We start from the raw sequence: 141,312 nt of genomic DNA, 5'->3' as shown, positions 1-141,312 counted from the left end.
GATGTACCCTTAGTGTCTAGCAGAGTAATGAATTTAAGCTCCCAGGCTTCTCTTTTGAAAGCATTGGGCAGGCTTCGAGATGGATGAGGACTGATAGGTCAGAGATTGCTTTGTGAAAAGAAGTGTTCACCCGTAAGTAAGGTTAGGATTCTGTCATGGCTATTTTTAGTAGAAGTCAGGGACAGGTCCTGGGCCATAAACAAAAATTCATGGAAGCCCATGACCTGTCCCTGACTTTTACTAAAAATACCCAGCAGGAGGATGGACAGAGCACTGCTTGTAGCTACTCAGTCCCCACCACTGCTGCTACACTAACCCCAGCCAATGCTCTGGCAGGCCAGGGACCGCCGCTCCAGTGGTCTCAGGGCTAGCTGCTGGTCAGCTCTTTCGCATCCCCAGATTTGGCCTGTGGCTGACTGCTGATCCAGCCCTGCCCAAACAGATGACCCTGAGGTCCCAAAAAGTCACCAAATCTGTCACTGAATCATATGCTTAACCATAGGTGATAGGGTGTTTTTGTCTTGTTTTCCTAGGGGAGTTCATTCAAGAGCATAGCGATTGTCTGGTTTTGCCCACTTAGTGTTATTGGGGCATTTGGCACACTGAATGAAGTATACCACCTATTGTGATGGGCATGTGTAGGATCCATTGATCTTGAAAGGTTTGTTGATCATTGTAGCGGTGGAGTTGGCTGTAGATTTTGCATCTATACTTCTGGCATGTCCTGGTCAGTGGGGAGTCTGCTGCTGATGAGTTTGAAGAGTGGAGGGAGGGGTGGGGGTATGTCTGAAGACCAGAAGTGGTGGGTCCAGAAAAGATTGTTCAGAATGTTTAAAGGCCACTTCATCTTGAATGGTCCCTTCTGTGTGCTAACTACTTACACTGATCTATCTGTTCCACCTTGCATTTTGCTGCCACAGTGGGAGTATATTTCCCAGAAGAGCTCTGTGTGGCTCATCAGAAGGTGATCCAATAAAAGATATTACCTTATTCACTTTGTCTTTAATATCCTGGGACTGATGTGGCAACTACACCCCATACACAAGACAGACAGTTCTGTGCACTCCTTACATCAGCTTCACAACCCCCCCCCCCCCCCCAAACACACTTAAGGACTTGACTACAAGAAAAGTTGCAGCAGTTTCCATTTTAAACCGGTGCCGCTTTTTGGACAGAAGAGTCCTAAACCCTGTAGGACAGGATTAAATAGTAATCAAGTGCTAGCAAACAGTCCATGACTTGTATATAGCATGAAGGGAATGCACCTCTTGACAACCATGGCAGAAACAAACCGTTCAGGTTGGACCCCACCGTGCTACCTTACTGAATTCCATGCAACCTCTGCCATACAGATTTCCTGCTAACCATGAATCAGTCCTAGCTTTGATTAGCTTCTCCCAGTGAGCCATTGAGCTGTGCTCAGACTTTCCTGACTGGGGAAAGTAGCAGTTAGAACAAGCTGGAGTGACATTCTTGTACTTGAAGTTAAAGATTAACATTTGTTGTAGACGTGGGACTACATATTTGTCTGATCTTCAAGGGCTTTCCTGATGGAGAGGCCTGGTTAGAGCTGAGGCCAGATACAGATAATCCCCACGCAGATGTGTAGTGCAATAAGTTGCAGATTTCTCTACCACCAGTCTTTTTCCACAGCCCATTCTATACAAGCCCCTGGCTGAGCCTGGCAGTTATACCAGAGACATCTCTCCCCGAGGAAGCAGGATGATACGATTTGCTTTAAGACACCCCAGGCCAGGCCAGATTCAGTCCCCCTGCTAGAGCTTGAAGGTTTCCTCTCTGCTGGACTGAAGTAAAACTGAACAAGAATCCAGCTGAATACTCATCACCATATCAAATTTATTATTCCAGTGGCACTAATACATTTGTTGATGTTCATGATGACAATCACACTGCACAAGATCTTCCTGCCTTTGAGTTTCTGCCCAACTAGAAGTCCCCTTACACATCCCCCTCCCCTAAAAAAAAAAAAAAAGCATACTAGAGACCCTTAACTCAAGCAAACCCTCTTACTGCAATGTTTTGCTTGGATTGCAAGCTGTTGGGCATTATGAATTTCCCCCTTTGAAGAGGCAGGCACCCTCTTACCCCACCCCTTTTGCCCAATCCCTGCAGAGAGGAAAACATCTTTCCTGTGTGTCAAATAAATATGGAACTGGGCAACTTGAGTTGCATCAAGTGGAAATGTTTTTAAGTTACAATGGCACCAAGTGGGGCCCCAATGAGTCATGTGCAACACAGAAACCTATAAGGCTGAATATCAATGTGTTTTTCTGAAAGTCTCAAATTGCTATGAAACTGATTAAGTATAATGCAAAGAGATGGTCACTGCAGTCTACAGTTGCCTGCTGCATTTGATGTTATGCTAGTTAGTTTATTCAGAGTCCAACGACAGTGATTTTAAAGTGGTATTGGGGGGTAGTTTTTACAATTTGTCCAGGAAGTTGTCTAGTGCCGGGATGCCTTCCTTCAGCCCTTTGCGTTTGCGGGTCTCAGCCACGACCTGGCAAGGACGGCTAGTGTTGTCAAAAGGGTCCCCAGGCAGGATCTGCCAGTGATCGAATACACACTGGGGAAAGGCCTGGCCACCTGTGTTGGATCTCAAGTCAGCTGTAAAACCTACGGAGGAAAAAAAGGTCCATTGGGATAAGAGCATAGAGAGAAGTGCATGTTTGATTATGAGGTTCTGAGATAGTGACAGAACCAAATAGGAACACAAAGAGCAAACCAAGTATTTTCCAAGATAGATTAGAGTGCATGGTATTTAAGCCCCAAGAAACCACTGTTGTGTTCCAGTCACTTGAGGGTGGAGAGAGAGAGAGAGATAGAGTTAGTTCAGGCTCAAACAAACAAAGAGGAGGTTAAGGGAAGAATGTAACTACTAGGTCTATGCACCATGACCCTGTGAAGGAAGTAGTCACCTGGGAAGACCCATCTCTAACATTCTAGAGGTCAGTACATGCTATGTGGAGCTCTAGCAGAAGTTCCTAGGCTTGTAGAAGGAATCAGATGACCAAGAACAACGTGAAGGTCACTTACCAAAAGATTCGTTGACAGGCAGGTAGGCCTTAACAACGAACATGGGAGTGCCTGCCACCTGGGATTCCTCGAAGACATGGCCACGCTTCCTGTTCAGGACACCATAGATCCCACCAACTACTTGTTCTGGACACTGGTACACAGAAAGTTTGTATTACAGGCATTGCTTTCATCTTAAGCTTAAAGGACTGACATTTTAATTGTAGGTTAGATCTGAAGCTAAGCAAAGTGTAAGTACCTGGATCTCTACAAGGTAGATGGGCTCCATAAGTCTTGGCTGAGCAGTGAGCACACAGGCATACAGGCACCTCCTGGCAGTAGGGATGATCTGCCCACCACCACGGTGAATGGCATCAGCGTGCAGGGTCACGTCGTGCACATCAAAGCGGACTCCACGCATGTTCTCCTCACACAGAGCTCCCTGGAAGAGAGCAAAGCCCAGATATCAGTAGCCAGCTGTGAGATTCTCCAGGCCCCTCACTAGGTACCACTGTCAGTGACAGGTCACAAATGCAGGACAGTGCCAGCCACGTCCTGTAGAGCTTTGCAAACAGTTCTCTAGCAGGGGCATGGTAGGTGACAAATCTATTAACAGCAATGAGCTAGAAACAAATGCCACTCCTGGCTCAGAGTCAGTGTCTCATACGGGCCAAACATTTACCTATGGCACGTTCTATATATCCAGATGCCAAAGCAAGGTACTGCCAAGAGTCACTGTGGGCCTGACCTATCAGAATCTTTGTTAAATGGAGAGTCTCCTCTATTTTATGGGATGAAATTAAAGGCAATTTTAGCAGCTGCATCAAGATATGCCAGGTCAATGTTAGTTGCCCATGGGAGGTCTGCAGTATGTTGCACTGCCATACTAGTGATCCACCTAGGACCTTGGGAGGAGAGGGGAGGGAGGAAGAGGAGAAGAGGCAGGAAGGCAACAAATTCCTGGTTTTGATCAATAGCAGTTTACTGCACCTACCTCCTTAGTAGCCCACTGGAAGCCAGCCACAACACTGTCCTTGATTTCATTCAGGTACTGCACTCCCTTGGTGATGTCAGTCAGGATGTTGGGGCCAGTGCCATCTGGACCAAAGCACCAAATTTTACGGGCTTCAGTAACATCCCACTCGTACTTCTCAGCTAGGTAGCGTGCACGCTGCTTCAGCTCCTGACGGGAAGAGACGTCGCCTTTGTCGATATCCTCAGCCAATCCATCTGGGAAAGGTCGGGCCTTCATGTACAGCCTGTTGTGCTTGTTGGGGGACTTGGAAAGGCACAGCACGTCAGATTCCTCACTGACCGTCTCACGGTAAGACACGACAGGGTCAGATTTCTGCAGACAACCAGTCACCAGTTAGTTCCAGAGGATTTGGAAAGAGTAAAGCAATACAGTCAGTCACTTAACTGAGCTGTGAAGTCTACTCTACACCCACAAGCCATACGAAAGGCCTCCGAAGTGCAAGATTGTATCCAGCACAGAAAGTTTAGCAGGACATCCAATCAGCATTATTAATATGCCAGAAACACAAGACAACTGTTACTACTCCGAAGTGTTCGCTGCACTAGACATCAGCTACCCTTTTGTAGCAGACTCACTCATTTTAGGCATCTGTCCCCATTTTATAGATTAGTACACACACACCCCTAATGAAAGCAGAATTAGGAGAAGTCAGTGACTCAGCTGGGTTAGAAACACCTGACTCAGCCCTATGGTCAGTCCACTAGCCACAGCGCTTCTGTAGTGGAGACAGTGTATGCCACACCCTGCTGCGGGCTCATGGATTTGCTACCTACACAGCTACTGTGCTTCCCATCATGAAGACAACAACTTCAGCAGTTGTATTTGTTCCCAGTAATCCAGGAGTTCAGACTGACTAGATCTGCTGCCATTTCAGCCACTCAGCCTTCAGTTGAGTTCTTCTGGGCTTAGACCAAGAGGGAAGATGTGGCAGATTTACCTTAATTGGAATGCATGCATGGTCCTCTTCCAGATCCTTCAGGCAGATCTCCAAATGCAGCTCTCCTGCACCAGCAATGATGTGCTCTCCAGACTCTTCAATGATGCACTGAAACAAAGTGACCAGTCATGCAATGGGGTGGGGGAGGAGACTCCTTACTAGGACTCCATTAAAGCACCTGTGTGTACTGGTCTATATTGTTAAGTCACTTCAGATGTTGGATCTTTACACACATCAACTGATTTACAGCTTGCACTGGGGGGCGGGGGAAATTGGTGGTGGCCCAGCAAGGTTGGCGGCAAGTCTTTTCACCGAAGATGATATTTGCCAGGGCAATAGTTTTCTGCCTCTGAACAGGAGAAGCAGAGATGCTGTAGTTTCAAGGGCTTTGAAGTCCCTTCCTCTGACTGGAAGAGGAATTAACCATTGCAATGGATGTCATGGCAAGTTACATGAGACCCTCAAGGTGTTTTCTATGTTCTGTTAAGGACGTAGATGGAAGCTGTATGTAGCATCAGGTGGCTAGAGTTCTGCACACCACATGCTTTGTTCCAGTCTTTCATCAGCCCTTCAATGCACGTCCCCTCAATATCTATACAGTGGATAGTGACCTGTTAACTAAATCATGCTGTTGAGGATCTTGACTTAGCTCCAGAGTAGCAACCACGGCTGAAGATTACCAGTGATCTTGCCAATGGTCCCCATGTGGTGGAGCATTCAGGGAGATAATTTCACTCCAGCCAGAGATCCAGTTGATCCCAACCCAGGGGTAGTCAATAGGCAGACCATGGGCCAAATCCAACTGATGGACACTTTTGAATGTACTGCAAATTTGTTATTTTTGTATTTTCTCTAGAGCAGGGGTGGGCAAACTACAGCCCACAGGCCAGATCCAGCCCTCGAGCTCCCACTGGGGTGGGGGGTCTGGGGCTTTCCCTGCTCTGGCGCTCTGGCCAGAAAGCAGGGTCAGGGGCTGATCCACACGGCTCCCAGAAGCAGCAGCATGACCCCCCTCCAGCTCCTACATATGGGGCAGCCAGGGGGCTCCGCTCTGCATGCTGCCCCTGCAGCTCCCATTGGCTGGGAGCTGCAGGGGCAGTGCCTGTGGACGGGAAGCGTGCAGAGCTGCCTGGCTGTGCAGGAGCCAGAGAAGGGACATACTGATGCTTCTGAGAGCCTCCCCCCCGTGCCCCAATCCCCTGCTGCAGCCCTGATCCCCCTCCCACCCTCTGAACCCCTGGGTCCCAGCCCAGAGCACCCTTCTGCACCCCAAATGCCTCATCCCCAGCCTGCACCCCCAACCAGAGCCCTCACCCCCTCCTGCACTCCAACCCCAGTTTTGTGAGCATTCATGGCCTGCCATATTAATTTCCATTTCCAGATGTGGGCCTCAGGCCAAAGAGTTTGCCCACCCCTGCTCTAGAGTCTGGACTGCGACCAAAATAAATAAATCCATTATCCCTGGCCCACGCTTCCATGGCATGCTACAGGTTTCAGCCAAGTGAAGGCCTTCACGTGGAGGAGTTTTGGAAGCTCTCTGCCAGTATTCCCTCAATCTCTTCTACTCAAATATTGTGGCTTGGGAAGATGAGAAAACATGGTTCCTCTATGGTACTGGGCTGTGTCATTACAGACAATACTCCAACAGATCTCCAAGCAACTGCTATTGAAGAGAGTTTCCTCAGAGGACCCTTACCTGCACCATAGGGTCAGACTTGGCCAAACGCTTCAGTCCTTCTACTAGCTTGGGCAGGTCAGCAGGGTTCTTTGCTTCAACGGCCACACGCACCACCGGGCTGACGCTGAACTTCATCACTCTCATGTTGTGAGCATGCTCAAAGGTGGTGATTGTTCCGGTCTTGACCAGGTACTGGTCAACACCGACCAGCCCAACGATGTTACCACAAGGCACGTCCTCAATGGGTTCAACATAGCGGCCCATCATAAGAATGGTCCTGGGTTAAGAAAAACTTGAGTCAGTCTGGATGGTTCCTTAGAAAGGATCCCAGCCTAGAAGTGACAGGTTTGCATAGGAACACTAGATGCCTTGTCTCTTGATTGACTAGACCAGTGAGGGGCACAAAAAGGTCACTGAAGACACAAAGAAACATCAGGAAGCTACTAAACTGTCACACCAAGTGCTGGGAATGTAGACGTAAATATGGAACCTGCATCAAAGGAAAAAATATAAGGCATTAAATCTAACCTCAACATGGGATCAATCCCTGCCTTTACTGACCTTTGGATTGGTTTCAGGTACAGATCTTCCTTCTTGCCAGGAGTGTAATTTGGTCCCATGATTCTGACTTTCAAGCCAGTAGACACGAGACCAGAGAAGACACGTCCAAAAGCATAGAAACGACCTTTGTCTGAGGTTGGCACCATTTTAGAGATGTACATCATCAGGGGCCCTTTGGGGTCACAGTTCTTAATACCTGGGAAAGAAGAAGCGATCAGTGCTGACCTGTGGTCCTTTCTTCCACTACTAGTGCTCTGCGCTTGGAGCAAGGTAATCACTCAGACGGAATGTAGCAGTTGTGACACTGGCCTGCTGGCTACCAGCCAGGTAGTTGGCTAGCCCAACTGGCAAGGAAAAGCCATATGCCAAGAGATCATTGTAATTAACAGACTGAGCCTTTAGCATACACTCTGGCTACTATCCAGGTACTTGGCTAGCCCAGCTATCCACAGGAAAGCCGCTAATAAGCTGGTCTGATCCACCCTACAAAGGTTGCAGGTGCAGGAATTACAACTTCAGCCCAGCTGTATACTCGTTTGCTTTTCAACAAGCGGCTCTGGGCATTTTAGAGCCTTAATGCAGTTATGCTCCTGCACACTACAACTACAAGTGCTTCATACCCATGGCAGCCTCGTCGTCAGGGGGGCCCTCGTACAGCAGCTCACAGCGGTATTTCTGAGCTGTGACAGGGGAAGGCAGGTGGATGGTGATCATCTGCAGCAGAGCTTCTCCGGCAGGCAGCCAGCGCCTCATCACAGCCTGAAAAAGCAGATTGGAGGCATGAGGCTCAGGCAAACCAGTCTTTGCTCATACTACTGCCAACCTCTCCCCACCCCTTAAATTTCTCATCCAAGTTATGCAGACTTAGGTTATCTACCAACAATGTTGAAAGACTAGCTTAACATCCCACTGCTAGTCTCTTCCCAAGGCAATGTCGGTCAGTTCTTACCTTCAGTAGGGGTTTGCCCTCCTTGTCTTTATCCTCACTGTCAAGTTTGATGTCTAGTTTCTCGATCAGTTTAGCAGTCTCCTCTTTCTTGAAGTTCATGATTGCATCAAAGACCTAGCGCAAGAGTTCCAAGTTAGGGGAGAAAGCATCAAGCAACCCAGTTCACAGAGACAGCAGCTCACGCTCATTCTCCAGGGAGAGCCAGTAAATGACAGTTTAACTGCCTTCACAGCAGCCCTTGTATCAGCCAATTAGTAGGTCAGCTGATCAGACACATGGTTTATAAACAGCTTCTTGTCTAGAGAGCAGTAACTCTCCCAGCCCTTACCGCATGGCTCAGCTGTGTTTGTGTCAGATATTTAAAATTTCTTCAAACAGTCAAGTCAGGTCAAAGTGAAGAAATTTTTCCATCATCATGCACACAAAGGAGGCACAGACCACTGGCAGTTAAGAGGAGACGTAGTCCCATGGTAGTTACCTTGAAGATGGGGTCTAGGATCAGCTGGCAGAAAGTCCTGGGCAGTTTCTTTCCATCAGGGTTGGTAGCAGATTTGCTGAACTTGCCAGAAGCAGGATCAAAATATCTAGGGGGGGGGGGGGGGGGGGGAGAGAGATCAGATCAGAGGGGATTGGTTTTTCCATTTTGCAGAATAAGCAGTGCTCATTCTGCTGGCCTTTCAAGATAGAGGGAAGGGTTATCAAGTCAAAGGATCTGTTTTGAAAGGAGTTCACCTCTACCTTCCTGAAAGTGCATTAGATCTCAGTCACTTGCTTCAAAAGTGAAACAGAGACAGATCTGCCTGTAGAGTGTATTCCTGATCCCATCCCCTAATATTTGTCTGATTGTATCTAGATTGCAAGTTCTTCATGGGAGGGACTTTAAAGCAGTCAGCACAATAAGCCATCCACCCTAATTAGAATTCCTTCCTTTGGGTGCTACCATACTGTTGCTTCCTTACTCCCAGCCCAGGAGAGTTCAAGTATTCCCCCGGTTCTGGAGATCTACACAGCTGTGTTATACAGGTATTCCCCACCACTGCCTGGTCTGAGTTTACAGGCCACCTCTGTGCTCTGCCATCTCTAGTTATGGGATCACTGCTCCAGCTAGCTGTTTCAAGGTGTAGCTCAGGTAATCCTAGATAGGGCAAGCCCAAGCTCAGAAATCAGCAGCACTAGTAGAACCATGAGCGCAGATCACTTACCTGTCCCCCCACAGCTTCTTCATCATGTCCTCTACCTTCTTGGCACGCTCAGCAGCGCTCAGTTGCCCATCACCCTTTGCAGCAAACTTCGCAACATACATTTCGGCAAACTGTTTCAGGGTGAAAGCCCAGCCGTGCAGGCCAGAACCAAAGCCAACTGTACCTAGCACAGGGTCAATCTGAAAGAGGTCAGAAGAGTAGTGTTGAGGTGAAATTTGTATTGACACCCCCTCCACCCCCCAAAACTGTGGCAGCTCCACTGATAAGCAAACCCTGCCTTCCATAGAGCTGTGAGCTAATCACCTCCTCTGAAGGGTTAGTTTAGCTGCACATAGGACAGATTATTCAGCAGGGGAGGTTGCTATTGACTAGGAGACATTTGAGGTCCTACAGCTCTGCCTCAAAAAAAACAAACAAAAACACACAACACCCTAAAACACAAGATCTAGGAGCCCAACTTAGTTCATGCCTCAGTTTCAGCTTTAGTAGTGAGAATCGGATAGCAAAACACACAGGTGGTTAACGGAATGTCTTCAGGCCTTCACCAGCTACCTGCATGGATTAGTGATCCGGAGATGTTGTCTGACTACGCTGAGTGATGTGATTAGGGTACCCTTCCCAGTGGATGAACAGCAGGCATCCTAGCTCCGCTACACACTTCCAAGTGTGGTTTCATTAAACATAAGGAAGGGTAAGTGCTTTGGGTGCAAGAGCGAGACTTGGCCAAACAAAAGCTACTGGCTATTAACTGGTTGAAATGCCTCATGACTGGCTGCTGAGTAGAATACTAGAGACCCAGATCGGAAAGAGATCTTGCCAAATTGATGGAAATTTTGATACGACTGCGTGCTAGTCCATTCAAAGGCGATGCAATTCCTATAATTGTCTATGAATCCATGGTATCACCCTCCAAGGCACAGTTGAGGAGCCTGAGTGCCTAGAAGAATGTTCTACTTGAAAGCGGAGTCCGCCTATACCAGCATAAGGAGAAGCGTGAGATACAAGACCTGATCAAGTGGAAGAGGGTAGCTGATGAGGGTCTCAGTTTGACCAGGAATTTGAGGGATGGTTTGACACTAAGTAGGTCAGATAGCAGTAGGATTAAACCTGTAATTCAGTGCATCCAAACTGAAGCATGACTAAGTCAATTGTATTTCAAGCCAACTACCCATACTGTGTTATAGTAAACATTCTTCTGGGTCAACAATGTAACCTCCAGAGGAATACAAGAAACTGCTCCTTGCTTCAAAGAGGAAGGATGTCTTTCAAAACACCTGAGGGCAAGCTCTGGACAGTTGTTCACTTGGAATACAGCCCCTTGATTCCTCTCCTTACCATGATGTTTCCCATGGGGCCACCCTCTCCTTCCCCATAGGTAGAAATGATGACGTTGACATTCTCCACAATACGCTGGAAGGTCTGGTACAGCTCTTCTGGCTCCAACTGCAGCTCCAGTAGTGCTCTGTCCATCTTGTTCATCATCAGGACAGGCTTGATCCTCTCAGCAATGGCCTGTCGCAGCACAGTTTCTGTCTGCACACACACACCTGGAAGAGGCAGAAGCTTGGTGATTATGGCTGCAGGACTAGCATGCTATTTCTATAGCACATGCATTTAAATGTGCTACCAGTTCTCACCAGAGACACAGTCTACGACGACCAGGGCACCATCAGTGACACGGAGAGCAGCTGTGACTTCAGAAGAGAAGTCTACGTGTCCAGGAGAGTCAATCAAATTGATCAGGAAACCAGAACCATCCTTGCTCTGCTTGATGAAGGCCAAGTCATTTTCAGACAGCTCGTAGAAGAGAGAGATAGCTCTGAAAAATAAAGATACATAAAAGAAGTGCTACATGATAATACTCCTCTTTAATGCATTCTATTTTTGGCAATGCATTTATAGCACATTTAGCTCAGGTAGCTCTTAGGCACACTCCTGATAAAAGTTGTTGTTAGAGACCATTAAGTTGCCGACTAAAGAAATGCATTAAACAAGCCAGCTCCAGGGATACCAGTTAACGTAAGTAGATACTAACAGGGAACATTTTAACTTATGATTGCATGAAAGTTTTCATTTACTGTTTTGACTACCAAGATAGAGTAATTGATGCACCATGTACAAGCCAGTATTTAGTACTCCTACTGCAGTGGGGTTCTCAAACTTTTGTACTGGTGACCCCTTTCACATAGCAAGCCTCTGAGTGTGGCGCCCCCCCTTATAAATTAGGAACACTTTTTTTTAATAGATTTATTTAACACTATTATAAATGCTGCAGGCAAAGCGGGGCTTGGGGTAGAGGCTGACAGCTAGCGTCCCCCTCATGTAATACCTCATGACCCCGAGGGGTCCCGACCCCCAGTTTGAGAACCCCTGTCCTACTACATTTAGACAACACTGACAATGCCCTAGGTTGCAGGGAAGTAAGCCGCTGGTGGCAACCAAAGCACTTTATTAAGTAGCTTCTTCTTCCCCCAGCTTAGGATCAGAAACAGAACTAGAGCCCAGGAGTTCCTGGGTCCCAGCCTTGTGATCAGACCATGACTCAAGGAAGAGAAGCAACTGAACACCAGAATGCTTTAAGGGAAGCAACTTACGTTGACTTGATAGTGATGCACCTTTCCTGCTCATCTTTTCTCGTGTCAGTGAAACGAGTTTCACCAGCACGGGCAGAAGCAATGATACCAGCTTTGCATACCAGGGAGTCAGTCAAGGTGGATTTGCCATGGTCCACATGGGCAATCACAGACATGTTTCGGATATTGGCCTTTTTGTCCATAATGGCCCGAATCTGGTCTACTGTGAAGTTCACCTTGAAGAGAAGGTTATATGATCAGGGGAGAGTTCTTCCAGGAATCCAAACACAGCAGTGCCAAGCTTAGTCACGCTTTAACCGATCGCTCGGCAGACATTACAGGGCAACTCAGAGAAAGCCGAGTTTTCCAGTGCATTCCCATCTAGCTGAATGCCCCAACCCGTGGCTTTTACAATTGCCTTGGGGTGACAATGCCACAGCCTACTAGGCTCTTACAGTCGATAAGTTCCCCTGTAACCCTGTCTTAAGATCACCATCACTCACATTCCACACCTGTACTCCTACCCATACCCCACACAGCTATCCTGATATTTCACAAAATAAGCCCACTCAGAGCATCTTCTGCATCAGCTCACTCTTTCACAACCCGAGCATCCAAGCTAGGCTTTTACTCCAGACTGCAGAGTTACATAAGATCGCTACTACCTCATTGCAGGAAATCTTCCCCCTCCCCCTCGGCCTGCAGTACCTCCCTTTGACCAGAGAGGAGAGCCCAGAAACCTCATCCTGGCACTTGCCTTCCCCCACCCCGCCACATCACTCCCAGCCGCCCCACAGCTTCAGGGCTCCACCAAACAAACCCCTTGACAGGAGAGTGGGGCTTGGGAGCTGGGGAGCCTGCCCACCTCTCTGTCTCTTGGGGGAGGAGGCCGATCAGCATCATGGAGCAACCTGCACAGGCACTGGGCGTACAAGGGCAGGCTCACGCCTACCACCGGCGCTCTGCCGGGTAGAGCCAGCAGGCCCCAGAACCTCCTACCCCCTCCCCAATGGCGCATCCACACCTTGCAGAAGAGGGGGGCGGTCTGTGTCCACTTGGCCAGGGCACAGATCACACCCCCCACACCCCCCACACCCCCAAGGGGGAGGCTAGCAGACCCCGCTGAGCACCCGCCCCACTGCGAGAGGGGCGCACCACTCCCCTGGGGACGGGGAGTCCTTTAACAGGGGCAGCACAGCCCGCTCCAACAGGGGCGGATCTGCCCTAGAGAAGGGGCACCCCAGACACCCCCCCCATTAACCCCCCACTCCCCATTAGGAAGCACTGCCCTGGTTGGCACAAGCCACACCCAGGAAAGGGACGGACACCCTCCTCCCCCTACCCGGCTCCGGGCCCCGCAGTTCCCAGGTATGGGGGGGGGTGGGATTTACGGGTCTAGCGCCCCCCTCCCCCGCACAGGCCGCCGCCTCCCCACCCCCACTTCCCAGGCCGCCGCCGCCGCCCCACCCCCACTTCCCAGGCCGCCCCGTCGCTCGATACCGGCCAGGGGGCGGCCATAACCAGCGGCCCGCCTGGGTCCGGGCCCCCCGCGTCCCCCCAGCCGCCCTCGCGGCGCGGATGGCTCACCATGGTTGCGGATGGCGGCGGATTCTCCGGGAGCGGAGGAAAGGAGGGGACCGGTAATGGCGGCGGCTGCGGCCCTGTCTCGCTGGCGGGGACAGAGCGGGCGGAAGAGAAAGCTGACGTCAACGACCAGCCCTCTTATAGGCCGGAGCCGGCGTAGAGGCGGGGACAGCGGGCTGCTCAAGGCGCATGCGCCAGAGCCTCTCTAGTTCCCCCCTGCCCTTAAGGGATCTCTATGGTCCGAAGGGCCTTTAACTAAGAAGGGACATGCTGCAACCACGTGGCTGTATATAGGCGGAGCCCCAGTCGCCAGTCAATTCAAGTCTCCCACAGGGCAAAGGCCCTGGGGCTGCTATAAACGCTACACAGGCGGAGACTTGGGCTGTTTAATCTTTAACATGTTCTATCATTCCATTTATGATTCAAAGCAATACAACAGGGAATAACCAGCTCTCCACTTTTAAAATTAAAGTAAACGAAGAATAAAACGTGGGTAAGACTTATGAAGGATGGTATTAGATATTGCGGGTTTGATACATATACATAAGTAACGCATTTCATATTTGCAAGCTCTTTGGGGAACTGGGAATCCCTTAATACTTGTCCCTAACGTGCCCTACTCTGTGGGCGAAATCAACTGCATTTTTAGTTCAGGGTGGTATGGGGAGTTCTGATCTGCGTCACACTCACAACCTAAGGCTAAGGTGCCGGACTAGTTATGGGTCACAGATACATGATCCCACAAAGGGCCCTGCCTGGTGTTCTATTGAAATCAGTGGGATTCCAGCAAGGCATGAGGATCTGTCCACGCAAATCCCTTTTCAGGACTGGGGCCACATTTCATAGGATACATGTAAAATATGCTAGTAAAACCACTACATACTGAATGAAAGTGCATTCTGCTTAAAACATTTATCAAGAATACAAGCAAGTCCTGGATGTTGGTTCTGTTTGACACAACGTGATTAAATGGAATTAAGCAAATGAATATAATCCTCTAAGCAAAAAAATTAATTACCGATGATGTTATCGCTATATGACTCACTTCACCATGATGATTAGATAGGACTGTAGTAGTTTGGCTTCTTATACATCAGTTAATTTTTGTTCAGACTCTTGTATAATAAATAACAAACGACCTCTCGTTAAAGTCAATGGGAATTTTGCCATTTACTAAAACTGGAAGGAGAATTGGGTTCTAAGGGAATTCCCAATAAACTTTGGTGAAAACAAGTTATGACTAGGGCTTGTCTACACTGGCAATTAACAGCGCTGCAACTTTCTCGCTCGGGGGTGAAAAAACACCCCCCCTGAGCGCAGCAAGTTGCAGCGCAGTAAAGTGCTAGTGTAAACAGTGCACCGCTGGTAGCTACGCCCCTCGTGGAGCTGGTTTTTTTAGAGCAACCACACAAGGCACGTTAAAGCGTTAAACGTTAACGTTGTAGAGCTGTCAATGTATCTTGATTCCTACAAAGTACATAACTAAAATGTATACGTTAAATAAAATAACATAATAAGGAATAAGCAGATTAAAATATCTGCTTTTGCATTCTTTGGGCAGTTCACTTCCTTTCATTAAAGGTGTAGGTAATAATACCTCCCTTTCCCTAACGGAAACTGAGATTCTCTGCTCAGTTTCATCAATTTTACAGCGGCACCATTGACTTGAGTTACCCCAGCATAAAGCAGATGAGAATCAGGACCTCTGAATTAATTTGCAAATTGAGTGCAGCCTGAGATGATTCATAACAGCTCCAGACTATAGCCTGTATACATTATTTCTTGCTTTGGCCCTGATCCTGCAATGAGCTCTGCATGGGCGGACTCCATGTGGAGCCCTGATTAAGTCACAGGCTTGCATCTGTGCTTTGTTCATTGCAGGCTCTCTAGTCCTGTTCTTAAAAGCAAGATGCAAATAAGGGTGTCTTTTAAAAAGCGCCACCCTTTCTTGAAGCACTAACCTTTAGCTCACTGTGTTAACGTTTGATCAGCTGGAAACCGAGACCTGATATTGCAGTTCCCTAGGCAAGCAAGTAATCCTGCGTGAGCTGTCCCATTGAAGCCTAAGAAACGGCTGCGTGAGTGAAGGTTTTCCGGATTGGGCCCCAGCTTGGTCCATTCCTTCGCTGTAAATCAGAGGAAAAGCCTTTGATTTATCACCCTAAATATACATCTAAAGAGTTCGTGAAAATATAGCACTGCCGATTGCTGGGGGTTGCTTTTAATTTGCAGGCTGAATCTAAGAACCCTTATTCTCCTTGAAACTATTGCCCTCTATAGTGCCGCTGTCAGAGCTTTCAAATGCAGCTCCTGCCAGACGCTTCCAATTCAACAGAAGCTGGAATAATTCAGCACTTTGTGTTCCTTTCTGATATTAACCTCCCCGGATTTTTTTGGCCTCTATATTTTGTTTTTTTGTATGTTTACTGCTGCATTAGCTCCATTATTTCTGTGCTTATAACCAAAATACCAAGGTGGGGGGGGACAGGTAGGGAGGCCTCAGAGGCCTGCATTAAATATTGAAGGAGGGGGCGGGGAAGGGAAATTGAAAACCTCTGCAGGGAGCCTGTGCTGCGCATGTACTGCCCGCAAGAGGAGGGGGCAGCAGCTACACCTACAGGAAGGGAGGTTCTACTGCAAGCCAAGAGCTCCCAGAGGTGTTGCTTTAGCTAGCTCATGTGTTTGCTGGCATGCCAAGAGGGGAGAGCCGGGCTGCTCTGCAGCGCTGTATAAATCATGTGCTAAAGAGAATTATTTTTAGAGCCTCCACTGAAACCTGGCTCTCGGGGGCCTGTGTAAATGGCTCCGTCGTGCGCTTCGATTCTCGCAGGCGTCACCTGTGCGAAGATCTTCGCAGGGGGGAGATTTCGGCCTGCGCCCGGCAGCGCGGGAGGCTTTTAAAATGTCTCCTTGAAACGCACGCTGCAGATCTCCTCCCGCTTTGGCAGAATGGTCAGCTCACTGCAGGTGGAGCAATGGGTGGCCCATATCTGTCTAGTTAGGGGCTGTCAGCGGGCTCATCGCTAGGGTGTCTAAGCACCGATAAAATGAAACATAGCATCTAATGATCTCCGTATCACCATGGTTTTACCCAGCTCCCTTAAGTGATCTGGCTTTTTCTCTAGAAGAGCTAGTGCTGGCCTATCTATTCCTTACTAGCATGGATGAGAGGATTGTGCAAACAAATGCATCTTGCCCTGGGCCCTGAAGGATGCAAACTCATCCTGCTTCATGGCAGGGTGGGGTCCTGGCTCTGTTCCCTTCACAGACCGAGACTAGCTGCAGAAACCTTAAAAAGGCAGGCTCCTCTTAAAGCGCATTCACCGCTGGAAGAGGGACAGGTGGCAGGAGCTGCAGAGGGGAAGGCTCTCACAACAACGGTGAAATGGCATGAAGGCACAGAGAGGAGGTTGTTGCTAGATGAAAGGAGGAGCTGAGAGAGGGGTAGAGCGAGGCCAAACCAGTGAAGTCGGCTGGATCAAATCAGGATCCCAAAGTGCACAGGGGAGTGGAGTGCTTTGAGGGTGGGGCAGTATAGTCTGGCACTGAGCGGGGCCCACCTGCTTGGCTCAGGCTGGATGGTAGTTTTTTTGCAAGCCCAGTTGTATCAGGGGATGGTCTGGGGATTCACACCCTCCAGGTGAGAAATTCACTCCTCATCCAGAACCTTTCAGAAGTTGCACCTTGCTCAGTATTTAACCATTCTGCAATTAGCTTACTCTGGATGGTTTGTTTCCTGTTGAAAATGCATCTAAAAATCCAAGTATGATTCAGAAAATACACCCTTATGACCCCTAAGGCCTGGTCTATACTTAAAAGTTAGGTACTCAGGAATGTGAAAAATTAAAACAACCTAACCCCAAGTGTAGACATGGCTAGGCTGATAGTAGCGTCATCTACACTAGGGCATGTAGACATGACCTAAATATCAGCTATCTACCCTGCTCCACCTCATGCTTTACTCTGCCCCATGAGCCGCTTCCTTCACAGGATCTCAGAGTGCTTCAAACACATCTTCAGACTCTTCTCTCACACGGATATAAGTCAGAAGTAACTTCATTGAAGGCAGCGGAGTTACAGCCGTGTTGACCTGGTGTGAGAGGAAAAACAGTCATTTTGATTGTGCAGTAGGGAAGTCACCTTGTCCCAATTTCATGGATGGGGAAACTGAGGCAGAGAGCAATTAAGTAACTTGCCCAAGGCCACGTGGCGAGTTAGTGGCAGGATAGAATCCAGGAGGCCCGACTCTCGCTTTCTCCTTCTTTAGAGGATAGATATATTCCCTCTCTTTTATTTATTTTCAATCAGGATAAACAGCATTATGGGATGAGAACTGTATTCCTCTTTTTCACAGACTTCAGTAAACTGCCATAATAAAAGTTGGAGCACAACAAAGTCACTTTGTTTCATAACTGCCTTGCCAGTCAGCAGTCTCCTGCTGAATTCCTCACACCTCCTCCGTCAGCTTACTTAAGAACGATCACAGACAGCGGTTGGCAGCGCGTATGGGCGAGAAAGGGCCAAATTCACTCCTAGTGGAACTCCGGTGGCTTCAGTGGCATTATGCCATGGATTGCTTTGCCCCATTGAGTCTGTCTGGGGGTGTGCTTTCTCCCTGTGACATGAGGCGCTATCAGCTGTTGCAGTTGCTACGGTAACTGTTTGCATTTTTAGCACAAACCCTGGATTTTGCCAGAATTTAAGTTGGCCACTATTGGCCTGATTAACACACTGGCCTGTCAGGGAAATTGTCTAATTGTCTTCAGTGAATATTTGTAGCTGTTGTCAATGTGCGAAAATCTCTTGGAAATTTCTTTCTTCCCCAGCAGCACTGATTACATGCACTCCCTTTCCATGTTTGGGTGCTTATTCTCCCGTGTCTACACTGCAGCTGGGAGGTGTAATTCCCAGGTAGATGCAGGCCTGGTCTACGCTAAAAAGTTAGTTTGACCCAGCTACATTGCTCAGAGGCATGAAAAATCGACACCCCTGATTAAGCTGACCTCCCCCGCCCCACGAAGACAGCCCAAGGTCGAGGGAAGAATTCCTATGTTGATGGGAGAGCAGCACTAGCCGTCTGATCCTAGGTGCACACGCAGGCCGCTAGTTTTGAAGTCAATGGCAATTTTGTTTGCATGAGGACTGAAGAATTGGGCTTTTATAGGCAAATCCCGTCGCCGTGGCCCCTCTCCCTGGAAGTGCATTCCCACCATGCATGGAGCCAGGCTGCCTGGAACCTGTACATAAGGTATATAACCCCTGCGTGCCACAGAGCTCAGTTCCACAGGGTCTCCTTGTGCAGCGCTTCTGGGTAGACCTGCCCTGACTCCAGAAGCTATTAGCATTAAATGCAATCTACTAGATTTAGACCCCAAATGTAGAGCTGGAACAAAAGTGGCAGAGCGCAGAAGCCCTAAAGGGAACAGAAATATTTCCAGGGTGTTTGCAAGCCAGACTTTGCAGCCTGATGCTAATGCGTAAGAGGTGGAAAATGAAAAGGATTAGAGAGGAGTATGCACTTATCACTCTGTCATCAGTTTCCCATCCAGGAAAGGCTCTCGGGGGCCAGCTTCTCAAGTACTCAGCAGGACCCAACCTGCGTTTGAAAAATCTGGCCACTTCTTTTGGTGTGTAAGTGGGAGCTGAGCTCCTTTGAAAATCTGTCTGATGTAAACAGGGAAGGTAAATGGTGAAGCATTAATGAGAGGTTTAAAATCCTTTGTGTTTCCATAATATAAGGCAGGGATCGGCAACCTTTCAGAAGTGGTGTACCGAATCTTCATTTATTCACTGTACTTTAAGGTTTCCTGTGCCAGTCATACATTTTAACGTTTTTAGAAGGTCTCTTTCTATAAGTCTATAATATATAACTAAACTATTTTCAGAGTAGCAGCCGTGTTAGTCTGTATCCACAAAAAGAACAGGAGTACTTGTGGCACCTTAGAGACTAACAAATTTATCTCTAAGGTGCACAAGTACTCCTGTTCTTTTAACTAAACTATTGTTATATGTAAAGTAAATAAGGTTTTTAAAATGTTTAAGAAGCTTCATTTAAAATTAAATTAAAATGCAGAGCCCCCTGGACTGGTGGCCAGGACCCGGGCAGTGTGAGTGCCACTGGAAATTAGCTCGCGTGCCGCCTTCGGCACGCGTGCCATAGGTTGCCTACTCCTGATATAAGGCAATAGTTGTCATACTGCTAAACTATAATAGAATACCATTTATTTAAATAGTTTGGGATATTTTCTACATATTCAAATATATTGATTTCAACTACAACACGGAATACAAAGTGTACCGTGCTCACTTTATATTATTATTTTTTATTACAAATATTTGCACTGTAAAAAAAACAAACAGTATTTTTCAATTCATCTAATACAAGTACTGTCTTGCAATCTCTTTATCATGAAAGTTGAAATTACAAATGTAGAATTATGTACAAATAAATAACTGCACCCAAAAATAAAACAATGTAAAACTTTGGAGCCTACAAGTCCACTCAGTCCTACTTCTCGTTCAGCCAATTGCTCAAACAAGTTTGTTTACATTTACACAAGATAATGCTGCCTGCTTCTTGTTTACAATGTTTCCTGAAAGTAAGAACAGGCATTCGCATGGCACTGTTGTAGCAGTCGTCACAAGATATTTATTTTCCAGATGCACTAAAGATTCATATGTCCCTTCATGCTTTAACCACCATTCCAGAAGACATGCGTCCATGCTGATGACGGGTTCTGCTCGATAACGATCCAAAGCAGTGCAGACCGATGCATGTTCATTTTCATTATCTAAGTCAGATGCCACCAGCAGAAGGTTGATTTTCTTTTTTTGTGGTTTAGGTTCTGTAGTTTCCGCATCAGAGTGTTGCTCTTTTAACTCTTCTGAAAGCATGTTCCACACCTCCTCCCTCTCAGATTTTGGAAGGCACTTCAGATTCTTAAACCTTGGGTTGAGTGCTGTAGCTATCTTTAGAAATCTCACATTGGTACCTTCTTTGTGTTTTGTCAGATCTGCAGTGAAAGTGTTCTTAAAATGAACAACGTGTGATGGGTCATCATCCGAGACTGCTATAACATGAAATATATGTCAGAATGTGGGTAAAACAGAGCAGGAGACATGCAATTCTCCACCAAGGAGTTTAGTCACAAATTTAATTAACACTTTTTTTTAAACGAGCATCATCAGCATGGAAGCATGTCATCTGGAATGTTGGCCAAAGCATGAAGGGGTATACGAATGTTTAGCATATCTATCATGTAAATACCTTGCAATGCCGGCTACAAAGTGCCATGCGAATACCTGTTCTCACTTTCAGGTGACATTGTAAATAAGAAGCAGGCAGCATTATGTCCCATAAATGTAAACAAACTTGCTTGTCTGAGCGATTGGCTGAACAAGAAGTAGGACTGAGTGGACTTATAGGCTCTAAAGTTTTACATTATTTTGTTTTGAGTGCAGTTATAAAACAAACAAACAAAATCTACATTTGTAAGTTGCACTTTCACGATAAAGAGATTGCACTTCAGTACATGAATAAGGTGAACTGAAAAATCCTATTTCTTTTGTTTATCATTTTTACAGTGGAAATATTTGAAATCAAAAATAATAATATGAAGTGAGCACTTTAAAATTTGTATTCAGTGTTGTAATTTAAATCAACATATTTGAAAATGTAGGAAAACATCCACAAATATTAAATAAATTTCAATTGGGATTCTATTCTTGTTTAACAATGTGATTAAAAGTGTGATTAATCACGGTTAATTTTTTTGAGTTAATGGCGTGATTTAACTGCGATTAATCAACAGCCCTAATCTATCTATATGTTTTTTGAGCACCCCCTTCACCCTAAATGCCTCAGGCTTTACAGAGCCAGGACCACGCTCACAGACAGCTAAGGGAGTTACCAACACCGAAACGTTTGGAAAGGGGCTTCCTTTTGCCCAGGTCTCTCAACCAAATCAACAAAGGAGTGGCTTTGCACAGCTCACATGCTCAGATAGGTTCATGAAGCAGCCCGACAAAGAACTGACGCCTCAGGGCACGTCTACACTGCAAATTAAGGTGGGATTGCTGCGCAGGGAGGCATACCTACACTAGCTTCAATTCATGTAAAAAGCAACAGAGGGTCCTGTGGCACCTTTAAGACTAACAGAAGTATTGGGAGCATAAGCTTTCGTGGGTAAGAACCTCACTTCTTCAGATGCAAGTCATCGGCTACCCCCTGATAGCTTTAATTCAGCGTATGCAGGTAAGAATAGTAGTGACGACAAGGCAGCGGGGTTCCATATGGGCTCTAGCCACCTCTGTACGGCCCACTGGGGACTCTGGGTATGTACGTGGGTTGTGCTAGCCCGTCCGAGGGTCCATGCCACCACGTCTTTGTCACTAGTGGTAGCTGCGCTGGCTAAATTCAAGCTGGCGCGGGTGTGCCTACCTGCACTACAGTTACACTGGAATTTGTGGTGTAGACGTACCCCTAGTGCAGGCGGAGCCCAGAGTCCTCCAAACACATCTGTCTTGTAGTGTCCAGAAGGATGACCGTTCTCTACAACTGGGGCTAGCCCTGCCCCCCTGGATCTCCAACAATCCCTGAGCGCCAAGGGATTTTCCTGGGGGAGTGGCTCCCTGCAGCTGTGGTCCTTCGGGGAGAAAAAGCGAGTGAGAGTTAACCTCCTTCCTGCTGTTTGCGAAGCAGGGTGTATACACCCCGTCACAGTGCTAGAAAATCCCTTTCCTGGTAACTACAGGCTTCTTCACCCTCTCCACAGAGCAGATCTAATGGTCAAAGTGCTTTCAATGGTGATAGCAGCCAGAGGGCCCCTGTTACGCTGCCACCAATGGAGGTGAGCTGGAGCACAGACATGCTTAAGCTTTTGGTTAACTTTATACACTGTTAGTAAACCCACTGCAGGACTCCTCACATAATGTTAACCATATGCATGAAGACTTTGCGGAATCAGGGCCTATGACTATAATCTGATTTTCAAAAGATTTCAGTGGGAGCTGCTGGGCGCTCGGCACTTTTGAAAACCGGGTCACTTATTGAGGTGTCTAAATATGGACTTAGAAGTCTAACTTTAGGCACCTATTTTTGAAAATCTTGGCCAAGGAGCACTAGCGTCTTTTGTCTAGTTTGCATGGTTGCCAACGCTTGCAACGTTATGACCAGGTCTCATGACATTTGGTGACTTTCTTAAAGCCCCAGCTCCTGGAAGCAAGTGATTCCATGAATATCTCAGGGTATGTCTACACTGGAAACACTACAGCAGCAGAGCTTCCACGCTGCAGCTGTGCTGCAGTGTAGACAGACCCTACAGCTACAGAAGGGGTTCTTCCATTGAGGTAGTGAATCCACCTCTCCAAGAGGTGATAGTTAGGCTGATAGAAGAAATCCTAGCAGTGTCTACACCGGGTCTTAGGTCGGCAGAAGGGAAGGCTGTTTTTTTTTAAAAAACAAAGGCCAGAAAGAACATTTCAGAGGCACTCAAAAGGGATTTCTTAATCTGGCAATATATAATCCAGTTCTGCAGTAAACTTTAGCCTGATCGATACATAAAACGTAGCTAGGCCGACGGAAGAATGGTTCCATCAACCTAGCAACCATTGCTCGAGGAGGTGGATTACCTACCTCGACAGAAAAACACCTTCTGTCACTGCAGTCTGCGTTTACACTACAGGGCTACAGCGGCTATGGCGCCGGTAGCTGTGTCTCTGTAGTGCCTGTAGGTGTAGACATGGCCTTTCTCCAGCCAAACAGGATTAACAAATGTGGGCATCGCCAAGCCCTAGCCTTGTCACAGCAATGAGGTATGGCCTCTGTTCCCCACCACCCCAACCTCCCTAATGAAATAGGAGATTTACTCCCCACTGCCCCATTCCTCAGAACGGCTTGACTCTTCTTCACTGGGGATGAAGTGGGTTCCAGCTCATGGAACGTGCTTGGGGACTCAGGCCTTGGGACCTAAATAGAATTAGCAGTCATGGTTTTTCCAAACCCTGTACTCCCTAAAACCATTTCCTCCCCCGGAGTGACCTTGTCTTTGGTTTCACAGGCATTGTTCCATCCTGTAACAGGGTAGCACTGGCCTGGGGGGGAGGGTCCTTACAAAGTACATTCCATTATAGGCTGTCCCACCTAAAGTGGGTGTATCATTATTGTTATACTATAACATCGCCCCTAACAGTGAGTTGGATCAAACCCCTCTGATCCATGTGCAAAGGAGATGCTCCATGTACAAATATCCTTCTTCCCTATAGGAGACGGGATATCAGATACCTCTGCAGCACTTTCCCTTCCCTCCATCAGACCCTGCGGAACCCACGCCACAAGTCTGGGGTTCAGGCAGTGGTAGGAGCCAGAGGATACTGGCTGGGAAGATGGGTGAAGTGGGTGAGCCTGCCTGGAAGTTCCTCATCTTCCCACCAGCCCCGTTGAGTAAGGCAGCTCCAGGACTGTACTAGTCTAGCCAAGTCCGATTCCACAGGCAGGCTGATTCCTTAGTACAGGGGTTCTCAAACCAGGGCTCGTGAGGTTATTACATGGAGGGTCATGAGCTGTCAGCCTCCACCCCAAACCCCCGCTTTGCCTCCAGCATTTATAATGGTGTTAAATATATAAAAATGTGTTTTTAATTCATAAGGGGGGGGGTTGTCGCATGCAGAGGCTTGCTATGTGAAAGGGGTTACCAGTACAAAAGTTTGAGAACCACTGCCTTATTAGTAGCATGGCTTCCAAGGAGCTACTCTACCGTGGAACTGGCATTGAGAACATGCAAGAGCTCCTTGAGGAGGATTCTGGCCTCCCTAGAAATTTGCCATGTTTGAGGGATTAGCCCCCAGCCTTTTCAATGGGAAGGGGCAAACCCCAACCCCTGATAGGAGCAGGGCTGCCCAGAGGGGGGGCAATTTGCCCCAGGCCCCTCAGGGGCCCCCACGAGACTTTTCAGCGGGACTTCCGTGGCAGGTCCTTCAGTGCCGCCGAACACACCGGGAGCGAAGACCCGGAGCTTCTTCTGCTCCGAGTCTTTGGCGGCAGTTCGGCGGCGGGTCGTTCACTCGCTCCGGGACCCGCCGCTGAAGTGCCCCGAAGACCCGGACTGGAAGGACCCCCACCGCTGAAGACCCCAGGCCCCCTGAATCCTCTGGGCAGTCCTGGATAGGAGCAGGTAAAATCTCCCTGAAGGGAGATCTGGCCCATGGTTCGAAACAATGGGCCTGCTCCTGCATCCATAGGTGCTGGAACTAAGGGTGCTGTGGGGGGGGGGGGGGGGAGCCCCCCCCCGCGTTTGGGGGGCCCAGATGTCCCGATTTTATAGGAACAGTCCTGATTTTGGGGGCTTTTTCTTATATAGGCTCCTATTACCCCCCACCCCCGTCTCAATTTTTCAAATTTGCTATCTGGTCACCCTACCCTGGCTTGAAGTGGTTTCCATCATATGCAGGGTTTGCAGTTTGGTTCAATGTCTCTCACCCCCCCCCCCACTATGCAAATTGTCCCAGCCCCTCCTGCCTACATCCCTTACTCACCGGAGCAGGATTCTCAGTGGAGTCCAAGGGACACCTCGCCTGGGCAACACCTAGATGTGCCCGGGGAGTCCATTGAAACTACACATTGCATTAATGCCATGCCAGCGGCATTCATTAGCACCCATCGCGGGTCTATCCCCCCCCCCCAGCTGCGGTGAGTTGTTTGGCCGTCAATGCACCAGACACCGGTCGCCGCGATTGATGGACGGGCTCGTGCTAATAACGCTGTCGGCATCGCCTGCCAATTAATGGCCATTGTTGCACCGCTGGGTTTGCTTAATGAGTCATTAATTCAACCCCGTTACATTGCACCGCCCCCAGGCCCTGGCTCCACCCGCAGCCGGAGGGGGGCTGGCACGCGGGGGCCCCCCGGGGAGAGCGGGGATTGGCAGCGCCCTGTCCCCTCCCCCCCTCCAGGCCATGCCGGGCTTGGCGTGTCCCGCGGCGCTGTCGCTTTAAGAGCCCAGAGGCGGCTGGAACGGGGTCAGAGGCGGGGCGCGAGCGGCCGGCAGTGCGCTCGCGCCGGCTGGCGGAAGGGGGCGGCGCGCGAGGTGATTGGTTCCCCGCTCCTCCCTCGCGCCGCCCCACCTTGATGGTCACGTGACTCGGCGGCGGCTCCCGGCGCGCCGGTGGACGCTGGAAGCCAAGATGGCGGCGGAGCTGGTGGAGGCGAAAGTGAGTGAGCGGCCTCCCCCCCGGCGGGGGGCGCGAGGGGTGGGGCCGCGGCGGGGGCACGGGGTTGGGGGCGGCGGGGGCACGGCCGGGGGCGGCGCCCCCGTTCCCCCCGGGCCGCGCGGAACCTCCCTGCGGGAGCCGCCCCCGGCTCCTGCCTCCTCCGCCGGCCCCCTGTGGGGACCTGCTCGCCGCTCCCCCGCCGGGGCCCCGACCGGCCCCGCCTCTGCCGGTCTGAGCCCTCCCTCCCCTCCCCTCTCCCGTCCGCCCCGTCCCGTCCCGCCCCGCTCATCTTCCCTCCCCCCGCCGCCCAGATCCCGGAGACACGCCCTCCCCCTCCCCGCATCGCAGTCCCATTCCTGTCCCTGGACGCCCCCCCATCTCCTGGTGACAGTGCCTCCCCCCCTCCCCCAATAACCTTCCCCAGAGCCGTCTCCTTAATCCCCCTCCCTGGCCTCAGTGCCATCCTGCCATTTTATAACTGACCCCGGAGACCCCAGTGTCAGCCCCTTCCCGACCCTGAGACCCTCTCCCACCCCGCCTGTGTCAGCGCTTTCCTGCCCCTCATGGCCCCAGAGAGCCCCCATCCCTCTGGTGTCCCCACCTTCCCTTCCAGGCTGGAGACCTCTTCTCTCTTCCTCCCCCCCATCCCACCAGTATCCGTGCCTTCCTGCCAACTCCAGAGACCACTTCGCTCAGCCCCTTCTCATCCCCATCCTGATTCCTGAGACTCCCTCAGGGCCTTCCGGTCACCCCCATTGACCCCTGAGATTGCCCACCACCCATGCTTCCCCTACTTTCGCTCCTTGCGACTGATGCTTAAGATTCCCCAGCTACTGCGGTCTCAGCCTCTTCTCACCCCAACACTGAACCTGAAGCTCCCCAGCTTACTCCCCCATTTCAGCACATCATCTTTTACAGCTGTCCTGAAAAAATCATTACAACAGGCATGCTGCTCCCCGCACACCTTGGCTTCCCTCCCCACCTGCTGCTTCATCTTCTCTCACTATTGCCTCCCCCATGTAGTTATTGCCTCAGGTCCCTCCTGCAGTTCTCCCATCCTCACTTCTACTCTTCTCATTTTCCCCTTCCTCTGTGACTCCCTCATGCTGCCCCCTTTCCTGTTCCAATCTCAGCTCATTGGGCTTCTGAGTGAAGAGTATGCAAGTGCAGTTGAGGGTGTGAGTGTGAAGTGATGACATGCAGGTTTCCTCCACTGACATTTTAGGAAATAGTTTTGGAGTGAGGGGTGAGTGAACTGTCCAAATGTCGCCTGTGGGTCAGATTGTTTGCAAACTTTACCCCCCCCCCCTCCCATGGAGGCATAAATGTCTTATTTTATGATCTAAATTGAAGGTATGGAGAGGGTTTCAGAGAAGTGAATATGGAGGTGGATAATGAATGGCATCCAATGCTTTAAATGTTCTGGAGAAAATCTTGATGTGTCTATAAATCTGCATAGACTAGAGGATTCTGTGATGTCTGATGTATTTGGAGGTTGTTTAGTGACATGCTGTTTTTTTTTTTTTAAATATGTGAAGTTGTATTATACTCACAAAACATCTTGTGCATAATGAGCCCCTTTGGGGAGGGGAAGACATGCAGCACCAATTCCAAGCCTCTCTTTTTATTGAGTCTAGTTCTGCTATGTGATACTGCTCTCTGCATGAGTGGGACTCTTCAGTTCCTGCCTGGCAATGAGTGGAATCACAGGTGTACTGTCTGTGAAGCAGAACTGTAATCTCTCAGTGCACACAACAGGGCTTTCATGGTAAAGTTCCCATTCTTGCCAGATGCTGAACACCTCTGAGTGACTTCAGTGATGGTTGACGAGGCTCAGCATCTGGCAGGATTAGGCATTAAGTAATGGAATGACTGGGCAGACCCAGTGAATGCTGTGAATCCTAGAACTGGCTGATGTAGGGCAGAAGTAAAATGTAGAGAACCCTGTTTTTTAAATGTAGGCAAAACAATAGCTGACCCCTTCTCCCTGTGTCAGGCCTTCCTCGTTGATTATTGTGGGCAGAAGCCCACCACTCTTCTGAAAGGAAGCATCTTGAAGACTTGCCTGGCTGTAGTGAGAATTCATTATCTTCCATGCTCCTTGAACACACAATTTCCTGTCTTTTGTTGCTGCCCAAAGCCTACACCTATATTCATTTTAAAATGAATAATCTCACTGGCTAATGAGAACTGCATATTCATACCACTCACTCGGAGTTAGAGGCGTGAGGTTCTAGACCTATATTTCTCTGTGCCGAAATAGCCTGTTTTGCTTTTTATTGTTCAAAGCTGATAACCTCTCTAGACCTGAAATCTGGGTAAATGTAAACTGCAAAAAGCAGTTGAGTTAAGCGCTGGTTTATATGCCTAAGACACCAAGAGAACAGGAAATTAGGAACAATGAGTACAGGGATAACTCCCTTGTCTAGGGTGCTTATGCAGCCGGCTTTGCTGTAGTATCTAGGCACCATGTGATCAGTAATGTAATTAGCCTCACAATGCCCCTGTGGGGTATGGACAAGTTCTGTTCCCCCCCATTTTACAAATGGATAAGTGATGCACAGAGACTGAATGACTTGCTCGGGGTCACACCAGGAGCATGTGGTGGAGTAGGGAATTGAATCTGGGACTCCCAAGTCCTAGATTAGTTCCCTGACCACTGAACATTTTTCCTTGGTTTGTCAAAACTCTATTCTCACCTACCCCCACCCCCCTTTCTTCTTTTTCTCACCTACCCCCGCCCCCCTTTCTTCTTTTTCTCACTGAAGAGATTCCAGAACACATCACACTACTAATTTTCCTTGCACCCAGATGCATTTGGGATGCATTCTAGGACAGTTTCAGTGAAATAAGAAGTCCTGTGGGATTTCACAGGAAAGGGGAAGAATAAAATGTAAGAGGTTAATTCTTTCTGTGGCCTGGTCTATACTTAAAATGTAGGTTGACATATCTGTGGCACTCAGGTGAAAAATCAACACCCATGAACGCCATACTTATGCCCACCTAACCTCCAGTGTAGACACAGCTAAGTCAAGGGAAAAATGCTTCCATCAACCTAGCTACCATCGGTTGGGAATGTTGTGTTCCTGCAGTGGCCAAAAAACCCCTTCTGTCGCTGTAGGCTGTGTCTACATTACAGGGTTATGTTGGCAGAGGTAGAGTGCCATAGCTATGCTGCTATAGTCCCCATAGTGTAGACGTGACCTGTGCTTAATTTCACACCCCACAAATACTGTTAATGAAGATGTCTGGATTTAAATCAGTTGCCATTTTCCTTTAAAAGTTGGCTTGTCAATTTTTTTCAATAAACAGCAAGAACATTATTTTCAACCTATTTTGGTAAATTAATCTGATTTCTGTATGTCTTTTCCGTATCATCAGAAAATAAATATGGAAAACACCTAGTGGGTGTCGATTCCATCCCCTGCAGCTGGACATGTAGGAGTGTTTTTCTGGAAAATTTCGCCTGAGTTTTTCACAAACCAGTGAGCAAGCTGCAAGAATAAATGCAAATGTTCAAACGTATTTTCAGGGCTCGAAAAACACTTTCTTCACCCCGGGTGTATGTGAAGCTTTTTTTGGCAATGAGGAAGGGCCTTAACAATCAATCTCTGCAGAATGTGAGCATTAATTTTAATTAATATTTTCTCGCTCTTATCCTTATGAAGACAATCTTCCAAGCATAGATCAATCCTGTGTTGTCTTTGAGTCTACAGACCACTCCAGTTCCTTTTGAGCTTCCCCAGGCAGAAGAGAGTGAAGTTGACAAGACTGGTCAGTTTCAGTGTTGTTCAAAACCTTAGGATCAGCCTTGAAATTGGTAGTTTCATGGTGCTCCCTCTGAGCAGTAACAGAAGCAGGCACTGGTCCTATTCATAGGAGAGCTGATTGAAGGAAGTGAGGTGTGGGCTGAAGTAGTTAATAACCCCGAATACACTTGCTTTTCCAACAACCTGATGCAAGATATTTAGTGTCCTTGTGATTGGCACTGTTTCCAGTTATTACCATGAGATTACTTTGTATTTATCACAGATTTTTTTTTATAGCAATTCAGTAACTAGCTTGTCACTGCTTTCGTATCTGTGTATACTGGATGATGTTCAGTAGGTCTACTATGTATTCCCATTGCACAAACAAGTGTCTAATGCATGGCACATTAATCAGTTGAAAACCAGGTGAGTTAAACAGAAGGCTTGGTGTCACTCTTGCAAGTGAATTTTAATCTTTTGAGTTCCAGGGTACAGGCTTTGGAGAGAATTGTCACTTGATCTATTTATAGCTCCAAGAATCTTTTACTTTAATTTTTTACCTTTATTTCGTAGAACATGGTGATGAGTTTCAGAGTCTCAGATCTTCAGATGTTACTGGGTTTTGTTGGCCGGAGTAAGAGTGGACTTAAACACGAGCTGGTCACTAGAGCGTTGCAGCTGGTCCAGTTTGATTGTAGCCCTGAAGTTTTCAAGAAAATTAAAGAGCTCTATGAGACTCGCTATGCCAAGAAGAGCTCTGAACCGGGGCAGCCACAGCAGCACCGACCTCCAGAGGCACTCTCCATACATTCTTCCTATGACCGTGGGAGCACTGTTGCTAGGACTTCTCTTTCCACGCCTAACATTGACTATCCTGCACTCTATGGGAAATACCTTAACGGACTGGGGAGGTTACCACCCAAAGTTGTAAAGCCTGAAGTTCGGCTGGTGAAACTTCCCTTCTATACCACCTTGGATGAACTGCTGAAGCCAACAGAGCTAGGTGAGTCTCTCTCCTATGCAAATACAATACTAATGCCCAGAACGCCGTCTGGGAAAGGACGGTGAAAAAGCATGCACGTTTTGAAATGATGGCAGCATTTTTGGTGAGCAGTGAGGCCACATGATCAAGAGAGAGAAAACCAATGGGATCTCTCTTAGTTGGTGTCTATTTATTCAGAATATTCCTAGATTAATTTTTGTTGCTTTTTTTTAACCTTTCTTAAAGCAGGAGCTGCAGTCACTTATCAAAGTGACTTGAAAGCCAGTCTTGTTTTGCTGTAGCTTTTGTATCCTTCGCTGAAAGTGCTGCCTTTTTAACATATTGCATCCTTGTGTACTGAATCATAATCTGTTCTTGCTCCAGCTAATGTAGCAGTATATTAGGGGAGCAGCTGTTTTTCTCCGTCATTGTCACAACTGTGCTAAACTGGAACAGTGGCCCTTTCTATGCTGCTACCAGTTAGTTCTATACTTTATCATGGCAGACTTCAAGCTTCCCACAAATAAAGAAAGATGACTTATTGTCACACACACACACTTCTTACTTTTATAAACCTGTCATGCAGTTCTTTATGCACCATACCTTGTGTTTTGAGGAGCAGCTAGAGTAGCTTGGAAGATGAAAGAGGCAGCTCCGTCCACTTTGAAGCCATGATAACCAGAGTCTGGGTTAGCGTTGTTATGGTTCTAGGTAGTGACGAGCATTGCCGTAACTGGCTGTAACGTGTTTTTTGTGTCTGGCGTAGGCAAAATGGGCCTTTTTGCTATGGTGGTGGCTCCCTTTGCTTTGTGACCCATCAAACTACACCCCTCTTCAATGGCCCGTAGAGTAAACATGGTAGCCTCAGGCCTCGTTACGAAATGGACCTTGTTCTGAGCAAAATAAAGACGGAACTTGAGGATCTCCCATTGGTGGAAAGGCTTGGTCCTACTGTGCAGAAATGAAAGCAGTGTTGATAAATGAAAGTAGTGATCTCTTACCAAGATGCAGCTAGATGAACTGCTGCAGTGTCTGCGTGGAGTGGAAAATTGAAGGCATGTGGGAAGCAGCCATTGCTGAATAGCCTCGCTAGGCAGAAGTGTGGATTTGTTTCTCTAATGTGGACATAAAAGGCGCTTTCTTTAACCATGTTACGTGGCTCTGAGAAAGCTGGCAGAACACAAATCAGATAATACTTAAACTGTCCTCTTTAATTCTAGAGAACATAAATTTTTAGGAACAGGAAACAGCCATCTGGCCCTATGTGCCCGCACTTTCATAATTTCTTAATCCCATCTTCCTGCTTTTTTCATCATAACCCTTCACTCCCTTCCGCCTTCACAAACTAGGCTGGGTATCCCTTGAGGTTATTTATATCCTCTGTTTCAGTTGCCTTCCCTGTTAACTTATTCCATATGTTTATTACTCCTTGTGGAGTTTCCCTGTTTACTCTTATTTTCCATATTTCTTAGCTTCTGGACTACTTACCAGTATAAAAAGAAAACTGTATTGACTATATTATACAGGCTTCAGATGTACGTGATTTGTCTGCATAAGAAGGCAGTACAGACGTTAAGGCTATGATGACTTAAACAGAGTTTTAGAAATTGGTTAATCCAGTCTTGAACACTGTGTGCCAGTCCACTGGAAACACAAATGAAATGTAACTTCACGTTTTCTCCCCCTTCAAAATATTATTTTTTTTTCCCCAATACAACCCCATCTCCTATTTATAGCTCCATGAAGGAGGAGTGGAAGCATCTAGAGATGAGGAGAAATATATTTAGCCTGATTACCAGAGGGTATTGAAGTTTAACAATACATAGAAGTTCCATGTCAGACCAGATCTTTGGTTTGGCTAGATTGGCATCCTACTTCTTATGAAAACTACAACCTCCTAGAAGTCTTTGTGTTCCCTGGGCATGTTTGACAAATTTTCTCTTTTGATAGGTGTAATTTGTACTTCATCTATGGGACTTGGTGTAGGGCAGCTAGGTGTGGAACAGATGCTCTTTTTAATCCTGATTTATCCCTCCGAATCCACACTAAAATATAGATTTACATTTCTACTTCATCTTTCCAACTCTGGAGGTCCGGCATTGGTAGTGGTGGGGAGTACAATTGCTGAGCATCATTAATGGGGAGCAAACCCTGTGTATGATCCCTAGCTGCTTCAGCATGGCAGAATGCCTATGATGTACTCCTTTCATTTTGGTAACTGGAAATGAGACTAGTAGGCATCTCTACTGAGATCTGGTTCTGGACTCGTGCTCTCCTAGCATTAACATTAGCAGAGGTGGTGATTAGCTCAGTGGCTAACTTTTGTACTTGGCTCAGTAAGATTCCGGTTATCTTAACCCAAGAAAAATGCTCGTCACTGTGCTAGTGAACTGTACTCACAAATACACGCTAATAGTTTGTGTTTTGGAAACTGACATGTTGACAATTTAATTCCAAGAGTATTAAGTTAAGAATACCAAAGCAAAATTAGATGTCTATGGAGTTCTACTTGATGAGACCGAAAAAAGAATGAAGAAGAATAAAGGCTTATCGGTTGCTTTGGTTTATTATATCATCTTAACTTTTACACCTTTTGTTAAAGCAGTGCAACTTCTGTGTGTAGACTAATCCTGAGAGCTATTCTGTAGAAAATTCAAATGCTACTGGTGGTATGCCATAGAAATATCTGAGACCGATCTGAGATCAAAGACTCATTTCACATGGACATCATAATGAGCCCTGGGTAAATGTCCTGCTACAGAAGACATTTTAAGCATATGTACTGTGATGAGGGAAACCAGGGAATTGTAAATTGTGTATTTCCATGATTTTAAATAGAAGGAGCTTTGTTAATCAGAAGCTATTTATGTGCTGAAAACAAGCCTTGAAATTATCACATTGAGATCAAAAGGTGGGCTATATTTAACTTGATCTCTACCATTGTTTGTATGCAGTGGTGTAGCCGTTTGGGTCCCAGGGTATTAGAGAGACAGGGTGGGTGAGGTAGTATCTTTTAATGGGCCAACTTCTGTTGGTTAGCGAGACAAGCTTTTGAGCTTACACAGAGCTCTTCTGACCTGAAGAGCAGCTCTGGAAAGCTTGTCTCTCACTAACAGAAGTTAAGATATTACATCACCCACCTTGTGTCTCTAGGCAGACATGCTTTTCTCTGCAGGAGAGTGTCAGATTACTACGCTTGCAGACAAAGATACAGCTTCAGGTGTTAGGGCAAGGAGACTTGAAGTGTTTTGTGAACCAGGTAACATTCCATATTTGGTAACTACATAAACATACAAGTTATACCAATTCAGTTTAGTAATGGATTGAATTAAATCCACACAACTTCCTTGTGTGAACACTTCGAAATTGGTTTAAGATTGTCCACGCAAGGCAGTTGTGCTGGTTTAGTTGAATCGGTACAGCTTTTGTGTGTAGACAAGGCCTAAAACTTAGGATGTTTTTGTAGATTTCCCTAGCCATACTGTGGCTTTCAGTAAATGCCTTGGTTTTTTATCAAAGATGAACATGCTTTGGTAATAGTGAAATGTGGTGTGGTAGGGAATTTTGGCTGGTTCTCCCGAGGGGAGAGAAGGTGAGACAGCCAGGGCCGCTGAGAGCAGGTTCGGGCTCCAGTGAAAATTTTTTTTTTCGGGTCCCCCAGCAAGAGCGGACCGGCTAAACAGGGCCGGGGAAGCCAGGCCCGGTAATTTGTACCGGCTTCCCCCCCTTCCCTCCCCTCCCCCCTCGTCGGCCCTGGTGACCGCCTGCATGCTTATTGTGGATGCAGAGTGCTGTGGTCTTTGCTTGGAGGCAGTTCCTGAGGAGGATCTGCTGGTGTCATTGTGGGACCAGAGGGCTATATAATCTGTGTTCCAGCCACTATCAGAGTAAACTGTATCTCAGTTTGCTTGATACCTTCTGATGGTATCTACTTGGCAATTTGTATACTGCTTTTTATCTAGCCGTGAGTAATAAAATTGACAGTATTACTTCCTCCCCTGTTGAGGATCAAGCTCAGTTCCTGTATCTATTCAGTCTGTCTTGGGGTATGTCTACACTGCAACTAAAAACCTGCGGCTCAGGCTGGCGTGGCTCAGTCTAATGGGCTGTTTAATTGCAGTGTAGATGTTCAAGCTCAGGCTGGAGCCTGGGCTCCATCACCCTGAGCTCGGACTCCAGCCTGAGCCTGAAATGTAACAAACCACTTAGCCGGAGCTCTGCGAGCCTGAGTCGCCTGGCACAGGCCCGCCACTGGTGTCTGATTGCAGGTATCTGTGCTGGCTGAGGCAACTGCATTCTCTTGATTGCAAAGCACACATCCCTGAATTGGACATCCTCTGAGAAATCCTCCCAAGAGCATATTTTCGAGCCATTGGTTCAGTTCTCTCTCTGGGCTAGTTCTCCGAGGTGAACAAATCGGAGGATTTATTGATTCACTTGGAGTTAGAATAAAAAGCGCCCATCCATATTCCCTGAGAACCCTGCCAGTTATTTAAAATTATAATTACAAAATGTAATGGGCTCTCACCCAAGTCCCAGTATGAACTGCACCACCATCCCCTTACATTAGTCACTATGTGTTTTCAAAGGTCGGGGAAATGAATGGGCACTGCACCATACTGTGAAAGCCATCAAATCTGGGCTACTTTGGATTGTGGGGTGGAAGGACACTTTGGAGCTCTTACAGAGAATCCCATGCCAACAGCCCCTTCTCTCCTATATCAAGGGGGAGAATCTAGCATTGCCTCCAGTGACCACAACTATGGTAATATATCGCAGAAAGAGAGGTGGTGACTTAGGTGGTAGGCTCCCAGACTACTAAATATGATGCACTGATGCAACATACAGCTTGGTGTAGGGAAACCCTAAAACTAACGATCCTACTGACATTAAAGAGCTTTAAGTGATCATGCTCCGCTATTCTCGGAGTGCTTGTGGGTTGGCTTCTCAGAATAAGAATCCATTATAATTATGTTGGACTAAAATTCTAAAGAGCTATGCCAAGTACTTGTGAGTGTTGGAGGTTGTATGTCTTGTCTTAAAGTCTGAGATTGGCTGATCTCGCTCAAACTTTATAATTAATTGACTTCTTTATATCTTGCTATCCTGGGGTTTTAACAGAAACTCATCCCAGCAAGTCACAAAAGCCGCACAGATCAGAAAAGCTTAACTTAGCTCACTTTCAGAAAAGGCTTTTGATTAGAAGTGCCCAACTCTAAGTATTGAATCGTTGTACATGGTGCCTTTTTTGCTGTTGGCCAAGGATGTATTTGGTTGTGCCTTAGCAAAAAGACTGTGGAATTCATCTAGGAGTTGTTTAATATTTACAGTAAGATTTTGAAAGGGACTACAGTCTCATGCTTCAGGTCATAAACCAACTTCTAGTCAAGATCATGCGCGCGCTCATGCACGCGCACACACACCCTTCCTCTGGTACTCGCCACGCTTGGTGGAATACTGGAGTAGATGGACCACTGGGCTGACCCAGTATGCTTTTTCTTTTTTCCTCCTAGCTTCATTTGAATCAGGAATATCTAAGGCCTAGTCTTCACTTACCGGCTGGTCCGGCGGCACGCCATCGATGTTCTGGGATCGATTTATCGCGTCTGGTTAAGACGCAATAAATCGATCCCGGATCGATCCCGGAAGTGCTCACAGTCGGCGCCGGTACTCCAGCTCGCCGAGAGGAGTACGCGGCATCGACGGGGGGAGACTTCCGGCCGCGTCTGGACCGCGGTAAGTTCGGACTAAGGTACTTCGAATTCAGCTACTTTATTAACGTAGCTGAATTTGCGTACCTTAGTCCGAAGTCCGGACTAAGTGGGGACCAGGCCTAAGAGTTCTTCACTCACATCAGTCCCTAGCAGCCTCCTCTGGTCCACCCAGTAGAGGTATTGACTGGCTACGGATGAGATGAGCCTAACTCTGTCAGGAAAGATGAATTGCCCAGCTCCTTCATGGAGAGGAATAAAGAAAGATCAAAGGGACCCAGGTGGCTCAGTTCTCTTAATTCTGTTTCCTTTCCTCTTTCCTTCTGCCGCTAGTGGGCTATCCTTGAAAAGGAGGGTTTTGCTTTGACTGATATTGCTTTTCGTATGGAGCTGGTTGCACAGTCGTATTGACTAGGGCTGCTGTTGCTTCAGTCTCTGATTTGTGGTCTGAGGAAAGCACTGCTATGTTGCCTAACAGTCATACTCGTTTTCTTCCCCAGCGTCTGGCAGGCCTCGTAGCCCAATTACATTTGAGTGACAAGGGCAAGAGGTAATCTTGGAGTGACACCTCACCCATGGTGCCTGCCAGAAGCCATTTGGCATGTTGTAGAAGTAGGCCTTTTATGTGTTTTTGAGGTAGGTGGTATGCTAGATATCTTGCTGCTGGGAGATACTTTGATGAAGAGAGAGGATTGTAACCTCACATGAAAACCGAATCCTACAGTGATGATGGGATAAGTGGGTGGAGACTGCTTGGGTCATGGCTTTGCTGCTGTTTGTACTCTCAATCAGGGTACAGGCATTGCTTTTGGAAAACGTGGCTGCTTTGGAAAAGAGGGATTCTTGCAGGGTGGATTGATTTATATTTTTAAATAAAAGTAATTTAAATCACCAAGCAGGAAACCTTGATTTGACTCATTGATTTTAATTGTTTTGTATTTGTACTTTTTAGTTAATTTCTGAAGAGGTTAATTCTCAATGTTGTAATTTGGAAACTTTTTGCTAACCAGCAGGATACCCTGTACGCATTTAAGCAATTGTGTGAACTTCATATACATTTATTCAGATTTGTAATTTTGACTTTTTATTACTTTAGAAAATGGTGAATGAAATATTTATTTACTTAGATTAATTTTTACTTGTGGTTTGTGTCGAGCTACATTTGCATGGAAATTGGAATTCAACTAAAAATGCACTAAGGCAGCTTTTAAAAAATTGTTTTGTTTAATTATTTGCATTTAAAACTAATTTATTAAAGGAAGTATTATTTGCAGTTGGTGAGTTGATCTCTGGTCACCATGTCGTTCAAGATTTTAGAACTAGTAGATCTCATCCTCACACCTAGTTTTTATTCATAGATCAAAAAAGGTAAACTAGCTTTCCTGCTTTTTCAACTCCCAATCAGTTTTTCAAATTTGAATGAACTAGTCCAGGGGTAGGCAACCTATGGCACGCATGCCGAAGGTGGGGCACAAGCTGATTTTCAGTGGCACTCTCACTGCCTGGGTCCTGGCCACCTGTCTGGGGGGCTCTGCATTTTAATTTACTTTTAAATGAAGCTTCTTAAACATTTAAAAAACCTTATTTACTTTACATACAGTAGCTTAGTTATATATTATAGACTTATAGAATGAGACCTTCTAAAAACGTTAAAATGTATTACTAGCACACAACCTTAAATTAGAGTGAATAAATGAAGACTCAGCACACCACATCTGAAAAGTTGCTGACCCCTGAACTAGTCTTTGAACTGATCTAGTCTAATAAACTGAAATGAAGAAAATATTCTCTCTCTACCTGCAGAAGAGGCCACTGCTGGTTAACACTTTAGGTAATGAGTGCTTAGCCAGTGAGATTTGCTGCCTCTAAATTGGTCAGCAACTGGGGATAGGAGGAATATCCCCTCCCCCTTCAGGCCCCCCCATGATGTGCATAATATCCAGGAGGTCAGCCTAGATGATCTGGTGGTCCCTTCTGGCCTTAAACTCTGACTTCCACCAGAGCAGTGGTTTGGCTTTCTTTAAAACTTCATCCGCAAACATGTACTGCTTGAATGTTGTTCAGTGTGAGATATTTTAATACCTTAGAGTAAGGTTAGGCCTTAACATAGCTGTCATAATTTCTATTTTAATTAAGCGTGTTTTTAAAAAAAGAAAATGTATTTCATTTGGATTTTTTATTAAAATTAAACTGACTTTTTTTTAATCCAGTTTTTGTCCACTCTGGGTTGTGGCTAACAGTATCTCCTTATCTGTCTACAGATCATTACATTTCATACCTAAAACTGCACCATTAACTTAATGTATTTGACACCTCTTTTCTGTGCCCTTTGGGGCCAGCCTTCTGATGCGATCTTATCACCTGATGCTAGATGGCTTTTTCCTTTTCCACAACCAGTCTAATGGTCCCATCTATAAATACTTTCATGTTATGCATTGACACGTCCTTACATTTCCTCCCCCCCGAGTTATCGTCTTCATGCTGTGATTCCACTCATAATGTGCTCTTATTTTAAAGTATGCACCTGTTGCCTGATTGGGAAGTTGAAGGAACACATTAAAAAATGGGTGGGACAAATTCCACAGCATGTTAGCTGCCCTGGTAACAAAACAGGCAGGCAAGGAGTGAGCAGTGCGTTTTGATCAATGGTGCAAAGACATTTGTCTCACAAATCTCTCCTTTCATTATCCCGCCATGACAAGGTGCCCTTTTTGGACTATTCATGCATCCCTTTGGCTTTATAGGAGCATCCTGTAATCCCAGCAGACGATGACTTTTCTCCAATGCCAATTCAAAGAAACAACTACAGCTCTAAACAAACTGTGGGTGTATTGCTAAACAAAGTGAAATGAGGGATAGAACACTACTTGTTTCAGTAGCACTTGGAGTGTAAAGTCTCCTCTTTTTCTTCTCCTTCTTTTCAGTCCCACAGAATAACGAGAAACTTCAGGAGAGTCCATGCATTTTTGCACTGACGCCAAGACAAGTGGAGCTGATCAGAAATTCCAGGTACTCTGTGCTGTGTATTTTTAAAACGCTGTTAAATGCATAACTTCCCTAACTGCCTTCCCTCCATATTGGGTCTCTGTTCTCTGCCTGGTAACACTGCTCACTTGAGAACACCAGCAGACAGGCTTTTCCCCAACATGAGGCCCATAACCATTTTTGGCACTGTCCAATCTGTCTTGGTCTCTGCAGACTTTCCTTCTGGCTAGTGCGTTAAATCCCGGCTAGAATAGTAAGTTTAGGCAGGGCAAACAGCATGCAATTATTGAGGTCTTGAAACATCTCTTTTGAGCCGACAGCGTGAATTTGTTTGCAGAATCTTTTTTTGAATCACCGGTTAAAAGCTATAGACTTTATGCCATTACACAAGGATTCTTATAATAGCTACCTGAGCAACCATCTTGCACTCTGCCACTAGGACTTCCCATGACAACTGCGTTCCTCTTCGGTGACATAACTTTCAACCCCAGGAGTGAAATACACCAGTGCGGGAGGTAAAACTTACTCTGCAGCTGGCCTGTGACTCTGGAACCTGAAGCCATGAGAGATCAGAATGATGACAAACCTTTTGGGCTTCTGAGTGAAATGTAAAACTCTGACACAACTTTCCCCCAGTAAACAGACGAATAATAATGTCACAAATCGGGGCGAGCTTCCTTCTTGAATATTTATTTTTTAAGTTAAGTGCTCAAATAGTATGGCGATCTACATAAATGAAAGTAGGGCAAGGAAATGTCATTCAAAGACCAGCAGAGACATGGGCAGACCTTCTGGGATGATCTAATAGAAGACTGCTGTGTATCTTGAATGTGGAGAAAGGGAAAGCCAGGAATATTTGGATTTGTGAGGGGATTCTCATCAGCTGTAGTCAGATTAGAACATAGCATGCACTCCCTTTAGGCGTTCTAGTGAGCGCCTGACATCAGATGCAATGCTCCTTCGGGGCAGGTCCTGCCTTCTCTGACATCAGCAAGAAGTATCTAAATATGGTCCCTGCTGATGGACTCTTTCAAGCTGTCAGAGTAACTCCCTTTCCTGTAAGCTACAGGCTGAACTCAACCTCCTGAAAACTTTAAACAATTTAAAAGTAGGATTGGATTGCAAAACACTTTCACTGTCAAATCCAGGCTAAAATTCTGACTTTAATCTGGGCAGAAGTTAGAGTACATCTTGTGCCTGTGTCTAAAACTTTCTATTAAGAACTCCGTATTCCGCTATGCAGCTTTTCAGAAACCAGTTAATATACTGTTTGTTAAAACTAATGGTGTCAACAGGAATATTCTGTTGGTACCATAATGCTCAGATTCCTTGATTTGAAGGAGCAGTTTTAGTTCCCTAATCGAATGAAGAGGGTGTTGTAGGGACATTGTCAGCCTAAGCAGAGGGTGGGGCAGAGGGTGGGAATGTTTTACAGAATCTCATCTGCCTGGAAATGTTTCCACAGTCCCTTCATATTTTGTTGAAGACAGATATTTTTCTTTAAAAATTTCTCTGCAATTTTGGAAACCCAAACACCAAAACCTTGGTCTAGTGCATGAGAGCTGGAAAATGAAACTAACCAGACTGTTCCTATTTTCCAAAGCAAGTGAAATTTTAAAAGTAAACGTCACAAACCCTGACAAGTTTTAAAAAAAAAAAAAATCTAATAGCTTTAGTTTATTTGTTGATTGGATAAAGAAGAAAACTGAGGTTTGGTTAAATGAAAGTCTGTTGTCATTTGTTTTACCAGGGAGTTGCAGGCTGGTGTGAAATCTGTTCAGGTTGTGCTAAGGTAAGTCTGAATACCATGAAATTAATTAAACCCATGAGGCAGCAAACTAGGGGAGGGAGATCACTAGTACAACATGGTAACAGTTTCAATGCTCTGTGTTCAGTAGCTACTAAAATAAGGGCTCACTTTAAGCAAGTCCCTTGTTGACAAGGATAGCACAAGCATCTTACAACAACTTTCTGCTGCTTTGACCCTCTTGGTTCTCTGCAGATGATTTGAGTTATTGCTTTAATAGAAACTGCTGGTTACATATTCTGCTGTGAAGCCGAATTTGAAGTCTATATCATGTCCTCGGTAGAGATTCCTGGGTGTAATGGGTTTGGCTTGACCAGATGACAAGTTTGGGTGGTACTCATAGCTGGCTGCTGTTGAAGTCAATAGTATTTATTAGGATAGAGATCTTTTAAATCGCATATGGGATGTAGACATTTCAAGGTCACCATTTCTTTCCAGAATCTGCTACACGGACACTAGTTCCCCACAGGAGGATCAGTACCCTCCAAACATCGCAGTAAAAGTGAATCATAGTTACTGCTCAGTGCCGGTAAGTCAACCCAGCCACGAAGTGTCACTTTACAGCACAGGAAGAATGTGTGTGATTTTTAAATGGTTCTGTTTTATTCTGGAAATTATCTGGTGAATACAGAAGGGGAGCGGCAGTGCTAAAAGTAGATTGTTTTGACTTTGAAGGTCATTGTGTAATGGATTTGGTTTGTAGAGTTCATTAACAGTATTCTTGCAAAACTGCCATGAAAGTGCAATGTCCACTTCCCTGCTCTTTACTGTGACTTGATCTCATCCAAAAAAGTTACTCTGTGCATGAGTAGAATTTTTCAAGGCTGATGTCCTTGTAGCTGAAAAGGAAAAAATCCACAGCAGTGTTTCTGGTAAAATAAAGAGGAAAAATGTCTGTCTTTGCTATAGGGCTACTATCCATCTAACAAGCCTGGCGTGGAACCTAAAAGGCCCTGTCGTCCCATTAACCTCACGCATCTCATGTACCTGTCTGCAGCGACCAATCGAATCACGGTTACGTGGGGGAATTATGGAAAGGTAAATGAATGCGTGACTTGGGAAATAAACGAGCATGTGTGTGGAGTGTGCCCTTTCTCCTCATCCTGTCCCTTTCCTTTCTCTTTAGAGTTATTCAGTGGGCCTATACTTAGTGCGGCAAATGACCTCAGCAGAATTGCTGCAGAGGTTGAAAACCATTGGAATCAAACATCCAGAGCTCTGCAAGGCACTCGGTAAGTCCATGTCGTTGTTAAAGTTCATGCAGTCTTCATCAGACTGGACAGTCTGAAGTCTGACTACTAGAAATTTGTGCAGAAACAATTGTCATTCTATAGAATCTTTCTCTGCAATTCTATAAAAACATTTGTCCGATTTGAGTGACTTTGGTAAGCTGTGTTTTAGGCACATTATCAAATTGCCGCAGAACTGTGCAGAGATTTTTGCAGCACTTTTCCTTGTGACTGTACAGATGAATTATGATCTCATTTAGTTGGATTTAGAATTCATTCCCAGGTCATATTATGGTGAGTTATGCTGAGGGTCAGTGTCATTCTGATGAGTGGCTTCCTGCCTTCAGCTGAATAATTATGAATGGATGAATGTTGCCAGAGCACTTGCAGGATCTCCAGAGGAAATTTCTGGAGCAAAGAACTCTTGTGTGGAGATGCCCTGCTGCCAATCACCCTGTCTTTTGAGAGCAGGAGTTCACAGCACCTCTTTCAAATGGGATGATCGATCTTTAGAAAAGAGGTGATCCTTGGTCGAACCCATTCAGATAGATCATGGTATTGGGTAAATGCAGAACCTTATTGGAAATCTAGGGAAATTTACCTTTCAAAGGCAAGGCCAGACCGTCAGTTCCTAATAGTCCAAGGAACTTACTTCCAGTCATTCAGTGATTCCAAATTATATTATGACATAATGACCGTAGCACTTAATTCTGTATAAGAGGACAATAAAAAAAAAATCATGCTGTGGTATTCTACACTAATCAGACTGCACTTAGGGGGCACAATTTCAAAAAAGGTCTATTTAATGTATAGGGAAAAACACATGTTCAGATGTATTAGGTCCTTGTAGCCTGATCACTAGCTACAGATGACTGATTATATTGAAGAGAGAGAATTCAGCATTCCTTTAGGAGGTGCAGTGTGGCCTAGTTGATAGAGCACTGGGTTTGGAATCAAGAGGCCTGGGTTCTATCCCCGGTTCTGTCACTGGCCTGCTGGGTGACCTTGGGCATGTCCCTTCCTGCTCTGTGCCTCCATTTCCCCATTGATAAAATGGCGCTAAGGTACTAACTTCCTTTAAGTGTTTTGAGATCGACTGATGAAAGTGCTAGATAAGTAGGGTGACCATATAGCAAGTGAAAAATTGGGGTGGGGGGGTAATAGGGGCCTATATAAGAAAAGGCCCCAAATATCAGGACTGTCTGGTCATCCTATAGAGAAGACTTATTACATTGCAACAGTTCAGCCAAACTCTAACATCCATTTGTACAACTGTCTTTAGGGTTCTCTATGGGTCCAAATATACCTTTTGTATGTTGCCCCTCGCTCCCATCCCTGCCCAGGTGTGGTGCAGAGGGACATGCTGATCTCTTCCAACTCAACATTTTGGCACAATTGTGCCTAAATAACCAACGGTCCCATGTGATTGATGGACATCTGCAGAACCGTTGCATCTTTGCTTATGGCAATCTGAGCATAAGGGGAAGGAAAATGGTAACCAGCGAAGTGTTTGGCAATCATTGGTGGTTGTGAGGTTTATGTATCTAGCATATCTGAAGCAGCGGTTGTGGACTGCACTCCCATTTCCCCTAGCCGTTAGTGCTGTAAATAAAACCAGATCCCATCATTCCTCTTTGAGCCCAGTTTTTGTGAAACAGGACTGTGGGTAATCAGAGTAGAATGACTCTTCCTTTCAAAACTAGTGCTTACAATATATTCCCCTCAAAGTCTGGAAGCATCGTGCAAATATTCTACAAACAGGATTTCCTGCCTTTACTGTTCGCAAGCTTATTTTTGTCAACACCTCTAACTCCAGTGGGATAGTTTAATAAAAACCTTGGCTTCGTTTGGCTGGCAGAGGTGGATTACTTTTGTTAAATTCTTAACCCTGGAGTCCTCTTTCTTTTGTTTAGCTTCCCTGGGCATGTTATGAGCTAATGAAAAACACCATCACTTTGGCTTTATTTTTTTTGTGGGTATCTGAATCTGCCAGATCCAAGTATCTTGTAAACCCTGCTACGATAGCTCACCAGTGCATTCTACAATAGTTTCGGATTCTGGTCACCTCTCTATTTCATTAACCACTAACGCTGCCCTTTAACTCCACTTGCTTACCAGGGCTGACTTATCTTCCTCTGCATATGTTTCTGTTGACCTCTCTAAGAGCACTTTCTGAAATCTGGTGCTTAGATGCCTAACTGTGGAGTTGAAAGCCAAAGTTTTGTCACCCATTTTAAAAACAAACAAATCTTGATGCTAGTTAACAGCTCCTAGGATATAGTTGTTCTCATTTCCCATGATCTCCTGGACTGGATGGAAAATGAATTTAACTGTTTGCAGAATTTAATGCTTGGTTTTCTCATAAAACAATACTATACAACCCCACCAGCTGTTTTAGTTGTAAAGCAACATCTCGGCATAGAGCTGTTTTTTGTTTCAAAATGCATAAAGATTCTGTATCGAGTTGTGTTTTATGATGGTCTGAAACAGCCAAGGTAATGCACCCTTACCCAAAGAGACATGATGATGGAAATGTAATAAACCTCTATGAACAGCAGGGCTAGGGGCAGCTTTTGTAATGTTTATGGAGTGATTTGTTTAGGGACAGTATTCTGTGTTCATTCAGCACCTGTTTAATTAAAAAGAGGTCCCTCCAAAAGATGTAAATGGTTGTCTCCCTGTGGCCCCTGCAGTCACGTCGGCCCCCCACATCTCACCTGCCAGCTAGAGCATCATCCTTGATTCTATCTGCTGTCCCACCAGATTTTTACACGGGTGAGCTTCAGCAGAGACTGAACTCCGTACCACCTGTCCTAATGTGTCGATTCCTTCCAAATATGCCTATTCCCTCCTTGGAAAACGGCATTTTGGCCAGACCTCCTGCTTTGCATACTCTCTGGCTTTGCACGTGTTAATCTCCCAGACGTGACACAGCCTGCTGCAGTGTAGAAACTGGCCAGTATGCCCGCAGCCCAGCTTGTTGGTCAGCTCCACAGTTGCATCCCGTTGGGGTCTGGATAGAGCTAGTCTGTTCAGCTCAGATGAGACTAGGAAGGTCGGTTGGACTAGGAGTCCTGCTGCCTCGCTATCTCTTGGGCTTGCCCCGTTATAGTGGTGTCTGTATTGTACTATGATTTTTTTTAAAAAGTGGGTGTGGCCCTATCTTGAATGCCAGGTACTTGTCCCGTATCTGCCCTGATGGTTGCAGTGACGTGACCCACTACCATCTCCCACCCTGTACTCCATGGTTGATTGAGTCGCTTGCATATTGCGGAGAATTTACCGCATCCTCCCCTGGCATCAGCTTTTTTCCCCCCCCCCCATTTGACAATCGTGAAAGCTTGCCTCTTGTACTACATGTTATTCCCAGGTTTAAAACGGGCTGCTTTAATTTTATCCCCTCTTGTCTTCCTGAATACAGTAAAAGAGAAATTGCGTTTGGATCCAGACAGCGAAATTGCTACTACAGGTGTTCGAGTCTCTCTCATCTGCCCGGTAAGTTGTTGCCCAGCAATCCAGGCTGTTAACATTAGCTCTCCTATTCATCTGTCCAAACCATCTTTACAGGATAATCATCTTTTTCACCAAAAACATCTAGAAGCAGTTTCTTGTGTATTGGCACAAGGCACCAGTATCCAATTTTGGAAGGGGAAGCATCTAGTGATACAATGGTGGGATGGGTCACCGGTCTGTCTGCTCTTGGTCCCGTAGCTGGTGAAGATGCGTCTGTCTGTCCCATGCCGGGCTGAGACCTGTGCCCACCTACAGTGCTTCGATGCAGTCTTCTACCTCCAGATGAATGAGAAGAAGCCCACTTGGATGTGTCCTGTGTGTGACAAACCAGCACCCTATGATCAGCTAATAATTGATGGGTGAGTTCACACACTCCTTCCTCTTCTGCCCCTTTGGTTATTCCTCCCCACCCTCTTCCACATTGGGCTCATGCTCTGGTTTTTAAGGCCTTCTAGCTGATCCACCTCCGTTTCAAAATTGTTTTTAAGTTTAAAATATATAATTGATCCTTGGGCATGTAAGAGACCAAACTCCCCGTTACTGGTGGTAGTGGGTTTGCGTGAGACTCGGTCATTAGTCTTTGCTTCTTGATTCTGTAGTTTCTCATCCGCTCGCTCTGAAACTCATACAACTGTCTTCATTTTTCATCTTGGTGACCGCAAAAGCTAGGCCGCTTTGCTCCTTTTCCATGCAGTGATTGTTGATTGTCATTTACACTCCCTAGAATAAAACTACTTTACACACTCCTGACAAGACAGGCTGCCTTCGGCATGCACTCTTCTCCCACTCCTTCGTTAAGGGCCTGATCCTGCAGTACCTCACAAGCACGTCATAAGTATGTGCCAACCATTAATCCAGGTGTCATTAGATGCAGAGCTAGCACATCTAAGATGGAGGTATGAATGCAGTTATAAACCAGTGCTCTGTGGGTACTTTTTTTATTTTTTTTTGATACTCCACCTGCAAACTGTGCAAATAGTATCTGTAGCGGTAGGCTGCAAACTCCTTAAAGTCCTTAGAAAAAGCTTTGCTGGCAATTTTTATATTATGAGTTCCTATAACAGGAACAAGACATGGGGTTGGAATCTCTCTAGGGGCATATTGAAGGTATTTTGGGCACCTTATTTATGAATACCCACACTTTCAAAGGTTTGGGGTTCTTGTAAGCTTAGCTTTTTAAGCCATTGTTTCTACTAATATGTTCTTGAAATGATTTTATTTTTACTTTTGATTCTTTTGGTCTGGGTTCATCAAAGCAGCTTAGGGTTGTAATCTTGCATCGTTCAGCACCAATCCAGGCTCTTCCCTGCCTATAGATGGAGACAGTACAACAAAGACGCTATTATAATGTTCTTCCATGAATAAAAGGAGCTTGTTGGTTCTGCCTCCAATAACCTTACTTTGGTAGGTTCAAAGAACCTCAAGCTGTTAAGCATTGAATCATCTTTGTTATAATGTCACACTAGTTGTTTGTGCTGCTATCTGAGAGGAGCTTTTTGTGAGTAAGCTTTAGACTTTCAGATGGAAGATCCTGTGTATTGTATCTCTAACAACATTACGTGGTCTGGCAGCACTCCCCAGTACTTACAAACAGCATAGTAAGTGCGCCAGTAGGATTCCAAAAAAGTATCTAAGGTTTGTAGAGGGCCCCGCTGAGCTCTGATCCAGCCAGTCGAGTTTGGGTCACTTTGTTAAAACAGCATATGAAGGAGGCAGACCAGAGAACCAAGTCCAAGAGAGCATTATGGTCCACGTTGGGAGGCAGGAGGCCTGCATTTTGTTTCCCTCAATCTGGGGCAAGAATTTGAAGCCACAAATTTTAGGGAAGGTCCTTAAAGACTGGCCAACCCCAAACCATCATCTTCTTTTATCCCCTTGCGGAGACCGTGTGTTTAATATATCTGGAGGAGAGTTCTTTCATTCTGTCATCTTGTGCTGCCCAGTGTGTTCTTGTGGGTCCCAAACATTAGGGTGGTAACCCTAAAAGCCCATGCCTTCAGATTGTGACCCGTAGGGGGTTTCTATGCCCTTTGAAAAAACTGGATAAGAGAACAACTGGCCTGTGAGGGGGCATGTCCTACAGATGCAATATTCAGTGTTGGGGTCCACATACCAGTACCAATACCTTTGGACTAGCAACAGCACCACAGACATTCTCAAACACGGTGGCCGTTTATACATCAGCCTGGAAGGGAGAAGGCTTCACAGTCTGCCTATACTTGGGCAACTGGCTGAGTCAAAGAGAGTCCTTAACCCTTAGCCTTGAAGATATTTAAGAATGTCAGCAGCTCAAAGATTAATGCTTGATAATAGACCAGCACCTTGGAGGTGATATGCTTCCATTGTGCATCTCAGAACAAGGTTTGATACTGTGATATTGGAAGGTCATATGAAGAAACATGGAGAGATGGAACTGAGTCTTGTCAAGAGGATAGTCCTATCCAAGGAATGTCTGCCTCTTACCGTTGAGGTATGGTCTCCAGATGCGGAACCGGGACAAGAGTCCTCTACAGAACCACTGAACTAGCTAATCCAGCCATAGATGCCACCCTAAACAGGTTACAGACCTGACTAGGATCCCCCAATAGCTCCAGGAACATGGGTTTTAGATGCTGATCACCTTAAAGGAGAGCTCAGTAAACTGCCTGCCTACTCTGCCAAGAGCAAAGGAAGGAACAAAGTGATGAATGCCGTTGTTTCCTATGTGAACAAGGCAGCACAGGAGTCAGGAAATGGCTAGGCAGCCTGACTATTTACTGAGCTTCAGTGTGGAAATTGCTGACAATTGTACAAGTGGCGATGGCAACAAGGTGCAGAGCTCCTGGTTTCTGGGAAACAAACTCACCCCTCAGATATCTCAGACCTCTTAATGGGGATTCTCTCCAATATACTGGTGGACCCAATCACAAGAGCGCAGATGAATTCTACAAAGGGCGGATGAGTGAGTATATGTGAACTTCAACCTCGGTTATATATTCCCATGGATTTAGTCATGCAGACAGTAGTCAGGGCATCAAGAAATTCATAGTTACTGATCTTCTCTGGCTATTGTGACCTCCTCAGTCAGTCTGAAGCAACCTAGGCATAGATTACCTGTTCACTCTGCCCTGTGGCCAATACATAGGCTTGGAAGAATTGAATTTTTAACATTTACCAAGAAAAATCTAAAGTTACTGGTATGCAAAGTAAGAAAAATGATGCTTGAGAACTTGTTACTTTGATTTAAAAATATTTACTTTGTATATTTTGACGTGTTTGTTTTAAATCATAAAGATTTAACTTTTTGAATCTTAATGTCTATCATTAAATAGTTATTTGACCCCACCTAATTTCCTGAAACTGGAAAATTTAAACAGATGAAAACAGAAGAAGGTGCTTAAATAGGCTTTGAGACTATCCATCAAAATTATTAAATAAATTCTGCCAAGCCTACCAATGCATACGCCTGGAGGAATTTTGCATCGCTGTGCATGTGCAGAATTCATAGCTCCTGCAGACTTCTTTGCTTCCCCGTAGAAAAATGACTTCTGATAGGAAAGCTGCAATAGTGGTCATGTGCCCCTTCCTGACAGCACAGGCAGGTTGGCTCAGGTGCCCAGAGCAGCCGGTAGAGGTGTAAATCACCACCGGAAGGGTGGAGCTGGGCAGTCATGCAAGTGAGAGAGACATTCTGTCCCTCTCACTCGCTATTGCAGCAAGCACAGAGTGGAGGAGCAGAGCTTCAGGGTGTTTCTGAGGAGGTAGGAATGGGGCAGGCTCTGTCCCCTCAGGCAGAGCAGAATGTAGCAGCCTACCTGCTTAATGAATTGTTCCCATTGTCTTTTGAATCGCCCCTCCCCCCCAGGTGTATAAAACAGGTGTAAAAGTTTTAAGGCTCCTTCACATTGCCAGAAGGGTATAAAGCAGTGCTTCTCAAAGCCGGTCCGCCGCTTGTTCAGGGAAAGCCCCTGGCAGTCCGGGCCAGTTTGTTTACCTGCCGAGTCTGCAAGTTTGGCCGATTGCGGCTCCCACTGGCCTGGGGAAGCGACACGGGCCGAGGGATGTGCAGGCCGCCCTTCCCGCAGCCCCCATTGGCCTGGAGCGGCGAACCGCGGCCAGTGGGAGCTGCAATCAGCCGAACCTGCAGATGTGGCAGGTAAACAAACCAGCCCGGACCGCCAGGGGCTTTCCCTGAACAAGCAGAAACCCGACTTTGAGAAGCACTCGTGTAAAGGACAGTATGGCCTTAGAAATGCTTATTGTGCTTTCATGATTAGAACTGGTCTACATTTTTGGACTGAAAACCTTTCCTATCAAAATGTGCTCCATGAACTGTTTGGCTACTGACCATCTCCAGAAAGGTCAGTAGCAATGTAAATTGTGAGGTTTGATTTCCCCAGCCCTCAGTTTCCTGTGATGTAACACTGAGCATGTGGCTTCATATATTTGTTGACTAATAACTAGAAATAAAGGGTCAAACTTAGCCACATTACTATTAGGCAAGGGGGTTTGGGGACTTCCTCCAATGCTCCCCATTCCTATGCTCCATCCATTGTATTGTAGTTTAAATAAACTACTGAAATAATTGAAACCAGAGTGATTATATTGCATTATTTTGACAAATGCAGAATTTTAACATTATGTTCAGAATTCCCTCAGGAGTAAATACAACAGGAATATCCATTTCCCTTTCTCATTTATAGCCTGGCTATGGAGGACTAAAGCTTATGGAAGAAAGGGTGTTCTGGTAGTGCTACCTCCACTTGCAAAGCTTCCTTTTCTTTATTTTACAGCAGAAAACAGTGATGTAGAGAAGATGAACTCAATCCAATCCATGCCTTTGTCATTAATCTGGCATTTCTCTAGACAGCCGAACTTTGTACCTGTTCAGTTTTTGTAAAATTGGTAGTAATAGTCAGTCTTCAGGAGTAAACTAGAACGGACCATGTTGGAGTCTGATCTGGATGTTGTCCATTTCAGCAAGCAAAGGAACGCAACCTTTGTGTTGATCCAGTAAAGATCCAAGGAAGCTACTGAAGACCAAGCTAGTTGATGGATCTCATGTAAGCCTCCCTGAACCATTTTACATCCTTAAAGTTCTATTTCTAGTATCCATTTTGCTAGGCTAGGAGACTAGAGCCGTCCAAGTCCTGTCGTGAATCAAATTGCAGATCCTACTCAATCGGGACAAAGCAGTGCTCAGAATATCGCACTTCAAGGAAACTTCAGACTTTTACAAATCAAGTGTTTGGTTCACCCTTGTACTGATAAAGGGAAAAACTCCACCGCCTAGGTGTGAGTGATGCTTTCTACAATCTGAATTCTAGATGGTCTGTTCCAATAACTATTAAACACCCTCATGAGGCCAGTGATGAGAAACACTTCAACAATAGTAAAGCGAATGCCCAACCTCTAAGGCACGATGAACCAGAGTGGTGGTCTCGATCTGGTTAGAAGTCATCTCCTTGTGATTAGAGATGGGTAAGGTGGCCATCTGGATCTATGCCATCACTTTTGTATTCCCAACACCGTGTGGGCTGGGCACAGAAGCGTTTTCTGATGCAGCCTCTAGCGGGAGGACATTGCATGCATTATACTTCCCTGGAGATTTCATCACTAGCTTGGGAAGTCCAGCGTCTGGACTGATAAAGAGTAAGAAAAGAGGAAGGCTACACTTCCTACCTGACTTTCTGAATCTGGTGGATTACTCTGTCCTTTCATAATGTAATAAACTGAATGTGTGTGCAGAAGTCACCCAGTGTACTATAGATGTAGCATCCGAAGAATATTGTCTGGGCGGAAGCACAAGGGACTTGTCTATTGGCCTAACCCCACCCCCACTGCAAGTGTGAAAACGTGTTCTACGGTCATTAAAATTTCAGCCTTTGGGCTCTGATGGGCTACAGGAGGCAGGTCTTTTGCATCGTGTTCAAATGTGGTCTAATAACGGAGTTGCTATCTCGGCCCACTTCCTAGTGGAAAGTCTTCCTCAAAGAACGACCACCTGTCAGTAGTTGTCCTCTCCCACACCAGGGGCAGCATCAGCAGAGACCAAGGACTGAATTGAGCATGGAGGCTGCTCTCTGATTCATGGTTTAAGCCATGTCAGGATGGACTGGGGATGTTGGCACTGCCAGTACCTGGTGTGTGGGGAGGGGCGGGGGCGGAATAGGACTTGGGTGTAGCAGCTTTTCACTACCAAATCCCCTTCAAACATAAATTTTAGGGCCATTTAAGGTGAGGATCCATCTTCGCGTTCTGTCGTCAAAGGTGCTCTGCTGATTGCCTCCAGGCTAATAGATGGCATCTTCTTTCCTCTCCAGGCTGCTATCAAAAATATTGACGGAATGCGAGGATGCAGATGAAATAGAATACCTGGTGGATGGATCCTGGTGTCCAATCAAAGCTGAGAAAGAGAGAAGCTGCAGCCCTCAGTGTCCAATATTGGTACTAGGTGGGTGTGTAGTGAGTGGGGCTAATAATTTTAAATGCCCTGAAAGATGAACTGTAAAGAACATACACAAATCACTTGATACAAAATCGGGAAGCTGGGTCAGTGTTGGAGAGTTGTTGAACACCTTATGACCTCTGCTCAGAAGACCGCTATAAGTCAGCTAATAGGTCCCCCTGTCTTTCTATACAAAAGAGTAAGTAGTATCAGAGATAGTAACTGCACAGCAAGGAGGGGATCATTCTGGTTGGGGTCCTCGAGCCCTTTGAATAGACCCCTAATGGTTTAGTTAGCATTCAAATCAGTTGTTTAGCAAAACTGGGTTATCCCTTCAAAGTGGCATGGAACTAACATCTTTTATATATTCACTTATAGACTAACCCTGAAATGTTCTGCCTCCACTCATGGACCTTTCATTAGTGGTGTTTTTACCAACAAATCGGTCTGCATTGTTCTGTAACATCTCTGACTGAAGCGGTCCCTTATTTTTGTGCAAATATTTCCTGAGCAAACCCTAATTCTTTGAGTGGCTGCAGATGTGTGTTCCATTCATGTGTGCACTTGTCCAAAGCACTGAAGCCAAAGAACTCTGCTTGGCAGTACCTGTTGGGGTGGTACTTGTGCCCGCTGGCTGCCATAGCCCCTACCATGGCTATATAAGGGAGGCAGCGCTCTGATCCCCCTCAGTTCCGTCCCGCCCGCGACTTGAGTTGGCGCGTTCGGTGTGGTGTCTCACCTCATGTTCTCTATCGTAGGGTTTATTGTGGGGGGGAAAAAAAACAAGAAATAGTTAGTTGAGTAGTATCTTAGGGTTTAATGCAGTGTGGTTAGTTTTTAGCCAGGTGTGACACCTTCCCTGAGTTTTAAGCATTGTCCACCATGTGGAGTAGCTATCCCTACCAGTGGACCCCCCCTCCCCCCACACTCCATGTTTGTTGTGCCCTTCCCCAAGGCACATTAAGGAAAGATGCTCCATCTGTAAGTTCAAGAAGAGAATGCAGGTGGTTAGAGCCTTGCACTTAAATTAGCACCTACTAGAGCAGAACATGAGGCCTGCTTCAGCAGAGGGGACTGCCACAGATCATCAGGCCCCTCAGAGAGCACCTGAGCTGGTATGGGCTGCGACTCCACAGTCATACTTGGATTCCTCGCCCAGGAGCAACCGTGATTGTTCTCCTTCCTTTGGTAATCTGAGGAAAAGCTCTCACAAAATGGACTGGAGCCACTCCAGAACTTGGAGAGATTCCTCCTCCCTTTCGAAGAGAAGTGTAGACCAGCACCGTGAGTCTTTCAGTATGTGGGATAGAGGTGGACTGTCAACCCACTCTGCAGTACCAATGTGAAACCAGTTAGAGACTGTACAGTCAACTCTGGTACCGCCTGTGGGGCATCCATTGAGTCCGGTTCCAACAGTGTTGTCGTCATGGATGGTTTCCATGTTGGCAGTGTATTGGGCAGCAGTGGATTTGCTGTGCCTTTCTGTTCCTGACTCACCACTTGTTCAGCCACCATTTTACAGTGGTGGCTTAGTATTCGATGTCCTTGGCATCACTGGGACTGGCTGCAGACTGTTGTTGGCTCTGTCTGCAGCACCTCGTACCCAGGGGGCAGGGTTGCAGTTGGCTTCCTGGTCTGTACCGAGGGGTTTGCCAGTGCAGATGCTATCTTCGGTACCGACAATGCTTGCAGTGCAGTCTAACTCTGGGTCTGGGATCAACTCTGGTTTTGGTACCAATGCCGGCTTCACTACGGAGTGGGTTGCCTTTATCAGGACTGTAAGTGCCATGTCTTGCAGTTGATGCAAGGCCTTTACTGGCTTCATCTGGAGTGGCTACAGCCCAGCAATATCGTCTGCATTGATACTTCCAGCTGTTATCCTACCTTGCTAGGCTGCAAGATTCTTCAGAAAAGGGCATAAATCACAGAGGAGACCTGGTTCTAATTTTAACCAACCAGCCCATCCTCCTCCTCCATCTTTGGACAGGCAGAGTCTTTGACTTGCATATCGAGAGCAGCTTACCAGTTGTGACCGTCTCAACTACATCTCCCTTCGGGGATGGGCTGTCTCACTTCTGCAGTGCATGGGAAGCAATAACTACGGACAGATGGGTCCTAAGAACTGTGGGGTCAGGTTATGCCATCCAACTTCTGTCCATTTTCCCCTTTCCACATCTTTAACCCCATCAGTTTTCAGGGACCCATCTCCTAAGCCGCTGCCGCTGCTTCAGCAGGTCCACACTCAGTGCTCTGGGAGCTGTAGAGAAGGTGGTTCCTTTTAATCAGGAAAAGGGATTCTGCTCCTGGTACTTCCTGATTCCCTATGTCCAAGGGAGGCTTGAGACCTGTCCTCGGTCTCCACGGTCTCACCGATTTACATCAAATGCATAAAAGTCCACATGGTTACCCTGGCTACTATTCTTCTCACTTTGGATCATGCCGTCTGGTTTGCTGCTCTCAATCTTCAGGATGCCTGCTTCCATGGGGTGATTTTTCCCAGACCACAGGAAGTTTCCTAGTCATCAATCAACATTATCAGTACGCTGGTCTCTACATTGGCCTGTCATCAGCCCCATGTGTCTTTAGTGAATGTATGATGATGGTTGTAGTGGCTTATCCCCAATGGAGGGGAATTCATGTCCTCCTGTGCCAAGACAATTGGGTAGTGAGGGGCAGATCCAAAGAATAAGTCCTCAGTCCTCTCCAGTTCACATGGTACCTCTTTGATCAACTGGGGTTGATTTTGAACCCAGCAAAGTAGACATTGATTTTTATGAGGACCTTATTAGACTCTATGTACTTGAGGGCCTTTCTCCCATGTCAGTGATTGCAAACAATATGACACCTTTGTGCCTCTGGGCCTCTAATCTCGGCCTTCGACCATGGTCCACGTATACCTGAAGTTACTAGATCATATGGCCCCGTGCACTTATGTGGTCCAGCATATGAGATTACATCTTAAACCAACTTCAACCATGACTGAAGAGGACAATCACCCGAGTTGCCACCAGAGATACTGGGCTCGCTACAGTGGTGGGCTGAACAGAACAATGCATGTCAGGTTCCCTTTGCCTGTCCTCTACTGACCAGGACTCCAGTCAATGATGCCTCCATAATAGCGCATCTACGGACATTAAAGGTTCGTGATTTGTGGTCAGAGACGGAAGCGTCTTTTCATATCCGTATACTGGAGCTTCAAGCCACTTATGATGATTGATTGTCCTGCCTTTTGGGATCAGATCAGGGGAGCATACCACTGGGAGCATACCACCACAATGGTTCATTTGAACAACCAGAGAGGAGCCCATTCCAACCAGCTTTGCCAGGACCCAATAGCGTTCTGGTACTTTTTGCATCAAAGACATCACGCTTTACAGTCTCATGCTTACCGGCCTCACAAAACCAGTTGGCCAACCATCTCAGCAGGACTTTCTCTGAGAACCACAGGTGGTCTCTGAAAAGCAGCGTGGTGAGGCCCATCCTCAGGGAATGGGGCATCCCTTCAGTAAACCTGTTTGCAACAAAGGACAGTAAAAATGCCGTCAGTTTTTGTTCTTGATCTCAGTCCAGGATCTTTAACCAATGCCTTCCATTTGAATTGGGGATCAGCCCTGATGTACACCTTTCCCCCTATTCCTCTTATCTCTCAGGTTATCCTCTAACTCTGAAGTTGGACCTTGCCAGACTGATACTTATTGTGCCAGCTTGGTCAAGACAAGTTTGAATCTCTAACCTTTTCAATCTCTGTCCAGCCTCCCAGATCTCTTCATCTCTTTCCTGACCTCCTGACTCAGCACCATGGCCAAGTTGCATATCCTACGCTGAGCGATCTATACTTCACAGTATGGATGGTTAGATGAAGAGGAAAGGCAGTATTCAGAAGCAGTTTGGAGGGGCCTACTTAATAGTAGAAAATCATCTACTAGGACCACCAATTTAGCCAAGTAGGTTTTCCCCATTTGGTCAACATCTAGGGGAATTCAGCTGATTTTCGCTCATGCTTAGGATGCTTTGGGATTACTTGTTACATCTGAAGTCTTCCCGTCTGCCTCTTAGCTTGTTGGCAGCAATCTCGGCATTCCATTCTCCAGTCCAGGGGAAGTCAGTTTTCTCAGACTCCATGACCGTGAGATTTCTGAAAGGTATTGTCCGTCTGTTTGCACCTGTGAAGGAAATGGTCCCGTTGTGAGACCTTAATACTGTACAGGCCACCTTCATGTGTCCTCCGTTTGAGCCGCTACCAGCTTGCTCTTGGTCTCTTTTTCTTTCCCAGAACACCGCCTTTCTTATTGCTATAACATCCACAAGAAGAGTCCGCGAACTGCAGGTCCTAATGGCAGGGCTTCCTCCTACACAGTTCTTCAAAGAAAGTGTCCTTCCGGCCACATCTGAAGTTTTTTATCCAAAGTGATTTTCACAGTTTCACCATAAGCAGGTTATTTAGTTACCCTGTATCCTTTACTAAGCCACACTCCGGTGATCCGTGTCTTCATACGTTCAATGGGAGGCGATGCTTTGCATTTTATGTGCAAAGGACTAAACCACTTCAATCATTGCATCGGCTTTTTGTCTTTTATGCGGATCAGATGAAAGGACATCTGGTCTCAACACGCACAATTTCCAGGTGGGAGAACTTCAAGCATGATGACCGCTTATGAAGTAGCCCAAGTGATATCTGTCATTTCTCAACAATGTTTCGATATGGGACACATGCAGGGCTGCTGCATGGTCTTCCATACGTACTTTTACTAAACAGAATGCTGTTGCGGTGGCATCTAGGTCAGGTGCAAACTTAGGGAAGGCATTTCTGTAGTCATTGTATGAGTAGATTCAAGCAGTACCAGTAGGAAGTAGGGCTTGGAGAGTCATCTGAGTGAAATATACATCTGCAGCCACTGAAAGAAAAGATGGTTATTTACCTGGAACTGTTCTTGGAGATGTGGGTGCAGACCTATATTCTGCAACCTGCCCTCTGTCATGTCTGAATCAGAGTCTCCAGTCTTGGATTCTGGTTGCAAAGAACTGAGGGGGGTCAGGGATGAGCGGCCCATATGTAGCTATGGGGAGAGGCTTTGGGGGCCAGAGGGCATGAGTACTGCCCCGATGGGTACTGCTAAGCAAAGTTCTCTGGTTATGTGCACATGTGAGTGGAATATGCGTCTGCACCCACATTTCAAAGAGCAACCGTTACAGTACAGGTAAGTAACCAACTTCCTTCCAGGGTGTATGGGCCTTCCGGGGCATCTCAGGAAGTATTCACTTACCCCACTGGTCTTTTAAGTAGATGGATTTCCATACTCAGCCTCCCTAGAAGGAATGTTTTATCTGCCCCTTCTCAAAATACTGTTCAGATATGCAAGGAGGCTGCATCCTCTGGGATTTGCTGTGATGATGATGGTGAAAGAGCTGTCGGAGTGTTAGTAGGGAAGTTTTGTAGATGTTCTAATGAAGCCTTTCTTCCCAGGTTCTTCCGATGTGAACGGGCTGTTGCCCACTCCCAATGGTAATGGAGAGAACGGCAAGGTCACCGCCGACGTTGTGGATTTAACACTGGACAGTTCATCATCCGAGGAAGAAGAGGAGGAAGACGACGAAGACGACGACGACGACGATGATGGACCCCAACCGAAACGACGCTGCTCTTACGAGAAAGGTTTAGTTTCTGCCTGCTGACTGCGGAAGCAGCCCTGAATCTCAGAATGGACAGACTTGAATACTCTGGTGCTTACTAAACTGGAGAGGAAGGGAATTTCTCCTTCGCCTCACTTCCCTTCCTCCCTGGTCTCCTTTTGACGTTCCTATTCCAAGTTAACCATTAAAACGAAAAATAAAACCCTTGAGCTGCTTCTTGGTTGGAAAACTGCCCCACTAAACAGCCTGACCCGAGCTCTGCCAGCTGAACCTGACCCGGAGTCCGAAGTAAGGAAAGTGTCTTAAGCCAGGCAGCCGGGATCCAGACCTTAACTGACCTCGGGTGCCATTCAGCATTAGTGTGAATCGCTGGAGTTCCCCTGCAAACCTACAGGATGGCTAACTCCAGTGCCTCTCCAAAGCTGTGTGCATTTTTATTGTCTTGTTAAATAACCATTCCTGATTATCTAAAGTTTTGCTGGACATGTGAATGGGTGGGTTAGGGTGGGAAAGAGGGACTTGGGGTGGGGGGAGGAGGTTTATATATCCCAGCGAGGTTAGAGGGTTTTTTAGGGGTGGGGGAAGGAATGAAAGGAGAGACTTAAGATTGGAATCGCACTGTTCTAGTTAGGAGCTCCAGCAGCTCTGCACCTCATGTAAAGAGACACATTTTGAATCCTTTTAATCTAATCTGAAGATAATGTAGAAATTGTGCGTAGTGAATCATTTTTAGTTGAGCAGAAGCCATGGGGAGGGCGGGGAGGGCTTGAACCACAAATCTGTTGTATTTTTGAAGTGCAATAACTTGGTGTTTTTGAAGACGCAAAGGGCTGTGCATTCCCTTTTGTAAAGAAGGCTTTGTCTTGAGAATCGGTGCCAGGGGCCTGCAGGACAGCTGATGCCCATCAACTGGACATGTGGCATTGTGTAGGCGTGAGGTGGGGTGGAGGGGATGTATGGCCTTCAAGAAAATGCCAGGTGGGGAAATCTCAGTTTCTAGTCAACTACCTCGGTAACTCCAATTCAGGTTTATTTCAGTCATGAAACAGTGCAAAGCCCATCACTGGTACTGCTGACCGCATTAACGTCATGGTGTTTGGAGACTTAGCCAAGGGCTAAGTGGAGCACGGCGACCATGTATTAATGGCCTCTGGACTTTTCCACTTCTGTTAAGACTTTGGTCCCAGACCCAAAGCAACTGCTAAGCTCTTAACGGCAAAACGTTGCTTTTGAGTTTCCAAATGGTAACCTTTTTCCTTTGTCTTGTGAAGATTTTTTGGTAACTAAATTGCCTACACAGCTCTGCCTGTTCCTAGTTAAAAGCCTCTGAAGTCTGCATCACTTTGGACCTTGCCGACTTTCTTGTCTGTGGATGAGGATAACCTTTAGAAGGAAGTTGGCATGTTGACTTTGCCCCTTGAGCATATACAAGGGAAGGGTGGAACTCAAAGTAACTGCCCTTAGTAATGCAACGGACCACCCCACCAGCTGAGCAGAGATGCTCCAACCAAGGCCAGGCGTGTAGCTTCCAGTCATGCTGTGTGTAGACTTCCCAGCTACTGGCAAAGGACATTCTCTCATTTCCAGCCCCACCGCCCCGTCTGCTCGCACTGTACTCTCTAACTATCCGTGAAAGTACAGACGCATGGGCAGCATGGACCCTATTTCATCTCCTAGAATTTCCTCTCCCCCTAAAGCTTGGACCTGGAGGAAAGGAGGCAGCTACGTTAAACCACAGAACCAAAGTGATGGTGCTTTCCAAAGCACTTCTGATGCATTTAAGAAAAAGTGATGCATGTAAAATACCCCATCAACTTAAAAGCCATCAAGTTCCACTAGAACTCTTTTTAAATACCCTTTTAAGGACCTACTCTAAGGCCTGTAGGAAGAGAGCAGAATATTCTCCCATAGATGCTATTGAGCAGAAAGCTAGACCCTGGCTTTCGGCGCCTTCCCTCTGCAAACCCTCACTGAGACTCGTAGCCCGATGTACGGATAGAGCTTTCTCCAGCGAGGCATGCTGTCCCTTAGATTAGTCTGCTTCAAGAAATCCCAGGCCCGGCGGTGGTGGGTTATCGTGCTCCGCGTCCTCTGATGAGAGCGAGAGCTGATCCCCTTGGCCCACACGGGCGTGTTTGAAGGGAAAGGCCCTTCCTGCAAATCTGTATTCGGCCCAGCAAACGGAAGTGGAGGCAGGTGGAAAATGTTTCTGCCTTTTCTCCCGTCCCTCCCCCCTAAATGAACATGTGCAAAGCTGACTGTGGCAGGGGCACGTCAGGCTGAGGGGGTGGCGGGGCGATTATCAAGAAGCCGCTCTGGCGTTTCCTCCGCAGCAGCACCAGCCTGTGAAAACAACATGGCGAAGGAATTACCTAGTCCCTCTTCCCCTCCCCCCACCCCACCCCCCAAGAGCAATTGAGGGGATGAGGGACGGGAGGGAAAGAGGCAACCCTGGAATCTCGTTCACTCTTCCGCCATTTTAGTTCCTTTCCCACAGAAAAACCTTTATTTGTATGGAAGACTTTTTTTTTTCTTTTTTCTTTTTGCAAATAAGCAATATGTTTTCAGGTTGAAACCAATAAATAATAAAAAAAAACTTGGTAGAGCTCAAATTGTTTTACTGTATAAAGTTTTGCGGCTTGCATCCCCAGCCGCCCGGTAGTGTTAGAGTCCAGGTTCTTTTTTTTTTTTTGTTAATATTTGTATCCTAATTTAATTGTTTTTAAATTTTCCAGGCCAAGCCACTGTTTGGAGACATCATGCTTCTGTTACTGCTTTCTGTTTGAGTTGGCCAGCTCCTCCTGTACATGGTTTTTTTCCTTATATCCTGTTTTTTTTTTCTTTTTTGTAAAGAAGAGGAAAAGAACAAAACAAAATTATTTTTCTTTCCCTCAGTACACATTCTTCAACGTTCAGAATTCTAGTGTTTTTGTTAAATAAAAAGAGAGGTTTACATTTAATTCCCAGCTTGTCCTTTTCCATTGTGTACTTTGGGGGGTCTCCCTCTTCTGACTGAAGGCAGGTCTACACCACAGCTGTACCATTGGAGTGCCATAATATGGACTCTGCCTATGTTGACGGAAGAGCATTTTCCGTTGATGTTGTTAATCCACCTCTTTGAGAGTGAAAGAATTCTTCTGCTGACCTAACTGCGCCTCCACCCCAGGTGAGGTCGACCTTCTGATGTCGCACCGAGCGAGACGTGTCTCCCAGCACTGAGCAACACAGCTAGGTCGAGCTAATTTTTAAGTGTAGAGCAGGCGGGAGAGATGGTGGATTCTTCATTGTGTGGGGTCAAGATTGGGAGCCCGATGCTTTGTTATCCAGCGTTGTCAATTACACCAGGGGGAAGTGGGCGTGAATGTTACTATGGTGACTTACTAGGACTTTTAAACTCAGTGAGACGTACAGGGCAAGGGAGAATCTGGTGCTCCAGATGTCTAAAGGAGATGGTCTGGCTCCACTGTACGTAGGGCTTCATGCAGGAGTCACGGGATGGGATTCTCTGGCCGGTATCATGTAGGTGGCCAGGCTAGATGATCATAATGGTCATCCTGGCCCTTAATCTGTGACTCTCCAGTGGAAGATGGCAGAGCCAGGCGGGTTGAATGGAGAAGATATAACATTGCAGCTCTTATGCTGTAACTTTGGGTTAGTAACTCGTCAGTGACGTGGCTGACTCCAGATAGGGTTTGTGGTAACACATGGTTAATATTCGTAACCGTAGTAGTTTACCACATGCAGCCTAAGCGGACGCGCGGGTGTCAAATTGGTCACAGCCTCCTTTTTGGCTGCGTGGAGGAGACTCCCTTTAACCAGTTTGCCTGCTTCTCCCTCCTAGTTCTCAGTGTGGCAGGCAGGGTGCCCTAGAATGCGCTGGTGGACTGCCACTCTGTGGGCACGTGTCCCCAGCTACTCTGTTCCCGGCCGAGGCACTGGGCGATAGCTGCCTAGATTTTCCCAGACTGCGTGGAATTAAAAGCTCAGCTGTTCAGAGGCGCTGGGGTGGACGAGCTTAGTGGATGTATGGTTACCATGGAATAAGTTACTGTGTGGACACAATTCCATGCGTGGGCCAGAAGAGCATCACAGACTGGTTACTAAGCCATAGCTGTAATCTCAGTTTACATGGAGTCTTGGTCCGTGGGAGCGTGTGCATCTCCTGCTCATAAATGGGGGGTGTGTACGTCTGTTAAATTACAGCAATGAACCCCCCACATGTGCCCCACCGGAACTCCTGAATTCGTTAGGAATAAAGTGGCTGCTTTGTCCTGCATTTCGCGTTCCTGCTTGTATCATTAACGGGGCTTCTGAGTGGGAAAGGCTGCTCTGAGCTTGTGTGGATCCTTTTACCGTTTCAATCTGGGACCAGCCCTTGTTCCTCTCTCCTATTCAAGGATTATTTTTGTATTGGAGGTCTTCTGATCCATCCGCATTCACACTGAGCTCTGGCTCCATTCCCTGCAGATATGATCAAATCACCACTTAAAATAGGACACCGAACCAAACTAGGATTTCTACATTGACACGTTTATTTAATATCCGCGCCAGAACAGAAGTGGTGTCCTCTTAGCCTGGATAAGAAACAAAATGATAGGCAATCAACAACCGCCTATCCTTGGGCGCAAACAAAAAGCACGTGGCAGCCAAAATTGTGGAAGGAATTACACAGGACCCAGGGAGGTTGGAGGTTTCCAAACCTTAACCAGCATGGTTCACTGAACTGGGACTTAGGAGAGCTGGGTTCTCTTCCTAGCTCTGCCACTGAACTGTTGTGACACCTTGGTCAAGTCACTTCCTTTCTCTGCCTCTTTCCCCTCCCACCCTTCGTCTGACTGGCTCACTTAGATTGTAAGCTCTTCGGAGCAGCATTGTGTAAGTACAAGGCCGAGGGCTTTGGAACCACTAGGCGTTACTGTAATTTAAATAACTCTCTTCTGTCCTGGAAGAGGGTTTTTTTGCTACTTTAATCTTCAAAATGTGACTGAGGATCAGTGAGAGCTGGGCCCATGAGATCCACTAACAGGCAACCCAGCATGAGAACAGCAGCACCGAGGTCTAAAGCAAAATACGCCAAGGACTGGACTTCCTGGAAGATGCGGCAATGCTTAATCCTGCTGCAGGTCTTGAATCCTGGCTTTGAAATGTCGGAGCGCTTCCAACAAACTGATGGGCTGGAAACTGGCAAAGCGCTTGGAACGCTGGCCCATCCACCCGCAGACAGGGAGAGACCGCAGCCTCTGTTGGGCTGTTTCCCTGCAGATAACACAAGCTGTCTGAGCTGCTGCAAAGAAGGGAGCCTTCCCACATAACAGTCAGATCAGATTCTGGTTTCTCCCAGCTTTCCCGGTCGCATTAGAGAGCATTCAGCCTTTCCCTTGGCGAGGAACACGGTTATAGCACCATCAATCATGCCGCTTTAAAAACCTTCCCAAAGCCCTGATGCAAGCTTGAAAGTGCAAGTTAGCACACAGAAACCTGGTAAGTTGCACAGAGGTTTTTAACATTCCTGTGTCGCCATAGGAGCACATGGATGCTGGGTAAGAGTGGCTTATCTGGGGCCTAAGATCATGAGATATGGAGGGATCTTCAAAAGCGCCTCCGTGGCTTACGAGCACACGTCCCACTGGCTTTCGTGTGCTCCTCAGTCGCTACGGGTCTGTCTACACTGCATTTTAAACACGTGCAGCTGGCCCTTGCCAGCTGACGCGCGCTTGGGCTGCAAAACTGTGGTGTAGACATGTGGGCTGGAGGCTGAACTCTGGGCCCCTCCAGCCCGAACGTCTACACTGAAATTGTACAGCCCCGTGAGCCTAAGTCAGCCGACATGGGCCAGTTACAGGCATTCCATTGCAGTGTAGACGCATCCCCAGGCTACATCTGGGCGCTTCCCAGCACGTGCACTAGCTTTGCTCAAGCTACCCAGCTAAAAACAGTAGGGTGGCCGCAGCAGCTTAAGTCACCCATCCAAAATCCTAGGAACATGCTGGGGGGGGAGGGCACTAGCCCCCACCGCCATGGCCACCCCGCTATTTCAGCACACTGGCTTGAGGAGCGCTGGCACGTGTCCGTCTGCCTGAGCTGGGAATTACACCTCCCATCTATAGATGTACTCTTAGGGACTTCTGCAAATCCCTCTAACTGGAAAGGCCCGCTTCTCACTTACACTGATATTGTTCTGGTGGTGCAAAGGGGTCTCCCTTTGGGCGTAAACGGCTTCGAGTTTGTCTGGCAGAACCTTGCATCTAAATGTGAATCAGGCCCTAAGTTCTGAGTTGGTTCATACAGTGGAGGAAGGTGAGTTAATGTCTCATGCCCAAGGCTGACTAGACAGGCCAAGTGGGAACCTTGCCAGCTGGTTTCTTTTAACCTGTATATTAAAATACCTTGGGATTTTAAATTGGTTTTATTTTATGGGCACTTTAAAAAATTGGGTAAAATGCCCTGCTTCTATCAGACAAAGGCCTGTTCTCTATTCTGAAGGGAACGTGTCTTTTTTTTCTTTTTATCATGGCCAGGGTGGAGCGAGGTGATCTTTCAGTTCTATTCTTAAGCAGGTGGGCCACTCACTCCAACGGGAAAGCGAGGAGGGGGGTAAGGGGTAGAAATTGTTCTTTTGCAAGACTGGCCTAGAAGAACATGAGAACACAGGAAGTGAGAGGCTGGCTGAGATGAGAGCTCTACTCATCATTCAATTGTATAAGAGGCACAAGCCATCTTAGATGCACAAATACACACATTGGAGTGGACGGACCTTCTAACGGTTTCGTATTGGTGTTCTTGTGGCCACAGGAAGGTTTTAAGAATTGGTAGCTGCTATAACCTCAGTGGCTTAGAGCAATTTTTGCTTTTAATTATTGAGCATCTCAACCATCTTCCTGTCCTCAGGGTCAAAGATTCACTTTGGTCAAAGATTGACGCTGCAAGGGCAGTGAAGTGCCCAATTTCCATTGATTTGCCAGGCCAGTTGGGCACGGAACTCCCATTTGCACCTCTGAAAATCTGGCCCTAACAGCGGCTAGTGCTTGATGATGCAACACGAGCGGGTTGTTGCTTGAATACGTCGTGTTGGTTTGCCCGGCTAGCGCCTCATTCTTAAGTTGCTGGCTGAGGATGTGAACGCTTCTTCCCTTCAAAAGCTTTCCATCCATCCTCTGATTCTTTGTGATCAATTATCCTGTGACCAGTATGAGAGACGTAATTCAGAGAGAGCCTCACCGTGGAATTCCCAGTCTTGTGCTCCTCATTCACAGCTGAAAAACACCCATTGCTCTCTGAGTCTTTGACTTCAGAAGTAGCAGCCTGTAGCACAAGACCCCGTTGTGCACACTCAAGCCACGCCGGTACCTTGGCTTTTTATCAACTTCCCTAGTCCACTTTCTTCTGACCCTGCTCAGCAGTGGAGCTCCACAACTGGTCCTCCACCCGCAACTCAACTCTCCTTTGACACCTTTCCATCCAAGGGAGAATGCTGATCTTACGGATCTGCAGCCCGTCTACGGTAACAGAGCCAGCGAATAAGCGTGCCGGTGGCTTTCAGGTTTTGTTTTTCAGGAAGGTCTCTCAGAAGATCCACCCTCCTTAAATATCTCCTAGCCCTCTTCTGTGTCCGCCCTTGCGTCGCTCTAGCAGCTCTCTTCTCTTTGTGAACCCTGGCCTGGCTGGAGAGCTTGGCTCAGAATTCCTCCACCTCGAGCGGATTAATCATTTTATTTATTAGGCTTACGGGCCAAATCCTGCTAAACCCGGGGCTTTGCCAGATAAACAGGCTGCTTTGCAAAGGCAGCTCGTTTGTGAAAACACAATTAGCAAACCCTGTAATCTGCACTAATTATCAGGCAGCACTCAGGAGGTTCATTCCCCTCGGTTCCTGCAGGGTTTCCCTGGCCCCACTGGAAGCTGCTCCTCGTGCTGGAGGAGGAGAGGGGGATGAGCTCGGGTGAACCCCCCAGAATTGCCCAGACCATGGAGGAGGCAGGAGCTGGGAGCAGACGCCAACCTGGAGCCTCCTTCACAATTGATTATCTGCTCTTCGCTAAGGGGAAGCCAGCCAGCAGGGAGCGGGAGTCCAGGAGCTGCCGGCCACAGGACACCCCTGGCTCATCCGAAAAGAAATCGGTGGAGGAGGTGGTTCGGGGAAACCTGCCGGTCCCTGAGTCTCTGGATCCGCTGGACAAACCCAACCAGTCTTACATCGCCCTCATCTCCACAGCCATTCTCTCCTCCCCAGAAAAGAAGCTGCTGCTCTCGGATATTTACCAGTGGATCATGGATAACTACCCTTACTTCAAAAACAAGGTGAGTTTTCCCCCTCTCTTGGGGTGGTAGGCTTGCTGGGCTGGTGTGAGGGCTGGAGCGGGTCCAGCAGTCCCCAGTTCATTCGCACCCTGGGCTTCAGGCTCTCCAAACCCCTCTAGGTCCAGAGTCACTCCTTTGGGGGCTGTATTTTGGCTCTTGGCACGTTCCCAAGGGGAACAGAGCGATTCTATAGAACTCAGTTACACTTTTGTAAAAACCCACCGGCCCCGTCGGAGTCGCTCGGCGTGGGGGTTTGCACAGCTGCGGCTGAATCGCAAACCATTGCGTGTCTGATTTTTTTTCACTGGGATTTTGGGAGTCCACGTGGGGGTGGATTTAATTGTCCGATACAAACGTGCCCCTCTCTGGGGAGGAATAGACACTAGATCGCCTGGCCTCTGAAATTAGACCAGCAGAGCTGAAGGGAGGTGGGACAGAACTAGGGAAAACCTCCTCTTTGAGGGAGAGTGGAAAGTTCTCAGCTGTTCACCCCTTCGCGCCCTGAACTCGCTGGGTCCCCAAGGATGCTGTATCCTGTTCGTCGCTGTTGTGCCGCCTCTGCTTGATTTTCAAACTTGCTCTTTGTGATCTGCCGCCCGCGAGAGAGGGCAGGGGAAGGTAACGCTGCCCCTCTTGCCTTCCAGCCGCTGTAGGTACAATGGATGGAAAAGGTCAGGAAACGTTCAAATGGAACGTCTGCTCTAAAGCTCCATTGCTTGGGCCACTGGGCAGGCAAGGTGGACTGTAAAGGCCCTTTTTGGTCTGGCAGGAGAGGGCAGCGGTTAGAGGTGCAGGAGCAGGAAAGTCCGTAGCTTTCAGACCTGGAGTGGGGTTGGGTTGGGGTTGTTTTGTTGTTGTTTTCCAGGTCAGACTTATCTTTTGAAAACAATCTGACCGTGACTGTACTAGGAAAACGTCCCCGTCCCTGGGTCGTCCGAGCGATTGAGCAAACACAATGAGAACTGTGATGCTACTGTCTGGAGTACACGGGGATGCTCCCGTGTAGGGGAGAGGGGTCATAGGTTCCTGAGCTGGTATTGTTTAAGGCTTAGAATAGGGTGCGGAGAACCTACTTGAGTTGGCCCCACATGTTGAGTGACCGGATGTCCTGATTTTATAGGCACAGTCCCAATATTTGGAGCTTTGTCTTGTATAGGTGCCCCGTCCCGATTTTTCACAGTTGCTGTCTGGTCACCCTAAAATCAAGTGGCCCGCAAAGGAGGCAGAAAAATATGGTGCATCTGCTTTTTTTTTTTTTTTCTTCCCATAAGTTACAACGAAAATCTGCTTGCTCACATTGCAAAGTGAGGGCTGGTCGTCCCTGGAAGAATCTCTGCTGGCAGGGGGGGAGAGGGGATTTAGCAAAAGCAACGTATGAGCTGAGAGGGAAGCGGTTTGTTCCGACCGGGTCCTTCGACACTTTTTTTTTTTTCCATTCCAATGTTGAATGCACCATTTGGAGCTGAGAAGTCTCTGTTAAAGAGTCACCCAGCAATCGCAGGCACCTCCACAACCTTGTTCCAGCAAAACTGGAGAAGAGCAGACTGGATATTTCTGTAGTGCGGGGGGAAAAACACCAAGGGAGGGAAAAACTTCCTTTATCCATCAGAAAGATGCCAGACGTGTGTAAGGTTCAAGTCCAGGGATGGGGGGCTTTCTTTCTTTTTTTTTAAGTCCTTGGCAGGGCCCCCTCTAACTTGGTTTATCCATCTATAGAGCTCGGGGACATGATGGGACGGTTGAGGGATCCACCGATGATCTGAGATCCTAGCATGAAAACAGGTCTGGGATCTGGAGGATTTGCTGCTCATGTAGCCGCCGGTTTTATTGCCTGCATTTCTCCTCCGCTTGCCTTATCTCCATCCACGCCTCCCCCCTCCCTGACTTCGCAGGAGAAGAGCTGGCGCAACAGTGTCAGGCATAACTTGTCCCTGAACGAATGTTTCATCAAGGCCGGGCGAAGCGACAACGGCAAAGGGCACTTCTGGGCCATCCACCCGGCCAACCTGGAGGACTTCTCCAAAGGCGACTACCACCGGCGCCGAGCCCGGAGGCGCATCCGCAGGTGAGAGGTGGCTCTGGGTCGGGGAATCGGGGCTAGCGGCACCAGGCACTCAAATCCTCCGCTTATCCCTGAGCCAGCTGCATGGTAACCCCCTCTCTAATGGACTCTTAACCTCTAGCCTGATGACCAGCAGGCACTACTCCCCCTTCGGGGCTAAGACCATTATTCCTTCATGCTGACCTGAATCTGACCTTGCCAGACCCAAAATGTTACCCGCCTTGTCCTTTCACTGGAGCCTGGTCCTGCAGGTGACCTCATCTCCACCCTTGCTCTATAATCACTCTTCTACTCTTGGAAGGAGAAAAGAAACTATCACGTCTCCTTTCAGCCAGCCAGGGAGACTCGGCCTGGTGGTGGTTTGCGGTGAGGCGGGAAGAGGTCTCAGGGGAAGGCACTGGGGCTCCAGGCTTCCCGTGTTTACCAACTGTTCTTAGGTGCATGAGACCAAGGACCCCTGCAGGTCTCAGCGATTTAATGAAATGCAGCCTCATTCATTTCTGGCTTCTGGGGCTCCAGCTCTTCCGTGGGCAGGGGACCGGCACTGGGGTGCTAGGACTCCTGGGTTCAACTGTGCAGCTTCTAGACAAGTCAGCGTGTGGGGCGCAGTTTCATCTGTACAATGGGCATAACATCCACCTCCCTCCCCGGCTGCTGAGAGAGGGCGGATGTTGGGTAAGAGCGTACGGAGAAGCGCTCAGGTGAAAGATACTAGGGTAGGAAGAATAAGGGTCTCATGGGAAGAGATGGGGACTATGGCAAATCAGGGCATGTCAGAGAGAGACCCACTTACAGTCAACCTGTGGAACTCCTTGCCAGAGGATGTTGTGAAGGCCAAGACTATAACTGGGTTCAAAAAAGAATAGATAAGTTCACGGAGGACAGGTCCATCAATGGCGGTGAGCCAGGCTGGGCAGGGATGGTGTCCCTAGCCTCTGTTTGCCAGAAGCTGGGAATGGGCGACGGGATGGATCACTCGATGATTCCCTGTTCTGTTCATTCCCTCTGGGGCACCAGACGTTGGCCACTGTCATAAGACAGGATACTGGGCTAGATGGACCTTTGGTCTGACCCAGTCTGGCCACTCTTATGTTCCCTCCTGGGGGCCAATATGAATTCTTGTGCCCTTGGGGTGGAAGCTGCAGTAGGGGACGTAGCTGAGACAGCTGAACCTCCCAGGGGGCTGCCGGCCCCAAACCCAACCGGCCCTGCCTTGGCAAGGGGTGGGAGTTGGGGGAGGGGGTGATTTTTACCTTCCCTCCATCAGGGCCAACCCCCCTGGTGTGCTGGCAAGCAGGCTGCCGGGGGAGGCGCCATCTTCCCCTTCCGGAGCCAGCTCGCGTAATCTGCCCCAGGCTCAGAGCAGGGGCTTTGTTTGACTGTCCTCTCCTTGCCCCATGCAGGATGGCGGTGAACCTGAGCTATTACCACCCGTACGCCTTCTACGGATTGAGCTGCTGTCCAGGACGTCACTGCCTCTGCTGCCCTCCTTACGCGCACCCTGCTGGCCCCGGCCCTTCTGCGCCTTGCCAGCCTGGATTCCCCCTTTTCCCCCTCTACCCGCCCGCCTCCCAGCGCCACCCCTACCTTCCCGCCGGCGCCCACAAGGGCCTGCAGGAGAAGCAGTTCAGCTGGCCTTGGCACAGACCCCACTTCCATCACCCCCTGCAGGTTCCTTCGCACCTGTAACCTGCACTTCTCCAGCCTCCAGGGAGCCTTGTGCCACCAGGGATCGTCCCAGCAAGAAGATCTCTGGATGCTTTTCCTCCTCTGCTTTGGAGCAGGCCCTGAACAGCTCAGCGGGGTCTGCCTTTGGGTCCCTGGGGCCTGGCCCTCCTCCCCCTTTGAAGAGGGTGGAGGTAGGGTAGTGATCTGGGACTCTCTTACAACTCCACCCCCGAGTAGCCCCGCTCCATCTGACTCCCTACAGCCAGGCATGGGGGAGCTGCAGTAGCAATCCGTGTTCCTGGCCCTACCTGCCCAGTGTCTTTAGCGGTTGAATGCTGACGGGCTGCCCTTCCTCACGGGCTGGAGCGTTTCCTCGAGGCTGCTCCTTTCTGTGTCCCTCCGTGGTTTTGATTTCAAAAGACAAGAGGCCTCCACAAGACTGAAAGGGCCCTACAGCTCCATAGCACCCCACTGCTGTTAAACCAGCCACTCGGATAGGAACTCAGCCTGCTAGCCACCTCTAGGACATCTGTCCACCTCTGTATTGCTCCCTGCAATCCTCTCCCACCCTCCCGTCCGCTAGGTCTTCTGCAACATGCTCAGAAGCTTGGCCAATTCTGGTCGAGGAGCACCTCCGCGTTGGCCACTCCTGCTGTGGGGGCCCAGGCCAGCGGTAAAGGGAAGCACAGAGCCTTTCCCATTTAGCTCCCCGGCTCAAGCGTGACTCGGCTCAGTGGCTGACGCTGCGGGGGTGACTGTAACGTGCTGTGCTGGTAGGAGGAGACTGGCTCCGGCTCCTCGCTGGGCTGGGCATTAGTATGATAAGCAGTTGTCTGCATCACGCACCACTCTTGTGGGCAGCCGCTGGAGACAGGCCAAGGACTGAATTGTCTCCATTCTCCTGCAGGCCTGGGGCCAGATGCAGGGCAGTTATGTACCAGGGATTAGCACCATCATGTAACCTGCATCCATTGAGGGCAATGCTCTGTCCCCCCCCCCCCCTCCCCCCCCCCCGGACGTCTGGGTCACGGATAGGTGTTGGTGACCCATCTGCAGCCGGGGCAAGCAGACATGGGTGTGTCAGCTCAGTCAGCAGAGGGGCCTCTGTGTAGAGCCGGAGGTTCCACGTTCAAGCCGTGTTGCTAATGACCGTTCCTGGGCCGCGCCCTCATGTTCACAAGCAAAACCATTTTCCAGTTGGGCAACTGATCTGCTCAATGTCTCCTTGTAGACTAAGCTCCTGAGAGCCAGGGTTAGCCTGGCCCACACTCCCCTATTTAGGACCAGGAAGTTGGGGCAGAATTTGCACCCTGGCCGCTGAAAACCCACTGTGGAGGTGGAGCCAAAAGGTGTTTAGACCCCTGCCTCCTTCTCTCTATAAGCTACAGAAGTGTATTTGTTCGACTAAGGGACCATGGGATGGAAATACAGCTACCCTTGATGTGCAAAGAACTTCACCTAGGAAGGAAAAATCCAGACTGGGGCACAACGGGCTAGGTGGCCGTGCTGCTGAAAAGGTTCCAGCAGATCACGAATTGAATGTGAGTCACCAATGTGTGAACAGCTGCGAAAAAGGCCACTGTCCTCCTGGAATGGATTAACGGGAGTGGCGTAGTGACATGGGAGGTAATTGTCCTGCTCTCCTCGGCATGGGTTCTGGGCACCACCCTGTAATAAAGATGTGAACAAAGTAGAGAGAAGCTGGAGGAGAGCAAGAGAAGGTTTAGAGAACTTGATGAGGAGAGGAAAGGATAAAAAAAATGGGGCACGTTTAGTCTTGAGAAAAGAGGATGGGGGCTGGGCAAGGGCCTAATAAGTCTTCAAATCGGTTAAAGGCTGCTCTAAAGAGGACAGTGGTCAATTGTTCTCCATGACCCGTGAAGGCAGGACAAGAAGCAATGGGCTTAATCTGCAGCCAGGGAGAGTTAGGTTAGAAATTAGGGAAAACTTTCTAACTCTAGGGGAGTGAAGCTCTGGATCAGGCTCCCAAGGGAGGTGGTGGAAGCCCCGTCACTGGAGGTGTTTAAGAGCAGGTTGGACAAACCCCTGTCAGGGCTGGTCGAGGTTAACTTGGTCCTGCCTTAGTGTAGGGGGCTGGAGTTGTTGACCTCTCGTGATCCCGTCCGCCCCTACATTTCTACAACTTTTCCCGTGCCGTATACAACCAGGCTGGGCCCAGCACTCATTAACGTGCTGCAGAGAACAATCACCAGTAGACTAGCAGGTTCTTAATTCCCATCAGCCTTTGTGGCATTTTGGTTTGAACTAGGTAGTAACGTTCTACTTCTGCCTTGCCTTGTTGGGTTTAGGTGGCCCCTTCCCTGCGGACGCCCAGCCAGCCACCCCCCCACACCTTGTGTTAACGCGGCTGACCCCGGCTGGCTTGTAAAGTCGTTCGGGCGGGTTTCTTTGAGGGGGAAGGTCTCGTGCAGCACAAACATTGTGCAGACGTAGCCCCACGTGACGTTGGAGTGAAATCGAGCGCCACCCCCTCCCCCCCCAGTGCGTGGCACTACACTGCCACACTGCCTTGTATTAAAGCGCTGTCCAAGCAGCAACGCGTCAGTGTGAAAGTCTGTTCTTGGGACTGTGCAATGACTCCTCTGGGAACGGCCGCTTCATTTTCTCTCCTGACTTCTAGGAGTGTGCACACGTACGTTCCTCCTTCCTGTCCCCCCTCCCCCCACGAAGCTGCTTACACATATGGGGCTTCAAATCTCCTTCGTGCACAGGGGGGCCGGGGCTGGTGCGAAGCTTTGATTGGAAATTCATTTGACTGATTGGATAAGCCTCCATTTTTATTTAAGAAAGACCCTGCCCTAATTTCCCCCTGCTAATTGTTCCTGACGCCCTTAATGAAAATCGCAGATCCCAGCCCCTAAGTGGCATTAGCAGCCTTGCTAAGAAAGACGACTTTGCTGTTTTAATCCCCCCGGCTAAGCCCCCAAAATCTTATAGCGGCCTCGAAAAATAGGAAGCTTATGACACAAACTAATCTTTTAACATGGTCCGTGCCCTTTGAATTGAGGCTGCTGGGGAAATGCGTTTCAGCCCCTGGGTCAAATGTACGTGGGGCGGGTACCGGGCTGAGGGCTGCAGGGGGGCTGATGAGTTGAAATTCTCTTTCAAAATGTCACTAAGGCTTTCGGCTGCTAGTTACCTGCCCCTTTGCTGAGCAGAGTTTTCATTTTCCTCCCGCAAGACCTCCTCTTCTTTTTCCCAGAGGGGTAACCACTGTCTTGCTCCTCTCCAGCCATCCTGTACCCTGCTTGTGACCAAAGAAGGGCCGGTTCCTAGCTCCCATCCCTCCCCTCCTGCCTCGAGGGGTCCTGGCTTGAATGTTGAATCTCTAGCAGAGTAAATGTGGCCCTTGGCAAGATGAGTGGGAGTAGGGCCGTAACGCGTGGGCGAACCTGGCTCCTGGCTGTGCTACGCTAAAGTAGCTATGCGATGGGTTTTTATGTAACTAGCGGCTAATGCCTGGATCCCACCCGCTGATAGTCCCGATGCCGAGCTCTGCAGCGAGTGGCCAGATGTCCTGATAATATTGGGCTCATCCCAATAGTGGAGGCTTTGTCTTATACATGCAACTACGCCTGCTCCTCTTCCCTGGGAAAGTTTCCCGCTTTCTCAGCCGGGTCCCCCTCGCTCTGCAGGTTTGGGGCTAGTTTTGTTCTCTAAGGCGTCCTTGCACACAGTGGTCACCCTGCCCTTCCCAGCCGGCTCCATGGAAGGAGGGTCCTGGTTTCACGACATGGGGGGGCGGTCAGGGCAGAGGCTGAGAATTGCCGCTTTTACCTCAAGTAGCAGGGGGTAGGCGTGTTAGTCTGTAAACACAAAAACAACGAGGAGGCCGGTGCCACCTTAAATACTAACAGGTTTATTTGGGCATAAGCTTTCGTGGGTAAAACCCCACTTCTTCGGATGCATGGCGTGAAGATTACAGCTGCAGGCATTATATAATGACCGTGAAGAGAAGGGAGTTGCCTCATAAGTGGAGAACCAGTGTTGACTGGGCTTTTACCTCATTACGGGGGTGGGCCTTTGGGAGATGAGTTTGGGTCTCAAACCAGCCCTCTCCCCCCCCCATCGCTGCTTTGTGCACCAGCCTTTGCCATGGGGTATTTGGAATTGCCCCTGGAGAGGGTCCCTGGTCTTTGGTGGAGCTGTCCCTGCTTCCCCCAAGGGTGAAATCTGTAACCAAAGCTCCACCCCCTGCTACCACAATCGCCCTGGTTAACCCTGATGGCCAGCTCTGATTGTAACCACGTTTCCACCGGGCAAGCTCCTGAAGGAAGGAACAGCACCGCAGGCCTGGGATCCAGTCAGAACAAGGCTATAAACACTTCCCGTCCAAAACCCCAAACCTCCCTGCTCAGTAGCATTGTCCCAGGGTACTGGTGGGGAAACTGAGGCAGCGAGCAGGGCAGTGACTTGTCTAAGGTCAGGGGCAGAGCCCAGGCAGTGCAGGTGGAGCAGATCTGCGGCGATTCCCCTGGGGAGCCGTTTCTCTAGGTAAAGAGCCACCTCGTGACTCCCCTAACCTAGCCCTGTCGTTGCATGGCCTTCATCGTCTGACCAGCTGAGCCCCACGAGAGGGAGGCCACCTGACCTGGGCATAGGACCATCCGCTGGCCGCAGGAGAGCTGAGTTCTAATCCCAGTGCTGGATCCTTGAGCAATTTCCTCCCCCTCCCGCCCCCTTTAGGCTGAATCCCTCGGGCAGGGCCTGTCTTGTTCGGGGTCCGTGCAGCGCCCTGCTCTCGGCTGAGGCCTACTGTCCCGCCAGCAGCCCTGTAGTCCTAGAGACTCTCCTCTCCATGTGAGCGAGGCTGACGAGGCAGCACTCCGGGCCATGTGAGACAGAGGCTCCCTGGTGCTGGGGCGTCTCCCCCTGCTGTGCCTGCTAATCTGTAATGCCGCTCTCCTCCCCTGGCCCCAGTAGTGTGGGCAGAGCTGTAGTCCCCATGGGACAGGACTGAAGCAGAGAGCCTATGACTTGGCTCCTCCAGTGTATTAAGGCACCCAACTCTCAGTGGGTCCAATGGGAGTTAGGTGCCTACATCCCTCTGAGGACGTGGGTCTAGGCGACCTGCCCAGGGTCACTCAGTAAAGAGACCGAAACCCAGAGTTCCCAGGGCCTGGGCTGGCACCAGACCATCCGACTGTCGTTCCTCTCCCGTCTCGCCCATTTGCACCCTGCCGCGCGTTGTCGGAGTCGCCGTTGCTGAGTCTTGCCTCTGTCGTGTCTACCCCAGGATTCAGTAACCCAGAGCTTAATTTGTAATGAAAGCGGGGCCGGGACTTAAGCAACTGTTTACATTAATAACTGATCCAGCAGGCCCAGAGGTGCCGGGGCTCGGAACGGCCAGGCCCACAGGTGCCGGGGCTCGGAACTGCCAGGCCCGGAGGCGCCGGGGCTCGGAACTGCCAGGCCCACAGGTGCCGGGGCTCGGAACTGCCAGGCCCAGAGGCGTCGGGGCTCGGAACGGCCAAGCCAAGAAGTGCCAGGACTTAAGCATTGCCTATGCGAGGCCAGGCTAGCGAACGAGGGGCTGGCTGGGCTCTATGGCTTTTCACCAGCATCCGCATTGGCTGCCCCGTGGGAGGGGGGCCAGACATGCTGGTCAAAGGCCAAGGGGATTGGCATGCAGGAAGTGTTACCCAATCCCATGCGTGTGACGGGGCCTTCGTTCCTGCTTACATGCGTCTACAGTTATGTAAGCATGACACGGCTGTGTCCTGTTCCACCCCCTGCCCCAGGCACTGGCATGGTCTGTCCCATGGCAAACTCCCACCCGCCCAGTTTTTCCTGTTCTCAGCCAGGCCTCACCTTTGGGCCGGGGGTGAGAACAAGTGGCCGGAGCACTGCACACGCGGCCAGCAAAATGCAACCAAGTCTGGGGAGGGGTGTGGCTGCAGACCTCAGCCGCGCTGGCAAACCTGCTTGGACAGGAACGTGCTTGGGGGGCCTTCACGCCTGCGAAGGTGCTTTAGTTTTCGGGGGCCTCATCCCAACCCCCCACACTGCAGGCAGCCCCGTTGATCTAGCGGAGGCCAGGCTGAGCTGCGCCTGCAGGCCTGGCCCCTCTGGGTGCAGGGCTTGGCCCAGTCCCCTTCCCCGCCTGCTGCTCTGAACTAGCCTGGGGAGGGGGCGGGGGGAGCTGTGCCAGGCGCGAATGCTCCCAGCAGCAGCAGGGAGAATGGCACAAGCGGGTGCAGGGGAGCTGGGGCCAGGGCTGTGTCCCCGGAGGGAGGGCAGCATGGGCCAGCGGAAATGGGGACTGGGGGCCCTTGGCGGCGTCGATGGCGCGAGCGTGATGATCAATTGTCATCGTTTAATGCCCCCCCCCCCGGCCACGCCCTCCCTGAAGTTGCAGGTTTTCAATGCGTGGGGCACTCAGCCAGCCAGGGCCGGGCAGACCCCCAGCATCCCCACACACACACACTCCCCGGTGCTACGCCCGCCGCCCGCTGCCACACTGGGGCTGGCGTGGCTGCGCTCCGGGGGAGTCTGAACGCAAGACCTCAGCAGCGGCCAGGCGCAGCCCACAACTGAGGGGGCCTTGGTGGGGGTGGAGTGGAGCCCTCAGGCTGAACGTCAGGGCCAAGCCATCCGTGGGGTAACGTGAGCTGGGCCGAGCGCCGAGGCAGGGAGCGGCCTGGCGCTGCTGAGAAACCGACGCTTGCGTTGGCCGACATATAGCGGGCGGGGGGATGGGCGGCAGAGCTCCTGGGTTCTGCCCCAGGCTGAGGGGGCGGCGGCAAGGGGGGGGGCAGTGGAATGAAAGTCAGGCCTCAGTTTCCTTTTTGCTCATAGACATGTCACTTTCCCCATCCTGTGCCTCAGGACAAGGCTTCCCCGGCCTGTTGCGACGTTACGGCCCGTGGGCCCTATCAGAGCCACGCCTGGCTGCACTGGGCCTCGGTGCGCCGGCCAGCCCTGCTGCCTTCATGCACAGCCCCCTCTTGTGAAGGGGCTGCTGACGCCTGGCCCGCAGCTGAGCCCCCGGGGGCTCGTTAAGCCGGTGCCATATGCCGCCGCGTTCCCGCTGGGTGACAGGTTGGCCCGTGCTAAGCAGCGGGTCCGTCCCAGCGCCTTAACATGCTGCGTGGGGGAGCATTAGCAGCAGTAATCTGAGCCAAAGGAGGATTACAATCATTGCTTTGTGTTTCGAGCCCGGCATCAGCAGCATCACCTCGCACTTCTGGCCAGCGCCGGCAAGCGGCTTAGAGCGCTGAGAGCCGGGAAAGCTCCTTTAAGACGCTAAGCAAAGATGGGCCACAGTGTGTCACCCAAGAAATAAGCAAGAGGCCGGGGTGAGGAGGAAACCCCCACCCCATGGGCCATCCAGCAGGGTCCATCAGGTGACTACTGCCAGGTACCGGCTGCTAGCTGGGTTTATTCCATCTCCCACCACAAGGAGGCACTGCAGAGCGGGGGGGGGGCAACGGCTCAGCCACAGACCAGCCGGCATCTCCCAGAAGTACTTATATTGCCCCGTTCCACCTTCTCCTGCAGCACAGCCCCCCTCTGAGACAGGGCCCCAGGGCCCAATGGGGAACCAGGGCCTACGTTACTTGTCCCAGGTCACCACACAGACTGGCTGTGGCAGCCCTGGCCTGGAACGGAGACCCCCTGAGCCCCCGGCTCGCACCCTGATCACTGCACCATCCAGCGTGGTGCGTCCCCTCCCCGCGCGGGCTGCTGGGGGCGGCAGGGGGGGGGCGGCGTGAGCCCCTGCCCCAGCTGTTTTGGTGGACGGTGAGTGGTAGCGGTGCTCCAGCCTTGCTCCTTCAGGGGCGGGCGGCGGGGGGGAGATGGAAGCTGTTATACTGGTGGAACTGGGCGGGCGAGCCATGTGGGTCTATGGCATTTGATTTCCCCCGCCCATTACAGGGCCGACGCTCTCAGGAGTGGGGTTCTAGGGGAGATGTGGAAGGAGAGGCGGGAGTTCAGAGCGTCTCCGGAATAGTCTCCCCCAGCAGATGCTGGGGTGGGAGCAACGTCTGTGAAGAAGCGTCCAGCAGGAGGCGCTGCGGGGCCAGTTCCCAGCAGGAGGCGCTAGGAAAGCTCTGGTTATACAGGGAGCTCTCAGGGTCCCTAGCGCTCCCATAGGGACTGCAGCAGGAATGCTGGATGCAGGAGCCGGCCGCAAGGGCGTGAGCCACGACTCCCCGTGCAGGCGGAGCCACGTGCGAGTAGTGAACACCAATGGTCACGAGGAAGCGGCCACGGGAATGAGAGTCGGACACAAGTAAACGGAGCAGATGCCGGAAGTCAGAGAGAAAACAATCTATTAGTGCAAAAAATGACCATTTCTCTATTACAGTACAATAGATGGAAAGGAACGTACAATTGAGTTCATTTTAGTCAGCAACCAATCCTGAACAAGAGTAGAAAAGAATCAAATGCAGCGTTTCAACTGGCGTCTCCTTACAGACAGAAAAGCCAGGGGACGGGCACGCGGCCTGCGCAGACTTGACATTAGTGGTGGCTGCCCCAGCCTGGACATCGATTAATAATAATAAAAAAATAATAATTAATAATACCCAGGTCTCCCAGCAAACCAGCCAGGCCTTCGCCGGCCCGCTTCCCTTCGGGCGTGAGCAGCCGCCCTGACCATCTGTCACTACTGGAATCATAAAGGAGACACAACGCCTACAGAGCGAGGTGGGGGAGCCCGCGGTGACACCAGAATTGGCCTGAGCCCCCATTTCAGGGCAGCCCATTTACAGGCGGGAGCTACTGTGGGGGGGCGGGGGAGAGTCACTGCTTCAGCATCCCTGGGGTCACTGTCGGTTTCAGCAGGAGATGGGCAGGGCGAGGACGTTAAAATGACTTGACTTGACTTTAAAATGGTTGTTTGCAGCGCTGTCAGGCCCCGGCTATTCGGGCCACAAGGAGGGCGAGGTCGCATCGTCTCTTGGCTTGGCGGCTGGTGGGGAGCGAGCCAAGCGTTCGAGCCACACAGCTGTGTGGTGAGCCCAACAGCTGGCCATTTTCCCGCCATCGGAACTGGGGCCCAGACAAGATACGACCTCGCTCGCCTCGTCGCTTGGGTTTTAAAAGGGGGGTTGCTAGGAAGATGCTACATCCTGGGCAAAATTAGTTGGGTTCTTTGATTAGTCTGGGGCTGGGGTAGAGTCATTGGTTGGTTTCTTTCTTCTAGGACGGGTGTGGGGGGGAATTCAGGGCTGCTTCCCAACTGAGCCAGTTTAAAACAAGTGGATCCACCCCAGGAAGATGACTGAAAACGCTCCCTTCCTCAGCAGCCCATCCAGGATAATACTGCTCACGAGGGGGGAAAAACCCAACTGAAGTGAGTGGTGAGGCAAGTCCATTCTGGCCTTTAGCCAGGAAGTCAAATGCCTGATTTCCAACCTAAGTGTCACCCCCGCCCCCTTCCCACGCTCGCTGCCTCTGGCCTCTTCTACCCTCCAGGCCTCACTTCCATGTAAGTTTTTCCTGCCAAAGGACTTTGGGGTTCATCTTGGGGCCCGGGATAGAAACAAACTGGCAGGGATCCTTAGGGATCCGTCGTTTCGAATTGCAGGCAGGTTAGTCGGTCCCAAGCCCAACTGGCACAATTAACTCAACCCCAGGCGGTTAGCTCCTGGGGCGGTAGCTCGCACCTGGCAGACGTGGCTTGCATAATCCCAAACTTCTGCAAATCTGCTGACTCAGTCGGGGCCCTGAGCTCACTAAGGCCTTGTCTATGCTGGCGAAAGCCAGTCCAGAAGCCAGGCCTGGCACACGCTGCTTGCATTAGAACCCAGCAGAACCTCAGACGGGACCTAATATTTCAGGCAAAGTGCTCGGAGTTATTTTGTCGCTAGCCCCGGGTAGCTTGGGAGAAACGTGCCTCTCTCCAATACCAGGACTACCAAAGGGCCAGATTCTGATTCTACTCCAGCACCCAGCCCGGTCAGTCGGGAGGACAGCCACTGACCTGGTACCCCTGGGTAGAGTTTGGCCCCCAAAACTTTAGCAGCCCCTCCTGTCCTCCCTCCAGCTGGGGTTGGGAATGGGCCAGGACTGAGATCAACACCCCCTGTTGCAGAGGTGGCTTAGACACCTCGCTGTGCCCTCTGCTCCAACGGGAACCAGCCAGGACAGATCCCCACTGGTCCAGGGGAGAACGCTGACAGGAACGCAGTGTTGGGGAAAAGCCACAACCGGCCACCCGCTTTCCAACCCAGGTCGTTTTCACAGTGTAGACCCAGGGCTGGATCCTCAGCTGGCATAAACCAACATCACCCCACTGGCTTCCACTGAGCGATGCAGATTGACATCAGCTGAGGATTGTGCCCCACAGTCTTGGGGACTAAAAAGCAGATCTGCCCCCCCATCACCCCCACCACCTACGCGTGGCTTCCTCAGCACGGGGATCTGACTTGCCAGACCCACGTCCGGGGCGAATGGGATCAGCTCCCTCGTATAAATGGCGCCGGACAGAAGGGCGAGTCCGACGTGGCTGGTCGCTGTGAAACAAAGTCACGAGTCCAGGTGCCAGGCGCCCAGCAAACAAGTGAGCCCGGCAGCTTTCAAAAAAAGCCAGTACCCAAAGCCCAGTGAGGAGGAGGAGCGGGATGCAGGCAAATGACTGAGCATTGGCCCCATCCAAAGACGCCCCTGCCCTCCTTCAGCAAACGTAAAGCCAAGAGCACGGCTCTAAAACCCCAATCGCCATCGTCCTCCCTACAGCGTTCCCCGCTCAGTGCTGGGGGGCGGGGAAGGAGGAGAAAAAAAATCCAAAAGCAGCAACCTAGTTAACAAAGCTCCAAACCGCCTGCCGGGCCGGAGCCTGCCCAGCCCAAATCCAAAGAAAAGCGAAATCAACCCAAAGGGAAATCAGCTTCAATGCAAACACCCGTCCGAACAATTTCCCCTGACCGGCTGCAGGCCAGCTAAACCGGCTTCGCTCCGTTCAGTCCAGAGAGCCACGGGTGCTTTACGCCAGCTGACGACCAGGATGGGGGGGGGCTGAGGTTTGTACACCGGGAAGGCATAAGAGGGTTGTCCTCCCCCTCTGATCCACTATCTCGTGGCAGCGACTAGCACCAAGTTCCCTGCGGATCCGCTAGGCCTGTGCACCCACTCAGCTCAATGCCCCAGCCCGGGGCCATTAGCCTCTATGCTCTGGGGTGAACATCAACTGCAATGGGGCCTAAACTCTCACCCCTGAGGAAAGCAGGGGAAAATACTGGAATCGCCATGCATTTGGTGACATGCCAGGAGTACGCGTGTTAGCCGCTGCCTCTCGTCCCGCCAGGATCCTAGCTTGCCTCACGCTTTAGCCCACAGATATATTTTTCCTTGTCTTCTCTTCTGATTTTAAACAAGTTTTAAAAAACCCAAAGCTCCCCCCCAAGTACGTAACGGGCAGATTGTTACTTTCCTGTTGGTTGGGTTTTAGTGGTTCTTATATACAAGAAGAAAAAACTGTTGCATTTTTATATTTTTAATATATATCTTTTATTTTTTTTAACGCCCCCAAAAAGTGCATTTTTTTTTATTATTTTTTTTTCTCGTCTCCCACACTTTATAAAGAACTACCAAAGTTACAATCTATGGAATGTCTTTTCTGTGCTTTTCTGTGCCTCGCTCATTACCCAGATACCACACAAAGTAGTTTACACATAAAACTGATGAAACTTGCGAGTGCTTTATATATAGAATTCTTTTTTGTTTGTTTGTTTGTTTATATATAAAGACACAGGAAATGGGGCCCTATCCTTAATATTCTCTTTCTTCCTCCTGGTATCAAATCAGTTGATTTCAGGGGAGGTGATGGGAGAGTTTAAAATCTACCCACCTCAGATTAAAGATTAATCTCTGTGTGTGTGTATACATATATATATATATATTTTTTTTTAGAAAACATAACTTCAATACAGCATCTCGTCACTTGTCCCAGGCAGTACAAACGCTACCCACACAGGTTCCCAACTAGGAAGCTAAATCCGCTACCTGCTCTTTAAAAAGTGTTCCTCTTTATTTAAATAAAACTTTCATAATAAATCAAAAATATAAATATAGATAGATTTTTTTTTAAATAGTCGAATCAGGCCTCCTGAACGCTCCTCACACCGGCATTTTGAGAATACAGGCAGAGCTTTTGGTTTGCTAACTTGACGGATGGGCTCAAGACGGGGTTATTTCAAGCATCCCAAATGTTGTGGGGTGATCTAGGGACTTACATCGGTTTGTCGATTTCAAGGGACTGTTATGGTTGCCTACGCTGACCGCTCCTGCTTCCAGCCGGCACCTTGTGGCTGCAGAAGGGTGGAATCTTACTGGAAACAGACAGCCAAGCTCAATTTAAAGAGACCACGTGATGGAGAATCCACCCATCCCTTGAGAAGCTGTCTCAATGGCTTAATACCTGCACTGTTCAGAAACCTCCATGTGCCCCCACCGCACTCCACAGCTGAACTCTCCCTCCGGGTTTTCAACCTATCCCCCTCTTCCTTGGAGCTGGGCTCTCCGGGCTCAGAGTAGCTGTGGCTGGTGAGAGCTTTGGAGGGGAGGGGGTAGACGGGGGAAAATTCCCTTGCAGCATTAACCAGCGGATGCTAAAGGAAAAGGAGCCCTTTGCGTGCAGAGATCCGCCCTCCAGAAACGAGGGAAATCGCCAGGAACGCCCGCTCCCCAGTCCCCGACAGCCTGGGCTCACCACAGCCTCACTCACTCACGGCCACTAGCTTAGCTCCCACGTGCAACAGAACAACTTCCCACTGAGTCTAATGGGTCCCGTTAGTACAAAGAACCCGCCAAGATGCTGCCTCCCTCTTTCCGGTTTAAGGCGTGGGAGAAAGGAGAGCCTGGGCCCCTTACTCTGGTGCATGAGGCGACTCGAGGGCTGGGTTGGAGGAGCGGGCAGCGGCCTTGGCTGCAACCACACTAGGGCAGAGGGGACGTGTGATGCTCCCCCATGACAGCGATGGGGCTGCCCCCACCGCATGGGTTAGCTTCCTCTCCCCGCCCGCCCCCCTGCAAAAATTCAGAACTGGGGCCTGCCCCCGCCCAGCCAAAGCTCTACCTGGGCTGACACGTGGGTCCAATGGAGACTGGGGGAGGGTTTAAGCAAGAAGATGCGGCATCTTTAAAAGGAGCTCGGGGGGGGGGCACAAAAAGGAAACTGACACATGCAGCATGACAAACGGAGAGGAAAATACACCCCACGCTCACGTCAGACGGCTACCGCAACACTAGGAGCTCGGCTGGTTCATCACCCCCAGGAAGTTCCCCAGGCGGGCTGGGCCAGTGGCCAATCGAGGTCTGATGGGAAGGGATCAAAGGGGTCCCATCAGAAATCCCCCTCCCGCCCCCCAGAGCGCTCTGCAGTGAGGGTGGAGTATACTTTGGTATTGACGGAAGAAGTCGCTGGAACTCACGGTTCTGATCTTGCCACCGTTTGGCCCGGCCGCAAACAGGATCTTTTACAACAGCTGGGCAGCTCTGCCCGCACCTCTCCCCGCCTTCCTTAACACTTCGCCAGGGTCATGGTTTTACATTCACTGGTTTCATATGGGGGGGAGCAGGAGGGGGAGGAGGAGGAGAAGGGAAAGGAGGGGAGGAGATAACTTAAAACAATGACAATAGCATTCCCTCCGTGAGCCTGATAGCCCAAATCCATGGTTTCCTAGAGCACAGGTGGCTTCTCTGTATCCCACCATGGCTGGGAGACACAGGACAGCATGCACGTCTCTGCAGGTTTCCTTCTAGACTGGGGGAGGCGGGTCAGATGCATTGGACAATCTGTGCTTTCCTCCCACAACACTAGAGGGTGATGGGACCACACAGATGTTTGTCTTTAGTGTCAAAACCTCCAAGCCTGTTTTGGAGCCCATGTACACGGCTGACGCGGAAGGGCGATCTTCCTGCTTGGAGCCCAGTCCAACCCACGTCTGTGCAATTAGGATCTTCAACTAGCCCCAAAAGCAGGAGGGCTCTCAAAGGGCCCCCGTGAAACCCCCACTCCTGATCAGCAGGAGGATAACGCCCCAACGAGGGTGGCTGGACAACCCAGGAGCCCCCTCAGTCTAGGGGAAACCACAGTCTGAGACACGCATACCCACACACACAGTTATACCACTACTGAAATTACATGGTTTGTTTTGTACCAAGAAACGAAGAGAGGCAGTACTAAAAAGTCCGCTGTGTTGTCTGTTTCGTAGGAGTTATGGGTTGTTGTTTTTTTTTCCTGAAACATCATAATTCAGCAGTATCTTTGGCAACACTTTATCACAACCTGAATTTCAAAAGAAGAAGAATAATCTTAACAACAATAAGAATCAATGCTTTATATACAGTATATGATTGGGGAGGTTTTGCATGCACTAGTCTGTCCATCGTCGGTTGGTACATAGAGTAAGACAGGTCAGAACGTTAAGGCAGAATGTACTTGGAGGCCACGCCTCCCTACACGGAGAAGGGAGAAGATCGGTTGGTTGGTTTTTAGTGCAAACTTATCAAGGCTTGTGGTAAAGTGTTGCCGGCACTCACGTATCAATCAAAGCTCACGCGGCAGCTCCCCGGATCTCGAATAAAGGTAAAAGCATCTCATATCACAAATAAGGTGCGGTATCTCTGTTCAGACGCCATCGCGGACCTGCCTCCAAACCCACCTCTGCCAAGGGGCCCCAAGGGGACAGAGAGAGGTGGTTCGCTCTGGAGAGAGGACACCGGCAGGGCGTGGGTCGGGGGGGCGTGGAGGGCAGCTGTAGTGCCATCCTACATCGTGTGGAAAATGCCCTCTGTTCCTCCGGGTGTGGAAGGATACCCCCGTCTTGTAGCAGAGATGGCTCCCAACCCAAACCACAGACCAGAACGCCAGATCCCCACAGTTAACCGGCTGACCAGGGAGTTTTCTGCTCCAGCTCCCCAGGGGATCTTTCCCAAAGTGTGGGATTGTTCTGGTTTGGGTGGGGGCCCTGGGATTGGAACCCAGATCTCGGCGTTTAATTCAGGCCCCAGCACAGAGGAGGGGACAGGACTTGCCCTTAAGAACAGCCCCGTCCCTGTTTGCTCATTCTCAGAGGCAGGGAGCACCTCCAAAGTGGCTCACCCTGGGATCTCCAAGATGGGGGGTGGGGGGCAGGCAGGCTGGGATTGTCAAGTCCCCAGGGCTGCTCTCATTTCTTCCAAGGAATCTAGGTGTCTGACTCACTCTCTCCAACAAGAATCCTGAGACTTTTTTTTTTTTTTTTTTGCGCTGTCCATTTTGGAAGGGGGTGGAGGTGGGATTTCCCCCCCACCCCTGAAATGGCAGAAGGAGGTTTGGAGAGAAACACAAGCTTTAAAAGGTGGTGGGGGCAGAGAAGGGGTAACACAAACGAGAAAAGAGATACCACAACTTTTGATTACAATAAAGAATCTCAAGTAACTGTCTATTTACAAGTCCACACTAGTTTTTGCATATGCAATAGGTAGCCAGTGCTAAGCAGAGGTCCATCCCTGGAAGAGGTGGCTTGCCACATCCAGCTAGTGCCCGGGTCATGGGACACTCCACTCTGCTCTCTTTGGGATGGGAAGGCGGGGGCCAGGATTAAGGTGTTTTACAGCACGGAGGAAGGACCCAGCATCTGCGCTGTCGCCAACACTACGGAGAAACTGGGATTGGCTTTTGGGCAGCAAGATATTTTCAGACTCACCCTTAGTTGGCTGCTGCGTGAGGACTGATATGGTCCCTTGTTCCTCCAACCCCTGCAGTTTAATAGACCTGCTTCCAGCACTAAATGCAACTGACTACTGTATCTCAACTGTCCCGGGATCAGAGGAGTCAAAGGTGAAGAGACCTCCTAGGTCGTCAATTCCATCCCCTTGGGGGCAGGGCACATTCCCCCCACACTTTATCTCCTCGGCACTGATCTTACAGTTCATCCGAGCCCAGCCTCGTGCTCTGCAAATGGGAACTACAACCTGAAAGCAAAAGCACCAGCAGTTTTCCCTGTGTCTCCTGGAGCGAGACCGCGTTCAGACAGTAAGGCTGGGCCTATGGCCTGGGGGAAACGCTGATTCAGGAGTGCTGGGTTTTGTCCCCTTTTTATTCTTTCGGGCGGGTGGGGGGAATTTCTCGCTGTGAAATTTTTTTTGGTTTTTACATTACGCCAGAAGGAGGGCGCTCCTGTGGGGCAAAGATCTGGCCACCAGCCGAGCGGTTGGCGAAGAAAAGCAATGGGGGATATGATTTTTGATACTTTATTTTCTCTATATTTAATTTGTAAGGTGGGTTCCCCCCCGGCTCCACTCTGAGCATCTGATTCTGGAATAGTCACTGGGCTCACGGCAAGGGGGGAGAAGGGTTTGTTTTGTACCAAGGGTTTAGGTGCATCATCAAGCCACAAAAGTCTCTATCCGGAATTAGACATCAACAAATTGACTTCAAACCTGAATCCCTGCTTCAGGCTACTGCTGTCCAAACAGCGGGGTGGCAGAGCTGGGAAACGCTAGGTTAACTTCAAAGATGGAGTATGCTTTTGGCTTGGAGCGCTCTACCCAGGAGACGTATCTCATCCTCTACCCAAGCCTGGCTGAGTGACCCTGGGAGAAGAAATGAAACAAGGAAGAACGCAGGGGCTGCCCCTGTCCCATGGTCCTTTCCCCCCCGATCAACTACATCACCAGCAGTGTCTTTCCTCCTTGCTACACAAGCTAAGATGCTCCTGGGGGCGGGAGGGGCATGGGGGAAGGCGGGAGAGACATCTGGGCTAGCACTGGCTATAAGACATTTAAGAAACAAACAGACAAATAAAAAAAAAAAAAAAAGGAAAATAGAAGGAAAAAAAATACAAAAACAAAAACACCCATGATTCCTGCCTAATATTCAAGCTTCCGTTTTGTGAAGTGCAATCACTTCTGAGGGGTTTGTTTTCAGGTCATGTCACAGAACCTAATTAGCATCCTTCCTCTCATTGGATATCTTTTTGTTTGATTATTCCATGAAATAGACGTTGGATTCTGCCTAGGTTGGGGTTTGTTTTGTTTTTTAATATATATATACACTTTTTTTTTCTTACAAAAATAAATTTAGGAATTTTTTTTTTTAATAATAATTTTTTCCCATAGAAGTTGGTTTCAACTTGTAAACATGTTTCGCTTTTGCTTTTTAAATTAAGATAAAGTGATTTCGAAGTACCCGTTCCATCGCAAAGTGCTAAGACTTCTTGGTTGTTTTTTTTTTAAGTTTTTTTTTTAATAATGGTTTTTTTAAATTTTTATTGCTTTTTCTGCATTAAATAAACATCCATCTTTCTCTCCCCGACACCCTCCCACCCTCCCCTCCCCAGTTCACACACTCCCCTCTCACTCCCTCTCCAGTTTACATTCGGCCAAACCTGCTCTCACTTTAAAATTAAAATAAAATCTAAAAAGTGCTTTCAAAATAAAAGGACTAGAATCTCTTTTCATTTTGAACTGTGCATTTAAAAAACAGGAGAATGGCTGAAAGGTGCCCTTTCTAGACTCTGCTAAGCTGAGGAGCTGGGTAATACACACCAATATTTACTTTATATCTGTATTCTTGACTCTCTATATAGCTGGGGAATAGGGATTGATTGAGACTGACCCATGTCAGATGTTTCAGATCACAGGGCTGGGACTGGCTAGCAACCACCAACAACCCTCAGTGTCCACATGAGGGCACTGGACCCCTTTACCAGTCCCGGAAGAGATAAAGGGGTACAAACCCTCTCATGTGAATGCAGTTTACTGGTAGAAAGAGGCTTATACCAGTGTTGCTTATTTCCCTTCTCATATCTTTATACTGGTATCATTGTATCCACAGTAGGCATTGTACTGGTATAACTACTTCAGTCAAAAGTCACACCCCTACCTGAAACAGTTATACTGGTACAAAACCCTGTGTGTGGACCAGACCGAAGACCCCATTACAGTGGGAGTAACTTACAAGCCACTTTCAAGGTCTTTTTGTGCGATTGTAAAGGCCTTGGTGTAACCAAGCATTAGGCCCTGAACCCCTTCATGTCAAGGAGTCAGTGGCCTGCGATTCTGATCATCTCACACACAGGTCACGCCCGCATCTTTTTGGGACTGAAACCGGGCGCTGGGTGAAGCTTCGGGCGCTCTCCTAGTAACCGCCGCAAGGGAAGGACAACGGGGCTTGAGGTGCGGTCAGCCCCGGTGCCCGTCTCCTCCACCCCACCACGTTAGCTCTGTGCACATCCCCCGGGCCAGTCTTTCAGTGCCCGCTATTCAAATAAATACATTCCTCTTTGCCTCTGCAGGACAGTAAATACATTGGTGTCCGTCTGATGGAGAACTACCCCTCCCAGAAGCCTGTGCATTTAATGACCCAGCCTGAGGACCCCAGAGGAGATAAATTCCAAACCCCAACACCAAAACCTTTGAAGTGCTTTTATTTCTATCCCAACAGCTTCCATCTCCAGAAAGACTGCCCGCACCTTTCAGGGAGACCTTAAATAACCCTTTAAAAAAAAAAATCCCCCCAAAACTCAAGTTTTAACTGCTTTTAGGGTGCTCTCATTTGATTCCTAAAATCTTGGGGGTTACCCTGCTCTGAGAGATTCTTTTACTTAATAGAACCATCTAATGAAGTGCTTTGAGATCTTGGGGTGAAAGCTGCTGTAACAAGGGCTAAGAGCTTGGTCACATGGCCGCTGTCCATTCCATGTCAGGGTGGCAAAAGACTGAACGCCCCATCTTGTCAGTTGCTGATCATTAACTCCCAGCAGGCCCAAAGATAAAGAAGAATCCTGCCATATCTCAGAGGGGGCTCCAGCTTCAGCTCTGGGGAAGGGGAGTATCAGAGTCTGACTCAACAGGGAGGATTGAATAATTGCTGCGTCTTGAAAGGCAAGGTTCGGATTCAGGAGGCAACAATCCGATCTAGCAAAAACCTACCTTCCGCTCCTCTCCTATTGGGGCACAATTTGCCAAGCACGGGACCAGGCAGTAAGTCATCAAAGTACAGAACTAGCCCATTCCATCTGAGGTTGCCTGGAATTTGACTCGACTGCTCAGGTTCCGGCCTGATGCAGGGTTTGCAGTGTGCTGGGGAGAGAGAAGTTTGGTAGCCACAAGGCTATCTTACTAAAACAGGGCCTTTAATGCTACAACACATTACAAACTATATACATGCCGCACTCATGGAAATGCAGCCACCTCTGGGGTGGAGGACAAGAGTGAGGCATAAACATGTGCTGCCCAATGGGTGGGTGAGGGGGAACGTTGGCCAAGGGCTCTGCAAACATCCTCAGGCAAAGGGCCCCAAAGATCTTTGCACAGAGCAGAGAGGGCTGCTGTTTTTGTCCAAGAGACCCTCATGTAGTAACCCCTAACCGGCCAGTTCATCTGCCGAGAAGGAGTTCGCACCTTTATCGCAACGTGCACGCCCTAGATCTCAAAGCACTTCCCAAACCTCACACAAAACAGCATTTGCCTCATTTTCCAGCTGAGGGAGCTGCGCCCCGGAGAGGGAAAACGACTTGGCCCAAAGTCACCCAGCAATTCTGTGGCAGAGCCGGGATTAAACTGCCTCCCAGTCGGGGATGAAGCGCCAATCTAAACCTCCTGGGGAGAGTCGCAGTTTCACCTGGCATCTAGGCAGCTCGGAGCAGCCTTGCAAAATTCTGTTCGCCCACCTACGTGGCGGGAGCAATCATTCTTAAAAAATGAATATGTAAAATATCATCAGTTTCCCCCCCCCCCCCAATTATCATTATAAAAATTGTGCACCAGGTGAGTTCAGCCAGCTTTGCTCAGCATCAGGCCAGAAAGGATCTGAACTCCCTACGGCAAAATCAAATCCCCGATCACCAAAAGACCGTCTCAGGCCTCAGGAGCTCTCACTTTCCAATGGAGAGAAAGCTGCACTCAATTCTTTCCCATCCAGTCAGACGGAGGCACGGAATGTAGTGACTGTCCAGGAAGAACCTATTCACCTCTTGGAATTGTTCTGTTTTTTTTTTTAAATAGATGCATCTCTGCCGTTTTTTAAAGTGTGTCTGGACACAAAATAAAGCTTTGGATTTGCATGGACGCTTCTTTCCATGTTCTAGACCAACCTTTCAACCCTCCCGATCTCACACTTCCTAAGCATCGGCCTTCCAACGAAAGGTCCTTAGCTATTCGAGGTGTCCCCATGGGACTGGTTATGGTGGGAAGATTGGAAACATATATATATATATATATATCTTTTAAAAAGGGAGAGAAATATTTTAAAGAGAAATCGGAGGAAAGTACTAACTAGATTTTGTGACACTTTTTTTTTTTTTTTTTTTTTTTTTGGTTTAGGAGAGTCCTTGTGTTTTACCCTCTGACGACCCCTCCGCTACATTCAATCTTCCTGGTGCTTCATTGTTAGAACTATCTTCAAAGTGCTGCTCCTGGCCGTTTTTCTGCTCGGTGTCCTCCTGTGATTCTTGTCTCTCGCCACCAGCTTCGAAGCTTCCGTCTTCGGGGTTCCCTGCGGGGGCGGGCAGGCCGCTCACATCTCTGACCCGGGGCTTGCGCCCCCTTCTGGATGGGATGCCGTTGCACCCATCTTTTTTAAGGTGCCTGTGCAAGTGGTCGGATCGGACGAAAGTCTTGAAACAGCTGTCGCACTGGTAAGGCCGCAAGCCAGTGTGCACACGCATGTGGTTCTTCAAGTCGTAGTTGTGAGCAAAAGCAGCCCCGCATTGCTGGCACAGGTACGGCTTTTCACCTGTGTGCTTCCTCATGTGAACTTTCAGCTTGTCCTGCCTGCACGGGAGAGAGAGACGGAGTCAGGGAGGGGGCGGGGATTCTGCGCCTGAACGCGGTGGGTGGAGCCTTCAATCCCACCACACAGCAACCCTCCCACCCCCAGACACATGGTGACTCAGGGAGCCCTGTACCATGATCCCTCGGGGCTGGTTGTGCTAAGGGCTGGGAGATTTCCCACAGGGAGCGAGCTGACTCAGCCCTGCGAGAACGGGCTATGGAACCTTCCCCTAGCAGAGGGGGCCACCGCCTGGTGTGAGCTGGTGGCCGAGCGTCCACGTCCCCAAACTTCCCACTAGAGTTAGCCGCACGTGAACCATGTGCTGACAGTTCCTGCAGCAAGGCCGTGGAGACGGCCCTGCGACTGGGGCAGAGCGTGGGTCCATCCGGCCCAACAGCCTGTCACCTACTGCGGTCGACATCAGCCGCTTTCGAGAATGGTTCCACAACTCCCCTTCCCCCCCTCGACAGCTACGGGATACGCTGTCCCTCGGGAAATTTTCTCCCAACCCCATTAGTTAGAGTCTGGCTCCGGCTCTGACAGAATTTAGATCCCTTCGAAAATGTTTCGTAGGTCCTTATAACGCCGCCTATCCCCGTTCCCCTGGTAAGCGTGAGCGTGTCTGGCAGTGACAGACGCCTCCGCTCATCAGCGCTAATCTTCACAAACAAACCACACACACAACTTCCTGGAGCTTCCTGCTTATCCTGGTGGGGCTTCGGGGCACGGTTTGTGCGGTGTCGGACAGCAATCTAGCACAACGGGGCCCTATCCCATGCCGATGATAAATGAGGGGAATATACACGGGTGAAAATTCTGCTGCGGCGTAGAACGAGCCAACGCAACCGCGGAGCTTTGCCGAACATTTTTCGGGAGAACTGAGGGGCTCGGGAGGAGTCAACAGCTGGTCTTTGAACAGGCCCCAGAAGGGGAAGAAATCGGCAGAGGTTTCGAAAAGGCCACCCTGTAGGTTCGCAATGGGTTAAGCGGTTATTGCCTTAACTCCAGTTAAAGGAAGATGGTTTAAGCCCAAAATGGAATCATCACTTGAAAAATAAAAGGGTTTCTTAAAAACCAAGTAGTAAAAGAATTTTTTTAATGATTTTATGATTCTCCCCCCCCAACATTCCTCACTGGGCTAGTGCAGGAAACCCAGAAAATGAAATTGACTAGAAACTAACGTCAGATTGACTAGCCCTGTGCAATTCTCCAAGCTGAGAGAAAGGGAAACAAACAGCATAAATGGTGATGAGCAAACTAGATTATTTCCAAGTGCCCGTTTTATTAATCTAGGGGGTTCTCAGAGACGCAGTCGGTAGGGCACGGCGCTGGCATTCAGGGGATTAGGGTTGTATCCACAGTTCTGCTGCTGACCCCCCGTTCTGTCCGCCTGGCCTGTTTAAACTGTGAGCTCTTTAAGGGCTGTCTCTCACCCTGTGTCTATAGCGGGCCCTGCATAACCGGATCCCTGATCTGTTAGCCGCTGTCATAGTACGGACAATTTGTTATTATTAATTATTACTGTTAGCACAGATAAGGACCTTTCTTTTTAACAGATGAGCTTTAACCTGCCCCGTCTCTTTAACAAAGGGAGTGGCGGAGCGCAGGGGAAGCTGCAGGAGGCATGCACAGGAAAGCACATGGTGACTCAGCACCCATAGGGGTTCATGGGAAATCCAGGCTGCAGCCCTGAAGGTGGCATCACTCAGGAGGTCAAAGGGAAGGCAGCAGAACTCAGCTGCTCTCCCCACCTTCATTTGAAAGGAAGAACCACAATAAAAAACAAGAGACACAAATGTTCCTGGGCTGGCTGGACCAACTCCCAGCCTTCGGGACCCCACGCTAAGCAATGAAACGTCTGGCAAAGACCGACAGGCACAAGTCAGACGAGCAGAGCAGGAGGGGAGCGCCGACACGTCAGGATTTCTTAGCATTTCTGAGGTCAACAAACTGCAGTCGTAAACAGAGGGTGGAACAGCAGGTCTTCCTGGGACAGCTGTGACATTGGGTCTGCAATTAAAGGGCATCTTTGCTACCGGGAGACAGCCCAGGCTATAGAAACTTGGCCTAGCGCATTATAGGGAGAGAGAGAGAGAGAGAGACAGGCGTGCGGCAGGACGGAGAGATCAAAAAGCAATGGGGCTGCACTGCCCTGTATCAAATCTTTCTCCAAACTGGCCCCAGCAACGCAGGCACTGCGTTCCCACCAATCTCAACCCCCCCACACACACTCTGTAGCTAGCAGGCAGGCAGGATCTAGTAACAAGACAGTGGCCGTCTGCATTTCAACCTGTCAGGAGACAGATGCATCCTCCGGCTTCTCAACAGCACCTCTGAGAAGGAGGTGGGTTGGCTCACGGGTGAGTGAGCGCACACTCGCGTGTACACGTACTGCATGCACACACGCCCCCATGCATACCACAGACGCGTTGCTTTCGATGACTGCTGGCAGATCCGCTGGCAGGGGCAGGAGGCGTCTCTTGCCCGCCGGTCAGGGCCAATGCCTGGCCCGCTCCAGGCCTAGAGCTGGCGCAGCGGGTTACAGCAGTGGTGCAGCTGGTCCCCTAGCCCAGCAAGTCACTGCATTATCAGCATGCCACAGCTAACAAGCGCGGGGCCCTCTCCCTGCTGCATGGCCGGGCAGGTCGCCGCGCCACATCTGCTCCCGCTCCAGCAGGTGCAGCTCCCTTCGCTTTCAGTGGGACTCAGGCCCGATCCTGCCAGGGGCTCAGCACCTCCTCCTCCCGCTCCCGCTCAATGGAAATCCAGGAGAGCTGGGTGTGATGCGTCCTCTCCCCTCGCCCGCTTACCACTCTCACCCATGCTGCTGCTCCGCCTTACCCAGGCACTTCTGATTTACACCAGCAGGGGGCAGATCAGAATCAGGCCCATGAGCTCAGCGTTTTCTTGGCTCGATCCTCCCCCCCAAGGCTCCACACGGGACTCGAACCCCGTTGGTGCTCCCGAGTCCGGGGCGATTTGCGTAAGCAGAAAGCAGGCTGGGCGGGCGAGGCTGTTTGGCTTCTTTGTCAGCCAGCCCACACAAGCGCTTGGCAGAGTGCGGAGAGATCTGGGCGGAACCCCCCGGCCTCACGCCGCAATCAGACGTGAAGACTGAAAAGAGGAGGCTCCTTGGAGCACATGGACTAAAGTGAACCAGAGGGACTCGAACAATATCCCCTTTCTTCGGCACACCCGTGGCAGAGGGAAGCGCAGGCAGACCCGGATTAGGAATGGGACTGAAACAACCCATGCCTCTAGGGGGCAACAAAAAGTTGATTTTTTTTTAATGGGGGGAGGGAAGGAGGGAGAGAGAGACAGTCCCGATCCCTTCCTCGGATCCAGCACCACCAGGCAGGTGCAGCAGCAGCTCTCCTCAGGGCCGTTTGCAGAGGACAGGCCGAACTCTGCCTCCAGTTACCAGGCTCTGGATGTCTCAGTCTTTAGATGGGGACATTTCTCAAGGGTTAGTTACATTAAACAGCTGGCTACAGAAGCCTACTTCCCCAAGGATGGAAATGACATGGGGTGGGAAGCTCCCCCAGATGCCCACCCCCCATTGGCCCCCTTTGCAAATCCCAGGCGTGGCCAAGATTTATCAGCGACTATAGAGATTCGGGGCACCTGACACCGTGGAAGGGCCCCCCAATTTCCAGAAGGCTGGCTAACTCAGCACTTTCTAAGTCAGGGTTTCTCAAACCGGGCACCCAAAAAAAAATCACTCATCACTTGCCCATCAAAAAGGAAATGATTCACTGCAGGCGGGGGGTGGGAGGGGATTGTGCAAGGCTGATCCGTCCCACGCCCACCCATGCCCGTAAGCTGCGAGCCGGCTTGGGCAATACCCCTCCGCCGCCCTTGCTGCCCCTCACCTGGTGAATCGGACTTTGCAGATGTTGCACTCGTAGGGTTTCTCGCCCGTGTGGGTGCGGATGTGGCGGGGCAACTTGCCAGCCCCCTGGATCACCTTGTCACAGATGGGGCACTTCTGGAATGCTTTCGCCCTGATCTTCTTCTCCGCCTTCTGGGACCAGGACGGATACACGTCGCTCTCGTGAGAGCTGCTGAAGTATTTCAAGTAATAATCCATCACCCCGTCGTCGTCCTTCTGGTCGTCCTCACCCAGCTGCTGCCGTCCCACGGAACTGATCATCTGCTGCAGCAGGGCACTGGCGGCCAGACCGTCCACCTCTCGAGCCTCAGCCTCCTCCGCCTCCGCTCCCCCAGGAACGAAGCTGGGAGAGTTGCTGGCTTCCTGCTGGTCCAGAGCTGCCTCCTCTTCTCCTTGTGCCGTCAGGCCGTGTCCACTGTAATGTCCATTCTGGGAAGGTGGGAATAAGGCTCCCGGGGCCTCCTCTTCCTCTCTTTTCAGCCACATGGCATGGTTGCTGTCAGGGTCACCGTCGTTCACCTTTGGTCTTTCGTTTGGGGGGGCTTGTGAGTAGAAGTCCATGCCGTTGCAATCCGGCTCCTCCTCGTCCTCTTGCCCTTGGAAGTTCAGTCTCTGAAGGTCTCTCAAGTCTTCGTTGGTCCATGGAAAGTTGCCTTGGTGGCCGTTGATGGGGTTGCTCTGGAAGAACTCCAGGTACTCTTTTGCTCTGAGATGGTTCCTTTGATCAATTTGATCTACTAAATCCATCTGGTCATTTTTGGCCAGAATCTTCCTGTCGAGGAGATCCGTGCAAACCTCCGTTACCGCCTGGATCTCCAGCAGTTTGGCGGCGTTGAGGATCTCGTTGACGTTCGAAGTGCTGACGGTCAGGGTCGCGGTGTAAGCGAAATCGAGCAGGGCCGACAGGGCGTCCACGCTCACAAAGTCTATCTCGTATACGTTTTGCTGGTCCACCACTAACCCTGAGGTGAAGAGCTTCTTGAAGTATTGGCTGCAGGCCGCCAGGACTGAGCGGTGGGTGGGGAACTCCTGACCGTCCACCAAGATGACCACGTCACACAGCAGCCCGTTGTTCCTCTGTTCGTTCAGGCTACTCAGGATGTCGCTGCTGTGATCGGGGAACGGGATCCCGATGGGGCCGTCCACGCCACCAGCCATTTTCAACACCAAGGGCTGGGAAGAGACGAGAAAAAAAAAAAAAAAAAGCAGGATCAGTTCTAGAGCCTCTCATTGCTAACAGGCGTTTGGACTGTCGAAAGCATCTCCCACCACGGGTCCTATTTATTGTCTGTTGGCCTTTACATGGGGCAATCTATGTGCCAGACATGAATGCAGCCTTCAGACTAGAGACCCAATGCACCCACCCGGCCCCCAGGTCCTCTTTGCACTGAACATTTCTACGGTCACAGACTTGGTTGGTCTCCTGCTCTTCCCACCCTGCCGTCTCCTTCGGAGAGATCCCCTGCTACGTCGCTCTAGGTCTGGGAAGCGATTGGAAAAAGAGAGAGAAACTCATGGAACAATTCACAAAGGACTTGCTGGGGAAGGAGCGAGACGGCTTGAGCAAGCCTCGGGCACACGCACCAACACGTCCCACCCCGTGGGAAGGGCACAGGCAGCCGCGGCACTGGCCTGTAGGGACGGGGAAATAACAAAACCTTCCCAACCTGCTGCCAAAGCTCCCACTGCAGGATGACGAGCCCAGGTCAGAGACCTGAGCACAGTGGGGATTTAAATTCTTGTGGAATTAGGAGGGTTCCCTGGGGGAGACGAGAGACAGGACTCGATGGATATGAAGGGGATTCATTATTGGGGGTTGGACTAGATGACCTCCTGAGGTTCCTTCCAACCCTGATATTCTATGATCGAGGCTGCTGGACACAGACAGACCCCGTTGTTCTCTGGGCCTCCCCGGCTCCCCACCCTGTGCCGCCGGCCATCACCACACGGCATCCCCCAGGAGCTGTGGAAGCAGCTGAAGTTTATGCAGCAGAACCAAGGGCACCGGCCCTCTGTAACCCGGCTGAAATGAGTGCGGTGACCTTGCCCAGCTCCTGTAGTAGCCACAAGAGCAGCTGGCAAGGTGAGCAGAGAGGCCACGGACCCAATGGGTCGGGGAAGTTGAATCCCTCTTGCCCCTATGAATCGTCCCTCGCATGGAGTCTCTCTCTCTGCTCCAGCTGGGGACTCATGCGAGCACCATGATGGCTGGATTTACCCTGCCCCACTCTGGGAGGCAGGCATCAGCCTGGCTGACGGGTGGGGGTGTGAGGCACAGCATGGATTAACGGACTTGCCCGAGGTCACGCAGGAAGCCTGTGGCAGAACCAGGAAATGAACCCAAGCCTGGCACGTCCCCAGCCCGGTGCGCGACCCACGGGGCCACCCGTCCTATCCCAGGGGGCCACCGTGCAGCTAAGCAGCGACCCCCATTCCTTTAGCTGCGCTGCCAAGGGAGTGCCACTTGTAGTGCCCGTGGGCCCCGCCTCTCTGTTCCTTCTCTGCCCACATGCACTGAACAGAAGCAGGGTGCCTCAGTGGAGCACTTTCCATTCTCCCCCCCCCAACCCCTCCAACACACACACACACACACGCTCCTGACATGCCAGCTGGACACCCCAGCAGCCTTTCCACCGGCTTGGCAGCCTGAGTGGAGGGGCTGGGAGCGGGCTGGGATCCCCACCCATCTTAGCTCACACCGGACCCTTTAAAGCCTCAGGCTGTACCTGTGCCACCCCATCCCCTTTCCCCGAGCCCCGCTCTGCCAGTTCACCAGCTGCACGCCCAGGAAGCGCCAGCAGCATGCTCGGCTCTATAAAAGGCCTGATCCGCCTGCCTCTCACACGTTATTCTCCAAGCGAAATGCCTCTTTCTAGCATTATTAGAGGCTAGTTAGACAAAGCTATTCAAACCCTTTCTACTTCTCAAGTGATCTGCCAGCCAGAAGTCCGGCAGCATTTTGGTCTTGCGGTTAAGGCACTAGGCTGGGAATCAGGAGATCCACATTCGATTCCAACCTCCACCACAGAGTCCCTGGGCAACCTGGAGCAAGTCACTTCATCTCCCTGGGCCTCAGTTTGCCAGCTGTAAAACAGGGACAGGAATAATTCCTCTCCCCCGCCCTTTGTCTGTCTTGCCTGTTAAGACTGAAAGCTCTTTGAGGCAGGCGTCGGCTCTCGCTAAGCACGTACAGCGCCTGCTACAATAGCGCTCCTACCTCAGTTGGGGTCTCTAGGTGCTATAATAACACAAACAATCATAATTAAGGCTAAGATTTAGTCACGGGTCTATTTGGTAAAAGTCATGAACAGGGCATGGGCAATAAATGAAAATTCACCGGTCCATGACTTTTACAAAAGATACCCCTGACTAAATCTCTACTTCTGGGGCCCTGCTGTTCCAGGGTGGGGTGACCAGATGTCCTGATTTTATAGGGACAGTCACGATTTTGGGGTCTTTTTCTTATATAGGCTCCTATTACCCCCCACCCGTCCCGATTTTTCACACTTGCTGTCTGGTCACTCTACTCCGGGGGGTCCTGCTCCAATCCTGGGGTTGACTGCCCTCCTGCGGCTGCTCCCAGAGACCGCTCTCGGGATGGCCTCCAGGCACCCCGGGGCCACTGCTCCAGCCATCCTGGGACTGCTGCTGCTCGGGCGATCCCCAGGGCACCCCTAAGACTGCTGGTCAGGTGGCTCGCCGGAAGCAGCCACACCGGCTGCTGCTTGGGCAGTCCCCAGAGCCAGTTGCCCCAGGGACTGCCAGAGCCGCTGGCCCCAGATTGTTCCAGCAGCAGCCGACGCGGCCGGCCGTGGGGCACCCAAGCAGGGGGAACTAAGGCACAGAGAAGGGATGTGACCTATGCAACATGAAATAATGAATCAGTGGCAGAGTCCGGCACAGAACTAACTACACAGGGAAGCAATTGATAGCGCTATGTTATAGTGGTGGTAGGCAGCAACCTGGGCACAATACGTAAGGTTTCAAAACAGTCTTCATGACAGACATGCACACGCCTACTTTTCATAACTTCCCCAGCAGCGCTTTCAAGCTGAAACTTTCCATGAGTGATCTCAGCCCAAGAGGAGGGGATTTTGCTACACTTTCCCCGTTTAAAAAAAATCCTGCTACCTTTTTTCTCACTCCAATAGCTCAAAGAACAGCTCAAACCTCGCCCTAAGGTCCTGAGTTACACCCACATGGGTCAGTGGGGGACAAAATAAAATTGGTCCTGGATGGAAGTTTTTGGCGCTTGAGAGCGCTCGCCGCGGACGACGTTCACTAAGGGCTCAATCCTAACGAAACGTATCGATTTGAACAGCAGCAAGGCAGGAACCGGCTTTAAAATCCCAGAGTTGCGTGGTGCAAGTGCACCCGTCCAAGGAAGTAATTGGGAGTCCCTCCATTCACTCTGATGGGAGCTACTGGAGCAGGCCCTTAATCACATCCATTAGAAGGTAGCCACTAACACGGATCAGCTGGGCTGTGGTGTCTCACGGCATGTAAAACGCAGACGCTTTACAGGGTTTGAAATATTCCTGGCCTGGAAGGAACCGACACCAGCTGCAAGGGATGAAATATGGTTGCAGGGGTTAAAACGAAGCACAAAATTTGACCTAGATTCTGGGCTCATGGGTTTTTGAGACGAAGTGCAGTGATAAGGGAGGAGGAAAGATGGTTTTGTGGTTAAAGCCCTGGTCGGGGACACAGGAGATGTAGGTTCAATTCCTGGCTCTGCCACAGACTCCCTGGGTGACCTTGGGCAAATCACTTCATTGCTCTGTGCCTCATATTCCCCCCACATCTGTAAAACGGGGGTAAATAATTCCTTCCCTTCCTCTCAGGCTGCTGTGCAAGGATATGTTTGTTAGCAATGGTAAGGTGTTCAAATGCTACAGAGTACCTAAATACATGGAATTGGCCTCATTTACAATCATGCAACCCCGCTGACTGACGGGGGCCCACAAGTGGGTGACTACGGGCAAAATTCTGTGTTTGAAAAGAGGAAGTGCCAAACGTGCCAGACAGACTGCTATCCCGCTGAGCGAGTGTGTTTTGGCCTGGTCCTAAAAATGAAATTTAGAGATTTCCCCAGATTAGATGCTGGAGGGAGATCCTGTCCCCCTTCCCTTTTAGAGAGAATTTGAGCTGGGTACAGCATTTAGAAGCTTTGGGCGATAATCTTTTGGCCAGCCAGCCTGCAGCACCCACACAGCTGGGGTTTGTCATGCCCAGCCATAGCTGGGGCACGAGGCAACCGTCCAAGCAAGGGTTAATCCCACACAACTTGGGAGCCGGGACAATCGGCAGCATAGTGCGGGAATGGTGGCTGGGTCATGAGACTTCCCAGCCTTGGCATGGAAAGTGATACACTTCACAACTTATTCGAGTTGGACAAAATGCCTTTTGTGTTGAGCTGTGGTTCAAATTTGCAGCCGCTGAGAACGTGAAGGAGTTTAAAAAACATATACATTTCCTAGCACATCTCCCCCACCCGGCCAGCGAGCATCCTCCGTTATCCTTGAGCGAACAGCTTCTCTCTCACAGCAGCATTGGTTATAAAACTTCGGTCAACAGCACAAAGGCTTTTTACCTTGCATACCGCTTGCTACGTTCTTCTGAACAGCTGGCAGAAATCACGTACGCGGTTCCCTTACTCAGGGACTCTGAATGGCAAGGTTATTAAAGCATGCAGAGGATTAGTAATGGGGTAGGGAGACTTGCACCTTTACAGGTTGCAAAGCATCCCAGGTCAGTAGCCACTGTAAGGCATCATGGAGCAATGGGGTTTTCAGTGACTCGTATTAAATGAGTTGATGGGTCTCAGTGCGGTGGACTGGACAGGTGGGCTGAGGGCTTTCCAGCTAGGCACAACTGCCACGTTAAGGACTGAATGAGCCACAGGGCAGCAACTGACCTCCATCTCCCATGCAGTTTTTTCTCCCATTGAATACAACATTCTACGCTCACTGTCCCAGATTGCATTGCTATGTGCTGTTATAAAGACGCTACATTTCACCCCAGAGGTGGCTGCATTTCAGAAGTTCCAAAATTATATCCAGGAGCATAATTTGTAGCACCTGTATCGAGGTACAGCGTCAACTTCAAATATAGTCAATTGGAAAAAGTGTCACGCAGTACCCCTTCCCTCAAAAGAGCCATACAAGGGAAACTAACTGAAGCCTGGTCGACACTAAAAATTTTTACTGACATAGCAGTTGGGGGGGTGGTTTGGTTGTTTTTTTTTTTTTTAACTCAATATAGCTATGCTGGTAAAAGCCTTAATGTAGACACAGTTATATTGTATCCCTGCGTTTAGGTCAGTACAGTTTATGCTGTTGAACCCAAACCAGCATTAGCTATACTGGTATAAACATTTTTATACCAACCTGCGTCCACACGAAAGGTTTTTGCCAGGAAAGCCGTACCAGCCGAACTGTTCTTAATGTAGACAGGCCGGGCTGCTCCTAGGGAACCAGGGAAAGTGACAATACACAAAGTGATATGGAATGTACAAAGTGGAAGAGAAATACCTCTCTTCCCAGCTCAGAAATCTGAGCCGTTACTTGTGACCGCAGGGAAGTTATTGTCACACAGAAAGGCGATTTTAACTTCTTTCAGGGCTTGCAGACAAATGACTCTTTAAAAAAAGCAGAAACATGACTTGACGACTCACAAATTTTAATTGGTTTATTTAAGACAGATTCCAAAATGGTTGCCATTGGAGGCAGCAGTTTATGGGAAGTCTGTGAATTCAAGTGACATGCCCATGTCATGCCAGGGTCCAAGTTAAACCTGTTGACATCGTTCTGTTTAATGACCAGGTTTGCCTGGGAAAAGAGTTTAATTTTCTCTCTTATTGCCCTGCACTTACAGTTTAGCTGGATGAAAGGAGGAATCTAATCGGCTAACGAGGGCTCAGAACCATATGGTTTAGGCAGATAAGTCACAGGTGGTTGGTTAGCCAGTAAAAGTACTGCATGCTTGCAAAGCATCCTTCATCCGGAAGATCCCAAAGCACTTTATAAATCAAGTACAGAGGTCCTTCCCCACTGCCAAAATGCGACCAGCTCTGCCACCAACACATCCGCTGTTTAATAACAACGTTACACAACAGTTTAGGGCTAAATCATCTCGCTCATTGATGAGAGGGACGGACGGCTTCAGGGCACCATTGTCACTTGGTTTTAAGGAGCAAGGCTTCATGGGAATAACCACCTGGGAGAGCTGAAGGTGCTTGCCGGTTGCCCCCAGATGTCACAACGTGCTCAAGGCGGCACACAAGGCCACCACTTATGTCCTATTGCTCAAGGTCCAGCCATGCTATCAGCACCAGGTGTGCGGCCGAGGATTATTAAAATGACATTGCTATTACAAATAAAATTCAGCCGTTTGCTGCCCAAAGCCCAAACATTAGTGCCTCCATCCCTCACCACCAGCTGGAGAACTGGGCACGTCCCCCACTACGAAGAGCTCACCCAACGCAAGTCCATGTCTGTTCCATTTATATTAAGGGAACAGTCGTCCTAGTTCCCCCTTCCCACTCAATGTCTGCAGCCCTCGATCTCTTGAGAGGAACGCAGCTCTTAGGCCATTCGGAGCATGAGCCATCTCTGCTGACACCAATTTCTGCAGCATTACAGGGCAAGCCTGAGCAGGTCTCTTTCTGCCTCGGATCCTCCCTAAACTCTACAGAGGCCTCGAGAAGCGCAGCCCAGAGCCAACAGTGGGAAGATGGCAGTCAGGAGGAAATGAAGCTTTCCTAAAGTAGGGTGTTTGCCTACTTAGTAGCAGCCCGTTTCACCTCTGCCATGTCGCTATTAAAATTCAACCGCTTCCCAAAAGGAATGTGCTGTTGGCAATGTAGTGCCATCAAAGCATCTGAATTATGTGGACCTGCAAAACAAAAGCATGCTCTTGAGAGGAAGATCCTGGATGTCAATAGAAACCAGTGACATGGTTTCGAATATTAAAAGGCAATTCAGAGCTGGTGAAAAGCACTGGATTGACAGTGTAGGAGGATGAAACGCGCTCTGTTTAACAGATAAATGGTACCTCCTTAGCAAAGAGAGAACTTTTCCATCCATGGATCTCAATGGGGGGGTATGCCTCAGTTTGGTTTCACAGCTGGAGTAACAGACACAGAGAGAGGGTAAGTGACTTGGCCAAGGTCAGTGAGCCAGGAACAGAATCCATGTTTCTTGACTCTTCATGCCACAGTCACCTGATTACATTACCCCCCCTTTTTATCGTGGGTACCCCAGAATGCCCCCCGTTCTGGAGGAACCAGCCCTAGGAAAGCTGGGCTTTGGCACTCTGCTGAGGCCATTAGTAGGGGGCAATTAGTACCTAGGGTGGTGGTGGCTTTTGTGATGTGAACGGTTCCCTACTAGGGATCCAAACTCACCCCCATGTCATCTGAACAGATGTCAGACGAGAATGACTTTCAGCCACCCCCCGGAGACCGACTTGCGAATCTAAAGGCAAAATGCCACATGGGCTATTACTGAACCCAAAAGGTGCATTTTGTGGTTTCTTCTCCTTACAAACCCCGGCCATGTTTGGATCCATGGGACTACGGCTCTAGAGCCACAAACCCCAGATTTGTTAACTATGGACTAAGGCTGAAATGGACGAGATGCTGGAGAAGGCACCAGCGTATCTAGATTATGGCAAAACACAGCCCAATTGCAATCAAATCATTAGGTGACCTGAACTTCTCCTAGGGTCCATCACGTCACCTGCTCCCATTCACCTGCCAGACCCAGGTCGGACCTGCCAGAGATCTGCTTCTTACTGCTGCGCAGAAAAGCACGTCAGGGTAGAAGCAACAGCAAGGCGTATAGGAATGCCAGATCCCCATTTTATGACACTGCTTTTTATACCAGGTACCCGCCCAAGGGTAAAAATAAAAAAAAACATTTTGGATTTTTCTACCACCAATTCTCCAGCCTGTAACTACAAAGAGTTTTGCTTGCTCCCCATTTGTATTTATAGGTCACTTCTTACCCCAAAGTACTTTACAAGCCATATACTCCGCATGCAGGAACTATACCCACCACTGAAATGCAGCCACCTCTGGGGTGGAACGTACACAGCACACAATAGTTTACAAAATGAAAAGACGACTCTCACATCCCATTAAATTCCCCTGGTGGTGTTAGACAGGAAGATTATATAGTAATTACTCAATCTGAAGTTTGGACAGAAGTTGAATTAATGCCCACTGCTTTTCCAACAAGTGTCGTGGGACGCTTGACCGCAAGTGATAAAGAACCTTGGTTTTACTTCCTATGAAAAAAAAAAAAAAATACACCACCTCCAACAGCGCAGTACTGTGCAGAAGTTCCAGTGATGCCAAGTGAAATGGTAGGTTTTCCTTGGAGCTCTCCTCTCCGAGCATTGACCAAAAAAGGGGCAGATCTACAGAGCCAATGCAACAAGGAAAAACCTCCTTAAATCGTCAACCATTTCCTAGATCAGAAACGGCTGCATCCTGTGTGTGCCTTCAGAGAAGCCAGTCTAGGGCTGATATATTTGGCAGAGCATCTGAATTGGTCAGGGACATTTGCATCTAAAATCGGCACACACAAAAAACTCCAGTCTCTTGTTCTGGCATCTGAATTCTTTCGATTTAGAACTTCAACTCAGGAGGCAGACAGCTCTCGGCCAATTCCCAGCACTAGGTAAAAACCATCATCAAAAGCACCTCTAGCATTAGGCAAATACCGAGCATCACCCAGTTTCTTGGAGCTCCTGGAAACACATGGCATTAGGAGGTAATTCGGCAATGCCTCATCAGCCGGGTAAGTTCCGGAGAGCTGAGAGAAGGCATCCCCAGACACTGATTTGAATTTTACAAGCCAGCCTGTTTACAAGTTTAGCATTCACATTTTTCCCCCCTTTTATTGTTGTGTCAAAGATGAAAACAGCTGAAGGATGACTTAGCAAAGTTCCAGGTAAACGGATATCATTTACCGCCCTACTCTGGGACATGCTGACCAGCCGTTTGTGCTGGAGAGGCAGTGCTACTGAGTGGTTAAAGCAGAGAATTGGGAATCAGGGCCTCCTACGCCCAGCTCCGTCACGGAGGGTGTCTCTAACACTGGCCCACGCCAGCTCGCAGGGCTGTAAAATTGTGGTGTAAACGTTTGGGCTCAGGGGTCCCAGAGCTTGGGCTCCCGTCCAAGCCCAAATATCTCCACCACTTTTACACCCCCCCGCAGCGCAAGCCCAAGTCAGCTGACAGAGGCCAGCCGCAGGGGTTGAATGGCAGTGTAGACATACCCTAAGTCACTTCTTCCCTCTGTACCTCATCTATCAGACAGGCACCCCACCACTCAGCTACCTCTGACACACAATTGCGTGCAAAATTCTTTGAGATACTCACGTCAAAAGCTCTATTAAGATTAGGGCCAACCCTCCTCCAGCCACACTCTCCCCCAAATCACTGAGACTTCCCCAAGAAAGAATGTCTATCTTCCTCTCCCTGACTAAACGGCGACCCGGATCCGTACCTCCCCCTGCATAGAGCCGGGATGAAACAGGGAGATAATTGCTACCCAAATTGAACTGACTCCCTGGTATCAATGGTTCTGTTTGAACGTAATAAGAGGTTATAGGGCTCGGATTCCTCATTGTAAGCGAGGAGATTATTAGGGACACTGCAGCCCACCAGCAAAGAGATTCATTACTCGTCCTTCAGTTTTTGGCACCGGGAAAATGTAAATACACATCACATGACAACTCAACAGAGAAAGCCTCTATAAAAGGGGATAATTCCTTCAGTCATATGTAGGGCCCTACCAAATTCACGGCCATGAAAAACACATCACAGACAAGGAAATCTGGTCTTTTGTGCACTTTTACCTTATACTATACAGATTTCACAGGGGAGACCAGCGCTTCTCAGATGGGGGGGTCCCGAACCAAAAGAGGGTCATGGGGGGGGGGAGGTCTGCAAGGTTATTGTATTTGGGGCACAGTATTGCCACCCTTACTTTTGTGCTGCCTTCAGAGCTGAGGCCAGAGAGCGGCAGCTGCTGGTCAGGCACCCAGCTCCGAACGCAGCACCCGGCCAGCAGCAGCGCAGAAGTAAAGGTGGCAATACCATCCCAGGCCACCTTTACTTCTGCGCTGCTGCCTTCGGAGTTGGGTCCGGACCCCTACAGTTACAACACCGTGAAATTTCAGATTTAAATCGCTGAAATCATGAAATTTACTATTTTGAAAATCCCATGACTGTGAAATTGACCAAAATGGACTGTAGGGCCCTAGTCATATGGATGTAGAAGATGAGCGAGATAGTCAGAGACTTCAAGGCCAGAAGAGATCATTGTGATCATTCAGTCTGACCTCCTCAATAAAACAGGCCAGGGAACTCCTCCAAAATAATGCCTAGAGCACACTTTTAAAAAGGCATCCAATCTTGACTGAAAAATTGTCAGTGATGGAGAATTCACCATGATCCTTGGTAAATTGTTCCAATGGTTAATTACTCTCACCATTAAATATGTCCGCCTTATTTCTAGTCTGAATTTGTCTAGCTTCAGCTTCCAGCCACAGGGTCATGTTAGACCAGTGGTTCTCAAACTTTTGTACTGGTGACCCCTTTCACATAGCAAACCTCCGAACGCAATCCCCCTTATAAATTAAAAACACGTTTATATATTTAACACCATTATAAATGCTGGAGGAAACACACGGTCTGTGGTGGAGGCTGACAGCTCGCGACCCCCCTGTAATAACCTCACGACCCCCTGAGGGGTCCTGACCCCCAGTTTGAGAACCCCCGTGTTAGACCTTTCTCTGCTAGATGGAATGTAATAGCTCATTATTAAATATTTGTTCCCCATGTTGGTATTTACAGACTATGATCAAGCCACCCCTTAACATTCTCTTTGTTAAGCTAAACAGACTGGATTCATCATCTGATGAGAGGGACAAAAACCACTAGGATTTAGTTTAGAGACTAGAAAAATCAGAGGCAGTGTGATCTAACTGGTAGAGGCCCTGGACTGGGAGTTAGGAGACTTGGGATCTATTCCCGGCTCTGCCACTGACTCTTGTGTGACCTTGGGCAAGTCACTTCACTTCTTTGTGCCTTTGTTGTCCTCCCTTTGTCTGCCTCCTCCATTTAAATTGAGTTCTTTGGGGGAGGGGGACCAGGGACTATCTCTTCCTGTGTGTTTGCACAATGCCCAGCCCCTCTGGCCTCTAGGTATTACCATAATACAAATAATAATGAACAACAACAGAAGGGATGAGTGTGAGAATTAAGATTGTGGATGGTAAAGTGAAAGCGGATCCACTCCTTTTTCTGGCTGTGCCACAAGGCCATGGAAAGGGGACCCCTGACAATGACAACAAGCAAATTCAGACTAAGAAGCAATATCACTCCATGTGGGACCTCACCCCGAGATGTTCTGAACTCTTCTAGAGGAGTTGCAAGTGCTCCATGTATCTCAGCACAAGGCCTACATGCTTAGAATGTTTTGCCATAGGAACGAGAAAAATACTATAGTTGATTATTAAAGGACTGGCTATTAGAGTCAGCATCTGTGGCCATGCAAACTAACATGGGGTAATCAAATCCTCCTGCTTTATGGCACATACTGATTACTGCAGGGGTCAGGAAGTACCCACATGTGTTACAGTGAAGCATTGGGGCAGCTCACTTTCTGTTGAGGTGTCAGGTATTGGTTAACATCGGAAGCAGGACAGTGATTAGATAACAGTGGTCTGACCCAGTATGGCACATCATATATTAAGACAAGAAAACCCTTCAGTTAAGGGATAGCAGAAGGAGCAAGCCCTAAACACGGCTAAATACAACCCAGCCCAGCCAGCTAACCTACCGAAGGGCAGCACAGGAGACACATGGGGATGATTCTACGCTATGTCAACACACGGCTGTTTTAACCACTGACGTTAAAAACTAGGGCAAACTTCTGTGTTGCAAGGTTTGTCTTAACTGGTTATTCCACCCAGACCTCCTTGCCAATTATCTCCTGTGTCATCAGGGACCACATTTAATCTCACAGGAATGTGTCTTGATACATGTATATATGCAGCAATACAATCAAGACCTGTGTGTGTACCAAACCTGGGGGGGGGTATGTTTGCTGGTACACTACAATAGTACACTATTCAAACAGTCAGACATCAATGACGGTCTCCCCCCATACACATGGTTTAATGGAAGGTCTTTTTTTCACTGCTGGATCAAACTCTCAAGGCCAAGAGCAAATTTATCTGCATGCCTATCACAGTCCAATGGGCTTTCTCCTCCCCCTACGTTGCTCTGGTATTGCCATAAAGAAACAAACAGATTGTGGTGATTTTAAGATTACTTATTTTTAAGAGGGAAATATTTAAAGTGACCAGAATGCATCACTACAAAACCACAGTTCGGATAGGATTTTCAAAGACAGCTTTACTTCCTGAAATGTCCAACTCTTATTGTCTCTGGGCACTTAACTCCCTTAGGAAAGCTCAGACTTCACCATTTTTGCAAAGTGGGGTGGGGGGCGAGGGAGAAGGCCTGGAATTGAATTGGTTACGATGTGAGGGCTTCTGTTTTTAAGGGCAGAGTTGAAGTGTTGGCTCTTGATGGCTCTGTAAACCTGAAAACAACCAACAAAATTTCAATGGGCAACACGCGGCCCCGTCACCAAATAGTCTTGGCATCAGCCTGAAGAATCGCCATTAAAAAAATAAAACCGGCTCCAGTGGTAACCCACTCCCCAGCACACCACCTAGGAAGGAATCTTTGACCTCACCTGGCAGGGACCCATGGAGGGACTCTGGCACATGGTGGGGGAGAGGGGGCGTCAGTCTATAAATTTCCATCTGGACTTGAAGACAGGGTGAGGATACGGCCTCCGACAGAGGCCATGTTTCTGTTCTAACTGCTTGGAAGATAGGGCACGAGTGGACACCAGGCATTTGAGGCCAAATCCTGCATTCCTTACTCAAGCAAGACTCCCATTGTGCAACCAGACCTTCTCCCAGAGCATCAACCTCGAGCAACCTGCAGAACTGGGCACCTCAGGACTCGTCCCCTTCACTCCCGAATCACTTCTTTGCAGTTCCATCCTTTATTGTTTTGTCTACAAATTAATCAAATTATCGTTTCAATTCACACAACCCTCCCTTCTCACCCCCACGTGATCTCACACACATTTACTATTCTGTCTTGCAAACAGACATATTAAGGCTAGCTTTGAATATACTTTGATACCCAGTTTCCCCACTGCCCTCCGGTTGCGAGGCCCAATCAAGCATCTTCAAAACTGCAACCATTTTATCGTCTCTACTCCCCTCCACCTGGACCAAACCCCTCCCTCAAATACGCATGCCGTTTCCTTTCCTGCTCTCTCTGGCTTTAGAGTTTAAAGGCCTCACGTTATTTTGATTGCCTCAAAGGCCAATAATCTTTTCCACACCAGGAAGGAAAAAAATAAAAAGACGAAGGTTTAGGTTTACTGACAAAGCAAAGCACACAAGGCAGGATCGGCACTTATGTAATGCCTGGTTTGTGGATAAGCAAATAGTTCTTGTCTTATTGCTCATTACTGGTAGTGCAAAAACGAATCCCAGGCATAAGCATGCCATAAAATAAATTCCTAGGAACGGTGTCCTGCCATTAAGTTTTTTTTCCTCCAGCAAAATACTTGATTGTATAGCTACAAAAGAAGGGAATGCTGAACAGCTGTTGGAATGCTGTTGAGGCAGGAGACTTTGGGTAAGGAGAGAACACCTACCTGTAGCTACAAGCCCAAGCTCCAGTGACTTGCAAAGCACTGGACTGGAGATGCATTCAGAAACAGGAGGGGGGGGGGGGGGGGAGTTGTCTACTTCCTGGTTTCCAGTGGGGAATAGCTGGGTATGTCAATCAGGACTTTAAGAGCACAATCAGAACAATAGATGGTGTTAAAATACATTGGGCGGCACTGGTCCACATGCATGATCTGCTGTGAAAGGAGTGTTACATGCCCTTGCAGAGATCGAGGTATAACTTTGTGGAATTTCAGACCATGACTCTGATGGGCTTTAAAGAACAGTTGGCATGGGAAGAAAAAATGAAAAAGAAAAGAAGTAATGGAAGTGCTAAACACCCACCGGGAACTCCGGGGCATTTTGCCATTAGGGAATGAGGATTGACAAGTCCTGTCTGCCACCTGCAGCTATGCTAAAACACATCATGAGTCCGTCTCCCACTCCTTGCCATATAAGAGCAGACCACTAGCTCCCCTAATCTAGTCGTCTCCTACCTAACGCCATACCAGAGCAGTCCCTTTAGTAGAGTGTTCCACTCCCTATCATATCAGAGCAGAACCCACTTACGGTCCTGTCTCCCAAATACAACAGAGGCCAAAGCCTAATGCTTCAGAGGAAAGTGAAAAATCACACCATGCACCGGGTCTTCGGGGGAAATTCTTCTTTGAATCCACAAGGGATCACCCTATGCCCTGCTCCACAAGAACAGACTATTGCCTTTTGGACAGCTAAGAACATTATCCAGTCCTTTCTCCTGAATCCAGCTGCAACGTTTAGGCTTTCGACAATGTGATGCAAGACTATGTGCAGCATCAAGATACTATATGGGAGTATGAGGAGAAACCAAATAATTGTCTCAGGTATTTGTATAGAATCCCAATGCCTGTCTGACCTCATTTACTCCTGTTCTGAAACCTTACTGGAGCTGGTCCAAGATTGGCGGGATGCTCTGAGTCCAGGTAGTGAAGGCATGGACACACTACTGGCTGGCTGGCGATGTGACCAATCAGAAGAGAGTTCTGAACAGAAAAAAAAAAAATCCTATTTCGGATCAAAAGGTCATGGGATTTGGCACAAATACTTCTCACCATCCAAGATGTTAATTTTCTGTCTCTCTCAAATACTGCTCATCAAAAGGCTTTTAATTACAAAGACATGCTGGTCTCTCCAAAGTTGAGGGAGACTGTTTATTGTTTTGATTAGCAAGATAACAAGTGGAAGTCTAATCGTCTGTCACAGATGACTTTACGTTCAATAAATGGAGCATCCTAAGACTGTCACTTTTAATCAAGATTCAACTGCACGTCTCAAATGTCTGGGTTTGATTTTCAAGTTTAGGGGCCTAAATTTCAAACACGGGCACTGTGTTTCTGATGTTCAATTCTACAACTGCGTTCTAAAATGCGTACTTTGGCACCCAAATAACCACGTAGGTAAACAAAATGCTAATTTAACAGCTCAACGGTAACACTGGCCCAGATCTTCAAAAGGTACATAGGCTCCTAACTTCAACTGAAATCAGTGGGAGTTAGGAGCCTAAATACCTTTGAGGATCTGGGCCAAGGTGCCTCAACTTTAAACTTTCTAACTTATTAATGAGCTTTTGGGGTTCATTAACAAAATGCAGTTACTTATGGCTGCAAAAGCATAGCCATAAGGGAAAAAAAAAAAAACTTTCAGTCTTCAATTCACATTCATACAGATTAGTACAGTATTGGAGTTGTAAGGTACTATGGGCCTGACATTCAGAGGTTATGGGTAGCCCCAAGTCCAACTAAAGTCGATGGGATCTTCCAGTGCTCAGCACCCCTGAAAACCATGCCCTTAATATTCTTAATATCAGTGTTGGAAGGGACCTCAGGAGATCATCTAATCCAAACGCATGCTCAAAGCAGGACCAATCCCCAGACAGATTTTTGCCCCCAATCCCTAAATGGCCCCTCAAGGATTGAACTCACAACCCTGGGTTTAGCAGGCCAATGCTCAAACCACTGAGCTATTCCTCCCCCGTAAAGAAAAATAAGTATAGAGTATGGTAAAGTATTATCAGTTCCCTGTACCACAACGCAACAGGGTGCATTTCTGAGCTCAAAAAAGGCCACACGAAGACCCACAGCTCAGCATAAAGCACAGAACTACTTTGATCCACTAATTTATTAGAACTCCAGCACTGCAAAACTCTTCCTAGGCACAGCTAAAAAAATCCCACCGCCTCATCCACATTTGGGTTGTGCCGCCGCACTCCTCCTTTTCCCAGAGCAAGCCTGAACAATGACCAGAACGAATATCAAACAGCAATGGCACCTCTCCAATAACCCATTCATAGACTTAAAAAAAAAGTTTAAAAACAACATCCGTAAGCAAACTGCTGGAATTCATAAACCTGCCACTTTCTCCAAATCAACCCTCATAAATGACCAGAGGTTGTTTCTTCAATCCAAAACAAACTGTAATATTCTGTCACATCTCCTCAACCAAAGTACTAATAAAAATCACGGAATTAACCACTTCTCTGCTGTTGCACTGCACACAACCCCCAATCCTCATCCTTCTACCGACTTAGACCGGAAACCCTTCAGTGCAGGCATCTTCTCTATTTGTCCATATAGTGCCTAATACACTTTGGGAACAATATAAATAATACATTTAATAGCAGAAAGTTAGCAGAGAGGTGGGTAATCTTGTTAGTTTAACTCAGGAACCAGCTGTAAATCCTGCCAAATGGCCATTACAGGGAATCAGGACTATTCGCTGTCCAGGCTGCGGCTTGGAAATAATGGACCCTCCAGGGAACCACTGGGAAGTCTGCTAAAAATGCTGTAGTAAGGAGGAGATGTAGGTAGCCATATTGGTCCTCAATGTGATGCATTTTATTAGACCAAGCAGGAGCTAACGCACAAACTTTGGGAGCAGAAAGATCCCTGAGAAGAATGACAGAAAGGTCCGACATCTTGTGAACTGTAAGCTACATACAAGTTCAACACATTCACATTCAACCTTTTTCCATGGTCTCAGTATAAACCTTTGCCGACCGAGAACAGACAGCAGCACTTCCATTCCCCAGCTAGCTAGCTAGGAACCAACCACCAGCTCCGAACCGTGGTCACCACAACTCACCCACTTGTTATCTAACGGATCAGCCCCACAAGAGCCGGTGGTTCACGATGGGCAGCGTGCAATGACCTTCAGCTATATTCCCTGGCCTCTATGGGAGAGCTTTTTAGACTGGCTCGGGGCCCAAAGCATGGCCTTGATTTCTAGCTCTCTGATCCCCAACTCAAGGATTAGCTGTGGTTTCAGAGGAGGCGGAAGGCCCTGAACCCGGGCCGGGGTAGAGGAGCCCCTCGGTCCTACTAGCCCGAGCTAGTGATGCTGAAGCCTTTACAATACTGGCTCGGTCTCCACATTCCAGCCTCTGCAGCAACTTGCCAGCTTAGAGACTTCCACAGCTCCAAGGGGGCTGGCAGAGCCATTTCTCCTCTCCTCTCGGTGCCATTTCCTGGATGAATCTGTGCACAGCCAGTCTGATGGGGTGTCGTCGTGTCCCCCCCCCCCAGGGCTCCCCCCTTTAACACGCCAAGGGGGGGGGGATTATCCAGCTGCAAGTTGCAGCCTGGTGCCACTGGGAGCTGCCTCCCCACGTCTGCTGTGGCCGCCAAGGGAGGGGAGAGCCGGCCCGCAGGCTCCCCTCCCCCCCCCACTGGGGCGGCCTTGTGCTTGCGGGCGACCTTGGACCCAACCCCCCACCCTGGCAAGCCCCCCCCCGCCCCCAGCGCCCTGCCCGCGGCTGGGCGGAGAGGCCCGGCCCCACCCCTCCCCCCCTCCGCAGGGCGCCAAGCCCCACCGCAATCCGGCCCCCTCCCCGCGGGAGCCTGGCCGCCTGCCACACCCCACCCCTCCCCGGGCTGCCAGCGACCAATGGAGGCCTGAGCTGGGGGTGGGGGCAGGAGGCCGGGCCTGAGCCCTGCGGACACCACCCAGGCTTGGGCCTACACTAGGCCCCGCATCCGCGGCCTTTCCTGGGCGCCGGCGCCGGGGACCCCGCCTCCGCCCCGGGCCGGGCTGCCCGGGAAGGGGCGGGAGGGGGGGCCCGGAAGTGCCGGGGAGGGAGGGCGCTGCCCCGCTGGCCGAGCTACTCTCGGCGGCGCCTCCGCATCCCGCCCCCCACTCTCGCAGCGCCCTCGGTCCGCCATTGGCCAGGCGGAGCCGGGCGGGAAGGAGGGGCGGAGGTCCTCTTCCCATTGGCTCGGCCGCCCGCCCATCAACACACCTCCCGGCCAGGGTTGGTTTGGAGGCGGCCGGCCTGGCGCGGGGCAACCTGGGAGTTGTAGTCCGAGGCCCCATTGCACCTGCAAGGCCGAGCGGGGCGGGGAAACTACAACTCCCATGAGCCTCCTTTCCCACCCCTCTTGGCGAGTCTCCCCCCCCATTTGCTTGCAAGCCCCCCCTCAAAAAACTCCCCCCCCCCAGGAAGCACCAGCCCAGCCAAGTACAACGTATGCACGCAGCAGAGAATAGAGGAGGGGGGGGGGGGACTGCATTAACTGCATGGCCGCAAAGTTATTTGCAACCCCCCCCCCCCCCCCCCCCCCCCCCCCCCCTCCCAACTACCCCCCGCCTCAGTGCAACCCCAGCACCCTGGACCAGCCTTGCAACTGCCAAATGCAAAGAGACAGGCAGGCAGATTAAAAACACCCTCCCTGGAACATGGAGAAGAAAATGAATCTCCCCCCACCCCCCGCACACGCGCGCGCTGCTCACCCTCTGCCCCCTCCCTTTGCAACCCCCCCCCTCTCCCCTCAGCTGCTATAAATTCTCGGACAAGCCCCCCCACATGTCAAAAAAAAATCCCGAGGTTTATAAAGTTGGGGTGGGGATAAAGTAAAGCACACGCCAGGGGGAGCGGGGACTTTCCTCCTTCCAAGGCAGCCTCCCTGTTCGAGGGGGGGGGGGGGGGGCAAGGGGGGGGGGTGAATTATCCCCTTGATTCAGCACCTCCCCTCCCCCGAGACAGCCCGATCCCCCCCAGTCTTACCTTGCTGGTCCTGGGGGTGGCGGGGCTGGGGGTGGGGGGGGGCCTGCCTGGAGTTTGGAGTCAGTTCCCGGCCAGCTCTCCCTCTCTCTCTGGTGTTACTGCCCCTACTGTAACTGTATATGCAAAGCCCCGTATGATGCTTCCTGGTTTCTCTAAGGGCAAAGGGGTCCTCCCTTCTCTTAAAGGTGCAGCAGCCTCCCCTCTCCCTCCCCCGGCGGCGAGCCTCCGCGCAAGGGCGACGGAAACAGGCTCGGCAAGTCCCAGCAGAGAGACAGGGCAGGACACCCTCCTGCCCCGGCTCGCCCTTCGCTTCTCCTGCACCGGCTCCCCCAGAGATACAGTCCGCCCCCCCAGCCGGGAGAGGGGAGCTGCACCCTTCCCCTGCCTCCCTCCCTGGCTGCCATCCATGTTATCTAACCCAGAGCACCCTTGGGAGAAGGGAGCTGTTGTGTTCCTGGACACACGCGCACGTGCTCACACGTGGAAGCAGTTTGTTTGTTCTCAGCTGCTACAGAACATCCCCTGGGGAAGTTGGGTCATTTTCACTTAAAACAGGCAACGCGGGTCCCATGGCTAGAGGCATGGGAGAGGTGGGTTCCGGGTCCCCATCTCCGCCTCATGCTTCCCAGGCCACTTTCGCCAAGTCGCAGCGACCGCTCCGTGCCTCAGTTTCTCCCCTGGGTACCACAGGAGTGACGATATTTGTAAAGCGCCCGGAGAGACACCATTGGAAAGCGTTGGAGACCGCCAAGTACAATTGGACTGTTACTAAGATTTCCCCTTTAGTGGCTAGAGTGGAGGGCTAGGAATCAGGTAGGGTGACCAGACAGCAAGTGTGAAAAATCGGGACAGGGGTGGGGGGTAATAGGAGCCTATATAAGAAAAAGACCCCAAAATCGGGACTGTTCCTATAAAATCGGGACATCTGGTCACCCTAGAATCAGGACACCTGGGTTCTCCTCCGGGCTGAACTACTGAGTGACCTTGAATAAGTCACTTCCCTGCTCTATGCCTCAGTTTCCCCTCCCACCCTTTGTCTGTCTTGTCTATTTAGACGACAAACTCTTTGGGGTGGGGACTGTCTCCTAGTAAGTGTCATTTTGGGGGTTGACACAGTGAGTGGTCCACAGAAAATCAGTCACGCCCATGAGGTAGCCTCAAGCAAACAGTCCAGCTCCTAAAAACGAGAGATGGGAAAGTCCCGTTGTGCTACCTAGCCCCATACCCTGCCCTATTACGTTTTATTTACTCGCAGGGTTTTCTGTAGTACTCAGTGCCATCATATCTGAGTGGCTGACAAACATTAACCAGTATCCTTAGAACAGCTCTTTGGTATTAGCATCCCCAGAACAGAGCCTGAGTTACCCACACAGGAAGTCTGTGGCAGAGCCAGGATGTAGGTTCTGACACATGTTGCTCGTGTCGCTTAATGCTCTGCAAGAAGATGCTCAAATACTACGGTGGTGGGCACGGTATAAAAACCTAGTGGACAGAATAGATTCAAGATCACCTGTGTCTCAGCCCAGTTAATTGACCTCAATATATTCTTCCCCTGTTAGGAGGTTCCGGTATAAATTTTCAGTCTGCATTCAAGAAACTGGATACTATCTCACCCCCTTCAAGGAAATCAGAACAACCCACCCTGTATAATCTGTACCCAAAGCTCAGACTGGAAATAATTAACCGGTGGCTCCCACTTGATGCCAAAGTGAGATGCCTTACACAGCAGCTTGTGCAGATGTTCACACTATGATCACCCCCTCTTCCTTGTGATTTTGAGAAAACGCTTAGCACTCGCCCCTCTGAAAATCAGGCCTACGTAAGGCATCTCTAAGTGGGCACCCCAAAAATTCAGGGGCTCAAAATCACCCAACACTACTACAAATCTTGGCCTTGGGCAAATAGTTGATGGATTCGAAGGCCAGAAGGGGTCATTGCAATTATCTTGGTTCATCTCTTGTATGCCATAGGCCATAGAACTTACCCCAAACTAATTCCTGTTTGAGTTACAGCAGATCATTGAGAAAAACACCCAATCCTGATTTTAAAATGGCCAATGATGAAGGAACCACCACAAGCCTTGGAAAGCTGGAAAATGGCATGAAATCTGGCATATGAACTATTTGATGCCTATGCCTGAATGGTTGCCCCAGCTCTGTACACGGTGGGGAGGAAATATAAATCAAATCCTTAAACTAGTAGTTTTCAACCTGTGGTCTGCAGACCCCTCGGGGCCTGCAGACTATGTCTAAGATTTCCAAAGGGATTGAAATTTTTTAGCGGTCCACAAATGAAAGAAGGTTGAAAACCACTGCCCTTAGAAAAAAAGCACCACATTTGTCAAATTCATTATTCAATCACCTTTCACTGGGGACGCCAAAAGGCCTTTTTGGGAAAGCCTACTTGCACGGCTGGCTAGGTGTGCGGTTTGGCAACGGAGGAGGAGATCTGCGGGTGCGAGTCCTCACGCTCAGTGCTGCCACTATTTGGTGTTTCACTTAACGCCCCAGCTCCCGGAGTCATGTGATTGGGGGAGAATCTCACCTTTCATTTTAAAGTAAGTTTCTAGCTCTGGTGGTTGCAAGAAAAAGCTTGATAACATGACTTCCCTATACCCCCCCCCCCAAAATAGAAGCTCAAATATCTTATTGTTGTCTCATTTGGGGGGGGGGGGAATGATTTTTGAATGTTTGGTGTTGGCAGTGCTACCAGTATAGAAATACTCATCAGTGCAGATCAAGTGGAAGGGGGCAGGAACAGATGAGCCCACAGATGGCTTTTGGCCTTGCTTGGGTACAGCACAGAGTAGCATGATAATCGCTCAGGACAGGGGCATAACGAGCTGGTATGTAAGCTTGTTGCTTGTCTCCATAGTCTGATCACCCCTGGATTCCACCCAAGCACTTTAGGGCAAAAAGCCCTTTAAGACTAAGCTAGGGGGTCGACTTTCTGCTGTGAAAGCCCTAAAATGTGGGATTCTGCCCCTTTGGAGAATCCAGCTGAGCACAGACCTCCCTAGCTGTTACAGGTGGGTCTGGAAGGATTAGATGTTTATCAGTAAATGTCAATAAACGTCCATTTCACCGCACGCGCACGGAATGTTTCCATCAATAACAATAGAACTGTACAGATAGGCAAAGTTAGGACAAAGCTGCCCGCAAACTTCTTAGAGTTTGATTTAAGGCTATTTATTTGGTATGTTTTGACATGCGATGTTGACAGTTTTGTGCTTTAACATTTATAAGGCTTTAACTTTTTGAATCCCAACATCGATTGGATTAATTAGTGTCCGATTTCCCCACAACTGCGCACATTTAAATAAATGAAAATCGGGGGGGAAAAGATGCTTAAACCCCATAATTTTATGCAACTGTGAAAATTTAAATAGCTCAAAATAAATGTTTAAAAACAAACAATGTTATCTGTTGAAATTAGAATAAAAATATATAAAAATCAATTCCTGGCAAGCCTGGTTACAAGCAATACCCCTTTAACTATGTTACATTTCTATAGCATGTGTCATAGAGAAGAGTCCCACAACATAGCTCTCCAGGGCATTGCTGGACTGTCGCCACTATTGGTGGGTGGGCCGCACATCACACCATACAAGAGAGCATGGGGGGTGTTGTGTGTGGATTTTGGCCAAGGACCCTGGTGAGGACCTTTGCTTCTATAAACAGTATCCTGGGTTCTTTAATGTCACCACAGAATATATGGGGGGGACCTTGGCTTTCCAGATCTCACCTGAAAGATCTCACCTGCCTGGGCCTCAACTTTTTTTATGGGAACGTTGGGTTTCATAGGAGGGGAAAGTGGGCACGTTTAAAATTGTGCGCACACGCGCTGTGACCCAGGGACTTGTTGATGCTGACTGGCAGAGGGCACAGGGGATGCAGAGAGTTTTACAGAGATCCCCTGGTCCACATAGAGGCATATTAGTTCACGAAAGGATGGCATGTAAGGTCTCTATCAGGCTAGTAACCTGCTGACTGTCAGAACCATCGCAAAATGTATGTCTGGATAATATTTAAGGAGTTATGTGTCTATACTGAAAATTATGTTCTTAAGGAAGGCAATTAGGAGGTGGCGTGTCTCACGCATGTTCCTTTCAGGTAGGGGGTAACAGATGCTTATCTCTCTGTCTGGTCATATCTGTATTGACTGCTTCACAATGGACACTTATTTGCAACTGAGCCACAACCTAATCAAGATTGTGAAATCGACAAGAGATTGCAAAATCTATAGAAAGGAATAATCAGCAAGAGGGTGTCTGGTTTATGAATGAAGGCAGAAGGACTGTTTTGATATATCTGAGGCTGCAGAAAGAGACATCCAGGATTCCTTCACCTAGGAGACAAGCTGGAGGTGTGTTTCGTCTCATGACCGAGGGATCTCAGCCAGGCCCAGCTGTAAATTGCTGTCAGGACTTTGGGATGAGCTCGGGCCTGTAAGACGTGAAAGTATCTAGTTAAATAAGGTTCTAGAATATGTGTTATGATTTTTCTTTGTGGGTAACCCTTTGTTTCCAATACTTCGGCATCAGGGAGCTGACATGTGGCAAGCCCAAACAAAGCTTCCTTGCATTCGCACAGCCCCACAAGCACAAATGCCCACATACCACCAATGAGCAATGCACCCACCCACCCAATAATCCCTAGCTCCTATAATAGCACTTTTCATCAGTCAATCGCAAAGCACTTCACAAAGGCGGTCAGTATCATTATCCCCATTTTGCAGGCAGGGAACCTGAGGCGCAGAGAGGGGGCAAATGACTTGCCCAAGGGCACCCAGCAGGCTAGCAGCAGAGCTGGAAACAGAATCCAGGGCTCCTGGGACCCACCATGCAGTACTCGATCCGCTAGGCTACACAACATCCATGCAAATGTGCAGACGAGTGTGTATGTACCCACACACATCCCCACACACTCCCACGCTTTTCTAGAGCGTTTCAGCTTAAACATTTGGCAACCAATTGGGGAGAAGCAAAGAGGGGGCTGGGCGGGGGGTTGTTTGCTTTTAAAGCGTCACAGATTTTTTTTTCAGTGTATAAACTCACAAAGGGAAGAAATCAACATGTAGAGAGCAAAACAAAACCCAAAGGGATAAATAATAAACAGCTCCCCCACCACCCCAGTGAGGACTAATCAACAGATTTGCAGAGCGATCTAGATAAATTCATGGAGGTTAAGTCCATTAATGGCTATTAGCCAGGCTGGGTAAGGAATGGTGTCCCTAGCCTCTGTTTGTCAGAAGGTGGAGGTGGATGGCAGGAGAGAGATCACTTGATCATTACCTGTTAGGTTCACTCCCTCTGGGGCACCTGGCATTGGTCACTGTCGGTAGACAGGATACTGAGCTAGATGGACCTTTGGTCTGACCCAGTATGGCCGTTCTTATGTTCTTCTGACTCATTGGGACACTGAAGATAAAAACTGATAGCCTGTTTATCATTCAATACCTGGATTGCGACTAATAACAATAATACCCTGCCTTTATTTCCCGTACTTTTCACAGGAGGATCTCAAAGCACTTTACAAATGGGTACGTAGCCTCAGCCTCCTTTTTACACACTGCCAGAGCAAAGCATAGAAGCCCTGATCCAACCTGTGCCCAGTGAAAGACTTTGGACCTGTCCCGGAGAGAGGAAGTGAAGTTACACATCAAGCGGAGGGCCGCGTTGGAGATGGAATCCAGGTGTCCTGATTCATACCCCACCTGCCTTACACACAACTAGCCCCACACCACGTCGGAGTATTATGAAGAACTGTAATCACTTCACCTCGGTGACACCATTTGTTTCTTTGCCGCTCCCTCAGCAAAGACTGAAATACACTAGCCAGGTCAGTTTCACTTTCTATTACTGGTCAGTTTTGTTCTCTAGCCCTAGGCTGTTCCCTTTGAGTTTCCATAGCAGCAGGTGAAAGGTTAAAATCATTCCACCCACAGAAGCCTTTTTGCTGCAATTAAGGAAGCAAAGAAAGAAAACCTCCAAAATATCCCTATTATTGGGCAGTTTCGCATTAACTCTTTTTTAAAAACAGAAAGGTCCATTTGGGGCCTAAATGGAGAGGCCAGTGCAGTTTTGCCAACACTCCCTATTTAACATGTTGTTTGTTTGAAAGTCCCAGTTTCCTGAGTTAGGTGATTCTCAGCTTCCACTTTCTTAAATTTCTGGCCTTCCTGACTGCAAAGAAAGGCTTGAAAATGTGACCCCTGAAGGTTCAAAGACCAGAAATCAACAAAAAAAAGAACCCAACATTTATTGTTTGAAAAAACCCACATGAATGTTCAGGCAACCTGGTGATTTTTGAATGCTTGGAGTTGGCAAACCCATAATGTGCCTTTAATCAGAACTCTCAGAAGGTGTGTTCCCAGGTAAAACAACATGCTGGGTTTGTACAGCACCTGTTAGCACAATGGTCCGGGACCCGGGCTCCTGCATTCTACCACAATACAAATCATAAAGTAATAATGCCGATGGGGAGACACCATAACGTAGGCAGGCCAAACTGCGCTGTGCACAGAGATCTTCTAACTTTACTGAGGTATGATTAGGGATTCTTTCTAAGGCCTTGGCTACACTTACCCGGTAGTTCGACGGCTGGAAATCGAACTTCTGGGTTCGACTTATCGCGTCTAGTCTGGACGTGATAAGTCGAACCCGGAAGTGCTCGCCGTCGACTGCGGTACTCCAGCTCGCCGAGAGGAGTACCGCGGAGTCGACGGGGGAGCCTGCCTGCCGCGTGTGGACCAAGGTAAGTTCGAACTAATTCGAACTAAGGTACTTCGAACTTCAGCTACGTTATTCACGTAGCTGAAGTTGCGTACCTTAGTTCGAATTAGGGGGGTAGTGTAGACCAAGCCTAAGGAACAGAAGCTGGGATCCTATTTCAAAGCATGCTGGGAACCTAGCTCATTTGGCACATGGCAATGTAGCCTAGTGGTTAGAGCGCAGTACTAGAGTCAGGATTCGCTGCCCCGCTCCTGCCTGGTTCATGAAACTGCACTCGCAGGCTTAGAACAAAGCATGTCCCCCTTGCTGCTTAAGCTGGCAGATCTTGGAAGCTGTGCAGAGGTACCGTGCACTAGGTACATCCATAGCAATACTTCCAGGCACAGATCCCAAAGCACGTTACGAACATTTCTGAGCTGACCTTCCCAACACCTTGGCATGGTAGGTATTCTAATCTACAGGTGGGGAAACCGAGGCACAGAGCAGGCATGTGACTTGCCCAAGGTCACGTGGGAACTTATTTGGGGCTATAGGACTATATAGATTTCAATCTCAGCCCCAAACCGGAGACTTTTCACAGACAGAGCGACGGAAACACCCAACCTCTTCCCTGAGCTCGCCCAGGGAGAACGCCAGAAATATGGTTCATATTGTGGTACGCCAGGTGGCCCCAGCTGAGATCAGGGCCCCGTTGCGTTGGGCGCTGCACAGACACATGGTACGAGACAGTCCCTGCCCCAAAGACCTTCAAATCTAAATAGCTATGAGAGACAACGGAAGTAGGGTTACCAGATGTCCCAATTTTATAGGGACAGTCCCGATATTTGGGGCTTTTTTTTATATGGGCTCCTATTACCCCCCACCCCCGTCCCGATTTTTCACACTTTTCTGGTCACCCTAAACGGAAGTGCTATTACCATTGTACAGATGAGCAATGGAGGTCAGGAGAGATTAAACACGATTTTCTTTCTGCCATCCTTTGTCGGCCTTGTCTATTTACATTGTGAGCTTCCCAGAGCAAGAATTCTCTCCTACTCTATGTGTGTAGTGCCCTGGGGAAGGCCATGGTATCAGAACCAGAGCAGAATAGGGCCCCGCTAACAGTTAGACCTTCTAGGTGCTACAGAAAGTCTATGGCAGAGCCATGAGTCGTGACACTAGGGTGACCAGATGTCCCGATTTTATAGGGACAGTCCTGATATTTGCGGCTTTTTTTTATATGGGCTCCTATTACCTCCCACCCCCCGTCCCGATTTTTCACACTTGCTGTCTGGTCACCCTACCTGAGACCCATGTCCACAAGACCTTCCTTTCTCTCTAAACTACCTAGCTCTTTATGGTCTCTAACAACATGCAAGAAGGTGGGGTTGGGGTTTGGTTGGTTGGTTGGTATTTTATTTCCCCTTTCTTTGGGGAAAGCAAGGCCTAGAGCCATGCAGGCAGAAGACTGGGAGTCTGGCAGTGTTCTGTGTTAATACAATGCCATCCACCCTCTACAGCCAATAAAGACGGGATACGGTTACTTTAAAGCACTGGGCACATTTTCATAGCCCCTGGGAGGAAAGGAGGATCTGAGTTAGGGGGCAGGCAGTAAAACTGGCTGATGTGCATTCACGGGCTGATGGCGTCCCACATAAGGAACAGCAGGAGGTGTAGGGCTTGTAACCTCAGTGCGACGGGTCCGGTAGCAGATGGGCAGCTCCCTCCCAACCTCCTCCCTCCGAGACGGATCCTCAGCTGGCGTAGATCGGTGCAGCTCCATTGTAGGCAGACGACCCAGTGCACCGAAAGCAGAATTATTCCACCAGCACTGACGGGAACTGGCCTCTTTCATGGTAGCTTCGGCCAAGACCACAGAGACCAAACGCCATGCTCGCTGTCCATGTCGCTACGTGCCACCACGGCTGCTGCCTACGTTGTCCCTGTGCTGGTGGTAGTCACAATGCTCTGCCCTCCAGGGCAGCCAAGCCAGTGCTTTTCCACCACTGCTGCATTCACAGGACAGACTCCTTAAAGGATTAAAGTGATCAAGAGGATTTCCCCTCCTCTCCCTGTCTGGTACTAAGCCATTCCCATCGTGGGAGAGAGGACTGATGCTGCATCAGCTACTGTCCACTGCGGGAGGGAGGCAACGTGGCTTTGTGGCTGGCGCACTGGCCTGGGAGTCAGGAGAGCTGGGTTCTAGTCCCAGCCTCTAGCCCTGGCTTGTTGAGTGACCGTGGACGAGTCATGTTAGGCGCCTCAGTTTCCCCATCTGTAAAATGGGGCGCATACTGCTACTCTCCTTTGCAAAGTGCTTTAGCTCTAAAAATGAAAATCTCTGTATAAGAGCTAGGTACTCTTAAGTTGCCTAGAGTTTCGTTTCAGGACAAGCACAATGCTGCTGTTACTCAAGGCAACAGCGTGCAAATGGAGAACAGTTTTCACATAAGGTGGGTGAGGAAGGTAGTAGTGCCCCCCCAACAACTGTGGTGAGATTGTCACACACGGTGATGGGGCCACTTCCATGAATGTCACATCCCTTCGTTGTGCCTCAGTTTCCCCCTCTCAAAAACAGGGGGAACCATATTCGCCTACAATTCACTCAAGCACTGAAGGGGAGGAGAGAGCACGGCTTCCTCTTTGATTTTACAGATCTCGCTGAGGCTCCCCTCAGCTCTCTGCTTTCTCCAAGCACAGACGCCCAGCAAGGGCAGGACGATTGTTCTGCTCCACTACGGACAAGCGAGGAGTTTAAACACCCTGCCCAGAAGCCAGCAGGACTGACTCCATTTAATCTCAGACTCAGACACAGGTGCCACCAAGAATTCCCTGCCCACTACCAGGTATCCCCTGGTCTCCATCAGCCAACGGGTCCCTGCTGCATCAGGGCACAGACAGATAGGCTGCCCCCAAGCTAGCAGGGCGCCGGCCAGTATGGAGATGGTCATGTCTCTAGGCAGTACACCCCCAGGGACAGAGAGCTGGGAATGAAGGCATCATTGTGCTCCATGAGCGTGAACGCATTCACCTCACAATTGTCAGCCTTTGCAATTAGCTGGTTCCACATGGCAAGCAGGGCCAGGCAGAAAGAGGATGGACGCATCCCTGAGATGTCTTGGAAGCTACTTGTTAAACTTATTCTAGACTCTTCAGAGGAAGAGCCGGTCCAGGTAAATCTTTCTGGAGACAGAAAGCACCGATCTCCAAAGAAATGCATTCAGGCTGAGTTGCTGTACACTCAATTCCCACCTGCACCAGAGATTTCCCAGGTGACTTGATTATTTGTATTCCTGTAGCACGTAGGAGCAGAGTTTGGGCAAGTCCCATTATCTGCACCTGTGCAAAATGGGGACAATCTTTTCTTTCGTCTCAAGCCCCCAGTCCTGCACCCGGATCTGCACAGGGCGACCTCTGCACCTTCCCAGAGCCCCACTGATGTCCCCATGGAGGAAATGGCAGAATTAGGGCCTCTTTGGTACACAACTGTCTTGTTATGCCTGTGTACAGCACCTGACACACTACGATGCCAATCTCCCAAGTAAATAATGGAGCACTGTCTACTGACAACACTGAGATCAAGCATTTCAGGGCAGCATCCTGCCCTATGTTCTGCAAAACCCCGTGTGAATTTCATCAAACACGCATAGTCTATTAAGGACCATTGCACCAGTCAGAGGGACTATGGTTGATGGTGTTGCACCGGACATCGTGTAGTGTAGCTCCCAGATCTGGCTCAATCCTGCCAGGTAGGGTCAGGGGGACGCACCCCGCCACGCACTGATGGAGAGTGAGTTTTTGCATCCATAAGCGAGACACGGATTTCACATAGGAGGTGGTGAGACCTATCGGTGAGAGAACGTTCAATTTCCTGTGACCATTTGAATTCTGCTTGCAGCCTCGGCAGACAACTCATCAACACTCTCCACAGTACTCGCTTGCATCTGCCTCAGGGGTTCTGGTGGCCCAGTTCCAAGGGGATGTTAAGTCAGCGTTCTACGCAAGCTTTATAACAACAACTTTTCCTTACCTGTATTACCACCGTCCCCGTCGATTGTTAGAGACGGAGAGAATTTTTAAAATGCAATTCCCTCTGCAGTCCTGACCGGTTTCCATTTCCGAGCTTGGATGATGAAAATCCATCCATCCATCGAGCTAGTTTTACTGGTGGCTGGCGAGCGTTTGGTTAAAGACTCTTCCCTTGCACCTGCCCATCACCCCCACACGTCTCCGTTGATGAAGATGTTTCCAGGGATATTAGGTTTTGAAAATATCTTTAAAAAAAAAAAATCTAAATTTTGGGCCAGACTTGTGCCTGAAAGAAGCACGTAGGAATGTTCTAACCTGCCACTGTCAGGGCACCTCAAGAAGAATGTCAAACGCCTATACCAGCACAGCGTCTCGTGCTGCTTTCGGTGCCATTGGTGGAAGCTGAACCTCAGAAACCCGGACTGGGATTTTCAAAGACGCCTAAGGGAGTCAGGCGCCTGTGTTTGGCTCCACAACGTTGCTGTGTTAATGCCTTTGATTTATCTGTACATCTATCCAACTACTGATCTGGGATCTTAAACAAGTGCTTCCCAAGGGGCCTGTTAGCATCTAAACAAATTCTTTGAATATTGAGAAGTGTATTATAACCATAGCCAGCCCTTGCAAGGATCATGGCTGCAAGATGACCAAAGGGGAGGCCAAAGACCTGGTACATGGACCAGATATCAGTGGACTGTAGAGGCACCAATCTGCATGAGAGTCAGGCGTAAAATCATGAGTTTTGGAAGAAGGCTATTAAAGTCACCGACCCCAACAGGGAAGTGGCAAGAAAAAAGAAGTAGTGCTATGACCATAGCCAATTCCTGACAGGCAGGCCACCACGCAACGGAGCAGGCCAAACTAACATCTGTACCACAGAGCTGGGCTGAGAAAGGAAATTCTGTTTTGTTTCATTCCAATTCAGAGAGAAACCCAAACGGATCAAAATGTTCCGTGGAAGGGGATGGAAACCAGGCATCCTGGAAGCCCTGAGGTCTCGTGGAGCTACAAAACTGCAGGGCTGACATTCGGGCTCAGGCTGAAGCCCAGGTTTTGGGACCCTTGTGGGCCAGCTGCGGGTATTTCCTTGCGGTGTAGACATACCCAAGCAGGCAGGAACAGCGCTGCGTTCCATCAAATCATCATCAAAATCAAACTCTCGCTGCAAAACTTTTCACTTTTGCATTGGCAAATTCTGACCGAAAAAGGTTTCATCTGAATTTTTCCCCGCCTAGCTCCAGTTACAGTACCCCCAGGAGCCGATTCTCCTGGTCACGTTCATGTCAACAGCAAAACTCCGGTTGACTTCAATGGGGCCAGGATTTCACCTTCCATTTCTAACACACAACCGTCCAGAGCACGGGAGAGCTTTTTCTTTAATTAGCTTCTTGCTGCTCGAGTGCCATTATTTTAAGTGTTTCAGGCTGCCAGGTGCATAGGCCAGATCCGCTTCACTGCTACGTCATGTGCCACACTGCTCACTCCTTTCATCGGAGGGTGCCATTTCGCCCAGCGTTTGCTCTGTCCAGAGGATCAAAAATGAATGCAGGACTCTATTTATTTTGCTAACAGCAACTGATTATTCATATCTGCTTTCCAAGCATCTGTGCTGTTTGGGTCAGTTTCACTTTACAACTAAGGGAAACAATTTTTTTAGTCACATGATTTTTTTTTTTAAACACCTACATTTGGGTCCTAAACTAGGCGGATCTCTCTTTGGAAGAAGAGTGATGTCAAATGCGTCCTCTTCTCTCTGTGACGGCAGGGGAACCGTGTCCCATTTTTCACTCAGCACCCATCCCCCTTTTAATTGTAGATTTCTCCAAAACAATATTGTAGAGGCAAATTCTATGCTTAATGGCAATTAGCCAGGCTGGGTAAGGAATGGTGTCCCTAGCCTCTGTTTGTCAGAGGGTGGAGATGGACGGCAGGAGAGAGATCACTTGATCATTACCTGTTAGATTCACTCCCGCTGGGGCACCTGGGATTGGCCACTGTCAGGAGACAGGAGACTGGGCTAGATGGACCTTTGGTCTGACCCAGTACGGCCGTTCTTATGTATGCTCCTCCTCTAAGCTAGGGAGACAGAGGGTATTCTTTCTCCACTAGCATCCATGATCCCCAGCACACAAACAAAGTTCTGGGGGCAGAATTCAGGGTAATGAGAAGTGCCTCTTTCTTCGACATACTATTGATTGCTACTAGGGTCCGAGATCCACAGTGCTGAAATAATTCTTCATCCTCTACCTTCTTGAAGCATAAGAACGGCCACACTGGGTCAGACCAATGGTCCGTCTAGCCCAGGATCCTGTCTTCTGACAGTGGCCGGTGCCAGATGCTTCAGAGGGAATGAACAGAACAGGGCAATTGTTGAGTGATCCATCCCCCATTGTCCAGTCTGAGCTTCCGGCAGTCACAGGTTTAGGGACGCCCAGGGCATGGGCTGTATCCTTGACCATCTTGGCTACTAGCCACGGATGGACCTATCCTCCATGAACGGATCTAATCCTTTTTTGAACCCAGTCATACTTTTGGCCTTCATAACATCCTCTGGCAACATGTTCCACAGGTTGACTGTGTGTTGTGTGACATACTTCCTGGTTTGTTTTAAACCTGCTATTAATTTCATGGGGTGACCCCTGATTCTTGTGTTACGCGAAGGGGTAAACAACACTTCCCTATTCACTTTCTCCACCCCATTCATGATTTTATAAACCTCTATCATCTCCCCCACCCTCCATCATCTCTTATCTCCGATGAACAGGCCCAGTTTTTTTAATCTTTGTCTAGAAGCTGTTCCTCACCCCTGTATAATTTTTGTTGGCCTTCTTTGTACCTTTTCCAATTCTAATATCTCTTTTGAGATGGGGCGACCACAGCTGCACGCAGTATTCCAGATGTGGGCGTACCATGGATTTATAGAGTGGCATTATGATATTTTTTGTCTTATTATCTATCCCTTTCCTAGTGGTTCATAACATTGTTAGCTTTTTTGACTGCCGATGCACCTTGAACAGATATTTTCAGAGACTATCCACAATGCCTCCAAGATCTCTTTCTTGAGTGGAAAGAGCTAATTTAGACCCACCATTTTTTATGAAGGTCAAAATTCGTGTTTCAGTTTAAAAATTCATGTTTAAAAACCCACCTGTGAGGAAATTAAAGAGGAAAAGGGCCTTTTAATGTAAAGTGCCATTTATTTATTTTTTTCCATGATGAAAATAGTTAAAAAAAATTGCACCAACAAAACGCTCAATACACTTTCCCCTTCACCTCCAAAACCAAGCGCAAAAGCAAAACAAAAATATCCTAAAGCTTTCGAATCGTAGACCTCCCTACCATTTTTTAGTTAAATTAGAGGCAAAAAAGATACACCCCCCCCGCCACCCCAGAGCCTCATGGTTCATATACATGACCAAAAAACAGTACATAGTCATTCAGAGCACATGATCTCACCATTGCAATTAGATTTTTTTTTTAATTAACCCAAACACTTTGTATAATACATTCAATCCTCAAGAGTTACCAGATTTGATGGAATATAAGTGCACTCTAGGAAAAAAAAAAAATTAATGGGTTGTTGGAAAACATACAACTGCCACTCAGGAATGATGCTTCAGATTCTAGCTCTCAAATCTTTGCTAGCTCTCCAGTCTTCCCTCGGGGTATTAAACTCTACCCATTTTCTTCCTGCTATATAAATATTACGGGACACTGTGGCAAATGGACGGAGAGAGGCATATTAGAGTGAAATCTGAAGCCTGCAGCATAAGTTTTGGTTTGGAGCAGCAGTGGAACCTGTCTCCCCTTCTTCTGGGCATCAGGAGATGGTAAAAGCTTGGCAGACGTTCCCCCGAACGGAGTGAGAGATCCACATTCTTCCAGCTCTCTCAGCTGCGTCTCTGCATTAGTGTCCTATTTGTCTGATTAACTAGAACCCAGGCATGAGAGCACCTGATAATCTGATCAAATAGGGTAACTCTGGGGTAAAAATAAAGGCCTTCAAAAATGTAAAAATGACATCAGTGCTTGAGTCACTGGTACTATTTGAAAAAATAAGCACAATCCACTATATTTGTGTGTGTGTGTGTGTGTGTGTGTTGTTTTAAACACCCAGCATATCTGAACCACAATCAGCAGCATGAAATGCATCTATGGGTAGGGAGGGAATCCCCCCCCCCCCCCCCCCCGTTAAATTATTACACTGTCGACATGCTAGTTGAAAGACTTTACTCAACACTGGCTGGCATCTTGCCCTTCATCAAGGGGGTGAAACCGACACCATACAGACACGGCAAGTGCTTCATGAGTGATCAGGTTCCGCCCGACACCCTTTCCTTTTCAGGTAGATTCGATACATTCCCCAGTGGAACGCGGTTACAGGAAAAGAATATATGGGTTTTGGGGGAGGGGCACGGATATGTCTGCTGCCTACCCAATAATGGGACTGTCCCTTAGAAAGCAGGGGTGGCCACGCTTTCCAAGCCTCACAAATCACGCCCCCTCTTCCCCCCTCCCCCGCATTTACAGGTTCACAATTGACCTTCGCAGCCACCGAGGGCTGGTTCAGGTTGTTCCTTAAACAGTAGCACAAGAATGCTAGGGCTGAGGACGCAGACAGCCTCTGCCCGGTAAGCCAAGACATCGTGCCTTAAGAGACCCGACAAAGACAAGATTTCTAGACTCTAGCCAAATGGAACTCGCACATCACACCCTCCCAAAGCCAAGAGGGCAAGGGAATGAGTCATTCCTATGGCTTGTATTTCTACAGCAGGCAGGAAAAGAAAGGGTATATTTAAAAAAAAAAGCATAAAAGGCTCTTTGAAGAGACCCTGTCCATGTGATCCATGCAGGCTATCTTCCCACCTCATGAGACTCAACCGTTATCACAGATCAAGGCCCTTCCTTGCTCCCGTAACGGCAAGGTACGTACCTATCATTCCCTAAACTAGAGAGGTAGCTTGAGAGAAGCAAGATTCCACCAAAGGTGAGCAGGCCCTTCTGGTTAACTATTGTTTAACCTCTTATTCCTTTCCCTCAAGGAAATGAAGAACCGGATCCCCCGAGAAAGAGGAGATAATACACTTGGCAAATTCCATACACACTACTGCCGGTCACACAACGCAAGCAAGTACAGTCCCAAAAGAGGCTCTCTCAGACTTCGTGTCTGGATCAGCAGGGCAAACAGCGACCTCAGTTAGCCACTTTCACTTCGCCATCCGGGTCTCTCTGCCCAGAGAGTCTACAGGAAAACGTTTCTGAGAACCAGGCAGCTCAGGGGGAAAGGCAGAAAGCAAGATCCGCTTGCCCAAGGCAGTGGGGTCGGGGCAAGACTCTACTCCTAGCCTGGCAGCAGAAAAGAGAGCGTACGACTGGTGTCCCCCTTCTGGGGAAGCATGATGGAGATCTTCATGGTTCAGAGGTTGCCAGCAGGATTGTCGTTAGATGAAGCACGTTTGGAGTTACCACCCCACCTATCACAATTATGGATTTGTACTGGCCTTCGGCGGGGAACGCCGAGCAATGGGGGAAGCGGTCCTAACTCGAAGTAGCAGAGCTTCCCCAATGGAAGAGGCTTAAACTGGATAGGACTCCTAACTACCGGAGCTGAAGACGGAGGGGGCCTGGGAAAGATACTGCAATGGTGCAGGCAGCTCTGTGTAACAGTTCAGCCACCGCGCGATGGCATCCTTACCTATCAGAAGAGCGAAGAGACGTGCACCATGTCTGGGTGACCTTGACAGGTCTTTCCCCTTCCCAAGGAGCATGTGCCATCAAACTGGCAGGGGGGAGATTTTGCCCAGGCAAAGAGGACAGCTTAAGACACCCAGCTCCCATTAATGCCAATAGGAATTAGGCACCTAATGGTCCTTGGGGAAGTCTCCCCCAGAGACGTGATTGCTTTTGGTTAGTTACGTCACAAAACTAGTTCCGATGTGTGGTTTCATTCCTCCAGTGGTCTTGTACAGCATCTCGCCAGCTGGTCATAAGCTACCTCGCCCTGGTCTTCTGCCTTACGTGGTTGTCTGAAGGCTGCCGGTTGAATGTGCAGTTAGAGTGGCTGGTTTTTAACTGTATAACACAGTGAGACCAAGCAGGGGAGGGAAGAGAATGAACTTAGAAAGACTAGGTATATTCCAGGGGAGATCACAGGTTTGAAACCCTCTGGTAGGAGCTGGGGGGGGACGAGGGGAGACACATCAGTGCTGGAGGAAAAACAAAACAAAGCTCAACAATCCTGACCACTAGCAGGCAGCGTGGAGACCATTTCAAACAGGTAAAGAACCCTGGGTGGAAATCGGCTGTTTGGCATCCTGTAGGATTTGAGGCATCTCACCCATCCTCTCCCTGCCTCTCCAAAGAAAGTTTCTAAAAACGCTTGCATCTGCCACAACCCTCGTGGGAGATGGGTCTCACTGGACTGTGGAGCAGCACAGAAAACGTGCAAAGGATCAGCTACACCACAAGAGCCTTTGGCGTTTGCATCACACTCCTGGATTGCTGCTAGATCAGCCTGGTCAGTGCCGTGAGTAGATCCGAAGGAAGATCAGGACTTTTCTTCCCTGGGCCAGTCGCTAGGGATTCAATTCCCAACACAGCATCTCTGACTGGCGGCAGAATGCGCTGGATCTGCAGAGAAATGCCCGCTTTCCCTTTGTATCGCCAACTGTCGGGTGTCTTCCCTTCAGAGTGTGGCGGGGCAGTTGGGCAGTAATGCTGCTGCAGTCGCTGGAGGGTACTGTCTCCTCCATCACAATTCTGGGAGGCCCGAGCTTACCACAAAAAGCTTCTTGCCCTGACCGTCACATTGACCGGAAGAATAGCCAGTATTGCCCTGCAGTCTGTTATTAACTGGCTCAGATGCCTTTCCCTTTCTTAGCAGGCTAACCGCCCAATGTGGCGACTTATAGCCCAAGACGATCACCGAACACGCAGTGCGTGCCTGGAACATACTCGAAAACCCCACGTTTTAAAAGCAGAAATTTTTCCTCGCTACACCTGGAAGAAGATCAGCAGGGAAGGAAGTTGGGCTACTAGAAATCAACTTTCCAATGCACAGTAATGCAAAAGGACCTCAAAGCTACATGAAGAAAAACAGGATTCCCTAGTCAGTCCTTTCTCCATCTTCTGGGTTAGGACAGAGCCCTGGCTGGACACAAAGAGGAACAGGACAAGGGGAGCTAAGAAAGGCTTCCCTGTTAAGGAAACGTGGGAGAGAATTTAGTTGCCACTCCTCTTTCCCCAACTAGGCTAAAAATATTACCCACGAACCATCTCTTTATTCTTGCAGTACCCCTGCTAATTTCCCCAAGCAAGCTCAAGGAATCTACTAGTCTCAACATCTTCACTTCCCCTTCTTGCTCTCTGCCAACACATATGCAAGAGCTGTACCATCTGGCAACTGTCCCTGCCCTCACCCCAGCCATTCCGCATTGATAGGTTTCTCTGTGTCCAGTGCTACAACTTTCGACACTAGCCATTTTCAAGCCCACACCAAAAGGAAGTGTACAAAGCATGTGATCTTCCCCACCCCCCCCTTTCCCCCCCCGCACACACACCATATTTTTTTAACCCAAGGGAACAGGTTTCAAAAGAGACAACATAAGCAGCAGCACATTTCCCAAATGTCAGAAACTTCAAAGACTGAGCCGCGCTCAAACGCAGGCATGAAAAAACAAAACAAAGAAAGCAAGCCCGTTTCTGCTCGTTTGTTGGATGATGGGTATTTCCCAAAATGATGGTGCTTCGCCGTTTTGGGAAGGGGATGGGGGGGGGGGGAAGGAGGGCGGTTCTGTCTTCTACTGAAGGGCAGGAAACGGTGGCAGACAGGCAGATGTACGGACACAAGGCAGTTTGCTTTGCCGTCACATGGCGGTGCGGGTGGGGGTGCTGGGCTGGTTTAACCGCAGCGTTTTACATAGCCAGCCTGCAAAATCCACCTCTTCCACTTCAGAGCGCTTGATAAAGGCGTGATTCTGAAAGGGGAAAAGAGAGAGTAAAGCACATGCATCGCTTTAGTCTATCACAGCTCACAGGACACTCCGTACTTCCCTACCACAAAGTCCTCGCTCGGTCTACACTACACACTTACTTCGGTATAACAACATTGCTCAGGGGTGTGAAAAAATCCACAACCCTGAGTGACAGTTATACCAACCGTAACCCCCCGTGTAGGCAGTGCTATGTCCTGGGAGAGCTTCTCTGGCTGAGGTAGCTACTGCCTCTCGGAGGGGGAGTTATTAATCCGACGGGAGAGCTCTCTCCTGTTGGCTTAGGACTTATCTCCACTTACCGGGGATTCATGTGCGGTGACTGATCCACCAGGGGGGGAAATTTAGTGGGTCTAGTGAAGACCCACTAAATCGACTGCCGATCTCTCTCCCGCCTCTCCGGTACTCCACCGGAACAACAAGCATAAGGTAAGTCAACCCCGGCGGTGCAAATGCTGCAAAAGTCGACCTAAGCTACATCAACTCCAGCTACGTTATTCACGTAGCTGGAGTTATTCACGTAGCTGGAGTTGCGTAACTTAGGTCGACTTAGCCCTGTAGCGTAGACCTGTTCTTAGAGCGTCTTCTCCAGACGCATTAAAACGCTGCAGCTGTGCGGATGTCAATTTGGCGGGCAGCGCTGCCTCCCGAAATCAGTGTAGGAGGGTCACTCAGACCAGACAAGGGACAGCGGCACCCAGGGGCAGGATTCTGGAGCAATTACCTAACCTGAGACGGCAGGTGCACTTGGCTAGCTGCAGCCAGCCCCTCTCAGGTCTAATGCTGCCATCTGAGAGCCAGCGCTGATGTAACAAGGGCTCCCCCGGCAGTACTTTACAGGACATGAATGGGAGGACGAAGGGCTGCCACAGGGTAATGGTGTCTGCTGCTGCTATATTAGATAAAAGCCAGGAGATCTGTCTCCCCAAAGCAGTTCTAACCCAGTGACGGGGTCTATATCACCCAATGACTCATCATGTTGCTAACGGTTTGGTCTGACAGACGCTTGTGCTGCAGTGACAGCTTCTTGCTGGAGTCACGCTGTACTGCCAGCACTGTTCTGATGGAGCTGGAGGACCGGCTTGTTCTGTTCCCCAGCCAACAAACCCAGCTTTTTAGATAGATGTCCAACTAGCTGTTATTTTCAAGTGTGGGGCTGGGTTTTTTTGGTTTTCAGACAGTTTATCAGTAGGGGAGGGGGTGAGAGCCATACTGCTATCTAATTGGCTGATGCACTGCATAGGATAGAATGAACAGACACTGGCAACAGTCCCAGTGATCAAGAAAACACATGCATCCCCACTGTGGCCCAGCTGGCAAGCCTCGTGGGAGGACACCTAGCATGGGGAGATATGGGGGGGCAGGGGGGAGCCTTAGATGCAGAACTGACCCAGAGCGGGCAGGATCTGAGGAGCCTGCATCCCAGACTTGGCTGTCACACTGGGAGATGGCACACTGTCAGAACTGCCAGCCATTGCACCCGGAGGAGGGGGGAGGCAGGTGATGAAGCCCAGAGCACCAGCTCCAAGAGGTATTGGGGGGAGGGGGGAAGGGGCACAGTCTCCCCATCCCAGTCCACAGCAGCTGAGGAAACCAGTGCGCAGTGGGGAGAGGATCTGGACCTTACCAGGGAAAATTGCTCTCCCAAACCGCCTGGGAAGACATGGACATTTCTCTGACAGAAACTACTGTTTTCCTTCCCAAAGACTTCTCTGAGGAATCATGTTAGGAAGGCCGGGTGCCTGCCCTGGGCTGGGTTAGCAGGATGGGCTGCAGGACCTACGTGTATTGGGCCCGGTTCTGGAAGACTGTAAATGCCATCAATCTGACTGGCATTTTCCTGCAGCTTTTCCCTCACCTCCCACTCAGTTCATCCTTAATGTCGCCTTGGAGCTTCCAGTGTCTCAAGAGGAGGAAACCACATCCAATAGCATCTGCTTCTGGGAAAGGAATGGAGGAAAATCCCGCCCACAATGCAAGCCCGAGGCCCGAGCTGCCACCAGTACAAAACAACTTGCAGTTCCCCACTTACCATCAGCATCTTCAGATCTGCCCGTTCTGCTGGATTTTTAATTAAGCTGAGAACAGAAGAAAAGCTCTGTCAGACCCCTCTTGTGAAAAGCTCCTTATTTGGCCGGGCAGGCTACCCAGTCAGGTGTCTGGTTTATTTGGAAGCCAGAGAATCCTGCCTTCAGCAGTCCTAGACCTGGTCACTTCTATCACAACTCTAAAAGTGGCTTTATGGACCCACTGCTGAGGGACACTCTCCAAGTCTATCCTAGCAGATTCCTGGAGAGCAGGACTCCCTGGAACAGTCAGACCTTAATATCAGGTCTATCCAGGTTCTCATGCCACACCGCAGTATCCATGCACTTACCAAAACCTGCAGCAGGCTTAGGAGATAAGCATCATAGAAAAACTTCGGGGAAACCTGATTCTCAAGGAAGAGTCTAGCAGAGGCTGCTGCTAAACCACTCCCACCCTCATTTGAAAATAAAGATGAGAGCGTACGTTTCCAGCAGTGACCAGCCATTTTAGGAGCCCAACTCTGAAACACCAGAAAGACACCTTATTTTGAGATGGAGCTGCTGTTCTACATTTCTGAAAATCAGGCTTCTTCAAGGAGTTTCAAGTTGGGCACCCAAAAATTGAGGCTCTCAAAGTCATTAGTCACCGTGGAAAATGTAGGCCTAGAAAGCTGCAAAAGATCAACCCATATCTGAGACTGCAGTGCATCCATGAACCAAAGCAAAGCTGGCGGGTCTCGGTTCAGGCCCACAAGTCATGCTGCTGCCTCATTAGGTGTATCTAATATGGGGGCCAACAGCATCCCTTAATGTTGAAAATTGGCACTGTAACGTCTAAATACAACCAACCCCTCCTTCCCAAGTACACAGTCTACATTAATGACAGGCTCTTCTAAACATGAGTTGTAAGCAGAGGTAGCTGAGCTGGCAGTGTCATCAGAGCATGAAGCCCCAAACAAGGCAAGTCCAACTGAAGAAAAACAATCCCTTCTAAGGCTAGGTCTACACTACGGGGGAGTTGACCTAAGATACGCAATTTCAGCTACTAGACGCGATAAGTCAATCCACAATAGATCGATTGCTACCCGCCAATCCGACGGGTAGTGAAGACGTGCCCTAAGTGAGGAGACGGGCAAGAGATTAAGAGAGAAGGTCTCATGCTCCTAGAAAACATTCTAGGCAAGCTTCCTCTGGGTGAGTGTTTGGAAGGATACCACATCATGGAGAAGGCTGTCAATAAACCAGCATGGGCTGCAGAGTTTATCTAGGCATCCACCAAAAGTCTTATAATAAATACAAAGAAAGACTGGAGGACTGGATGACTCAAGTGACCAACCCACACTGGTAGCAACTCCAAGCCATTACCCAACAGCCATTTTTGTAGCCTATATGAAATGGGCCGGCGGTCTTAGTAAAACAAGCGCCCATCTAAGAGCTCACAGGGATCACAGATTGAATGGATCACAAGGACTGACTGAAGGTGGTCCCTCCAGGTCAGAGTGGAGGCACGCTGGCAGGGGCACATGGGAAAACGTGTGCTGCCCCTGCCAGCCTTGTTATGGGATGGAAAGTTTCACTCTCTAGGGCTGCCGAACCAGCCCCGTACACAGCCTTTATGTTCACTTGTAGAAAGAGATCCTTACCATTTATTTACAAACTCCTGGAAGTCTTGTGTGAAAACTCCATTCGGCAGCTTAGGAGGAGGCTGGGAAAAGAAGAAGGGTTTTCTGCATCAATGGGTCAGGAAGAAGCAGTCACCGAAAACCTGCAGCCCGAAGACCTGACTGTTCATACGTGTTTCCCTTTAAACCTCAGAACCACTGCTTCCCTTTATAGCCAATAGCCTCCCATCAGTGCATATCTTCTGCCAGCTATACCATTCAAGGCGTCCGAAGGAAAGCCTTGCCCCCCACCCTAGGTAAAGCACTGCCCATTTGGCTAGGTGCACAGGGGAAGCAGAGCTGCCTACTTTTGAAGCATTAGGTATTAGTCGCTGCCAAAGGTTGGAGTTCAACATCCCAGATCAGTGTTCGGATAAGACACAGCAAATCCCACATACCTGAAACCCTACAGCAGATGGAACTAACTCAACAGGTACAACTGCGGTTAGGTAACAACTCATCATGTCACCTTACAGGGGAAGCTGTTCCTCCCACAGACTAGTCCTGCCTCCGTACTGGGACATGCTCACTTTAAGACCCCAGATTGTAATTTACCTTAAGGTTTTTCAAAAAGAGACCAGGCGTTCGCCCCAGGCTGAGAACACTGGGGTGATCTGGCTCCTGGCAGAGGGATTGTTTATCCTTCACAAGTCTATGGAGGAGTTTGTTCTAAATGGCTGATTACTGAACAAATAGTTCACTAACCCTCAGGGCTCCCCTTTCTACTCTTCTCACAGTTCCTTCAAAGATATTATAAGCCCTTGTCTGCAGGGTCTTATTCCAGAGCTAGAGGCAGTTTAGCGTTGTAGACTTTAATCCCAAGAGACAGAAAGAACAAATGGGAGAGACGGGCTGGGATCCGATACAAATAGAGTGAGTAGGAGAGAAGGAGATTTTAGTGAAGCTTTCAGTTCTTGTTACCCCTTTAATTGATGAGCAAATGAGGATTTTCGATCTATTCCAAGTCCAGAGACTCCAACAAACAGAGGGAAAAGAGATGAAAGGTGATTTCAAATACCAACCTCATTAACAATATAGTCCAGCAGTTCGAAGATGGCCATCGCAGGCCGACTGTCCATTCCGTGGCCTGTGTAGTTAAGAGGACAAAGGCAGAGTAAGAAACTGCACAGGGACGAAGGTAACAGAACCTGCACAGTGGAGTTCAGACTCTGATGGAAGCAAAAGCAAGACAATGGGGGTGGATTTTTTTAAAAGCCCGTTTTGAGCTTTATGGTTGATGCTACCAAATCACGGATCCATTTAATAGCTGGGAGCATTTGGGAAGCACAAGATCATAGAGCTTGGAGGACTGGAAGTGGACCAAGAAGCCTTTTGCCTTTAGATCAGCAGTTCAAATCCAGCCACTCAATAATTACCATCTAATGGCTGTTCAGAGGCCTACACGAGATGAACTTGGTGGCCTCAGTCCAGCTCTCAAATACACCACAACTGGCACATATTTGGCCCCTTTGGGATCAGTCTAATCAGAGGCCAAGGAGCAAATGAGCTGCTGAAACTGAACTAGCCCTTACCCCAGGCCAGGACTCAGGCACGCTAGCAGGAAGCTGGCTCTGCCGATACAAATGCTGTACCTGACCTGTGGGTAACGGCACTAGCCTCTAGGGCTGTCGCTTCTCACCGACAAAGTTAGTCAGCAAAGCAATCTCACATTGCTAGAGATACAAATTTCCATTCAAGTTCTGCACAGTTAGGCCAAGATTTTCCAATGATTCTGTGGGCCCCCAACTTGACACTCCTTAAAGGGACCTGATTTTCAAAGCGCTAAACACCAGGCCTCTGAAAATCAGGCTCCTTTCAAAGTGCCTCAAGTTGAGCACCCCAAATCACTAGTCATTTTGGAACATCTTGGCCTTCATGTGTATGCTGCCTTTATGGGAGACTGATTTTACACACGTATTCTGTAAAAACCAGAGAAGCAAGAGTGAGTGCTGGTTCTGCTTCCAGTGTTTGGGTATAGGCCAGTCTTCTGCAGAACAAGTTCCCATTAGAACCCTTATGTATTTGCCTCGCTTCCATTCCACGTCCAAACGCAGAGAAATGATGAAAGCCAATTAATGGTCCTGGATTCTTTCATACTTCTAACCCAGCCCCATAAACCAAAAAACCATCCCAGCAGACAGGTGTCAATTTCAGCCCCTACCACTGACAGGGCGCCCTGGGGGTCTGGGCCGCGGTGAGATGCTGTGAGGTTCTCCCTCTGCCCCATCGACCATGGGACGGCCAAATATCGCTTCCAGTTCCTTGGAGTCTGGTGGGGGGATTGGGTACCTTCCGATAGACAGCTCCACCAGGGAGAGACCCATGCTCCAGATGTCGGATTGAACTGAGTAATGAGTGCCCTGCAACCGCTCAGGCTGTAATGAAAAGTCACAGATGTGCCTCAGTAAAACTGTACGTCCCAACAGAAGAGAGGTCACCACATGGAAGAGACTCCGTTGACTGGAAGTCATCTGTGGCTATGGCACATTACTGCAGAGAAATTCTGCCTCACCCGGAAGGATACAAAACACTCCCCACTAATTATACATTTAAATTAAATAGACATGACTCTCTCTCTTCCCCCCAGCCCCCGCCTCCCACACCTTCAGGCTAAAGTGGCTCTGGCTTAATGCAGTTTTTCTGTTTCAAGGCTGAAATGCTGCGGGGACAGGCTGTTTGGAAACTCACTCAGTCTTCTTTATAAACTAGAATCCTCTGAGGACCTGCCACTCTTGACACCAGCAGGAAACATTAATATGCTCAAAGGAAATATGGGGGGGAGGGGGGATTTCTTCTACCTAGAAAGGTCATGTCCACAGAATGTGTAGTGCAGGTTTTATATACTTAAATGCTACTTGAGTGCCGCTCTTCTTTAAGTTCTGCTATGGCCAGAAGAGTGATTGACACCATGGGGTTATTTTCTCAGTGTATTCAGATCTAGTTTACTCAGTATACATGTAAAAAAAAAAAAAAAAAAAAAAAAAAAAAAAAACCACACAACTGCCCCATACTACAAACTCCCAAATAGAATCTGAAAACTTAGCTGGGTTTTCTGCTCCTTACATCACTGCAGAACCAATAGGGGTCACAGCTGCTAGTAGAGATATGACTCAAAAAACACACAGAGCTGAGGGACTGAGAAAGAGGAGGACTTTTTTTTGTTTTGTTTTTTCAGTCTCTGTCCTAACTATTACTGCACTTGAAGAGGAACGGTGCCCAAAATAAAAAGAAGTTCAGAGGGAAGGACACAAGTGCAGGCTGACAGCACCCCTAAGAATCCACGTCTTTGTTCCTAGCCGTCAAGCTGGGGAGTGGCGCACATTATACGCCACCCCACTGAGGCAAACGAGCTAAGGACCAAGTGTCAGCACAGATTTAGAGTTTTGTAATTATACTGGTCAGTAAATCTCCTGCTGATGAAAGCAAAGGACGCTGGCTAGAATGGGAGTTGTGCAAGTTTTCACAGACATATAAGAGTCAATATGCAACAATTCCATTGCAGAAAGAGAAGTTACATTGCCCCCAGACTGTGTGGATAGAAAGAGAAAGCCCAACAGCATCTAATGATTAAAGGAACTTCAACTTAAGACATCTCACCTAAAAATAAAAATTAATGGAGATATCCCATCTCCTAGAACTGGAAGGGACCTTGAAAGGTCATCGAGTCCAGCCCCCTGCCTTCACTAGCAGGACCAAGTACTGATTTTGCCCCAGATCCCCAGGTGGCCCCGTCAAGGATTGAACTCACAACCCTGGGTTTAGCAGGCCAGTGCTCAAACCACTGAGCTATCCCTCCCGTGACCTCTTCAGACCTCTGTCTGAAATTCTTCTACCTACTGCTACAAGTAACACCCGAGGTGACTGTCACTTCTCTTTTTCCAGTTCACGTGGGGCACTTGACACCCCATTGCCCTGCACCGTGTGGAATATCTGCATCAGTGTGAAGCGAATGGAACATGTTACCATTCTGACTTTCACTTTGCAGCTGGTGTGAATGACTGCACAAGGCAATGGAGAATGAAGTGTTTTATGGAGTCCATTTCAGAGTTTTCACCGGAATAAGCCAATATCCCTTAGGTGACTTGGTTCTTTCCACGCAGAAACAAAGGCGGGGGGGGGGGGGAGAAGTGGAGAGGAGCAAAACGACTTAGAAGTTCAAGTGCAACTCTAAGCCCACAAATATTGGCAGGGGAACTTAGGAGCACATATAGGACTTCAAACTACTTTTAATTCTTTTTTGAAACTGACCCGTTTTAAGGTTGATGGCATTCCTGTAAAAGGAGCAGATTTATGTAAGTGCACTTAGGTGTTCTTTGTACATCTAAAAAATAAATCAGGCTGGAGACAGAAGTGAAGTGCGGTCTTGATCTAGCCCTCAGTGATTTGTCCATATATTACAACTACCTCTCTGGTTGGCCAGGTTGCTAGTTTTGGCATAGAAAGGTGTAACAGCAGGATACTACAGGCCAGGCTAAGAGTGCCTGGCGGAGTTGTGAGTGATCCTGGACACGATGCTAACGCTCTGTCTGGTTCCCGAGAGTGGTAAATCCCTCTCCCTTGTAGAATACATCCAAAGGTTTGCATAAGAATAAAGGGGCTTACAGACATGTAGGATCGAGTCCCCACAA

General features: G+C 49.0%; 5 protein-coding genes across 10 annotated transcripts in view; 2 read left to right on the top strand and 3 right to left on the bottom strand.

Moving 5' to 3' along the window:
- Nucleotides 1–1,833: 1,833 nt before the first annotated feature.
- On the bottom strand, nucleotides 1,834–13,708 carry EEF2 (eukaryotic translation elongation factor 2). Its single transcript, XM_034755205.1, has 15 exons — nucleotides 13,560–13,708; nucleotides 11,994–12,208; nucleotides 11,037–11,218; nucleotides 10,735–10,946; nucleotides 9,400–9,578; nucleotides 8,676–8,781; nucleotides 8,198–8,311; nucleotides 7,869–8,007; nucleotides 7,249–7,444; nucleotides 6,706–6,964; nucleotides 5,010–5,117; nucleotides 4,031–4,384; nucleotides 3,296–3,478; nucleotides 3,058–3,190; nucleotides 1,834–2,637 (listed from the first exon to the last, which is right to left on the bottom strand). The coding sequence occupies exons 1-15, from the start codon at nucleotides 13,560–13,562 to the stop codon at nucleotides 2,444–2,446; spliced, it is 2,577 nt and encodes an 858-aa protein (XP_034611096.1). The 5' UTR covers nucleotides 13,563–13,708; the 3' UTR covers nucleotides 1,834–2,443.
- Nucleotides 13,709–25,677: 11,969 nt separating this feature from the next.
- Nucleotides 25,678–58,310, top strand: PIAS4 (protein inhibitor of activated STAT 4). 4 transcript variants are annotated; one of them, XM_034755289.1, is made up of 11 exons: nucleotides 25,678–25,763; nucleotides 30,086–30,515; nucleotides 39,130–39,214; nucleotides 40,941–40,982; nucleotides 41,436–41,526; nucleotides 41,907–42,035; nucleotides 42,124–42,229; nucleotides 45,648–45,721; nucleotides 45,938–46,098; nucleotides 52,042–52,172; nucleotides 57,631–58,310. In XM_034755289.1, the coding sequence occupies exons 1-11, from the start codon at nucleotides 25,737–25,739 to the stop codon at nucleotides 57,837–57,839; spliced, it is 1,485 nt and encodes a 494-aa protein (XP_034611180.1). In that variant the 5' UTR covers nucleotides 25,678–25,736; the 3' UTR covers nucleotides 57,840–58,310. The 4 variants fall into 4 exon arrangements, with proteins under 4 accessions (XP_034611180.1, XP_034611181.1, XP_034611182.1 ...); XM_034755288.1 differs by lacking the exon at nucleotides 25,678–25,763 and adding an exon at nucleotides 29,145–29,383; XM_034755291.1 differs by lacking the exons at nucleotides 52,042–52,172; nucleotides 57,631–58,310 and adding an exon at nucleotides 29,145–29,383 and having other exon boundaries at nucleotides 25,742–25,763; nucleotides 45,938–46,102.
- Nucleotides 58,311–65,762: 7,452 nt separating this feature from the next.
- On the top strand, nucleotides 65,763–70,072 carry LOC117869086 (forkhead box protein D3-like). Its single transcript, XM_034755589.1, has 3 exons — nucleotides 65,763–66,095; nucleotides 67,988–68,160; nucleotides 69,561–70,072. The coding sequence occupies exons 1-3, from the start codon at nucleotides 65,763–65,765 to the stop codon at nucleotides 69,844–69,846; spliced, it is 792 nt and encodes a 263-aa protein (XP_034611480.1). The 3' UTR covers nucleotides 69,847–70,072.
- Nucleotides 70,073–78,105: 8,033 nt separating this feature from the next.
- On the bottom strand, nucleotides 78,106–114,350 carry ZBTB7A (zinc finger and BTB domain containing 7A). Of its 3 annotated transcripts, none has more exons than XM_034754984.1 (3): nucleotides 114,265–114,350; nucleotides 94,429–95,621; nucleotides 78,106–90,555 (listed from the first exon to the last, which is right to left on the bottom strand). In XM_034754984.1, exons 2-3 carry the CDS (start codon nucleotides 95,604–95,606, stop codon nucleotides 90,102–90,104), a joined length of 1,632 nt encoding a protein of 543 aa, XP_034610875.1. In that variant the 5' UTR covers nucleotides 95,607–95,621; nucleotides 114,265–114,350; the 3' UTR covers nucleotides 78,106–90,101. The 3 variants fall into 3 exon arrangements, with proteins under 3 accessions (XP_034610875.1, XP_034610877.1, XP_034610876.1); XM_034754986.1 differs by lacking the exon at nucleotides 114,265–114,350 and adding an exon at nucleotides 112,347–112,941; XM_034754985.1 differs by lacking the exon at nucleotides 114,265–114,350 and adding an exon at nucleotides 98,580–99,193.
- Nucleotides 114,351–132,542: 18,192 nt separating this feature from the next.
- MAP2K2 (mitogen-activated protein kinase kinase 2) overlaps nucleotides 132,543–141,312 on the bottom strand; it is a gene marked incomplete at its 5' end in the record, with an annotated part of 13,984 nt that continues 5,214 nt past the window's right edge. The window contains 6 exon segments of the mRNA XM_034754948.1: nucleotides 132,543–132,981; nucleotides 135,029–135,074; nucleotides 136,667–136,728; nucleotides 137,707–137,771; nucleotides 138,846–139,059; nucleotides 141,287–141,312. The exon segment at nucleotides 141,287–141,312 is cut by the window's right edge and continues 99 nt beyond it. Coding sequence (XP_034610839.1) covers nucleotides 132,871–132,981; nucleotides 135,029–135,074; nucleotides 136,667–136,728; nucleotides 137,707–137,771; nucleotides 138,846–139,059; nucleotides 141,287–141,312 — 524 coding nt within the window.

Source organism: Trachemys scripta, chromosome 22 (assembly GCF_013100865.1).
Source record: "Trachemys scripta elegans isolate TJP31775 chromosome 22, CAS_Tse_1.0, whole genome shotgun sequence".
Lineage (NCBI taxonomy): Eukaryota > Metazoa > Chordata > Testudines > Emydidae > Trachemys > Trachemys scripta.
The sequence above is the reverse complement of the archived record's forward strand: the minus strand, read 5'-3'. Positions and strand labels throughout refer to the sequence as shown.

Excerpts from the sequence above, each read along its gene's own strand:
- EEF2 (XM_034755205.1), bottom strand. Across the intron at positions 8,312-8,675 it reads TCCTAGACCCCATCTTCAAG|GTCTTTGATGCAATCATGAA; the intron begins GTAACTACCATG and ends CTCTTGCGCTAG. Across the intron at positions 3,479-4,030 it reads TCCAGTGGGCTACTAAGGAG|GGAGCTCTGTGTGAGGAGAA; the intron begins GTAGGTGCAGTA and ends GCTCTCTTCCAG.
- PIAS4 (XM_034755288.1), top strand. The coding sequence starts at position 29,270 with ATGCAAATGTTCAAACGTATTTTCAGGGCTCGAAAAACACTTTCTTCA. Across the intron at positions 42,036-42,123 it reads CGTGGGGGAATTATGGAAAG|AGTTATTCAGTGGGCCTATA; the intron begins GTAAATGAATGC and ends CTTTCTCTTTAG. Across the intron at positions 52,173-57,630 it reads GTGTCCAATATTGGTACTAG|GTTCTTCCGATGTGAACGGG; the intron begins GTGGGTGTGTAG and ends CTTTCTTCCCAG.
- LOC117869086 (XM_034755589.1), top strand. The coding sequence starts at position 65,763 with ATGGAGGAGGCAGGAGCTGGGAGCAGACGCCAACCTGGAGCCTCCTTC. Across the intron at positions 66,096-67,987 it reads ACCCTTACTTCAAAAACAAG|GAGAAGAGCTGGCGCAACAG; the intron begins GTGAGTTTTCCC and ends CTGACTTCGCAG. Across the intron at positions 68,161-69,560 it reads GCCCGGAGGCGCATCCGCAG|GATGGCGGTGAACCTGAGCT; the intron begins GTGAGAGGTGGC and ends TGCCCCATGCAG.
- ZBTB7A (XM_034754984.1), bottom strand. The coding sequence starts at position 95,606 with ATGGCTGGTGGCGTGGACGGCCCCATCGGGATCCCGTTCCCCGATCAC. Across the intron at positions 90,556-94,428 it reads TGCAAAGTCCGATTCACCAG|GCAGGACAAGCTGAAAGTTC; the intron begins GTGAGGGGCAGC and ends TCTCCCGTGCAG.